Consider the following 144,179-nt stretch of genomic DNA (forward strand, 5'->3'; position numbering starts at 1 on the left):
GGTGGGGACAAGGGTGTGTACAGATAAAGAGGCGAGGTGGGGAAATAGGAGGAGGCGACCTGTTGTGGTGGGGAACACAGGTAAAGGGTACCACCGGGTTGGCCAATGGGAAAAATGAATCCAGTTGACAGTTGGAAGATGGGTTGATCAGAGGAACGGAAAGGGGAGGGGCTAAGCAGGAGGTCGGGGGATTGGCAGGGAGGTTACTAGAAATTGGAGAACTAGGTGTTGAGACCCCCGGCTGTAGGCTACACAGATGGAATATGAAGCGTTGTTCCTCCAATTTGTGCTTTGGTTGTTTGTGGCAATGGAGGAGGTCAAGGATGGCCATCTCAGAATGGGAGTGGGAGGTGGAATTAAAATAGGCAGTGACTGGGAGGTCAGGTCAGCCCTTACAGGCCCAGCTAAGATTCTCAGCAAACCATTCCCCTTAGTTTACATTTGGTCTCCCCGATATAGAGAAGACCACATCAGGAATGGCAGATACAGTAAATTAGGTTGGATCCGATCACCTGGCACATCTTCCACAAGGACTGATCCCTTCACAAATTTTGTTTCGTGCCATACTCCCCACCAAACCTGTCAATCCCCACGGGCGACTGACACTTGCAGATGAAAAATAAAATACATCACCTGCTGGCACACACCTCCCTCACCGCATCCATGGCCCAAAACAGTCCTTTCAGGGGAAACAGAGGTTCACCTGCCTCTCCTTCAACCTAGTTTACTGGACTAGGTTCTCCTGATGTGGTCTCTTCTACATCGGGGAGAGCAACGTAAACTAAGTGCACATTTCACCGAGCATCACAGCCCGGTCCAAAGGGGCTGACCTGAGCTCCCAGTCACCACCCATTACAATTCCCCTTCCCAATTCCTTTCCAACATGACCTCCTTGGCTTCTTCTGTTGCCACAGTGAGTCAGACCGCAAATTGGACGAATAACATCTTACCTTCTGCCTGGTTAGCATACAGCCTGGAGGACCAAACATTGAATTCTCCAATTTGAAATAACCTTCCCAGCCCCGCCTCCTCCCTTCCATTCCACCAAAAGACCCCACCTTCTAGCTCCCAACTGTATTCATCCCTTCCATCGACCAACCACGTTGCACCCACCACTTGTGTCCACCTATCCCCTACCTCACCATCCTTCTGCTCTCCCCACCCCAACCACTCCTTTCCCTCTTTATCTGTAGTTCCCCCTACCCCCACTCGCAATCCTGAAGAACGGGTATACTTGAACTGTTGACTTCTCCACCTTCTGATGCTGCCTGACTTGCTGTTTCTTCCAGCCTCGTGTTTGTCTATTATTACACAGGAATATAAGGTATCTAGTCAGCACAACACGCAGGTAAGCAGCTACCATCGGTCACCTCATAATGAAACTCTTCCCTGGAACGAGGAAGAGGACATTCAGCCACCCGAGACACTGACACACGAACAAAAGAGGCCATTCAGCCCCTCCAAACTGTTACACGGAAATAGGAGGATGTCATCGATGCTGTAACTTTACAAACCAATAAAGCAGAGATTGCACAGAGAGACTGCTCCTTGCTGTGCCTTCTGGCTCCATTGCTAATGTTTCGTATTACATTAACATGGTTTGCTGATGGTAAGGAGGCACAGCGGATAATTTGTGCCATGTCCCAAGGAGGCATCTTCCAACTCCGAAAAGACAGGCTAGTCTTCTGCATGGAGGTCAGAAGCTTTTGAGAATGACCAACCCTGTCAGAGTGTGACTGCTGACAAGATTGTGAACAACATGATGCTCATTACTTACTGCTCCGTATGAATTCTGTCAGTGGCTCACGGCCAAGGACATCCACCTCCTTTTCACCAAGAGCACTTCCCATCATCTCGCCTTCTCATTAATACAAAATGAGAAGGATTATATGTTTTGCCAAATCACTTTGTTGCCTTGCAAAACACTATGTTTTAAACACAGCCACGCCAACAGCAACACCACGTTTGCCAGTAGAGAGTATTGGCGATACTGAGGAAGTGATGGCCCAGCTGTATTGTCCCTGTAATGTTAGCCCCGGGGCCTAGGTGATGACTCAGAACCGGGATTCGAATCCCACCACGGCAAATGTTGGATTTTGCATTCAATAAAATATCAGGAATTGAGAATCAAATTAAACAATGAAAGCATTGTGTTTGTCCTATCTGGCACATTAGTGCACTTCAGGGAAGGAAATCTACCATCTTCATCTGGTCGGACGTACATGTGACTCCAGACCCACAGCACTGTGGCTAACACACAGTTGTAGTTTGAAATGGCCAAGCCAGCCGCTCAGTTATATCACTCACTACAAATTCTCAAAGAAATGAAACCGCATTGACCTCAGCACTGACTACTTGCAGCCCACAGACTGCAGTGGGTCAGGAAGGCAGCTCACCAACACCTTCTCAAGGACAATGAGGAAAGGGAATTAAATACTGGCCCAGCATCCCATCACTGAATAAAAGACGATGATCACACTCAAGGAAGAGAGACAAAGGCACATAACTCACTTCAAACTGGGACTTTGATGTACACCTTACATGGGCATGAATTTCAGTTATATGGGAACAGGAGAAAAATAAAAAAGATTCGTCTGGATTTTTATTTCCATTCTAGCTGATCATCAACAATCCCTCTCTTTGTTTCTTTCTCTCTACCTCTCTTTTTCTCTATCTATTCAACTCACTCCTTTTCCCTTTCACAGCAGTCATTCACGTCATCAACATCAAACACACTATATCCCAGCTGCATTCAGTTCTGATGAATGGTGATTGGACGCGAAATGTCACTTTTATTATTCTCTCCACCTGATGCTGCCAAATCTGTTCAGTTTCTCTGGCACTTACTCGTTCCTTTTGTTTCGGATCTCTAGTATCATACTTTGTATTTTTTCCTCTACCTTGCATGTTGTTATTGCATGGGATGTCTGCATCTCTGGCAGGGCAGCATTTGTGGACCTTACTAAATGCCTTTTACTGAGAGGCCATTCCTTAAGGTATTGAGTCTGACATCAGTCTTAATTCAGATCAAGCAATAATGCGAGATTTCTTCACCAAACGATAACAGTGAAATGGATAAACTACTTGACAAAGTGGTGGTGGGATTATATTTGTAAAATTCACTTTTATTTCCAGTACCTCTCATTGGAATTTAAGTTCTGTCATCATCTGAGATAAGATTTGAAACAGCGTCCATAGTGTAGATATCTGGACCACTGAATTACGTGGCCATCGACATTACGATTCTGACACAGTGTCCCTGTCATGAATTTATTTTACAGACAAGAACAAGATTTTGATGGAAACATTTGTAATGGAAAGAGCGATTAGAAGAGAACAGTAACCATAAAGTCTGACTTTTACTATGGTATAGTTAATGGTTTATTTATCACCCGCACTGACGTCAAGATAGGGTCTGGGGATATCATTGAGTTTGTAGTGGGTAGCTTTAGTGATGGAGAGAATATCAAGACATAAATCAATTCGGGACAAATGGGTACTTCGGGATTGTGAACAGTCTTGTTCTCAGATGTTTGTGAGAGTGGGAGTGTGGGTGTTTCTGAAATTTGTTGAGAATGAATGGATTTGCATTTGAAACTGAAGACAATAGTTTCAGTCTTTACTAAACATAGATAACAGATATAGCACTGAAGTTCACCGTGGCTTATGGGATTAATAAATCGATAGAGATGGGGAGACTTACCAGGAACACCAACAATAGCGAGCATGGGATAGTAACCAGTCTGAATAATCCACAGTACACCTAATATCCTATCTGGTAATATGTGCCAATACCAGGAAAGATACAAAAGACCCAAAGATAAACTCCTGTCCATTGTTGTAGCATTCCAGTCTACTTTTCTTAGATTCTGAACCATTGGTGCGACATTCCAGTCTACTGTTCTCAGATTCTGATCCGTTGTTGGCATATTCCAGTCTGATGTTCTCAGATTCTGATCCATTGTTGAAACATTCCAGTCTACTGTTCTCAGATCCTGGTCCATTGTTGGAATATTCCAGTCTATGGTTCTCTGATTCTGATCTCTCCTCTCCCTGTTTCTGCAACTGCTGATCCTTGTCAGTGTTGCAGATGATGCATCTGCAGCAACAATGGGATAAAGCATTGGAAGACGCCCGGTACAAATAGAAGAGGAAAACCATCCAGTGACATAATTAGGATCCATGGAGACTGACATCAATCACAGTCACTGCACAAACAGATCCAGATAATTCCTTTCAGAATTCGACCTTCAGTTCAAAATAATAACTGGATTGAATTGAACGTTGACATTGCTGGCTAATGGTCACATCTCCCATCACCAATTGCTCTCGTGAAGTTAGTTGTGAGGGAGAATTATGGACGTTTTCTTATCGCAGGCGAGATGATTCTGCTGTGTTGTTCATTTGCAATACTGTAACCACCTGAACACTCCATCATAACCATCCACAAAAAAATCACAATCTAGACTTGGTTTCCATGCTGGTCTCTCCTCGACTAGTACAGTCGCTGAGCAACAGATTCTCAGTGGATGTATTTGCCCTGACCATACACAGGAAGTGTGGATCTGTCCGGAGATTCCACTCGTGACCGTGCTAAAGCTTCAACACACAGTATGATTGAGTACCGTTTTATGAAAACTAACAAACAACTTCATGCATTATATCGTCTTCAAAGCAGTAAGAATTTTTGGAATTCAATCCAAAGCCAAATGTGGCATGTTCTCACAAAGCTCGTCCTTTTACAGGGTTATGTTGTCCTTGGTTTTTTTAAAGAGGGTCTAAACGACCCAGGATTCCAATATGTCATAATTTTGAAAGGTTCGTTGGGGTCCTTTTGTTTATACCTAACACATAATGCCTCATACAGAAGCCTTTCAAGTCTTGAAAAGTAGCCTGTATAATCAAGAGGACCTGTCCAGCTCCCACAACTGGACAGGTTAGATCAGTTCGGGGGTTTGTTGAGTCAGGGTCACTGGACGTTCTCTGCCTCCTTCTGCCCTTCTGATCTTATAACCTGTAAGCAGTTGTGTCAGTTTTACCCTTGGTGCTAAGGGTTTCTGTTTATTGGGATTGTTGCAAATATATTGGAACAGCATCCTTAAATCGGGATAGCCTATCAGATTCGGATACGATACGTTATTCAGGTATTCTATTTTCGGTTCCTTATGTTTCATTTGGTAATTTGGCAAATAAATGTCATTTGTTTAAAATTCGGCAGTCTGACCAGCGCATTCACTCTGGAAATATCAGCTATGCACTAACCTTCAAAAAATAGCAAATCTAAGGTCCGGGCTACCTACTAAAATGTTTTGAGGTGTCGGGTCTGGTCCGCAACAAATTAGGGGGCCTTTGCAGAATTTAGACAGTGAGTGGAAGGTGTTATTGTCTCTTATTTCGTGTGTTGATTTGGTGAGTAAACAGAGCTTCAGGTAGCAATGGTTCTTGCAGGAACCAAGCTTGTTTGGGAGGTGGAGAAAGTGACCTTGGGGGGTTTACAAAATGCACATAAGTCCAAGCTGCGGGAATTAGCAGACAAAGGGAGTTAAAGCTACCGTCTGATGTCAGGAAAGATGAGATGGATGCAGCAGTAGTCCTGCATTCCAATTTGCTGGAAACTCCATCAGGATCTGCGGGATGACTAAACTTCAATCGCAAAAGAAGCAGCTTGAGTTAGAAGCAGAGATGAAGCAGTTTGAGCTACCACTAAAGTCACAAGTGGAAGAAAGATAACGAATAGGTTTAGCAGAGGAAAGAGAAAAAAAATAGCTTCAGAAGGAGAGAAAGAAAAAGAGGGAGCATTTGAGCTTCAGAGATGGACACTTAGAATGGAAAGTCAGCTTTAAATGATGAGGATGATGGCTGAAGGTAAGCTTAGTGAGGAACAGACTGAGGATGGGCAATCCCATTGTAGTTCAAAGCCTGATTTCAGTGTATTCACAGCTTGCCTAAATTTGATGAGTAGGAAAGTGGCGAAAGAATTTCAGTGGCCAGTGACCATGTAGGTTTTGTTGACCCAAACAAAACTTGTAGGTAGAGCTAGTGAGGTATGTGCAACACTATCAACGGAGGGATATGGGGACTATGAGGAGAGGAAAACATATATATGAGCATGTGCCAAAAGCCTACAGACAACGTTTCAGGAATTTATGTAAGGATCCTGGTCGAACACATATTGAGTTTGAAAGGATCAAACAAAGTAATTTTTATAGATGAATAAGAGCTTTAAAAAGAGAGCAAACATACGATGCTCTTCGAGGGATAATTACTTTGAAGGTGTTTAAGCATTCACATAATGCACATTCATTTGGAAGATCATAGAGTTATAAAGCCAAAACTGGCAGCTGAAGTGGCTGATGATTATGACTAGTGATTATGATTATAAAACTTGTTTTGGCTTCCAGGATCAATTTCAGTCCATGATGGATAGAAATTGTGGCAAAGTGAAATCCCCACGTAGAAAGCGAGATATAGATCTCGGTGAAGAACTTACCACAGGGTAAAAAGGCAATACGTGAAGGAGGCAAAGAAGATAAAAAGCTCTGGTGTTTTCATTGCAACAAATTAGGACACATGAAATCACTGTTTTGGTGGGTTCAGAAAAAAAAAACCCAGATGTAGGAAAAAAGATAAGTCTGGGAGTTTTGTTGGAGCGGTAACAGAAAGCACAGTGGAAGCTAGAAAGCTGCATCAGAGTGTACAAGCTGATTGGAAGTTTGTTAAGGAGGAAGTGCCAGATCTGCTTAGAAAATATACCTGCAAAGGGGAATTTTACTCACATAGGGCAAGTAAAGAGGGTGTAATATTAAGAGACACAGGATCCTCTGTGAAAAGGTAAGGAGATATGTACTCCTGAAGAACTATTTCCAGAAAAGGTACTGCAAGAGGGAATTCACCATGAGACAAAAGGTGCAAAAGTATGTAATGTGTGCTTAGTGTGTCCAGAAAAGTGTGGGGAAATTGTGGTAGGGGTACTGGACAAACTCTCAGCTCCAGGAATAAAATTTGTCCTTGCAGAAAATATAGCTGATTCAGTGGTTGGATTACTGCTACTCTCGTTTAAAAGCCAGTGGAAATACAGACAACTGAATCAATGTAGGAATCTTATCCTGGAAACATTCCTGATTATGGGTAATAAAGTCCCAATGTCACCAGTTGAAACAGAAAATAACAAAAACGTAAAGTTAAGGAAGCTTAAGTGGCATGAGCAGATACTTTGTTCCATCAGAAAGTTGAGACAAAACAGGAGCAAATAGGTGATCATGTAAATATTTTTTGCTCAGCTAAACTAATTGAGTCACAGCAGAAAGATAAAAGTTTAAAGCAGTTGCATCAAAAAGCATACACGTTAGGAATTTTGAATGTATCCCTAAGTGTTATTACCTTAAAAATGATGTCCAAAAGAGGAAATCGAGAGTAACTATTTTCAAGGAGATGAGAAATGGGAAGAGATTCATCAAATCATATTGCCAATGAGGTACAGAAAGGAGGAGATGCGAATGGTGTATGAGTTACCATCTAGAAGTCAGTTAGGAGTTATGAAAAAAACAGACCGAATACAGAGACACTTTACAGGCCTGGACCGCAACAGGATGCAGTTGACTTTTGCCAGACGCGTCATACATGTCATGTAATTGGAAAAACTCAAGCGATAATAAAATCTGCACCTATTTTAACTATTCCGGCATTTGAGGAACCTTTTACAGGAGTCTTAATTGATTGGCTAGGTTTCCGACCGCAAACAAAAAGGTGGCCATCAGTATTTGTTAACAATAATGGATGCATCGACTAGATTTCCAGAGGCCATCCCAAGATGCAGTATCACAGCTAAAAGAATTAGAAAGGAATTATTCTTTTATAAAAAAAAAGATACGGACTACCAATGAAGATACAGTGGGATCTAGGTTCAAACTTTACATCTAATTTATCACGATAATGTCTTAGGATTACGCAATTCAAATCTACTGCAAACCATTCAAAATTGCAAGGAGCGCTAAAAATGTGACATTAAACATTAAACACCATGTTGAGGGCTTATAATCAGGATTATCCAGATGATTAAACTTAGGGAATTCTATTTGCACTTTTTGTGATCAGGAATGCCCCAAATTAACAGAGCAAATTCATTCCATTGGAATTATGTTTGGGGCATTAAGTGAGAGGACCATTAAAATTGATTAAGGAGAAAAAAACAAATCAGAGTTCAAAGGCCACACATTTGGATTCGGTCTCAAAACTTAAGGGACTATTAATTGCGCTGGGGAGTTGGCTAGACAGCACTTAAAAGTATTGCAACATGCAATAAAACAGGAAGTGGACGGGAAATGTTTTTAAAAAGTGCAATTTTGCGATCAGGGATAAGGTATTACTATTTCTTCCAGTTATAGGTGAACCTTGAAAAGCAAGGTTTAGTAGACCTTATCAAATACAACGGATATTGAGTGAGGGCAACTACTTGATAGGGACTGCAGAAAGAAAGAAATCTCTCAGCGTATGTCATGTGAATATGCTCAAAAGGTACTTTGACAGGTAAGGAAAGCCAGAGAATAAGGTGTTAATGATTACGGCACAGAAGAAAATAAACAATTTCAGAGGATTCTGAATCGGACATTCCTCAAATTAAAGTGGACAATGAGGTAGTTGTCTAAAATTGGGATAAATGATTGAGTTACCTTTCTGAGAAAAATCGAAATGACCAGAAAGAATTATTACTATCACATGGGGAGATATGCAGATATGTACTTGGAAGTACTCACCTAATTGTGCATAATGTAGCTATAAGAGATGCTGTTACGATTAACCAACATCCTTACAGGCATAATCCTCTAAAGTTGGCACAGGTTCAGAAGGAGATTGAATGCATGCTCTAAGATGACATAATCAACATGTGTTACAGAGACTGGAAATCACCAATAGTCATGGTGCCAAAGCCAAATGGTACCCAACGATTATGCGTGGACTAACGTAACGTCAATGCAGTTAAAAACATTGATGCATACCCAGTTCCACGGTTGGAAGACTGTGTTGAAAATGTGGGACAAGGAACTTACATTTGGAATGAAAAATGTGCCACATTTCAGGGACTAACCAATAAATTGACGGATTATCCAACCGGTGGTTTACATTGATGACCTTGTGATTTTTAGTGACTCATGGAAGGAGCAATTACAGCATCTATCATACTTGTTTGATGGACTTCGGAAGGCAGACTTGGTGGTAAACCGAGCGAAAAGTGAATTTGCCAAAGCAAAAGTCACCTTCCTTTGCCATGCTATTGGACATAGATAAACAGCGCCATGCGATTTAAAAGTGAAGGTGATTGGGCAATTTCCCATACTGTTGACAAAAGAAACAGTTCCTGGGACTAAGTGGATTTTTTCGAATGTTTGTGCCTCATTTTCGCAGTGTGACTGCTTCACTCACTGAATTGTTAAAGAAAGGCAAGAAGTTTCAGTGGACAGAGGACTGTCAGAAGGCATTTCACAGAATTTGAATTAATGTTAACCACTGCCCCACGATCAGACACACCGGAATATGCAAAACCATTCAAGGTGGATTTAAATGCGAATGATGTGGATTTCGGTGCTGGGCTCCTGCAGGAAGACGACAAAAAGACACAAAGACTTATTGGGTATTTCTCCAAGAAGTTGAATGTTCATTAGTAGAAATATTCAACAGTTGAGAAAGAGACTGTGAGCTTTCTGTTGGCACGACAACATTTCAGTGTTTACGTTGCCAGCAACCTATCAGAGACAAACATTTACACTGACCATAACCTAATGAAGGCTTTTTGGAGAAATTTAAGGACAAAAATGCGAGACTGTTTAGCTCAGACCTGTTGTTACAGCCATTCAATTTGAAAATTGTGCACGTGGAGATCTTGAAAACATGAATATGAATGCATTGTTGAGACTTGAGTGACAAATGGAGGCACGCAATGATGGAAGTACCACACACTGAATCTGGATGTAGTTGTGCCTGTTAGTATGTTTATTGTAACAAATGTATATGCGCATTTTAGAGTATGAACCACTATTTTTGGTGGTTTCGAAAACTGAAGCCATCTTTGGATATTGAAGATTTGGTTTTATATTGGGGGAGTTGTCACACAGGGGATCTCTTTATAAGGTTATGTCGTCCTTGATTTTTTTTTTTCAGAGAGCTTCTAAACGTTCCAATGTTCCAACATGTCTGAATATTGAATGCTTCATTGGGGTCCTTTGTTTGTAACCTAACCGATAATGCCTCGGCAGAGGGCTTTCAAGCCTTAAAAAAAAACTGGTGCAATCAAGGGGATGTGGCCAGGTCTCCAGCTGCACAGGTCAGCTCAGTTCGAGAGTTAGTTAAGTCAGGTTCAGTGTTGAAACTAGACGCTCTCCCCCTCCTTCAGCTCTATGACCTTGTAACCTATAAGCTTTTTGGGGTATTTTTTACGCTTTATGCTCAGGGGTTTGTTTGTTAGGATTGTTGCAAGTAATTTGGATTAGCATCATTAATTGGTCTTAGCCTGTTAGTTTTGGATAGGATGAATTATTCAGGTGTGTTATTTTCGGTTCGTTGTGTTTCATTCCTTATTTTTGCAAATCCATTCTGTTTGTTTAAAAGTCGGCAGTCAGACCAACTAATTCACTCTGGGAATATCCACTGTACACTTACCTTCAACAAATGGCAACATTAAGGACTGGGCTACGTGCTTAAGAATGTTGTGACGGGTCGGCACTGGTCCCTAACCACATACAATACCCTTGTTTATTAAAAGTCATAAATAATGAGTAAGGGATGGAATGAATATGAGACAGAAAGGGCTGCGGCCAGTGGCTGGGGTGACCTGAGGGGAGTGCAGCAATATCTCCCAGTCACTAGCATTCAGCCATCACTGATTCTGACAAATGGAATGAAATGCAATGCAGAGCAAGATAACAGATGACCCCTGGTATATGGAATGTTGAACAACAATGCGAATGGAATAGGGCAATTTTAAATGTGAAGTACATAGTTATATTTTATATATCGACTGTTTAATCACAGGTTATACGGGTTGTTAAGATTGTTTATATCTGGATGGGATATTCAGAAATAAAAACAGACATAGATAACAAAATGTATTTCGTTATAGTGAGTTACAGCAGAGTAAGAGTGAGAATACAGGTCATACCGAGCTGGTACAGAGATGATGGGCTGAATGACCACCACCTTTATTGTACTTATTCAGAGAAATATATTGAAAATGTTCAGAAACTGAGGAGAAAAGTTTAGTCATAAAACACACAGAAAATATCATAATTAATGAACTATTCCTATTTTTTCATCAAGTGTAGCGGTCTCTAAAAGGCCTTTTCAATCAAAATCACTTTGATGAGATCCACGCATTTATTTTCAGAACTTACAGAAGAAACAGACTCCAGTGCGATATATGTGTCACTGGCACAAGTGATGGGAACAGGAATGGAGCATATCGTCCAAATATAATCGGGTTCAACATCCAGAGCAATCAAGAAAAAGGAAAATATTAAAGATAGTGGAAATCTGAAATACAAATGCAATATGAAGGAGGAATGCAACAGATGATGCAGAATCTGAGCAGAGAAACAGAGTTAACATATCGAGTCTTATATGAACCTATTCTGAACAAGTTATGTTAGACTCAAAAAGAATTAATTCCATTTTTCTCTGCTTCGATATTGCCAAAGCTGTGGGGTTTCTCTTCAGAACTTTCAATTGGTGCCACGACAGGAGACAGAGAGTAATGGGGGGTGGTTGCTTTTCCGACTGAAGGCTTATGCTCAGCAGTGTTCAACAAAGGTTGGTTCTGGGTTTTCATTGTCTGTCATTTATGTAAATTATTTGAGAATATCGAAGGCATGGTTCGTAAGTTTGTGGATGACACCAAAACTGGTGGCATCGCGGACAGTGAAGAAGGTTTTCTAAGAATACAAAAGGATCTTGAGCAAATGGGTCAAGAGATTGACAAATAGCAGATAAAGCCCCACACCCTTTATATTGACTAAAAGATAAAATTGAATAAAGTTGTCTATATCTAAAGTAAGGTTTTCTTTGATTCTTGAATAAAAGCTCAATAACTGTAGTTGTCCATTGTTCCTTAATTTTACCAGCATTACCCTTCACTCTAACAGGGACATAATGACTCTCAATTCCCAGCGTCACACTGTTGAATGCCTCCCACTTGTCAGACATCGTTTTACCTGCTAACAGTCTACTCCAATTAAACTTGTTCAATGCCATTAAAATGTATGGTACTCGAATTAAAGCGAACATTAATGAAAGGTTTATTATTTTCCATAACCATTATGAAACTAATAGAGTTATGATTGCAAAACCCAAAACATTCCCTCACGTTTACTTCAGTCACTTGCCCTGCCTATTGCACAAAAGAAGGCCTAGTTTAGCTCTTTCTCTGTTAGAATCATCCGCATATTGATGAAGAAAATTTTCATGAACACATTTGACAAATTCTTCACCATCCAATTCGTTAACACTGTGGTCGTCCCAATCAATATTTAGAAAATTAAAACCCCCCATTATTACAACCTTTTAAGCTTAAATATATCCGAGATCTCCCTACACGTTTCTTTCTCGATTTCTTTCTTATTGTTGGAGAGCATATGGTACAATACCATCAACGTGCTCTTTCCTTTCTTATTTTTCATTCGACGAATGTATTTTCACTGGACGATTTGTCACAAATAAGCATTTAGTGCAATCTGTTCAAAGTGAACTTTATTTTCTTATTTTTAATACTATATGCATATTTTAACTGGGTATTTTTTTCAGAAATATCTTCCCCAGTTACAGCAATAATTTGTTCCTTAATCAAAAATGGCAGAGCTCCCCTTGCCTGCCCCCCGCATGTCTGTTTCCATCATTTCTATGACCCTTCACACCTGGAACATTGAATTGCCCTTCATGAACATCATTCCAGCGAAAGTGAGGACTGCAGATGCTGGACATTAGAGTGGAGAGTGTGATGGTGGAAAAGCATAGCAGGTCAGGCAGCATCCGAGGAGGAGGAAAATCAATGTTTCAAGCAAAAGCCTTTCATCAGCCCATTCCTGATGAGGGGTTTTTGCCTAAAACGTTGACTTTCCTGCTCCACACATGTTGCCTGGCCTACTGTGCTTTCCCAGAACTACACTCTCGACTTGAACATCTCTCAACCAATTGTCTGTACTACTTATGATGTCCCAATCCCATGTTCTTAAACATGCCTTGAGTTCATCAGCCTTTCCTGTAAGACCCCTTACATTGAATTAAATGCAATTTCGTGCTTCGGAATTACTATACACTCTTGACTCTCTCGTTTTCCTTTTCTAATTGACATGTGCTCCTCACATTCATAAACTACTCTAACCATCCTGCCATTTGTACTGCTACTTGGAATATCCCCTTGCCGTCTCTATGAATATAAAGTTTCCCTACATAGAATGAGCAAATCTCCCTGCTAAGATATTCGTTGTTTTCCAGTTCAGATTAGACCAATCTTTTCTGAACAGATTCAAATAGATTCAAATTTCCCAAAAATCTAAATCCCTCAATAGCAGAATAGCTCTTCAGCCGTTGATTTTTCTCCTTTAACCCTTTGTTGCTTCCCAGTTGAGTATGGCATTGGGAGTAAACAAGAAAGTATTGCTTTAACGATTTTATTTTTGATACTCTACCTCACGTCTTAAGTTCACTCTGTACTATTTTAATCTTTCCCCAAAAAATGTCATTCCTGCCATTATCTACAATAATGTTTGGCTATTCAATCTCACCTTTAACAACGTGCTTGAAATGTTTCGAAACGTTCTTAATCCTCGCACAGGGAAAGCAACAAACCCTCCTAAATTAATGGTCACTGCCCCAGACTCTCCTGTTGATGCCTCGATAGAAAAGTCCACAGAAGCAATAATTCTACTAACTCTTCTCAAACGCTGCTGAACATAAGAATCATTCCAATTGTCCAATATTGATTGCTCTACCATTTCCTCAGAGAGACAATTCCCTTCAGCTGTTCTAAAAGCAGGGAAGCATTTTGATAGAGGAATAGCCACCGGAGACATTTGGACTACCGTCTTATCTTTCCTGTCAGACATCCAGCTATCTAACTGATTTGTTGGATAACATTGTTTTCTAAATCTTCTAGCCATCTCTCTCTGTACCTTATATGTGACCTTAATTACATTATGCATAAAGGGCGGGATTGTTTTTGACAACTTATATAGATGTTACCTTTCATTACCTACAGACAATAACGTTTTAAAAAATGGAAATTTAATTGAATCTTTATCCTCATCACTCGAATTCTTTTAAACAAAATTGTGAATCTGTGTTCATCATACAGACGGAAAGGTCCTTCAGCTCTGACTATTGCAGGAATGATACAAAGAATATTACCCAGGTCCACGTAAAACCCAAATGTTGCAGGGAAAGCCACTGAAACCTAATCCAATATTAATTACATACAAGCCTCATGAACAAATCATAGAGAAGGGCATAATATAAAAGGCGAATGTCCAAAATAAAATTCGTGGCTCCCTCATAAAAAACCTCAAATGCATTACGCTGTAAATTCACAAAAATAGGAATAACAAGAGAACGGGAAGAAAATCAAGGCTAAGTAGTGAACTTCATAAATGATGATGATTAGAATGGGAGGGATGGAGTTTGGGGGGAATGATAAATAACGTTGTGGATGACACAATGATGAGCTGATGGTTCACAGTGAGGAGGAAGGTGTGAGGTTACAGGAGGGTCTAAACCAACTATTAAGGTGGACAGATCAATCGCTGATGAAAAATGTAACACATATATATGTGATACATTTCTGAAGTATTAAGACAAGAGAGTACTCAAACTGAAGACAGGCTTGATTTATTTGATTTTACTTTAAAGCAAAGAAGGTTGAGAGTTGCTCCTGGTGGCGGTGTTAAACAGCATGAGAGGTATACACAGGGTGATCAGAGAGCAGCCTTTCCCCTTACTCGTAGGCTCAATAAAAAGGAGACACACTTATAAAGTGAAAGTGATCTCACCATTAATCTGTAAACTGTTGAAAAACTTTCCTATTTCTAAATGCATTTGGTTTTAAAATATTTCAAGATTTATATTGTATTCTGAAAAATGTGATATTGAAGCAGAGGTTTGTTTTGTGATCCAGATTCCCCATTCCACGTGCCTCTGTTTCGCAATCTGTTCATTGAAATAATACAATTTTTCCATTCAACTCTCCAACATGCTCAAACACAGACTCAGTTTCTCAACTATGATCCAAAGACCAATATTTGCCCGTTCCCCTGACCTCGTTAAAGACTGATATCCTCTTCACATCTTCCTTTTCTAATCTTTTCAATGTTTGCATTCTTTTATAATAGTTCAAAATATTTTTCGTAAGATATACAGTATGACACTTTCCAACAGTGTTGATAATGTAATCTCTTTACTCAATATGTAAATATAAAGTTGCAACAATGCTAAAGTGTTTTTCACTCACATCCCAGACTGAAGTTGCAGCAAATAGTCATTGACATCTGTGAGAGGCGATTTCGGTTTAAACAATTAAGATATGCATGACCCTAAAGACTAAGGGGAATAGAGCTATAGGGGTGGGGTAAAACATGCTTCTCTATAATAAAGGACAAGACATGCTTCTTTTGTAAGAACATTTTGTACACTCAAAAGTGGGATAATTTAAATTGTGCAAATGCTGACATTTTGTGAGCAGAGTAAAAAACAATTCCTTGATTGATGAAACCACTAACACAGACAGAGAAGAATAAGTCCTTGACCGATAAGAGACTACAGGGTAGAAAAACAACTCGAGAGACATCTGCTATAGAGTGATAAGACCACGAGTAGTAAAACAAGTCCTTGATTGATAAGACCATTAACACAGACAGAGAAGAATAATTCCTTGACTGATAAGACTACAGGGTAGAAAAACAACTCGGGAGACATCTGCTGCAGACTTTGTGACAAGGGTGAAAATGGGAAAATACTGACGATTTAGAATGTGAACCTCGTGACTCTTTAGAGCCAAAGAGGGGAGGGACTTGTGCTGTATATAATGAGAAACTTTGTAAGCCTCGGCGCGCCTTTTTCTCAGAAGGGTGCTCAACTCTGCAGACTTGCTAATAAAACTTTGTTTTCCTGAATTTGTCTAGAGCGATTATTAAGAAGCGATTTTCGTTTCTAACAACATCTCAGAAGAATTGCCAAGCATTTACTTCTGATCGGAATGGTAATTTGTGTATTTATTATGAAATGGGCATGCTAATTATGGACTGCAACATTTTGATGTGGTTTACTCCAGACAATTAAATATCAGGAATAAAGTGCAGGGATAGGCCAGCTGGGTGCCAAGGCCTGCTGTGGGAATCAACAAAGCCTGACTGTGGTCTTTTCTCCGTATTGATGTCTTGTTCCTGACACACAGAGCAACATACACCTCCCTTGACCAAAACACACGAGTCATTCACCCCAGCCACCAACCATGAATAAAATTCAAAGAACTGCAGATGTAGTAACACAAGAACATAGAAATTAGGAGTGACAGAAGGAAATTCAACTTTGTACTTAACCACATTAAACACCATCTGTCAGATATAACAATCTGCCCCAATTTTTACTATTCATCTGTAAACTCTTTATTTCTGTATTACAGCCTGTTTGCCATCTCGTTTAGTACCATCTGTGAATTTAGTTGCTCCACTCTGTCTCTCCTTCCAAGTCATTTGGATTGATTGTAAACAGTTGAGGTCTGAGAACTGAAACCTGCAGCACCTCAGTAGTTTTAGTTCGGCAGAGAAAGACCAGTTACCCCGATGCTCTGTGTTCTGTCAGTAAGCCAATCTTTTTTCCAATTCAATATTCTATCCTTCACCCCCCGGGATCTAACCTGCTAGATCAGTCCTTTATGCAGCACCTTGTCAAATGCCTTCTGAAGTTTAGATGGACAGCAGTTGCTGTATCCCAATTATCCACATTGTTTGTTGTGTTTATAAAGAACTCCAGCAGGTATATCAAGCACAACCTGCCCATCATGAAACCGTGCTGACGGTGGTGAACTGATCTTTGTTTTTCCAAATGTTCAGTTATTTCCTACGTTATGGTTGACTGAAGAAACTTCCTCACTACAGAGTTAAAACTCACTTTCGAAAGTTTGTCATTTTTTCCTATCTCTTGTTTTGAATACGAGCGTCACATTATTAATTTTCCAATAGTTCCGCACAGTTCCAGAATCAAAGGATTTTTTGAATATAGTAACTAACACATTAGGTACCTCTGCTGTTACCTCCTTTCATATAATAGACTGCAGGCCAAGAGCCTGACCTCCCTCTAATCCCATCAATGTATTTAATACCTTTTTCCCTCAGCATCGTACTTCCAGCACAATCCTTTGCAGTTGTTGTAAGTTTTGGAAAGAAATTATCTTCCACTGTGAAAGCAAGAAGTGTTGGCTTTACCTCTGCCCCTTCTGAGTTTCCCATTACTACCCCACCGTTTTCATTCTCTAAAAGGCCAACATTTGCGTTCAGCATTCTTTGACTTTTTGCCTACTCAGAGAAGTATTCTTTATCAATTCTTATGTTTTCGACTCATTTTCCTTCGTAGCCATTTTGATTTTATTTTTAACGAAAGTTTGCGAACAATTAAAGCGTTTTTCTCTATTCCATTCATAGGAAGATGGCGTCGCTGGTTAGACAGCACTCATTGTCCTTCCCTAATTACCCAGAGGGCAGTTAAGCAACAAGCAAATTTGTGTGGGTTTGAAGTCACATGCAGATCAGATCAGGTAAGGATGGTGGCTTCCAGTCCTATAGGACATTCGTGAAACATGGATAATTCAAACAATAAGCAATAGATTCACTATTATCAATAGACTCTTAATTCTAGGTTCATATTGAATTTAAACTCCACCATCTGCAATGGTGGCATTTGAACGTGAGTCCCCAGAACATTATCTGAAGCAGCAGTCGGTGATAATGCCACCAGGCCATCACCTTCATGTTAGTATCGACTTCCTTTTTAAGACATGGATCACTTTTCACCTTTTTAAAATTCCTCTTCCACTCAGGATTACACTTTAATTAAGGGGTTTGGACTATCTCCCGAAGTAGTTGCCACTGTTCTTCAACTGTACCGACCTTTTATGTTTTTTGCCAAGTCCATTCAGGCCAAGCCCTTCCTCAGGCCAGTAAAATTATTATTGTCCAACACTAAACCTCACATGTGTGACTCTTTCTTCACTGTTTCAGTCTGAATGTAAAACTGCAGCATTTTGTGGTCACTCTTTCTGAGGTGATCTTGCACTACAGTATGATTTATCATTCCTTCTTCATTATATTATAGCAAAGCCAGTTCTCTGTTTGGTTCCTCGAGGTGTTACTCGAAGAAATAATCCCTCATCCGTTCGATGAATCATTCTTTGAGGCTCCTCTTGCCAATTGTGTAATCTAGTCAAATTTAGGAGACTCTAACCCCAACCACACCCAGAGGACTCTAATCCCAATTCCTTTACAACTGGTAGAAAGTTTAACCATTTGTGATTTGGTTTGAATGCACATTTGTTTGTTGGTGACTGAGTGTTTGTGCTTTGTTCCCTGGAGCTTGAGATCCGAGACTGTTTTGAATTTGATTTCTATTATGAAAATTTAACATGATTTATTTTAAAGTTAAGTATATTACAGTGATTACGAAATAAAATGTTAACTCCTGTTCTTTTACAGGTCATGGCTGCCTCACTATCAGTTTCTAACTAATCTCTTTTATCCTTACATATCAGGGATGTGTGGAGGTCAATTGACGTTTCAGTTCAACATTTGATTGTAATTTTAAAAATCCAATGGTTAATATCTGTGTCCCTGGAGCCGGCCATTATTCATGCATTAGATTTTTTTTAAAAAAACTTGAATTGTGGGCGGCACGGTGGCACAGTGGTTAGCACTGCTGCCTCACAGCGCCAGAGACCTGCGTTCAATTCCCGCCTCAGGCGACTGACTGTGTGGAGTTTGCACATTCTCCCTGTGTCTGCGTGGGATTGCTCCGGTTTCCTCCCACAGTTCAAAGATGTGCAGGTCAGGTGAATTGGCCATGCTAAATTGCCCGTAGTGTTAGGTAAGGGGTAGATTTAGGGGTATGGGTGGGTTGTGCTTCGGCGGGGCGGTGTGGACTTATTGGGCCGGAGAGACTGTTTACGCACTGTAAGTAATCTAATCTAATAGACAGATCCTTTTAAGACACCTCCGATTATTTCACGACCAGTGGTATTGCAGTTGAGCAATGACTGGTTAAGACTACTTAAGAAAACTAATTTTAGGATTAAATTAAGGGAATAAAACCGGGTAATTATAGTGGATTTCAAAGTTGGGAGCTGTATGCATTTTACATTTAAAGTATTAAATACTGAATAAATGAATTTATAATATATAAATATATATTATGAGTAAGGTTCCAAAATGTATAGTTAGGGACAGGCTTTAAAGTTAGACAAGCATAAATTGATGAATTAGTATTTGAAGTTATAGGGAGCAAAAAAACATCTGGCAACGTAACATGAGAAGCAGTAACAAAAGGCAAAAACAATGGTAACCCACGGTTGATGAGTTAATAAAAAAAAGTCAAAACTAAAAGGAGAAAGAAACCGAAATGGTGGTGGGCAGCATGTTGAAAATAAAGGGAGGAGATTTTAAGGTGTTTGGTGGACAGGGACGGGGATCAGGGTGGAAATCCTGACAGGCGGGATGTTTTTACTGTGGAAAAGCAGGTCACTTTAAGCAGGAGTGTCCGGATCTGAAAAGGGAAGAGAGAGCGATATTGATTATGAATCTCGATGAAGAATAGGGGTGTCAGGGGTTCCTGCTCCCTGGGGCCCACCAGGAACACTTGATAAATTTAAAGGTGCGACTTTATAATAAGGACGTCGTTTTCCTAGTCGATATGGGACAGCAGGGTTATCCTTAAATTTTAAGCCCAAGGGAGGAGGAACGAAAAAGTTAATTGGAAATGGCGACAGTTTTGTGATGAGAGGCACAAAGAATCAGTTTTGCGTTCATGACAAAATACTGCCACAAAATTGGGGATTGAATTAACTGCAAATTGTGCTATGAAATCTGTCGAGGTTCTTCAAAATGAATGTGCTCGAGCAAAAAAATTACAGAAACAGAATGAGAAGTCACAAGTGACTGGTAAACAAACAGAACTGCGCAACTGCAGTTTTTTAAAAAATGTTTTGGTCACTTGTTGCGTTTCCAACTTGAATTACAGATAATGATTATTTTATTTATCTAATATACATAATTATTAATTAATATTTATAATAAATCGATTGTGCTAGCCTGAATCAATATTAATTGGCAGGATCCCTTCACACATTCTCAGTGGCCTGTCATATTGATTCATGGTTAATTTGAAAATGACTGCATTCATTGATTGTTAATTAACGAATGGAAAACTGCATTACTGGCTGATGAGGTAACTGACGAAGCTGCCCTGAACCCACGAGAAGCAATTATCTATTTGTTAATAACTACTGTCGCAGGTCCTTGGAAAGTACCAATATTCACTGAAAGAGAGGAAAAAGAATTGAAAGATTTAAGGGGTGTAAAAACAGCAGACGGACATTGGATGTTACCTGATGGAAGGGAAATGTCAAACAAAATGATGATGCGAGAAATGATGTCTGTCTGACACCAGGGGAGCCTCTGGGGAGTGCAAGCAATGTGTGATTTAGTCTGAAGGAAATATGGATACAACGGGATACATACAATAGGCAAACAGATATCTGAGGGATGCATCACACTTAAAAAAGTTAACAAGAAAGTGTTAAGGAGACAAGTCCCAGGAGGGAGAGAACCTGGGCTAAGACCATTCCAGAGCATCCAAGTAGATTATACCGAATTACCCCGAGTCGGAAGACTGAGATATATGTTGATAATAGTCGATCATTTATCCGGATGGGTGGAGGCATATCCTCTGGCCACTGCCAAACCAAAAAACTAAAGATTTGTTCTTAAATACGTATATACTGGGTTTGTCCTCCTCTTTGTCTTTCCTCAGGAAACAGGATTTATTGGCACAGACTCCGCCCCTTGAATTCGCTGTTCATCCAATTCGATCTGGAGATACTGTCTTAGTAAATTCATGGACAGAGACTAGATTGCAACCAGACTGGAAAGGGCCGTACCAGGCTCTTTTGACTACCGAAATGGCGATAAGGACGGGAGAGAAAGTCTGGACTCAATACACTCGGATCAAAGGGCCATTGGAATCTCCAATTGAGAAAGACATCTGGACAGCCGAATCAACGCAAGAACCGCTAAACCCAAGCTAAAGAGACTTTGAGTAACTGATTATACAGTGGCGACGCGAGCGCAGGATTGTATATTAAGTCTTTTGGTGCTTCAGCATGATTTTTGAGAATGCTGGGGAAGCTTCGAGTTATGATACTCGCTCTCTTAGTATTGGGATTTTGTCAAACATCATTTTCATATGGGTTATTAATGGTTCCTGAGTCTGATATTCCACAAGTAATAGACGCCGATGCATGTAGCTTAGATAACTGTGGGGATGTAGATAATCAAAGACAGTGCCACAGCTCAGAGAGACATCATAAGTCCTATGGAGATGGCCTTGGGGATGATCCTTGGTATCATGGTCTTGTCACAGTTCACCGGGCCCCCTTCCGACCAGCTTTCTATTGTCCCGATAAAGACTGTATCTCAATATATATCCAACAATAAAGAAAACCACATGGCACGGAGGAAATCACGGGAGGGGGGGTGTGGCACATATCAGATACAATTAAATGAATCAAGTCGGGTAGAAATGACATCAAACGGGAATGACTTCTTGGGCTGTTGTTTTTGAATTAGTGTAGGAAAGGGAAAACGGGTAGAACTACTGGATAATGAGATACAACCTTACACCCCTCCCGATGACCATAAAGTAGTTAAAATTATAGAGGTAAAGGACTTGAAACAGACCATCGAAATAGAAACTGGGTACAGGAATGCAAATGCCTGGGTTGAATGGGTAAAGTATACTTAAAAAGTCTGAATAAGTGCAATTGCTATGTATGTGCCTCCGGTAGACCAGTGGCTCAGGTGGTTTCCTTTCCGCTTGAGTGGAAGCGAGACAGGAAGGGCATGAAATGTATGATAGCCCTGCATCAGGGTAAGACTGCGTGGAATGATAGGAACTGCACCTCCCTATCTCTGATGGTCCCTTCACTGGAGATGAAAGACTTAAAAGCCTACCCCCGCCCCCCGCCAATTCTTCAGCCGCAGTCGGAAATCACACATCGTATGTGCATAGATGAGGTACAAATTGGTCTTGAGATTTGGGGAAGCTGAAATTATGTACAGAGATTAACAATTTCACCGATACCGACAAGGGAGGGAACTAGTCAGCACTAAAGGTTCTCCGAGCGGATCTGTGGTGTTACTGTGGAGACCCACCCTCCCTCCGGATTGGAGAGGGATAAGTGCAATTGTAAAATTGGCAATTCCATGTAGCCTGGCATTTGAGAAGGAAAACATACTGGGTAAAAGAGAAGGAGGAAGTGAGGACTGCAGATGCTGGAGATCAGAGCTGAAAATATGTTGCTGGAAAAGCGCAGCAGGTCAGGCAGCATCCAAGGAGCAGAAGAATCGACGTTTCGGGCATAAGCCCTTCTTCAGGAATGAGGGCTTATGCCAGAAACGTCGATTCTCCTGTTCATTGGATGCTGACTGACCTGCTGCGCTTTTCCAGCAACCCATTTTCAGCGAAAAGAGGAGTAAGAGATCACTGTTAGATTCTTCTTTCGATGACAGGATTTATCTCAATTCTATCAGAGTCTCGGGGGTGGAGGGGGGTACCTGATTTTCAAGGCTCGCAACCAGATTGCAGTAGGCTTCGAGTCAACTCTCTTTTGGTGGATAACAATTAACAAAAATGTAGATTGTATAATTTACATTTTCTATTTTCAACAGCGATTTATAAATTATACAAGAGATGTTGTTAAAGGAATATCAGAACAGCTTGATGCGACAAGTCGGATGGCATGGGGAAACAGAATGGCCCTTGATATGATTCTACTTGAAAAGGTGTGTGTGTGTGTGTGTGTGTGTGTGTGTGTGTGTGATGTTAGGAGGAAGCTGTTGTACCTTCATTGCTAATAACACTGCACCTGATAGTTCAATTAACCGGGCCTTAAGAGGATTGATTACCTTAGCAGAGGAACTGGCTGATAATTCAGGAGAAGACACATCTCTCACGGGATGGCTTGAATCATGGTTTGGAAAACGGAAGGGGGTGGTGGTTTCCATCCATTCGTCCCTGATAGTCGTAGCCGGGGTATTCGTAACTACTGGCTGTTGCGCTGTATACAAGGACTCGCCTAAAGACTGATTGAGACAGCCTTAATGAAATAGATGCCCCTAAAAGTGAATCAAGCAGAAGGTCGTTTTTCTATTAAATAATGAGGGGATGAGTGAGACCAAGGTGGATGAAGTCTCATGAATGATTCTTGTGATTTTGGGGGCGATGCTCAAAGGATAAATTATAGAAACAACAATTGCATGTAAAAACAGAAAAGGGGAATTGTGAGGAGTAATTATAAATGTTGTTATCTGCAACGATCACAAGGCTGAATCATGAAAGTGGAATAGGGGTGCAGATTAAGCGAGATATGCTTGTATAAACAGTTATAAGCATCTGTTTCGAGCTTCTGCAAAAACAAAAAAGACACAATAAAGAGTTCATAAGGCTCAGTATGGGCAAAGAATGGAAGGAAATGTTGCTTTAGCGAAGAAGGAAGCAGATGGCAGTCAAGGAGGATATATAACAATAGTCCACAGAGGGATGTGGTGAAACAGCCAAGCAGGACATGCATTTTTGTCACGAACAAGGCCAGATGAAGCAAGAGATAAACAGCCATGTTTAGAGAAGTGGGAGATGTAATCAGGGGAGAAGGAATGGAATAAACGGGGGAGGAGTAAAAGAGGAATGAATTGTATAAGAAGTTGCGAACTTGTTAAACTCGGTGTGCCTACTTATAGGCACCACTCTTGCAAGAGTATAATGAACGATACTGTTGCTTCAGATCTTGAATCGGACTGAAATTATTGAAGTCAGTGGGTTCTATTTCCCACACAACCATGGAGATCCTGCTTTTAAACTCAGGCCTCGCTTCCTAAACATTCTTTGCTGGACATTTCATGACTCTTACGGATGTCATTCGTATCAATGTGTACCATGACAGCTGGCTGTTCACCCTCCCCCTTCAGTATGCCCTGAACATGCTCGGAGACATCCCTGATCCTTGCACCAATCGCCCTTTGTACGAAGAATTCATAGAATCATAGAATCACTGGGGTGGGAAAACAGGCCATTTCACACAGCACGTCCACGCTGATCCTCTGAAGTGTAACGCACTCTGACCCATTCCCCTACTCCGTTACTCTGCATTTGCCCCTGACTAATACACCTAACTGGCACATAACTGAACATTATTGGCAAGAAGTAAACAATTTAGACCCATTCTGTTACTCTATGTTGAATCTGCTTTCTCACAACAGATACTTCCAGAAATACTGAGCATTTCCAGCAACTTCGGGTTTCGTCACCGATGATATGTGCATATTGATAAAAACATACGCCACACAGACTTGAAGAAAAGCTGAATTTAAACGTTCAGGAGAAAACTAAATATTTGGTCATTCAATGATCCCAGTAAATTTTAGTTGAATTACTCATGTTCTGTTCGTGAACGTCATTTATTCACTTTCCCAATCCTGAACAAAGGAGATTTTTGCATATTTTTTTAATGTCAGAAAGCTCGAAAAAGTTGCACATTTACTTCTTCATATGGGAATGAGATTGCTTCTCATTCTTTCATCTCATTTCAATTACAGAGGATTATTCACAAAACAGACACAATGTATTACTTTTTCGAAGAATACCAGTAACATTGTAGGAAATTGGCATCATAACTGGAAAGAAGGATTTAGACAACCGAAGGATGAGAGAAAACGGGAATTCTTTTGATGAGAAAAGACTATTCTGTGAAATTAGGTGATCAAATTTATGGAAAACTATGTAGGGCTGACAAACGATATTGTTATGAAGGTGTAGAGGCTCTGAAAAAGTTAAAATGTAACATTTGTCTGTGAAACAAATCGTGAATCTGAGTAGATATGGTACAAAAACAAATTCAAATTCGGCCAGTCAGTTTAACTATGCCCCAACACTCTGAAATCCATGGAGTTTGAAATATAATGTAATTGATGACAACAAAGTCAATGAAATAATCCAATGTTTTGAGGTGTAAAACCAGACAATGTGAACATTTAGGGAGAGAACTGCCAAGGGCATCCACAAAGATAGACGGCTAGGTGAAGAGCTTTCTGAAAGCTACCTGTCTGTAAGACGTTTGCACAGCCGAACATCGAAGCCAACAGAGATAAAAATCGACAGAGAAAAATCTACAATGGAAAATTGACAAAGCTGACTGGTTTTGAAATGTGATTATATTTTAAAATCTTAATCATGGTGTTTTGTTTTATCAGACCAGTATTGGCGAGGGGGAAGTAAAAGATAGTTTTAACGAAATGAGTTCTAAATAGTTGTTCATTTTAATACTCTCTGTTGAACTTAAATAACAAAATTGTTAATTTTACTTTAAATAGTGACCTCTGTAAATGAATATTTGCCTCTCGAAATTTAACAGATTCCAGCATGAGGTGCACTTTTTTCTCTGTGGCTGGTTCCGATTAGCAGAGGGGTTTCCCCTGTGTCATTAACAGTTTGAGGCCTTTTATCTGCGATTTGAACAAGTTTAGACAGATCCAGTCTGAGATTTGGGCAGAGTTAAATGGGTTTGGGGTTTGAAAATGCACAGTAGATTTAAATATTTACAGGTTATTATCCGAGAGCTTTAAATAACAAGTCGGTGAGACGCTTTGTTTAATTTCGGTGACTTGTGGTTGGTTAAATTTAAAGTGAGAGCAATGGCTCTTTAAAAATGTTAAAGAGGTTCTGGGATTTGAAGATGATTCTCACTTTTGCCCATGGCATTGAGAAGGAAAAATAAAGGCCAAACGTTTAGAATTAGCAAAGAATTTAGTTTTGGGTTTAACCAAGAACAAGAGTAAAACTGAAATTGTTAGGAAAGTAGTCAAACACTAAGGTGTGACAGAGAAACAGACAAGTGCAGGAGATTTAGAAAAAAACATCAATTACAATTGATGAAAATGCAGTTTAAAGATAAACAAAGGGAGAGAGAAAGAGAGAGAAGAAAGAGAAAGCAAGAGGGAAGAGAGGGAGAGTAATAAAAAGAGAGGAGAAAGTTCTGAGCTGAGGAAGGAGAGAGGGAATTTGAACTTGAGAAGTTGCAATTTAGTCAGCAAAGTCAAGTGAACAGGATGGAGAGTAAAAGGGACATTAGTGAAATATACAACTATCTCAAAACTCTGCCACATTTTGATGAGAAAGATGTTGAAACCTTCTTTATTTCATTAAAAAAATTGGCTAGGCAGGTAGAGTGGTGCAAGGATTTATTGGCAATGCTAGTTCAGACTAAGTTGGTAGGCAGGGTTAGTGAGGTATTTGCTACGCTGTTAGATGAGGGGTGAAGAGATTATGAAGACGTGAAACGACGCATTTTATGTGCTTACGAATTGGTACTGGAAGTATATAGATAGCAGTTCGGAAACATAAAGAAGCAACCAGGTCAGCCAAATGTTGAGTTCGAAAGAATTAAACATAGACATTTTGATAGATGGGTGCAGGCTTTAAAGATGGATAAGACCGATGAGGCTCTAAGGGAGATTATTCTGCTGGAGGAGTTTAAAACCTCACTTCCAGAGATGAGAATAATTCATGTGGAGGAAAAGAAAGTTAAGATATTGAGAAGGGCAGGAGAGTTAGCAGATGAATACATTTCGCTGCATAAGAGAACTTCCAGCCATAATTTCGTCCTGTGTGGGATAGAATTTGGGAGAAGGGGCAATGTTACACGATAAAAGAAAGAGTAGAACATATGAGTTTACCACAGGTTAAAGAAGCTGCCCAAGAGAGTGGAAAGGAGGTGAAAGGCCTCAGGTGTTTTCACTGTAATGGAGTGGAACACAGAAAATTACAGTGCTGGTGGTTTCCGAAGGGCATTGGGGAAAGGTGTTTTCACCGACATAAGGAGGGATATGTATGGTCACAGTGCTGATTGTTAAGAAAGGGACTGTGGGAAAAGATGTGGTAAAAGAAGCTAAGCCAGTGGCATTAGTGAAAGTGTTAAAGGAAACCCCAACAAGAACAGAAGAGCTGCAGGAAAGTGCACAGCCTGGGCAGGGGCTGGGTATGGAGTTAGTACCTGATCTCTATAAAGAATTCGCCTCTCTGAGTAAAGTTTACTCAGAAATAACAGGGGGAGAAAGGCAAGAAGGTATAATTTTGAGAGGTACGTGAACTAACCAGTTGCTAATAGTAAGAGATGAATGAATTTGTAGTTTTTCAGATCGGTTACCCCAGAATGTATTAATTTATGGGAAAGATGGACAGAAATGTAGCATTTCCCTATGTAAGATCAGGTTGGAGTGCCTACTTGAGACTGGGGAAGTTATAGTGGGAATAATTGACAGACTGTCAGATCCAGGAATCTAGTTTGTTCTTGGGAAGGATTTAGCAGGGTCCAAGTTGGGAGTGACATTGCTTGTTGTGGAGAAGCCCAAGGAAGACAAAGAAACTGAAATGTTAAATCGAAAATATCCTGGTAATTTCCCAGGCTGTGCAGTAACCATATCCCACTATTATAAGTCACAGCACGAAGGACAAACTATAGACAAAGATGAAGGAGTTGAGGTTCGGTTAATGGACACCCTGTTTGCCATAATGGTGTAGGGAAAACCTGAACAGGCAGTGGGCCAGACAGAGGTGTTTTGTCCTGAAAGGCTAAGGGACTTGCAATAGACAGACAAGACGATAAAAGATATATATGTGGATGTGTACTCAGAAAAGGAGGCAGATGATATTCATGAGGGTTATTATCTGAAAGATAGATCTTAAGACAAAAATGGAGACCACATCAGGTTAGTGCAGAGGAGAAATGTGCTGAGGTGCACCAGTTTGTGTTGCTGGAAGCATAGAGACAGGACGTTTTACAGGTAACAAATGAACTACCTGTAGGAGGTCACCTAGGGGTACGAAAGAGTTGGGCTAAGGGACAAAAACATTTTTATTGACCTGGAATGCAAAAAGATATGGTCAACGTTTGGCATAAATGTCATTCATGCCAAATGGTAGGTAGGCCACGGACAGTAATGAAACTAGCACCTCTGTTGCCAATTCCCACATACAAAGACCCCTTTATGTGGGTTATAAATGAGTGTGCAGGTCCCCTCCTGAAAAGTAGAGGAGAGAAAGAATTGGAGAAACAGGTGTTAGTTACTACCCTACAGAGTGAGGAATCAAATCCAAATGTCGTGGATTTTGATGTGCCTCGTAAATATGTCAAAAAAGTAGAAGTCCTTGAGCAGTGGGGTAGATTAGTAAACTATCTGTCTCAGGAGCATAGAACACAGGTGAAAGGTTCGTTATTGCAATATGAGGACATATGTTAGAATCATATGTGTGGGGGGAGAACTAATGCTATTGTACATAAAGTAGATGTAGGGAATACTGTTCCGATAAGACAATCCATATCGCCTTTATCCCTCAAAGCCAGACAAGTCCAGAAGGAGGTGGAGGTTATGCTCAATGAGGACATCATCCACCCAAGCCCGAGCGAGTGGAGCTTGCCGATCATTTAGTTCCCAAACCGGATGGGACTCAATGATTTTGCTTGGATTATTGGAAGATCGACACTGTTACAAAATCAGACTTTTTTCCAATACCGACATTGAAGGACTGTATCGAGAAAGTTAGACAAGTCAGTTTCATCACGAAGTTGGAGTTAATACGTGGTTTCTGGCAGGTACCTTTATCAGAGACAGTGAAAGAAATTTCTGAATTCTAACACCAAATGGTCTGTATCAATTCAGAGTGATGCCCTTTGGAATGACGAACACACCCAAAACATTCCAAAGACCCATGAACAGAGCTGTGACCTGGTTAATAAACTGTGCAGTCCGTTTAGACGATATAATGATCTTTACTAATTCCTGGAAATATTACTTGGTACAGTTGGCAGACCTTTTTGAACGAATACGAGAAATAAAACTGGTTACAAAATTGAACAAAACACAATTTGTGAAAGCAGACATGATGTTCTAGGGACAGAATATCGGTCATGGAAGATTGATCCCATGGAACACAAAGGCAAAAGCAACTAAGGAATTTCCACGGCCAACCTCGAAAGAAAGGTGCTTCGCTCCTTCAGAGTCAGCAGATTCTATCAGACAGCTGTTCCAAACTCCAGCAGTGTAGTGACACCATTATCCGAGTTGCTGAAGAAGAGCACAAAATTTTGGTTGAAAGAACAATGCCAGGAGGCATTCGACATTAAAAAGAAATATTGAGCACCAAACCAGTTTCAGCTACACCAAATGCTTGAAAACCTTTCAAAGTTGCCATCGACGTGAGTGACATAGGAGTTGGAGCTATACTGCTACACGACAATGAGATGGGATCGTACTTTTCAAAGAAACTCAACATCCACCAGAGAAAATATTCCACGGTTGTGAAAGAACTATTGAGTTGGGTACTAGCCTTATAACATTTTAATGTGTACTCGCAAACAGCGTGTTGGAGACGGTTGTGTACATGGAGCCCAATCTGCTTACATTCTTCAACGCTTTAAAGACTATTTCATTGGAGTATTATGTTACAGACTTTTAATTTAAAAATCGTACATGTAGTGTGTAGTAGGATGTAATCGCAGATGCGTTCTCACTGATTTAACTGATAAAGTTTAGACGAGATTTGTATTTATCCAATGTTAAATATAGGTAAATAGGAAGGAGTTAAGATTAACTTAGATTTCAGTTTTCTGTATGTTCTGGTAATGTTTGAAGAATAGAAAAACAAATGAGACTGTGTTTTCATTATGATGTTGTTTTTAGAGAGAAGGTGTTATGAACGTGTGAAGAGTACTGCACCTTTAAGAGAGTTGAAGGATTTACAACCACAGTGAGTTCTGGAAAATTTACAATGTAACATTTGGTTCAGCAGCTGGCAGTACCTGGGTAGCTATGAGACGAAAAATAAAATCAAATTCGATCAATCCATTTAAATTATGTCCAAGAAGCTAAAGTACAATCAAGTTTAAATTTGGCATTTGGCAATATTTTAAAAAAAAACAAAATTGCCCTATGCTTTGGGGTAGAAAGCTGAAAAAACATTTGACCAGTTAGGGGAGAACTGCCACGCCACCAACACCTGCAGACTGCCCGGAGAATAGCTCTCCGAAATGTACATTTATTTATCAATGACCTGTGACACAGAAACTCTAAGGAGAGGAAGCGAAGACAGAGGAAGATACAAAGAGAAGATTCGACAGCTGGCTGGTTCTGAAATTTGAATGTTTTGGTATTTCTTAATTGGGGAGGGGAGGGGGGTCAGGTTATCGGGCCAGTATTGTAGAAGGGAAAGTAAAAGATAGGTCAGAGAAAGGAGTTGCAAATAGTTGTTAGGTAATTATTCTCTGTAAGACTTTTCAAAAAAGTTGTCAATTTTTACTTTAAATAGTGACGTTTAGGATGGTTATTGGCCTTTCGAATTTTTACAGATTACAAAACGGTTTAAATCTTTTCTGTAAGTTTAAGTTAGCGTGGGGTGGTGGTGGTGGTGGTGGGGGTTCGGGGGCGGGGGGGCGTGGGTTCCCCCGTGTTGTAACACATTAACTTGGATTTCTCTGCACAAATGCTGCCAGACCTGCAGAGATTTTCCAGCACATTTCTGTCTTAGTTTCTGGTTTACGAAACCTGCAGTTCTCTTTACTTTCTTCTGTGTATCATTGACAGCCACGGTTGAGGTCCTGGAGGACAGGAAGACAGCTAATGTTGTTACATTATTTGTAATTTGGCTGCAAAGAAAACCCAGGGAACTACAGACCAGTGAGTTTGATGTCAAGGGTGGAGAAGTGTTTGTAGGAGATTCTGGGAGGCAGGATTTAGATGCCTTTGGAAAGGCAAGGACTGATTAAGGATATTCAGCACAGTTTTATGTCTAGGAATCTATATCTCACAAACTAGATTGCAGTTTTTAAAGAGGTGATCGGGAAGATAGTTGAAGGTAAAGCAGCATACGTTGTCTATGTGGACCTTAGTGAGGCCCAACAAGGTTCCACATGGTAGCCTGGTTAATAAGGTTAGATCACATGAGATCAGGGAGAGCTATCCAATTAGATGCAAAACTGACTTGACTGTAGGAGACAGAGGGAGCTGGGAGAGATTTGCTGTTCCAATTGGAGGCCTGAGTCCAGCGTTGTGCTGCAATGACCAGGCTGCTGTTGTTCATGGTTTTTGTAAATGATTTGGATGAGAATATTAGAACCAGGGATATTAATTTGGAGAAGAAATCCCCAAAATTGGAGTTATGGTGGACAGTGAAGAAGGCTGTCTTAGAGAATAAAGATATCTTGATCTACCTGGAAAGTGGGTTGAGGATTGGCTGATAGAGCTTAATGCAGATAAATGTGAGATATTGCACTTTGTTAGGCAAACGAGTGTAGGATTTATTTTAGTAAATGGTAGCATGCTAGGAAGTGTTGCCAAATAGAGATCCAGGGACCAGGTATATAGTTCTATGAAAGTGGAATCGCCTGTTGACAGGGCAGTGAATTAGGCATAAGGCAAGCTGACTTCCATTGGTCAAAGCATTGATTACAGGAATTGGAGCATCATGTCGTGGTTTTACAAGAGATAACTAAGGCCATATTTGGTGTACTGAGTACAATTCTTGTCGCCCTGCTATAGGAAGGATGTCATAAACTGGGATGGAGGCAAAAGTATTTAAAATGATGTGATGGAGACCGGAGGTTTTGAGATATAAGGCTGGGATTTTGTTCCTTTTGCATTCGAGGCTGAGAGGTGACCTTTATTTCCTCATGAGAGGCATGGATAGGATAAATAGACAAGATCTTTTCCCACTGGTGTGTATGTCCAGAAAAAGAGAGGATAGTTTTAAGGTGAGAGGGAAGAAATTCAAATGATATCAAAAGGACAGTTGTTTCGCACAGAGGGTGGTGTGTATAGGTAGAGAGCTGTCAGAGGAAGTCACATTGGGAAGTACAAATGCAACATTTGAAAGACAATTGGATGTATCTATGAATAGGAAATGTTTGGAGGGGGTGTGTGCCAAAATAAGAAAAATAGTAATAATTCAATTTAGGAAACCAGGTGAGCATGGCCGAGTTAAACCGAAAGGTTTGTTTGCATATTGTATGATTCGAAGAGTCTATGACGCTTTCAATCCTCCTTCATCACTAGTCCTTCATTGAACTCAATTCATTTCCAAGTCAAAACTCATCTGGAAATACTTTAAATGATCTAACTCTCCAAACTTTCTTAAATAGAGATTTGCTGGCATAGATGTGGTTCTGTAGACCACAGCAGCAGCAGCCGAAGCAGAATTATATTCAAGCACAATCTGTAACGTTTTTCCTGGGATGATACCTCGGTCTACCATTCCAACCATGTTGATCTATTGTTCAGTGATATATTGGTGATCGTGCCAGTGTCCGAATCATGTGAACCTAAACCAGATGACAACTCGTTAAAGCTACCAAAATTGACTGCTTGCATTCCAAACAGCAGAACTAACATCTGATAGAGAGGGTGCAATGATCCCAACACCAACAAAGCAACAATCCTGTCACATCCAGCCATAAAAGGTGATGGACGGTTAAACAACTTCATGGAGGAGAGGGCTCACTATTATCCCCAACCTAAATAATGGAATAGCCCTGTACATCAGTGTAATAGTTAAGAATGTAGTTTTGGTATGATATTATAACAGAAGTGTTGAGTGGATGATTAACCTCACCCTCGCCATGATGTCCACAGAATCACAGATGCCCATCTTCAATCAATTTGATTTACTGCACGTGACCTGAAGACACAGGTGAATAAAGTAGATAGGATAAAAGCAATGGGCCCTGACACCATTCCTGCAAGAGGACTGAAGACTTGTGCTGCACAACAAGCTGTGTCCCTGAGGAAGCTGTTTCATTCCAGCTCCAACTCTGACATCTCCATAGCAATGCGGAAAATTAATCAGCTATGTCCAGTTCGCGAAGAGGGGAATAATTAAATTCTGACCCATTAACACCCCCTCAGTCCCATCACGATAGTTAAACTAGTAGAACTTATTTTCGACAGATCTGTCAAACAGCACAGAAATATCCTGCTCAGTGTGGTTCCAGATAGCTACCCATGTCGAGATGGTACTGTGTTGTGGAAATGTCACTGGATTACCATTCCAAACCAGGGTAATGCTCTGGCAGCTGATGGAAGTTAATAACAATTAATAAAATATTGAGATCTAAAATCTAGTATCAGTAACGGTGACACTGAAATCAATGTCAATTGCAAACTCCAATTTGCTTCACCAATGTACTTTCAGGAAGTGAATTCTGGTCTGGTGAATTCCATGCATTCCTGGTCTGGCCTAAACGTGACTCTAGACACACATACATGTGAAACATTTTAATAGTCTCTAAAACGGTAAAGCAAGACACGAAATTGCATCAAACTGCTCCGAGGTTTGGAAGGATAAAACTAACAGAACACCCAGCACCAGCCTCAGTCTCAGAAAAGGAAACGGGAAACACAGTCTTGTTGACCCTACAGAGGCCTCCTCCCTAACATCTGAGAGCTTGTGACAGCTGTACTCCACATGCCTTCCGATCGGTTTAGTGACGAGAAATCCATATTTATATTCAGTGCCTTGTGTTCCACAGCTTATGTGGGAGAGAAATCCCTAGAGTCACCAGTCTCTGAGTGCAGACATTTATTCTCATCTCAATGCCTAACCTAATACTGTGGCGCCTTGTTTTAGATGTCCAAGCCAGGGGAATTATCAACCCTGCTTCCAATCATTTTCACCCTGTCAGAGTTTTCTATGTTTCACTGAGATCTCCATTCATTTTCCTAATTCCCATAGAATACAGTCCCAGTCGCCCCAAACGCTGCTCTCCCAACAAGCCTGTCATCCCAGAGGTCAGTTGGGTCATCCTTCACTGCTCTCCCTCAATGTCAGGTTTGTCCTGTATTAGGTTAGGACAGTAAAACTACACAAATACTGCACAATGTTCAAGATGGGCTCTCACCAAGGCCCTGTACAGCTGCAGTAAGACACCCTTACTCCTGTAAGTCAAGCCCCTAAAAATGAAGGTCAACACACCATTTATCTTCCTGACTGCTTTCTGCTCCTGCAATATTGCCTTCAGTGACTGGTGTGCAATGAGATCCAGATCCTTTTCAATGTTACAGTTCCCCACTTGGGTCTGTGTACACTGGTCAGCATGCCAATGCCATTCCCAGTATTGACTTCTGCCTTCAGAACTCACTGCCTTGCACTGACCTCGGAGGTCACAGCAGGAAAATAAAAAGAACATAAATCCCTTTAAAGACCAACATGTTTCATCTAATCCCATTTCAAATGATAGGTTGCTGTTCTATTGTTCCCAGTCAAAGTACACACCGTCACATCTTCATCTGCCACGTGTTTGCCCATTCACTCATCTTGTCTCAGTCACCTTGGAGCTTTTTTATATCCTCCTCGCCCACTAACAATCCAAAATTGTTTAATGCTGTCAGCAGACTGAGAAATATTGCATTTGATTCCCTCAAATAAATGCTTGACATGATCCTTCCACGTCAAAACTGTTCTGTGCTTCCTGTCAATTCTCCTCATCTAAAACCATGTTCATATTTTAGTCCCAATCCTGTTACATTTGAGTTTGCTCACTAGGCCATAGCTTTTTATCAACATCTTTCAGGCAATCTAAATGCATTGCATCCATTTTTTCTCTGTATGTATTGGCCAGTCAATTTCTCAACTATGATTCCCATTTCATGTTGACCCATTATATAAGAACGTACAAACTAGGAGCAGGAATAGGCCATTGGGCCCTTCAAGCCTCCGCCACCATTCAATAAGATAATGGCTGATCATTTCATGGCCTCAGGCTCACTTACCCGCCCAATCATAATCCTTAATTCCTTTACGGTTGAAAAATTATCTGAGTTTAGATTAGATTACTACAGTGTGGAAACAGGCCCTTCGGCCCAACAAGTCCACACCGCCCCGCTGAAGCGCAACCCACCCATACCCCGAACCGACACTACAGGCAATTTAGGATGGCCAATTCACCTGACCTACACATCTTAGGACTGTGGGAGGAAACCGGAGCATCCGGAGTAAACCCACGCAGACACGGGGAGAACCTGCAAACTCCACACAGTCAGTCGCCTGAGGCGGGAATTGAACCCAGGTCTCTGGCACTGTGAGGCAGCAGTGCTGACCACTGTGCCACTGTGCCACCGTGCCGCCCACATATTCATTGACAAATCCTCAACTATTTCACTGGACGAAGAATTCCACAGATTCACAATCTTCTTGGTCAAGAAGTTCCTTCTCAATTCAGTCCTAAATCTGCTCCATCTAATTTTGCAGCTTTGCCCTGTTGTCCTAGTTTCACGTGCTTCTGGAAACATCCTTTATATTTCTATCTTATCTACTCCCTTCGCAAATATATATGATTGTATTCTTTCCTCCCTCATTCTTTCAAATTCCAATCAATGTATAATTCCAATCTATTCAATCTCTACTCATAACCACCCCCCCCCTCACCTCTGCAACCGACCTAGCGAGCCTCCTCTGCATCCATTGTAGTGCCAGTTTTTCCTTTCTCAAGTAGGGAGTCCAAAACTACACGTACTAGAGATGTGGTCTCTCACCATCCTGTCCAGCTGCAACATAATCTCCTTGCTTTTACACTCAATCCCTTTTTCAATGAAGAACAAAATTAAATTTGCCTTGGTAATGTCCTGCTGTCCCAGCAGACCAACTTCTGTGATTCATGCACAAGGACACCCAGGTCCCTCTGCACAAGAGGATGCTGCTTTTTAAAAAAACAATTCAAGTAAGAGTCCTCTTTACTATTTTTCCTACCAAAATGGACAATTTCATATTTATTATAATTGAACTCCATCTGCCAGACCTTGGCCCACTAACTTCAACTATTTATGTTCCTTTGTAAAGTTTAACAGTCCTCTGCACACTTTACTCTGCCACTCATTTTAGAATCATCTGTAATCTTCGAGACACTACACGTGGCCCCCTATTCCAAATCATCTATGCAAGCTGTGAATAATTGCGGTCCCAGCACTGATCCCTGAGGCACTCCACTAGTCACTGATCAGCAACCAGAAAAACAATCATGTATTCCCACTCGTTGCTTCATGTTAGTTAACCAATCCTCTATCCATGTTAATACATTGCCCGTAATGCCACACCTTACACAGCAGCCTTTTTGGCGTCACTGCATCGAATGTCTTTTGGAAATCTCAGTACACCACACCTACTGGGTCCCTGCAGTTGTAATGTCTTCATAGAATTCCAGTAGGTTAGTTACACGTGTCCTGCCTTTCATGAACCATCACTGTGTCTGCCCAACGGGACAATTTCGATCAAGATGCATTGCCATTTAATCCTTGATTACAGATTGAAATATTTTCCCCTACAGCTGTTATGCTAACCGGTCTATAATTCCCCACTTTTTGTCTACCTCCTTTTTTAAACAGTGGTGTGTGAACTTGTTTTCCAATTTGCTGGAATTGCATCATAGTCCAGTGAATTCAGAAAAATGTCCACAAGTGCAGTTGCTATTTCTCTCATCACCTCTGCTAATACCTTGGGATACATTCTATCAGGGCCAGGAGACTTATCTACCTTTGGCTCCATTAGCTTGCCCAACACAATCTCTGTCTTGGGAATGGTTGTTTCCAGGTACTCACTTACCTTCCACTCTGACAATTGCTGGTATGTTATTAGTGTCCTTCATTGTGTAGACGGACTAAATAACTCTTCAACTCCTCATCCATTTCCTCATATCACTTTACTGGATACCCCTTCTCTAAAGGACAATTGCTTACCTTAGCATTTCATTTCGTTTTGTATATTTATAGAATATTTTGCAATCTGTCTTCATATTCTGAGGTAGTTTACTCTCATAACCGATCGCATGGGTCTTGATATCTTTCTTTGTTGCTTTATTTGACATTTAAAGTTTTCCCAATCTTCTACTTTCCCACTGGTCTTTGCCATTATTATACCATTTATTTTAATTTGATAGTCTCCCTTTTTTCCTGAGACATTTCCGGCAGATTACCCTTTTCCTGCAGTCCTTCCAGTTCACGATTAAATGCTGTTGCTGACAACGTTGAAAGATTGCTTTGAAAACCTTCCACTGTTCATTAACAGTTCCACCATAAAGTCTTCACTTCCAGCCATCTTTAGCCAACTCCTGTCTCATCCTACTGTAATTTGCTTTGGTTATACACAGGACCATACAAAGGATTTTACCTTCTCACCTTCTATCTGTTTTCTAAATTCAACCATACTTTCAATCCAATAATTTATCTCAAAACATTTTTTTACTAATTTCATTCTTTTTTTTCTGACGAGAGTTAGTCTTCCCAGTCTTGCTGGTAAGATTTAATTTGTTTCGTTTGTTTCCTTCTGTGAAGACAGAACTGAAGTAGTTGCTTAATAGTTCTGCAATTTCCCTGCTCTCATTTTCTATTCTCTGGATTGAGAGTATAACGAAGCTGCACTTGTTTTCTCTCTTTTTTTTCCATTGACAGTTCACCTTATAACTCTTATTAATGTTGTCTTGAGAAACCCAGCAATTCATGTCCACACCATATAATCACAGGAGCATAGTCTCTGCACCGTCAGAAATACAGCACACTCTACATTAGACCCACTCTCCTACATCAGGCCCATAGCCAGGAATGTTATGACACTTTACGAGCTCGCCTAAGTAGGTTTTTAACAGTTATGAAGTTACCACGATAACTCCCCTCTCAGGAAGTACATTCCAGACCCCAACATGTTCTGGGTGTAAAGCAATCAGCAAATCATCTCTACATCTCAAACCTTTCGCTTTATAAGTGTGCTCACTTGTTCTTGGCCCACTGACAAAAGGAACAGCTGCTGTCTATCCACCCGGTCCATGTTCCTCATAATCTTATCCTTCTGAGTCACATTCCACTCAGAATTCTCTGCTCCAATGCAAACAATCCGAGCTTAGCCAGTCTCTCTCCATAGATGATATGCTCCATCCCAGAGAACATCCTGGTGAATCTCCTCTGCATCCCCTCCAGTACAATCACATCCTTCCTGTAATTTGGCTGCCAGAACACCCCACAGTATTACATCTTGGCCAAACCAAAGTCCTGTATTATTATTGTAATCTATGTCTCGATGTGTAAAAGTTATATTTACTACTCTAAACGCCTTGTTAACTCCACTATTACCCTGTCCAGTCCCAATCAGGAATGTGTGGAGAAGCACTCTCTGAGCTTCCTAGTGTGCTGCCATTAATTGTGTACTCCCCTGTCTGGTTCATTCGTCCAAAGTGCAGCACCTCATATTTATCTGGGTTACATCCATCTGCCATTGATCTGCTTATCTGGCCTTTCCATCTGTAGTTTTCTGTAACATAAGACCTACCCCCTCACTGCCAACCACCCGTGTAATCTTTGTGATCAATGCAAACTCACATAACACACTTCCCCACGCCCTCCACTTTAATATATACATTATTTATGAGTATCACAAATAATAAGGGTCACACCATTGACCGTACACTATACTATACCACTGGACACTGATGTCCATTTACACAGTTTCCAGAATCACCCTCTGTGTCCTGCCATAAAGACATTGTGAATGTCACTTACCAAGTTACCATTGATACCATGAGATTTTACTCTCTTTATCAGTCTCCCATGTGGGGCTTTGTCAAAGGCCTTGCTGAAAAAAAAACATACGCTCAACCTTCTCGAAAGAAGATCAATAAACTTCGTTCGGCATGACTCCCCTCTCATGACTATCCCTCTCTAAATGAAGATCCATTTTCTCCCACCCTGTTTTCCCCAATAGTTTCACTGACACTGATCTGATACTCACTGATCTATAGTTCACTTGTCTACCTGCACCAACCATTCCTGTAAAAGGTATTCTGCGTTCCTCTGGCCCCTACGCTGTGACCAGAATTTACTTAAACATTTGGGTCAGGGCCTTGCTCCGACAGCAGTTTGTGGTACAACACAGCCAGACCTGTGGACTTGTCCAATTTTATACCAGCCAAAACCACCAATCCTTGCTCGTATTTCATTTAATCTGCTCACGAGTTTCCCAGTCGATCTTCTTGAACTATACCTCGTCCTTCTCCTGCGTAAAACAGATGTGAATCTCTTATGTCACAATCTATCAATGTTCTCCAGCTTCGCACACTGATTATCCTCTTGGTTTCTAATGGGCTCTAATTATCCCCTGGTTATTCTGTCCTACTTGAAGTCCTTGTGGAATATCTTAGTATGCTCACTAATCCTGCTCGCACTTTTCAATGCCCCTATGTTCTTCATTCCCCTCTGTGTGAATTTTGTAAAGCTTCATTTCGATCACCTCTCAGTCTCTGAAAATCTACAGAATACAGGCGGAGTTCCCTCATCGGACAATCTTGCCATCCGAGGGGTTAATCTAGACAATGTACAGCCAGTATATGTGGTCAGTATGTTTTACTTAGATCAGAAAACCAAAACTGTACACAATACTCCAGGTACAGTCTCACCAACACGATGTGTCACTGGTGCAGAACTTCACTTCTATTCAGAGTGAATTACTACAGAAGCTGGGATCTGTACTGAACCAATGCGAGAAAGCACAGCGAGTTAGACAGCATCCGTGGAGAGAAAGCACAGAGCTCTTCATTGCCTATAATCTGATTCTCTTCAAACAAAAGGAAACTTAACTTTACCTTCCTTAATTTACATATGTTCTTACCAAGACAATGTGCTTTATTGTTTTAGGTCTAAATTATAGTATGAATTCTTGAAAAATCCTCCTGATATCCAACTATACCATATCTACTGGTTCTCCATTGTTTATATCGACAAGTGACATCTTCAAGCAAAATTTTTGTAAATGTTGCCTTCCCTTTCAGAAATCTAGCATCATTCTCTAGACGTTTGCTATAACTTTCCACGTGTCCAATATCACGTTCTTTACAATAAATTCAAACAGATTCCCCACTGTGAACAATAAATTAACTGGTCTTTAGTTCACCATTCTCCCTCTTCTTCCCTTTGTAAATCCTTGGAATGCATTTATAACCTTCCACCTGAATACGGAAAAATACAGTGGATCCCAATGCAATTATTTTGTCCATTTCAGCTATCTCTGAAACTCTGATATGAAGAACTTTTGGTCTGTCAGACTTATCAATACAGTTATGTTTTCAAATGCTACCTGGTCACTGATATGAATGATTTTAGTCTTCAGTTACACAAGTCCCATTGCCACTTGGTATTTCTGGGAGATTTTCTGGCCCTTCCTCCGTGAAGACAGACATAAAATAACTGGTTAGTTTCCCCCTGTCATTGTTTCTGTTCACCACAATAAATTGTCTTGTCCACACATTCACTCTTCCACATTTGACCTTGCTTTTATTTTCCTTTCAAATATTCATGGCAGTTTTTCATCAGTCTTTTTGCTTCTGGTTAGTTTGTATTCCTGTTATCTTTGTACTTTATTTTTCAGTTTATCAATCGTCTTTTGTTGCGTCCACAATTTCAATGAATCCACAATATATGACCCTTTTCTAAAGCACTTTCTTCGATCTAATGTAATTTTTAACTTCTTTTGTTCACCATCGTTGAGTCACCTTTGACTTTTGCGATTTATGCCTTGGAGGGATATATGTATATTTCAGACCTTACAGTAAATAACATATATTGCCTGTCTTTCATTAAGTCAGTTTAATGTATTTTCCAAATTCTCTAAAGCCAACTTTATTCTCGTAACTTATTGTCTTCCACAACCCAGGTATATACCCGTAATATTAAAAAAAAACTGCTTGTATTCAGACGTCATGTAAAATTCAATATATTAAAATCACTATTCTCCAAAGATCCTCGAGAGCAAAGTATTCGATTTGCTCTTCTGATCACACAACACCAATTCCAAAATTGCCTGATCAACAGCTCGGTGCTCAACATACTACTAAAGCAACCTGGCTCATACACACTCATGAAATCCATTTTCCCAAAATTAACATTCACTTGGGTAAACACTGGTTAGATTAACTTGAAGCTGCCCATTATTACTGCAGTACCCCAAACCCTGTATGTCTTATTTCCTGTTTTATAACATACCCCACAATTGAATTGCAGCTTTCACTTTGATACATAACTCTCATGAATGTTTGCTTCTCCTTGCTGTTTCTGAGATCACCTCAACAGATTCTGTGGAAGCTGAGTGACGTGGGCTCTGGCGAGGTTAACGGCAGATTCAGACGAGATGTTTGGCGAGGCATATCTCAACATGAATATTATCTCACCACATCTTAACCGTTCTTCTCAAGGGGCATTGTGAGATTTTCTCCAGATCTCCCGTTATGCTGGTGTAGTAGAGAAGGACAATGATCTTCCAGCAATGCTGTATATTCGCCAGAGAGCAGAGACTGCTCTAACCTGGGTGAGAACCTTACAGCAGGCTGGTAAAGTGCTGCTGCTGCTGTACAGGATCTTCGTGATCACATCCGAAGTAATGCACACAGATTTAATCTCCTCACCGTGGAAAGGATGTTGGAATGAACTCAAAGATTGTTCCCTCAACGGACTTCTGCAACAAAGGTGTTAATCGTCGAATCTCTCCAGTGTGGAAGCAGGACGTTTGACCCATCGACAACACACTGACTCTTCGAAGACCATCTCATCCAATCCTCACCACCTACCCCACTTAGTCTTTATAACCTGGCATTTTCCACGACTGATGCGCCTAGCCTCCACATTCCGGGCATTATGGGTAATTTAGCTTGTCCAATCGACCTAACCTGCACATCTTGGGGCTGTGGGAGGAAGCTGGAGACTGAAATTGAACTAGGATCGCTGGTGCAGTGAGGCAGCAGTGCTAACCACTGAGCTACCCAGTGTGGGCAACAAAACTTACCTCCATAGTTCAGCCCTTGAAAAGTGACATTTGAGCAGGGAGATTCCATAGGTCCCCAAAACTCTCACTGAGCGACAGGTGGAGGATATTGAGATATTGAATGGCTTGGTCAGGAACAGGAACAGGACATGCAAGTCCATTGAGACTATAATGTAGGAACACCAGGAGGACATTCAGCCCAGCGAGTGTGTAAAGCAGGAACAGAGTGAGTCCAATCAGCCACTCATGCCTCTTACATAGCAATTCGAGCAAATCTTTTACAGCCTTGTGCCTGTTACACAGGAATTATGAAAGGGAACATAATCGTTATAGAAAGGGAAGGACTTCAAATAACCAGCTTCACTCGGAAATGAAAAGTGGTGAGAAAATTATTGGGATTGAAGACAAATTGTTAGGATATGTTATGAAGGAATTAATAACAGGAGATTTCCAAAGTAAAGCCACAATCCAGCATATTCAACATAGTTTTATGAAGGATAAATCATGCTTTAATGATTTGACTAACTTTTTTTAAAAAGGCGTAATGAGCAAGGTGGATAATGGGGGTCCTATAGATATATTATATCTGGACTTCCAGACATCAGTGCGTAACGTGTCTTGAAAAAGGTTAATATGCAAGACAAGAACACATGGGATTAAGAACAATTTACTTGCTAGGGGAGAGGATAAGCTAACCAGTAAAAGCCATGATATGTAGCCACTGCTTTTGGACTGGATTGGACAAGGTCAAAAATCAAACGACACCAGGTTATAGTCCAATGGGTTTATTTGTAAACACAAGGTTTCCTTGCGCTGCTCCTTCGTCAGGTGCAAGAGGGAGAGATTACCTTAAACACAGATGTTATAAGGAAAAGACCAAAGGGCTGTACAACTCATGAATTTTACACACCTAAGATGGCTCTTAAATACTTAATCAGTTAAAATGGAAATGCAAGTTTGATTGGTTAATTTGCAAATTGCCGAATTTATTTCAAGTCACTGCCTGGAGATACCTTCAGGTATTATCGATGTAAATGAAGCAACACGTGCGGTCAGACAATGTATTCTAAGCGTGAGGCCTTGTTTGGACTCTGTCTGTGTCTTGACCTGGAGTTAGCCTGGTTTTATTTACAAAGTACGATTTATAAAATAACACATTGACTGAATGTCTGCAAATTGTATGTTTTGGAACAAAATAAAATGCATCTGCAAATACAAATGGGAAAATGTAAATTCAAGCCACAGATTTATATGTGCATTCGTGTGTGTGCGTGTGCATATGTATGAGAGAGGGGCGTGTCTGTGTGAAGGGGAGAGGGAGACATTGTGTGTATGTCAGAGACAGTGAGGTGGAGTGTGGGTGTGAGTGTGGGAGGGAGAGAGAGTGGCTGTGTGTGCATGTGTGTGTGACAGAGTGGAGTACGTGTGTGAAATGTGAGGGGTGTAGTGCGAGTGTGTGTGAGGGGCAGAGAGGGAGAATGTGCATCAGTATATGTAACGGGGAGAGTGAGAGGGTGTGCTTATCCAGCCTAAGACACAAACAGATACGGCAACCCTCTGTCTCTGAAATTTGAGCTAATTTTGTATCCAACTGACTTTCATATGAACCAATCTTGTTAAACAGATGACCATGCACAATGTTATTCAACGTCTTACTGATGTCAAGATCGACAATGTACACCACTCCATCTCAATTAATCTTTTTAGTCGCTTCTTCAAAGAAATCTCAGTCAAGTCAGTGAGACACAATATTGCTTGCACAAAGCCATGTTTACTATCCTAAATCAATCGTAACCTTTCAAAATGCGTGAAATTCCAATGACTCATAATCCTCTTCAACAACTTACCCACAACTGACGTCAGGCTCACTACCTTTTCCTTATTACCCTTCTTAAATCCTTTGAGTAATGGCACCACGTTAGCCAACCTTCAGTCTTCCGGCACTTTACCTGTGGCTATTATTAATAGCAAGGGGCCCAGCAATCACTTCCCCAGCTTCTCACAGAGTTCTTGCGTACATCAATAAAAGCCAGGACATTTTCCTTCTTTTGCATGTTTTAAGACCTCCAGTAGCTCCTCTGTAATACAGACACTTTCCAAGATGTCACGAGTATTTTCCCAAGTTCTCTAACTTCCATATCCTCCTGCACAGTAAATACTGATACAAAATATTCGTTCAGTACCTCCTCCATTTCCTGTGACTCTGCACATGGGCAGTCTTGCTGATCTTTAAGGATGTCCTATTCTCTCTACAGTTACTCTTTTGTCCTTGACGAATTTGTAGAATTCCTTTGAATTCTCCTTAACTCTGTTTGCCAAAGCTATCAAATGTCCCCTTTTTACGCTCCCAATCTCCCTATTAACTATACTCTTGTTGCCTTCAGACTCTTCTCGTGATTCACTTTAAATCAGGAATTAAGAGGCTAATAATGACCATTCCGATTGTCGGAAAAGTCCATCTGGTTCACTGACACCTTTTAAGAAAACAAACTGCCATTCTTACCTGGTCTGGCCTACAAGTGACTCCAGACTCACAGCAATGTGGTTGACTGATAACTGCCCTCTGGGTAATTACGGATGGGTAATTGATGCTTGTCTAGCCTGGGACACCTTCATACTGTGAATGAATTAAGAAAAAACCCTCAATTCCTGCTGTCTATATCTGACATATGCTTCCCGTTTATTCATGACCAGAGCCTCAATTTCTACAACGCTCCAGCATTCCTTACACGCACCAGCCTTACCCTTCATCCTAATAGTGCCATTATGTCTCTGTATTCCTGAAATCTCATTTCTGAAGCCTTCCCCTTCCCAACTGACCCCCTTTTCTGAGAATATCTGTCCCAATCGATTTGGAAAATTATTGGTTAAATCCTCAAAATTGGTTTTCCACAATTTAGAACTTTAAGTTTTAGACGTGGTTCATCCTTTTCCATCTCGATTTTAAAACTAATAGAATTATGATGACTTGCCATAAAGTGCTCCGCCACTGATACCTCAACCACCCCCTCCCCACTGCCTTATATCCCAAGGGTAAGGTGACGTTTAGCTCCTTCTCTGTGATGGAGAGCATTGGTCAAGCAGCTGCAGCGTTGTAACTGGGATTGGGGTCAGCAGAGTCTTCGACTCATTGGGTTGATTCTAACAATAATTTGTCTCAGTGACATTTTCATTGAGTGTGACAGAGTGATGTTCTGCACGAGGCTGAACTAGTTTCCTGGTGCTGTCTTATCTAACTCAACTAATTATCTACCCATCTCACCCCATGGCATCCCTCTCATTCAATGCCAGCCCGATTCTCCCACCTATCATGGCTCAGCATCGCCCGTATATCCCTGGATATTCTGTGATCCCTGGCACTGGTGCCATCTTTAAAAGGCCAATGGGCACACGATTGAGCATTCTCTGTTTGGAGCTGCCCTGCACAGGTTACCCTGAACATGGCAGATAAGTGGCAATTATACCACGGTTTGTCGACAGGGGCACAGAGGTCCTGGTGGATGGACTAGTCCAGACAAGGACAATTCTCTTCCCAGAAGGGGCCACACCACCAGACCCACCGAGCATGGTCTGAGCTCAGTGCAGTCTCTGTGGTCTGAAGGAATGTCCAATAATACAGGACAAGCATCAATGACCTTCCCCTCTCTGTCAGGATAAACCTCACCTTATATTGCCGGCTCCCTCACACTCATTGTATATCTGCTATAGCACCAAGCCCCGATCAAGTCTCATGCTCCCTCACTGCTGCATGTAGCACCATCCCTCTCTCTTTCCCCTCTACTATATCTCCCTTACTAATAGCACTGCATGGATACAACACTGTTGACTGACTCCCTCTGGACACACCACCATCTCCCACCTGCACACCTCACCAACCCCCCATCTACACCAGCGCTTTCAGGACGGTCACCCATTCCCACCCTCACTCTATCCTTCTCCGACTCCTATTCCAGGAGAAACAGCTTGGAATAGGACAGAAAGGGCAAAGCCGGGTGCTGGAGTGTCCGATGTCACCAGTACGTCTGCAAAAGTCGTCAGAGAGCTGCCTACTTTGATCTCTTCCATACAAGTAATGCAAATCCACACAGAGTAAGGACATTCCAAGATTTTTAACAAATACTTGGGAAGGAAGAGCAAATTAGTTCCTCGTCAATATGACATGCAACTTGGAAGATAACTTGCAGAGATCGCGTTTTCCATTGTTCCCATTTCCATTGCAGAATTTTCTCTCATTACCATTAACCACAGTTTTGCTCAGGGTCTTTGTTTCCACCCTCAGTCAAGTCCTGCTTCGATTGAAAGGGAAGTCACTCTGACCTCAACCCACATTACATGGGAAGATCAGTTGAAAGAATAAAGTGCAAAAGACAAGAACACTGTTTGTTAGAACAATGTCCTCGCAATGTTCAAAAGAAAATTGATACATGGTCTTACGATTCTGTCAGAAGTTGTTTGTCCTGTTGGTGATGACTCTTTTAGGTTAAACATTGTGTCAGACGGACAGGAAGAAGCTCCAATCTGTACCAATCGTGAACAAAACTATCCTGTTCACCGTGCATCAGACAATGGCAAACATCCTATTGTCTGTTGCTATTGGACAGTGATCATTCCAAAGCCACCATTCACTGATGACCAGTAGAAACACATAAATTAGCAGATTCCAGCATCTAGTGTGAGAGGAAAAAGGGAAAGGGACGGTCAGGGGACGTGGTGTGACAAACTGAGCGAGAAGTGTAAAGGGAGATGGTCAGTGAAAGGGTATGTAGCATCATAATGGGCAATGCAAGTGAAGTCGGAGGGTAAGGAATGTGTAGGAAGGGAGGATGTGGTGTGCCGAAGGCGCATCAGTGGCAGGAAAATCATATAGTTGTAAAAGTGAGATTGATGGACAATCAAACATCACTGTTCAGGAAAATAGGGATCTGGCTTCCTTTGAAAATGATTTATCATACTTTTTTATTAACACTTGATTCTTGTTCACATTGTACATTCACTCTGCATTTTTGTATCTCTATCAAATGCAGACAGCATTCTCCTTTTCTGCAATGCATTATTGCAACATGATGTCACTTTTTAAAACAATATTCAGAACGATGGGTCCTTGTTCGTTTAATTTGCTTCAAATCCAACGTAGAAATGAGAACGTGAATTGATCTTCTATAGTGTGTTTATAATGTAGAAATTAATTTAATCTTTATCCTCATCCCTCCAGCTCTTTGAAATAAAATTAATGAATGAGCCTGCGTCCATCCTGCACATGAAAAGAAAAATCTTTAGCTCTAACTATTGCAGCGAATTTCTTACAGAATAAGCTGCAGGCCCACATCGAATTGAACTGTCACAGTGCACAGTGCCAAAACCTATTCCAAAATTAATGATATACAAGTCTTATGAATAATACATGCAGAGTGGTGGGGTGTAAAAGCAGAATTCAGCTCCATTTCCAAAATATTATTTCTGACTTCCTCATTAAAGGCCTCAACTGCATCACGCTGTAAATTCACCAAAATATGAAAAGCAAGAGACTGGAATTCCCAATTCTTCCTCTGCAACAGATCTGTAGAACAGGGGTAGAAAATCAAGGTTTGTATCTGATATTCATAAATAGAACATAGAACATTATAGCGCAGTACAGGTTCTTTGGTCCTCGATTTTGCGCAGCCCTGTCATACTAATCTGAAGCCCATCCCACCTACACTATTCCATGTACATCCATATGCCTGCCCAATGATGGCTTAAATGCACTTAAATTGCTACCACGGTTGCAGGCAAAGCATTCCATAATATTACTACTCTCTGAGTAAAGAAACTACCTCTGAGATCTGTCTTATACCTAACTCCCATAACTTTAATGTTGTGTAACCTCATGTTTGCCATCCCCACCCTATCTAACCCTCTGATTATCTTGCATGTCTCTATTAAGTCACCTCTCAACCTTCTTCTCTCTAACAAGAACAGCCTTAAGGTCCTCAGCCTTTCCTCGTAAGACATTCCTTCCATACCAGGCAACATCCTAGTAAATGTCCTTGGCACCCTTTCCAAAGCTTCCACATCCTTCTTATAATGTGGTGACTAGAACTGTTCACAGTACTCCAAGTGTGGCCGTACCAGAGCTTGTGCAGCTGCAGCAAAACCTCCTGGTTCTGGAAATCAATCCCTCTATTAATAAAGGTCTAAACACTGTTTGCCTTCTTAACAACCCTGTCAATCTGGGTGGCAATTTTCAGGGATCTGTGTGGTTGGACAGCGAGATCTCTCTGCTCATCTGCACTCCGAAGAATGCTACCATTAGCCCAGTACTTTGCATTCTGATTACTCCGTCCAAAGTGTATCACCTCACACTTGTCCACATTAAACTCCATTTGCCACCTCTCAGCCCAACTCTGCATCCGACCTCTCTGCAACCTACTACATCGTTCGTCACTATCCACAAACTAACTGACCTTAGTGCTGTCCACACATTTATTAACGCACCCTTCTAAGCCCTCATCCAGGTCATTTATAAAAATGATGTACAGCAGTGGACCCAACACCGACGCTTGCGGTACGCAGTTAGTAACTGAACACCAAGATGATAATATTCCATCAATGGCAACCCTCTGTTTTCTTTCAGAAAGCCACGACCTACCCTTCACAAAACCGTGCTAATTGTCCCTAATCAGATTATTCTTTTCTAGATGGTTATAAATCCTATCTCTTATAACTTTTTCCAACACTTTAACAACAACGGATGTGAGACTCACTGGTCTGTAATTACCAGGCTTGTCTCAAATACCCTTTTTGAACAAGGGAACCACATTTGCTATTCTCAAGTCCTCAGGCACTATTCCTGTAGACAATGATGATTTGAAGATCAATGCCAAAGCTGGCAATCTCTTCCCTTGCTGCCCAGAGGATCCTAGGATAGACCACATCCGGCCCAGGGGACTTGTCTATTTTCACACTCTTCAGTAGTTCTCATACGTCTTCCTTATGAACCTCAATCTCTTCTAGTCTAGATGCAAATATTTCTGTATCTTCCTCGCCAACATTTTCACTTTCTATAGTGAACACTGTCGAAGTATATTCATTTAGTGCTTCCCCTATCTTCTCTGACTCCACACACAACTTCCCAATATTATCCTTGATTGGTCCAAATTTAACTCTCGTCATTATTTTATTCCTGACATACCTATGGAAAACTTTAGGGTTAACCCTGATCCTATCCGCCAACAACTTCTCATGTTTCCTCCTGGTTCTTCTGAGCTCTCTTTTTAGGTCTTTCCTGATTTCCTTGTGACCCTAAAGCGCCCTGAGTTTTCACATTTTGGCCCAACATAAGCCTTCTTCTTCTTCTTGACCAAGGGGTCCACTTCCTTCGTAAACCACGGCTCACGCATTCTATATCTTCCTCCCTGCCTGACAGATGTATACTTATCTAGGACACGCAGGAACTTTTCCTTGAATAAGCTCCACATTTTTAATGTGCTCATCCTTCCCCATTATACGCTTCCTAAATCTTTCCTAATTGCATCGTATTTTCCCTTCCCCCAGCTGTAACACTTGCTCGGTGGAGTACACCTATCCCTTTCCATCACTAAAGTAAACCTGACAGAATTGTGATCGCTGACTCCAAAGTGCTCACCTGCTTCCAGATCTAACACCTGGCCAGGCTCGTTGCCCAGGAGTAAATCTAAAGTGGCTTCGTCCCTTGTAGGCATGTCTACAAACCGTGTCAGGAAGCCTTCCTGCACACACTGGACAAAAACTGACCCAACTATCGTACTCTTAGATTAGTGATCCCAGTCAATATTTGGAAAGTTGAAGTCCCCCATGACAACTACCCTGCCTCTCTCACTCCTATCGAGAATCATCAATGCTATCCTTTCCTGTACATCTCTGGGACTATTTGGAGACCTACGGAAAACTCCCAGCATGGTGACTTCTCCTTTCCTGTTTCTAACCTCAGTTAACGAATCCCCAAATATTCTTTCTACAACTGTAATATTGTCCTTGATCATCAACGCCACACCTCCCTCCTCTTTTACCATCTTGTCTGTTCTTACTAAAAATCTGAATCCCGGAACATGCAACAGCCATTCCTGTCCCTGCTCTATCCATGTCTCCGTAATTGCCACAAAATCAAAGTCCCAGGTATCAACTCACGCTGCCAGTTCACCCACTTTATTTCGGATGATCCTCGCGTTGAAGTACACACACTTCAAACCAGGTTCTCGCTTGCCAGTGTCAGATACTTGATTTTGGAACTCCCTACTCTCGTCCTCTTCTGTACCTGTCCTACAATTTGGGTTCCCATCCCCCTGCTGTATTAGTTTAAATCCACCTTAATAGCTTTAGCGAATTTCCCACCCAGGATATTGGTACTCCTCTGGTTTAGATGAAGACCATCCTGCTTGTAGAGGTCCCACCTACCCCAAAAAGAACTCCAATTATCTAAAAACCCGAAACTCTCCTTCCTGCACCATCCCTGTAGCCACGTGTTCCAACTCCTTTCTCTCCCAACTCCTCACCTCACTAGCACATGGCACAGCCAGCAAACCAGAGAAAACAACTCTGTTTGTCCTAGCTCTAAACTTTCATCCTAGCTCCCTGAATTTCTGCCTCAAGTCCCCAACTCTCTTTCGACCTATGTCGTTGGTGCCAATGTGGACCACGATTTGGGGCTGCTGTCCCTCCCCCAGGAGGATCCCAAAAACATGATCAGAGACATCACTGACTCTGGCACCCGGGTGGCAACATACCAACCGTGAGTCTCTCTCGCCGCACAGAACCTCCTATCTGTCCCCCTAACTATTCAGTCCCCAAGGACTACTGCTCTGCTCCTCTTCCCCCTTCCCTTCTAAGTAGCAGGTGCCCCATTGCTTTCCCCTCGTAAGTCACCCCCCAACATTATCCAAAATTGTATATTTATTGTTGAGGGGAATGGCCACAGCGGATCCCTGCACCACCTGCCGATTCCCTTTCTGTCCCCTAACTGTCACCCATCTGTCTTTTTCTTTTATCTGGTGAGTGACTACCTCTCTGTAAGTCCTGTCAATAACCCCCTCTGCCTCCCGAATGATCCGAAGTTCATCCAACACCAGCTCCAGTTCCCTAACGCGGTTTTCGAGGGGCTGGTGTTGGATGCACTTCCCACAGATGTAATCAGCACGGGCACTAGTGGTGACCCTTACTTCCCACATTCTGCAAGAGGAACATTCCACTGCCCTAAACTCCATTTCCACTATTGTAACTCGCGAAGTGACTACTAAAAAAACAGAGCAGGAAATATTCTAGTTCACGAGTAGTGTCTCTGGTAATGCAACCACGCAAATATAAACTGTTCTACATACCCTTCCCAGAAGTCTTTTGCTCTCTTCTTCCTCGCTGGCCTGAAGGTATCAAGTTTAAATATACTTACCGGCATTCCCGACAATCACCTTGCACCAACGTCACCTCCTGCCGGCTCCCCCTCTCGCTGCTCCGAAATGATGATGATATTAATGTGGGAGATAGGGTGGTGGGTGGAGAATGAGAAACAATGTTGTGGATAACACAACGATAGGACGAATGGGACATGGTGAGGAGGTATGTGTTAGGTTACAGGAGGGTAAACATTGATCTGGCCATCGGAACAATCAATGACCGATAAAAATTAGCAGGGAAAGATGTGAGATGCTGCACTTTGGAAGAAGTAACAAGACAAGAGAGAATTCAAACCATGAAGATAGGCTAGTCTTGCTTTTGGATCAGAGAAGGGCGAGGGGTGAACCTGACAGAGGTGTATAAGAGCATGAGAGGTATGGGCAGAGTGAACAGACAGCAGCTGTTCCCCTTAGTCAAAGGGTCTAAAACAAGGGACACATGGTTGAAGTGAAAGCAAGATATTGAGAGAGGATTTGGGGAATCTGTTTTGAACCCAGAGGACGGTTTGTGTCTAGAATGCATTGCCTGGGAGGGTGTTTCAGGAAGGTAACCTCACAAACTTTATAAAGCACTAGCATTAGCACTGGATGGTGCAGACACGATTGGCCGTGTCTTTATACATGATTCCATGTGGTGGCAGCCATGAAAGCTCTGATACATTCTGAAACACTAACCAACGGTACTTGTTGGTTTGTTCTGGCGAACGGTGCTCAGTAAGTGGCGAAATAACAAATCAACATCATCCCATGGAGTATCAGCACTTACTCAAGCTAGGACAGCCCAGCCATCTGTTAATATATCCAGGATAATCACTTGCTCAGTGCAAGCATCGTCCAGCAAAAGCAATAACATCATTCTTCTGTTTGACACCATTATTTTAAGGACACCAATAACATAGACACAGACTTCCGTTCATTACTAGAAAGACTTGTATCTGTAAGGTTGCTATTTCTCAGAAAAATAATAAACGCCATCCTTTCTGTTTGATTTGACAATGACTCAGTTTTCGTGTTTTCCTGCGAGCTATTCATTACAGCATGGTGGCTTGTTAACATTCCATCCACCACCAGTAATATTTACTCCCAGCTGACCCAGCACATGAGTTGCACTTCTGGTACTCCATCCGACCAGCCACTTGGACGGACCAACACCAACTGGACTGGAACGTCTCAAGGGCAATTAATGCTGGTCTAGTTCCTTTAAAATTCCAAATGAATTGAAACGACAATTGGATTTACTATATTTACTGAAAAATGCAAAGTCTGTTTTTATTCATCTGATGAGTTTGCCACTGTCTTTATCGTTGCGTTATCTATGTCCATGAAACCATTTTGTGCATAAAAGAACAAAAAACACTCAGGTCACAGATAGACTCATAGGGTCATCGAGATGGAGAGCATGGAAACAGACCCTTTTGTCCAACCCGTCCATGCCGACCAGATATCCCAACCCAATCTAATCCCACCTGCCAGCACTCGGGCCATATCTCTCCAACCCCTTCCTTTTCATGTACACATACAAATGCTTCTGAAATGTTGCAAATGTACCAGCCTTCACCACATCCTCTGGCAGCTCATTGCATACACGTACCACCCTCTGCGTGGAAACGTTGCGCCTGACGTCTCTTTTATATCTTTCCCCTCTCACCCTAAACGTATGCCCTCTAGTTCTGGACTCCCTGACCCCAGGGAAAAGACTTTCTCTATTTATCCTATCCATGCCCCTTATAATTTTATACACCTCTATAAGGTAACCCCTCAGCCTCTTATGCTACAGGGAAAACAGCCCCAGCCTGTTCAGCCTCTCCCTGTAGCTCAGATCCTCCAACTCTCTCAACATCCTTTTAAATCCTTTCTGAACCCTTTCAAGTTTCACAACGTCGTTCCGATAGGAAGGAGAACAGAATTGCACGCAATATTCCAACAGTGGCCTAACCAATGTCCTGTACGGCCGCAACATGATCTCCCAACTCCTGTACTCAATACTCTGATCAATAAAGGAAAGCATACCAAACACCTTTTTCACTATCCTATCTATATGCGACTCCACTTTCAAGGAACTATGAACCGCCACTCCAAGATATCTTTGTTCAGTAACACTCCCAAGGACCTTACCATTAAGTGTATAAAAAGACAATGCAGCATTTCAGCAAAAACGGCCAGGGCATAGCAGGCTATAAGTCTTCAGGTAACTGAGAATAATGTACATTGGTGTTTTCTGGCTGGCGTAGATGTATTGGGCTGAAGGGCCTGTTTATATGCTATATGACTATCACTTTAATTGTTGAAAATGCCTCACTATTTCCAGAGCTTGAGAGCATCAAGTGCTGAGGAATGCAATCTCCAAGGTCACACAGCACATCGACCTGAAGCTATATCATTCTGCCTTCTCTATCAAATGGATCAGAACCCCATTTCTCTCTTTGTGACATACCTGTTAGTGTTCCTGCACCACAAGAACCCCTGGGGTTTATCACCATATTCTGAATAGAAATTACACATAGGCAACAGAATGCTGGCCACGCTAATGAAACTCACCTCGCAACAAGAACTGAAAGGAATGAGCAGAATTCAAGTTATCCATTCGACCCAATCTGATTTCTAAAGCAGTTTCAAGGCAGGCTTTCATTTTGCCCGATGCTCCTGACCTTTCTCCAAAACCACGAAACTTCCCTGAGTGCTTTTGAGTGCTGTTTAAAAGTCACATATGGAAACCTGTGCCCAGAAATCTGAAAGAAAATGTCTCCATGTTCATGAGAATCATCTCATAATTTTTTCAGTATCTCAAGTCAACAGAAATGCTGAAAGTAGCATCAGGGGTAAGTCAGCAATACAGCTCAGTCATGTGATAGGATCGTGGATGATCTGATTGTGACATCAATCACACATTCCTCCTATGCCCTTACAATGTTAGTGCGTCATTGTTAGTAAAGAATCTGCCTGCTTCTGCCTTAAGAATATTCAATGTTTTATCCTCCATTGCTATCTGGGAAGAGAGTTCACAAATGCACGACACTTTGAGAGGATTTAAATTTCCAACATCTTCTTAACTGAGATAACCTCCAGTTTCATAGTTCATCCCTTCCTGGTAATCTCTCACACAAGCTGAAATATGGTTTCAGAGTTCAACATGAAAATACTACTTAAAATATCCTGGGGTCACCAAGATCACATGTTGTTCGACTAAACTCCAGCAGATTCACAGTCAGTCAGTTCAAGATTTCCACACTGGAGTCAGTTGAGTGAATCTTATCTGGACTGATTTGCATGTCAGTATGACCATTGATCTCTCGATGTGGTCTCGCTACTACTCTACAAAACTGAAGAAATTTTTCCCGAATGTTGAATGTATTCTCTTTCCGAAAATGTCTACATTTATCTTACCACCCACAAAACTTTATGCACACATAAAATGTTTATTTTGTAATCCAGGTGTCCGGTTCTTCTGCGCCTCAAGCCAATCTCTCCATTGAAATCATACACTGCCTTTCGTTTCAACCCGCCAACATCTTTGAGCGCACAGACAATACATCATACAATACTCCATACGACAATATTTTTCTGTTCACTTGACCCACCTTAATCGCCTTATAGACTCAAGTCCTCTTCATATGATGTTTTTCTAACAGTTTCAAAAGTCTGCATTCTTCCATAGCACACAGAGAACATTTGGCCAAAGAAATAGATTGTGGCCACATTCCAATGGAATTGACAATGTAATATTTTTAATTAATGTCAAACCAAGAAGTTGTGACAATGCTAAAGTGTTTTGCAGTCCGATCACTCAGTTCCCAAAATTCAAAATAAGGACAGATGGTGATTAGAATTGAGGGACGACAAAGGTGAAAAACCATAGTTGGAGTTATGTACACGTCCACAAACCGTAGTTAGGAGCAGGGGCGGATGTCACATCAGGATGTAGAAAAAATGTGTAGATAAAGCAAAGTTACAGTGATAGGGAGGAATTCAATATGCAGGTGCACTGGGAAAATTAGGTTGGCAGTGGTTTGCAAGGAAAGGAATTTGTAGAATGTCAACGAGATGGCTTTTTGGAGCAGCTTATGGTGCAGGCAACGAGGGAACGGGCAATACCGGATTTAGAGCTGTGCAATGAGGCAGACTTGATAAGGGGGCTTAAGGTAAAGAAACCTTTATGAGGCAGTGATCATAATATCATTGAACCTACTCTACAATTTGAGAGGGTGAAGGTAGAATCAGAGTTAACAATATTACCGCTGAATAAAAGCAACTTCAAAGGCATGAGGGAGGAACAGGGTTACATTGACTGGGAGATTAGGTTAGCAGGAAAGGCAGTGGGACAGTAATGGCGGGACTCAACCAGGGTTTGGCACAGTTGTTGGCCCAAGGGCGACATTCCATTGTATCATTCATGTCCAAATTCAGGTGGGTATTGCAGAGTCTGTAGCTGTCAGGTTTTCTTTGCAAACTGTCTGTGGGGAGCTGCAGCCTATCTGGATTCTGCAGCATATGGATTAGCAGAGAGTTTACTCAAGGCTGGGATCCATTTCCGAGCGTGCTTTAATCATTGTTCATTTTTAGAACTCCTTGGTAAGTTTATTAATGTCCATCATGTGTTCATTGTTCCTGCTGGTTTATCCAGTCAGAAAGACAAATACAGCGATGGTATTTATTTTGAGATGACTTGAATATTAAAGCAGGGAAGGATTTATGAGGTTTTCCAAGGCTCTGATCATACCATATTTGGAGCATTTTGCAATAGCATCATTTAAGATATATCTCGACAGATACAAGAATGGGCAGGTAGCAAAGGGATACAGACCCTCAGAAAATATGGGACAGGTTTAGACAGAATATGTGGATCGGTTCAGGCTTGGAGGGCTAAAGGGCTTGCTCCTGCGCTGAAATTTTCTTTGTTCTTCCTTCTGTATTTATCATTCTAAAAATCGCAATTTTTCAACTTATTGTATGTTACAATGTAATAACATAAACTGTTTATTTATTTGACAGTGCATGCTAAATTATTGTCATTTCTAAATTCGAGTCAGAGAGTCATAGAGATGTACAGCATGGAAACAGACCCTTTGGTCCAACTCGGCCATGCCGACCAGATATCCCAACCCAATCTAGTCTCACCTGCCAGCACCCGGGCTATATCCCTCCAACCCCTTCCTTTTTATATACCCATCCAGATGCCTTTTAAATGTTGCAAATGTATCAGCCTCCACCATTTGCTCTGGCAGCTCATTCCATACACGTACCACCCTCTGCGAGAAAACGTGGCCCCTTTGGTCTTTTCTATCTTGCCCCTTTCACCCTAAACCTCTGCCCTCTACTTCTCGATCCCCACCCCCACCCCAGGGAGAACACCTTGTCTATTAACCCTATCCATGCCTCTCATGATTTTATAAACATCGATGAGGTCACCCCTCAGCCTCTGACACTCCAGGGAAAACTGCCCTAGCCTATTCAGGCTGTCCCTACAGCTCAAATACTCCAACTCTGGCAACATCCTTGTAAATCTTTTCTGAACCTTTTCAAGTTTCACAACTTCCTTCCGATAGGAAGGAGACCAGAATTCCAAGCAATATTCCAAAGGAGCCCTCACCAACCTCCTGTACAGCCGCAACATGACCTTCCAAATCCTGTACTCAATCTCTGACCAAGAAAGGAAAGCATACCAAACCCTTTCTTCACTATATTATCTATCTATGACTCTACTTTCAATGAACCTGTACTCCAAGATCTCTTTGGTCAGCAACACTCCCTAGGACATCACCATTAGGAGTATAACCCTTGCTAAGATTTGCTTTCCCAAAATGCAACACCTCACATTTATGTAAATTAAACTCCATCTGCCACTCCTAAGTCCATTGGCCCATCTGATCCTGTTGCAATCCGAGGTAATCTTCTTTGCTGTTCTCTGAGCCTCCAATTTTGGTGTTATCTGCAAACTTACTAACTATACCTCTTATGCTCACATTGAAATAATTTATATAAATTATGAAAAGTATTGGACCCAGCACCGATCCTTGTGGCACTCCACTGGTCACAGGCCTCCAGTCTGTAAAAAAATCCTACACCACCACCACCCTCTGTCGTCTACCTTTGAGCCAGTTCTGGATCCAAATGGCTAGTTCTCCCTCTATTCCATGACATCTAATCTGACTAACCAGTCTCCAATCGGGAACCTTATCGAATGACTTACTGTAGTTCAAATAAATCATATCCACCACTCTGCCCCCATCAATCATTAATGTTACTACTGAAAAAAATTCAAAGAAGGTTGTGAGACATGATTTTCCACTCACAAAGCCACGCTGACTATCCCTACTCAGTCCTTGCCTTTCCAAATACATATACTGGATTAGTGGTGCTGGAAGACCACAGCAGTTCAGGCAGCATCCAACGAGCAGCGAAATCAACGTTTCGGACAAAAGCCCTTCATCAGGAATAAAGGCAGTGAGCCTGAAGCATGGAGAGATAAGCTAGAGGAGGGTGGGGGTGGGGAGACAGTAGCATAGAGTACAATGGGTGAGTGGGGGAGGAGATGAAGGTGATAGGTCAAGGAGGAGAGGGTGGAGTGGATAGGTGGAAAATAAGATAGGCAGGTCGGACAAGTCAAGGAGGCAGTAACTGAGCTGGAAGTTTGAAACTAGGATGAGGTGGGGGAAGGGGAAATGAGGAAGCTGTTGAAGTCCACATTGATGCCCTGGGGTTGAAGTGTTCCGAGGCGGAAGATGAGGCGTTCTTCCTCCAGGCGTCTGGTGGTGAGGGAGCGGCGGTGAAGGAGGCCCAGGACCTCCATGTCCTCGGCAGAGTGGGAGGGGGAGTTTCCAAATACATGCACATCCTGTCCCTCAGGATTCCTTCCAACAACTTACCCACCACCACTGTCAGGCTCACTGGTCTATAGTTCCCTGGCTTGTCCTTACCAAATTTCTTAAACATTGGCACCACATTCGCCAACCTCCAGTCATCTGGCACCTCACCTATCACTCTCGATTATACAAATATCTCAGTAACAGGACCAGCTGTTCCCTGGCTTCCTATAGAGTGCTCTGTACACCTGATCAGGTTCTTGGCATTTATCCACTTTTATACCTTTCCAGACATCCAGCAAATCCTCCTCTGTAATATGAACATTTTTGAAGTTATCACCATTTATTTCCCTACATTAGTTCCAGCAATATAGAACCAACCTAATTGTTTTCAGAGATGATGCAATTATTGTTCAGTTGAATAACTGTAGTTCATATCTCATCATTGCCCAATTCACAAACATGGCTAACTCCAAATCATTTTTCAGGTCAGTAAACCCACCATGTTGCAATCATGACCGACATTAAAAATGGATTCCAAAAGGCCTGAATTCAGGCACCGTGCCACTGGACCCCACAGCTGCCTGTGACACTGAGTGAGATACTGGCCTGCTCCAGAATCTGACCAGAAAGATTCCAACCTGGGTCAGGACAATCAGGAGGTCGGAGTGGAGGCGGAGACACATCAAACGTTGATTCTCCTGCTCCTTGGATGCTGCATGACCTGCTCTGCTTTTCCAACAACACATTTTTCAGCTCTGATCTCCAGCAGCTGCAGTCCTCACTTTCTCCTCAGGACAATCATTCAAACATTCGTTCAAAGGAAATCATTTGGATTCCATCTTGGGCAGGAGGAAACTAGCCAACAGGCTATCAGTCATCATTTACGATGAAAGGCGTTTGCCCGAAACGTCGACTTTCCTGCACCTCGGATTCTGCCTGACCTGCTGTGCTCTTCCAGCACTGCTGGACTCTGGTTTCCACCATCTGCAGTCCATTTTTTTAATGATCAATGTTCCTAGTGTAGTTAGAAATACTGTCTAAATTAGATACTAATGTTTGGTCAGGAACCAGGGTCTTACAAATTCATCTTCGTCAGAGCATGACCCAGAGAGCATTGTATGGACATGGAGTGTCAGAATCACATGGTATTGGTTATGGTGCTGACATCTGGCATGTTCCCCATACTTCCTACATCTTCTCCCTAGTCCAGACGCTGTGTGAACATGTTCACAAATGACAGCTTTCTGCAGCATCTTGTGTCTCATAGTGAATCCTCTGAAATTATATCCAATAAATGTACCTTCACATTCACCAGCATCAAATTAAAAGTGTACCTGCCTGTGGATGGTCAGATATTAATACATTGGTCACCCAATAGAATGCATCTGAAGAAACCAGGAGCTAACGACAAGCCAAAAATCAGTTTAATAACTAAACTTGGTGGATTTTGTCTGGTCGAGGTATCCACACATATTGTGCTGGCACTCAGCTGACTGCATCCATGCACACCATAACTGGAAGTCTTGGCCTCACGCCCCTTCCAGCTTCCTGACCTCACACACCACACTCTCTCACACATTCACCAACTGACGAGAATCCACCAGCTGAGAGAAACTTGGAACATAGAACAGTACAGCACAATAAGAGCCCTTCAGCCCTCAATGAATTGCCGACCTTTTATCCTACTCTAATATCAGACTAACCTACATAACCTTCAATGCATTAGCTACCATGTGTGTATTCAAGAGTCTACTTAATTATCCCTAATGTATCTGACTCTATTTCTAACACTGGCGGTGCATTCCAACCCCACCATACTTTGTGTAAAGTAGCTATCTCTGACAGCCCCCCGAAACCTTCCTCCAAAACCTCCCCACAACCTTAAAATTACGCTCCTTGTGGAGAGCAATTTCTGCCATGGGAAAAGACTCTGGCTATCCAATCTTTGTCTCATAACATTTGTACACCTCTATCAAGTCAGCTGTCATTCCTCTTCGCTCGAGGGAGAAAAGCCCTGGCTCCCTCAAATTTTCTTCCTAAGATTTTCAAAGTTTGTGCGAAAAGATGCAGTCCAGACCAGGCAGCATCCTGGTAAATCTCTTCTGCACACACTCTGAGGCTTCCAAATGTTTCTTCTAATGAGGCAACCAGAACTGAACACACTATTCCAAGTCTGGTTGAACCACAGCTTTTTTTAGAGCAAAGCATGAACCTCTCTGCTCTAACACTCAATCCCCCTGCTCGTGAAAGCCAACAAACTATGCACCTTCTTAGCAACTCTATCAAATTGGGTGACAATTTTGTGGGATCTATGGACATGGAACCCAAGATCCCTCTGTTCCTCCCCATTGCCAAGAATTCTGCCTTTAATCCTGTATTCTGTATTCAAATGCAACCTTCTAAAACAAATCACTTCACACTTTAAGGTTGAATTTTATCTGCCACTTATTAATCCAGCGCTGGATCCTCTCAATGTTCTGTTGAAACCTACAACAGCCCTCCACACTATCCACAACTCCAAAAACCTGCAAGTCTTCTGTAAACTTACTAACCCACTATTCCACTTCCTCATCAAAGTCATTTATAAAAATCGCAAACAGCACATGTCCCAGACCTGAACCCTGAGGAACACCACTGGTCACTGAGCTCCAGGCTGAATACTTTCCATCTGCTACCATCCTTTGTCTTCTATGGGCCAGGCATGACCGTATCCGGAGAACAAAATTTCCCTGCGTCCCATTCTTCCTGACCTTCTGAATGAGCATACAATGGGGAATCTTATTCGTCGCCTTGCTAAAAATCGTGTTCAGCACATCTACAGGTCTACCTTCACGACTTGTATTTTTCACATCTTAAAATAATTTAATAAGGTTTGTGAGACATGACCTACGCCTCAAAAAGCCATGCTGACTATCTCTAATTAAATTATCATTTTCTAAGTAATTGTAAATCCTGCCTCTCAGAAGCGTCTCCAACACTTTGCCCACCACTGATGTAAGACTGACTGTTCGGTCATTCCCAGGGTTATCCCTATTCCCTTCCCGGAACAAGGGAATAACATTTGCCACACTTCAATCATCTTGTACCACTCTAGTGGACAGCGAGGACACAACGATCATCACCAAAGTCACACCAATCTCTTCCATCACTTCCTGGAGTAACCTCATGTATATCCCATCTGGCCTAGGGGATTTATCTATCGTTAAGTTTGTACTTCAATCAGTCTGTAATTCCCCACACCTTGTCTGCACCCTGTCCAACCAACTGATTGACTGCTTTCCATTTCAGTGCAATATACAGTGCTGCCTTCCTGAGTAAGTGCGGTTCCCAACATCCTGCGAATCACAGAATCAAATAAAAAGGAATGCACCAATCCCTTTCTGATAATGAGCTTATGACCAAAACACCCACTCTCTTGCTCCTCGGATGCTTCCTGACCTGTTGTGCTTTTGCAGCACCACACTGTTCGACTCTGATCTCCATCTGCAGTCCTCAGTTTCTCCATTACTGAGGGCTGTCCCCTCTGCACACTGAGCGGGAAATTAACCATCAGAAACTAATTGTATGTGGAACTGACTGCTCAGTTCTGGAAAGTTGGACTTAAATACATTTTTAAAAAATAAATTGCAGTTCAACAAATATTCATTCAGTCCCAGCGTTAAATTTTGGTTCATGGTTTGGGCATGTTTGAGGATGTTTGAGGAACTCCGAGGCACAGAGTATTCCAGGTGTTATATTCCAGCTTACGTTAATACTGGGTGTATTATCAGACAGACTGATGATATAATGGCGTGAGTTGACATGTGGAGGTGAAATATTTTTGCCATCACAGAGACGTGTTTGAAGGTAGTCAGCGCTAATAACTCAGGGCTAACTACTTGAACTATAGGCAGACAGGAGGGAATGTTAAAAAGGAAGTGGTATTGCATTATTTATTAAGGAACAGTTACTGCAGTAAGGAGGGACGACACCTTGGACGTGTCTTCAAATGAGGCTTTATGCGTCGAGATTAGGGTCCAAACGCTGGGATATTTTATAGAATCCCAGAAATATGAAAATACAGGAACAGATATATAACCAGTTCACTAAGTGCGTAAAAAACTATTCACTGAGGTGTGAAGGAAAGCAGAGATAGTAAAGCAAGGCTGGAGATATTACAGAGATGACGAGAAAGCAAGGCTGGAGATATTATAGAGATAGGACAGCTTTCTGGAGATGTTACAGATAGAGGAAAACAAGGCTGGAGATGTTACAGAGATGGGAAAGTAAGGCTGGAGATGTTACTGAGAGACAGGAAAGCAAGGCTGGAGGTGTTACAGACAGAGAGGAAAGCAAGGCTGGAGATGCTACAGAGACAAGAAAGCCAGGCTGGAGATGTTACAGAGAGACAGGAAAGAAAGGCTGGAGGTGTTACAGACAGAGAGGAAAGCAAGGCTGCAGAAGTTACAGAGATAAAAAAAACAAGGCTGGAGATGTTGCAGAGACAGGACAGCAAGACAGGAGATGATACAGAGATAGTGTCGCCTGTGCATGCTAGAATAGGTGAGTGAGATATTTTTAAGTCCGTTTACAGAATATGGGGAAAGATGAAGCAGCTGAAGATTAGAGAGATCGGGAGGGGTGTAGGGGTTGGTGGAATTTACAGCGATAGATGGGACTGGAGTATGAGATAAAGATTGTAGTGATACGGAGGGTTACTGACATACAAATGGATGTTGCAGCTGGAGGATATGACAGGGAAAGATACAGAAATACACGTGCATAGTTTAAAAACGGAATTATGCAATGTCTTAATGGAGAAAATATTGTAGATATCTGTGTAATACACAAGGCACTTGGAGGAACTGAAGGAGTTAGACCTTCGACTGTCCAATCACAAGAAGAATAGAGTGGGTGTCATACAGCACAGAAGAGGCCATTTGATTGATAGTGACAAAATAGTCCTGCAGGCACTGGAAATCCCTCCTTCCTAACGTCTGGGTGCTAGGGCTAGATGTGGGAGAGACACCAACAGACTCCTCAAGCAACAACGTGTCGTAACAAAACCTCACTGTTTCAGATCAAACACTGACACGGAATAATCCTGCTGACTCCCTTCCCTCAGCTGATGGAAGCCCTGAGAAAGTGACAAAGCTGGAGAAGGTATCCTGGGTCGCCATTTCAAAACCACCACCCAGAGGGGCTCAGCAGCAGCATTGCTCATCAAGATGGTCGGATCCAAAAGGACATAGCTGCAAGACAGGGACTGCACTGAGTGGGAAGGGAAAGACTGAGAGGGAGAAACATTCTTGATCTTATATTCACCAACCTACCGGCTGCAGGCACATTGATCGATGACCATATTTGGAATGGTGACTACCACACACAGTATTTCCATAGATAAAATCCCGATTTTACATTGTGAATTTTGTGAGTGTGAGAGTGACAGAGAGAGAGAGAGTGAAAGAGTCAGAGTGAGAGAGTGAGAGAATGAGAGAATGTGAGTGTGAGAGTGAGAGTGAGAGAGTGAGTGAGTGAGTGTGATTGTGTTTGAGATTGTGAGAGTGAGTGTGAGTGTGAATGACAGTTACAGTGACAGTGACAGTGAGTGTGAGTGTGAGTGTAAGTGAGAGAGTGTGAGTGTGAGTGAGTGTGAGTGTGTGTGAGTGAGTGTGTGAGTGTGAGTGAGTGTGATTGTGAGTGTGTGAGTGTGAGTGTGAGTGAGAGTGAGAATGTGTGTGTGTATACACATGTGCACACATGTGAGAGATACTATTAACATGTTCAACGGAACAAACTTCAAAGAGATCTAGAACTCAGCACTGGCATGTGTGAGGTGATTCAGGACATTACCACAGCAGCAGAATTGTACTCCTGCACAATTTTCACTGTAACTGCCTGGCATGTGCTCCACTTTATCCTGACCATCAGACCAGGGGACAAACCCTTGTTCAACGAAGAACATAAGATGGACGGTCAAGAGCAGCACCAGGTACACCTCACAATGATGTGACATTACCAAACAGGACCACTAACTCACCAAATAGCATAAAAAGCCAGTGACAGACAGATCTAACTAACAAATCAGACCTAATTTCTGCAATCCTGTCACATGCAATCAGCGTGAATTGTGTGGTCAATTAAACAACTCACTGGAAGAGAAGGATACACAAATATCATCTTCCTCAACTATGGAAGGGCCCAGCAAACAATGGAAAAGCGAAGGATGAAACATTCACAACAATGTTCAGATCGAAGTGTCGATCGGATGATCTATTTTAGTCTTCTCCAGATGGGAGTCTTCAGCTAATTTGATTCACTGTGTGTGGTAAATCCAAACGGCTGGAGGGATGGGATAATGCAATTGATGGGGGCCCTGATAACATTCCTTTCAAATTGTTCCAGCAGGGATATTGCACTGGGACCTACCTGACAATGTGGGAAACTATCCGGGTGTGTCCTGTACACACACAGACAAAACATCAGACAATCAATGACTGCCCCATTGCTCTAATCCCTATCATTAATAAAGTCATGGAAGATGTCACTCACAGTGGGATCAAGCAGCAGTGCCTCGGCACCAACCCACTCACTGAAGCTCAGTTAAGACTCCCATTCCTTGTGCTCATTGAAGCCTTGGTCTAAATATGTACAACAAGAAAACACACTGCTGAATTCTAGAGATGAGGCGATAGGGACAACACTTAATGTCATCATAACTGCATTTGATCAAATGTCGCATCCGGGATTAACGGCAAAACTGGAGCAAATAGGAATCGTCTGCACTGGCTGAAGTGATACCTGGTAGATTAGATTAGATTACATTACAGTGTGGAAACAGGCCCTTCGGCCCAACAAGTCCACACCGACCCGCAACCCACCCATACCCCTAATTTTGCCCTTCACTTAACATTCTGGGCAATTTAGCATGGCCAATTCACCTGGCCTGCACATCTTTGGACTGTGTGAGGAAACCAGAGAACCCGGAGGAAACCCACGCAGACACTGGGAGAACGTGCAAACTCCATGCAGTCAGTCGCCAGAGGCGGGAATTGAACCCAGGTCTCTGGCGCTGTGAGGCAACAGTGCTAACCAGTGTGGCACCGTGCCGCCCACGGTACAAAGGAAGGTGGCTGGGGTCGGTGGGCAGCAGCCATCTCAGCTTCAGTTCTCCACGGGACGAGTTTCTGGGTAAGCCTGTAGATCAGAAATGGAAGAGTAAGCCACCATACTCCGACAGGATGATACGGATGCTCTCTTGTTAGACAGAGACGACTGGTGGCAATTTAACTGGACAGTCATCATGCATCAAGTTAGGGAGAGATTGAGAAGGACAGTCCGTTAGTCACCCCAGTCAGTGCAGGAATTGAACCCACACTGTTTGCATTAATAACTAACCTTTCAACCGATTGAGCTAACCAAGTCCTCACTCACCTTCTTGGGATAAATATTGTAACATTAATCCGTTCAGATATGTTGTCAGAAACCTCTGGAGCAGGTCGAACTCGAAGCCAGCTTCCTAGCTCAGAGAGAGGGGCAGCATCAGTGAGCTCTCAGAGTGCTCTCTGCCCTAGGCCTAATCATAAATGACCATCCCTAAGATCTAAAATCACAATTGGAGATGCTTGCTAATGATTGGACAATGTTCAACACTATTTGTGATTTACTCAGGTACTGAAGCAATCCTTATCCAAATACAACAAGGACCTGGAAATATGCAGGTTTGTGCTCAACAGTGACAAGTACCATTTCCATTACACATGTGCCAGACAACGATTACCTCTAACAATAGAAAATTGAACCATATTCTCTCACGTTCAATGCCACCACCATCACTGAAATCCCACCTAGCAATATCCCGGGGATTACTATTAACCAGAACTGGAATGATCATATAATTTCATTACCCATTCCTGTGAAGGGCTAATGCTAAAACGTCGAGTCTCCTGTACCTCAGGTGCTACCTGACATGTTGTGCTTTTCCAGCGTTACACTTTGACGCATATAAATTAATCGGCTACAATAATCTGTCAGGGGTTAGGAATCCTGCAGAAATAACTTACCTCAAGATTTCCAAAAGCCTGTCACCCATCTAGAAGACACACACCGAATGTGTGTGTGATGAAATACCCACCGTTTGCCTGTGCGAGAGCAGCTTCACCCCTCATCCACTGACACTCAATAGCAGCAATACCTGCCATCTACACAGTGCTCTTCAGAAATTTACCAAGGCTTCTTACAACGTACCTTTGAAGTCAGACCATCAACAAGGACAAAGGAAACAGATACATGGGACCCCAACCATGTTCACGTTCCGATCCCAGCTGCCCACCATCCTGATTTAGGAAGTATGTTGCTGTTCCTTCAGTGCCACTGTTTCAAAGACCCTCGCTAATGGACATCAACATCACATGAACTGCAATGGGTCAATGTGACAGCTCAACACCAACTTCTCAAGGGCAGCCCGAAACAGGCAAGAAATACCGTCCCAATCATATTCCATGAAAAAATTAAAATGAAAAGTATTCTCCAAACATGCCAATTGCTGGACCCTGAGTATTGGCCTTTGTGAGCTCAGGATGGTTGGGTCTAGGCAGTATCTTGCTTGTTCTGAACAGTTGAAGGGATATGTTGTTTGAAATAATTTGTCAGTCTTTCAGACGCATGGCCTACATACCGAGCATCACACAGACACTGCCATTCACATTCCACATTACTGAGCTCTAAGATAGGCAGAAGCAATTGAAAATATGCGCATATCTGACTGTAACATGTTTAAACGCACAGTGATATTGTTGCCACGAAAATGATTGTGAATAGATATTAGCAGGGAGAAAGTGAGCACTGCAGATGCTGCAGATCAGAGTCAAAAAGTGCGGTTTTGGAAAAGCACAACCATTCAGGCAACATCTGAGGAACAGGAGGGTCAACTATTCGTTCACAGTAGCAATACAAAGGAAAATAATTGCATATTTACAAAGTCCGTGCTCTTAATAATAAATTGGTCTTGGGTGTGGTAATAAGACTCAACATTTCAATGCTCCTTACCGTGAGTTGGTCACTGTTTTCACCATATCATTGTTATAAAAGTGAACGGAATAAATGGGTGGATTTTGTGCTTATTGGACAATCTAAAAGTTGGTATTATGAAAGATTATCGTACCCTCAGTAAAGACACTTTGCTGTTAACGGTTAGAACAAACATTTACACAGAGATTTCCAGCTCAAGTCACACACAAGATCATTGGGCTGGGATCATATTGGCCATCAATGGAGCTGTACAATTCTGTTTGGAAATTGGATATTATAACACTGGATATGGTTTCTGAGGGATTCAATGTAAGATGCCATGTGCTGCAGGAGCCCATCACCTTTACAACACTTTCATTCAGGATCAGGTCCAAGGTGCAGAACTACAGAGTTTAGGTGCCATAACAGAAGAGATATACTTGCAAGACATGGTTGTTTACAGATCATTGTTACAAATGTTGAACTGTGTCTGGACCAGCGCCATGTGCTAGTCCATTGACCAGTTTTTCCCCACTCACATCTCCCTGTTGTTCAGGTATGTCTCTAACCAGTCTATTGTGTGAGTAACTGCCCAGCTCCAGTATGGAAGCTCTCTGGACAGATTTTGGAGATGGCCAGTGCTTTGGAGGTGATGTTGAGGCCCAGTAATGCTGTGTCTGAATTCAGGCTTTTTCTCAAAGTCTTTTTCAACAGCTTTGCTGCCTGCAAGATGGTGTGTTCACTGATCTGCACATCAATCAGCTGTTTACTACAGTCACTGAATTGTGTAATAATTAGATGTGTGCGCTGGTATTTCAATTATTGTTCACTTCAATTGTTTTCAACTGAAAAATAATGATGTTTGGTTTATTTTAAATATGTAAGAAAAGTGATGTTAACTTTTCATTATTCAAAAAAGAGAAGTGATCTGTTGTATATTTCCCACCAACTAATCAATCAACATTCAGATATTGTCTGTAAAGCAGGATTCTGTGAACAGGACTATGTCCCAGGCAAGATCACCACCCTCTCTGGTGGGGTCTGCCGCAATGGCAGGACATAGCCAGGCTGAGGGGGCAGTTCCTTGGTATATAGTCAGTATACACGTCAGTATTAATGCTGGATTCTGTGGCTGCCATATTGCTCTGCGGCTGGATATGGGGGAATCAATGAAAGGCAAACCTATAATTGACCACATCATCACTGATCTGCCAAATGAAGATACACCACTCCATTTCATGCATCTGTAAGAATGGTCACTGCACAGTCCTCATGGGGAGCAAGGGCTATCTTTCCTTTTTGCAGACCCACATCACTATGATATGCAGCCCCTGGGCAGTGAATGGTACAGACTTTAATCAGATTAAGAACCTAATGGTGATGCATCCATGAAGTGTAGAGGACAATCGGCAGGAGCAGAACCATATTCAACACACTCATACAGTCTGCAACCTCACAGCCAGACATACCTAAACACTGTACAGTATCCACCAGGGCGCGACATACCTCTCACGGTACAGTAAACATCATGGCCCGACATACCTCCCACTGTATATTAACCATCACGGCCCGACATATTTCCCACTGTACAGTAACCATCACACCCCGACATACCTCCCACTGTACAGTAAACATCACGGCATGACATACCTCCCAATGTACAGTAACCATCACGGCCCGACATACCTCCCACTGTACAATAACCATCATGGCCCGACATACCTCCCACTGTAGAGTAACCACCACGGCCAGACATATCTCTCACTGTACCGTAACCATCACACCCCGACATACCTCCCACTGTACAGTAAACATCACGGCACGCCATACATCCCAATGTACTGTAACCATCACGGCCCGACATACCTCCCACTGTACCGTAACCATCACGGCCCGACATACCTCCCACTGTACCGGAACCAACACGGCCCGACATACCTCCCACTGTACAGTAACCATCATGGCTCGACATACCTCCCACTGTACAGTAACCATCATGGCCCGACATACCTCCCACTGCACAGTAACCATCGCACCACGACATACCTCCCACTGTACAGTAACAATCACACCACGACATACCTCCCACTGCACAGTAACCAACACGGCCCGACATACCTCCCACTATACAGAAACCATCACAGACCGACATACCTCCCACTGTACAGTAACCATCACACCCCGACATACCTCCCACTGTACAGTAACCATCACGGCCCGACATACCTCCCACTGTACAGTAACAATCACACCCCGACATACCTCCCACTGTACAGTAACCATCACACCCCGACATACCTCCCACTGAACAGCAACCATCACGGCCCGACATACCTCCGACTGTACATTAACCATCACGTTCCGACGTATCTCCCACTGTACAGTAACCATCACGGCCCGACTTACCTCCCGCTGTACAGTAACCATCACGGCCCGACTTACCTCCCGCTGTACAGTATCCATCACGGCCCGACATTCCTCCCACTGTACAGTAACCATCAAGGCCCGACATATCTCCCACTATACAGTAACCAGCACAGCCCGACATACTCCCAGTGTACAGTAACCATCACACCCCGACATACCTCACACTGTACAGTAACCATCACAGCCCGACATACCTCCCACTGTACAGTAACCATCACACCCCGACATACCTCACACTGTACAGTAACCATCACAGCCCGACATACCTCCCACTGTACAGTAACCATCACGGCCCAATATACCTCCCACTGTACAGTAACCATCGCGGCCCGACAAACCTCCCACTGTAGAGTAACCACCACGGCCAGACATATCTCTCACTGTACCGTAACCATCACGGCCAGACATACCTCCCACTGTACCGGAACCAACACGGCTCGACATACCTCCCACTGTACAGGAACCATCACGGCCCGACTTACCTCCCGCTGTACAGTAACCATCATGGCCCGACATACCTCCCACTGTAGAGTAACCACCACGGCCAGACATATCTCTCACTGTACCGTAACCATCACGGCCAGACATACCTCCCACTGTACCGGAAACAACACGGCTCGACATACCTCCCACTGTACAGGAACCATCACGGCCCGACATATCTCCCACTGTACAGTAACCAGCACAGCCCGACATACTCCCAGTGTACAGTAACCATCACACCCCGACATACCTCACACTGTACAGTAACCATCACAGCCCGACATACCTCCCACTGTACAGTAACCATCATGGCCCAATATACCTCCCACTGTACAGTAACCATCACGGCCCGACATACCTCCCACTGTACAGTAACTGTCACAGCCCGACATACCTCCCACTTTACAGTAACCATCACGGCCCGACATACCTCCCACTGTACAGGAACAGTCACAGCCCGACAAACCTCCCACTGTACAGTAACAATCACGGCCTGACATACCTCCCACTGTACAGTAACCATCACACCCCGACATACCTCCCACTGTACAGTAACAATCACGGCCTGACATACCTCCCACTATATAGTAACCATCACGGCCCGACATACCTCACACTCTACAGTAAAAGTCACAGCACGACATACCTCCCACTGTACAGTAACCATCACACCCCGACATAACCCCCACTGTACAGTAACCATCACGGCCTGACATACCACCCACTGTACAGTAACCATCAAGGCCCGACATACCTCACACTGTACAGTAACCATCACGGCCTGACATACCTCCCACTGTACAGTAACATTCACGGCCTGATGCCTCCCACTGTACAGTAACCATCACGGCCTGACATACCTCCCACTGTACAGTAACAGTCACAGCCCGACATACCTCCCACTGTACAGTAACCATCACACCCCGACATACCTCCCACTGTACAGTAACCATCAAGGCTCGACATATCTCCCACTGTACAGTAACCATCACACCCCGACATACCTCCCACTTTACAGTAACCATCAAGGCCCGACATACCTCCCACTGTACAGTAACCATCAGGGACCGACATCCCTCCCACTGTACAGTAACCATCAAGGCCCGACATACCTCCCACTGTACAGGAACCATCACAGACCGACATACCTCCCACTGTACAGTAACCATCACGGCCAGACATACCTCCCACTGTACAGTAACAATCAAGGCCCGACATACCTCCCACTGTACAGGAACCATCACACCCCGACATACCTCCCACTGTACAGTAACCGTCACGGCCCGACATACCTCCCACTGTACAGTAACCATCACGGCCCGACATTACTCACACTGCACAGTAACCATCACGGCCCGACATACCTCACACTGTACAGTAACCATCAAGGCCCGACATACCTCCCACTGTACCGGAACCATCACACCCCGACATACCTCCCACTGTACAGTAACCATCAAGGCCCGACATACCTCCCACTGTACAGGAACCATCACACCCCGACATACCTCCCGCCGTACAGTAACCATCACAGCCCGACATACCTCCCACTGTACAGTAACCATCACGGCCTGACATACCACCCACTGTACAGTAACCATCACGCTCTGACATACCACCCACTGTACAGTGACTATCATGGCCCAGCATACCTCCCACTGTACAGTTACCATCACGGTCCAACATGCATCCTTCTCTACAGTAACCATCAACAGCGGCACGGTGGTTCAGTCGTTAGCTCTGCTGTCTCACAGCACCATGGACCTAGGGTGAATGTGTGGAGTTTGCACGTTCCCCCCGTGTCTTTGTGGATTTCCTCCCAAATGTTTAAGATGTGCAGGTCAGGTGAATTGGCCATGCTAAATTGCCCATAGTGTTAGGTGCTTTAGTCAGAGGGAAATGGTTCTGGATGGGTTACTTTTCGGAAGGTTGGTGTGGACTGGTTTAGCCGCTGGTCCTGTTTCCGCACTGCAGGGAATCTAATCTACTCTCCAAGGTTCAAGTCGGTAATATGATGTAATAGTGCAGCTCCAACAGTACTCTCGTATGAACTTACTAGCAAAAGGTAACACAGTTGTGTGGGGAAGATCCTGTCTCACAAACTTGATTAATTATTTTGAGGAAGTGAGAAAAATGATTGATGAGGGCGTGGGGCTGGATGTTGACCGATTGGACCTTAGCAAGGCCTTTGATATGGTTCCTTATGGCAGGCTCATACAGAAGGTGAAGTGAAATGGGATCAGTGGTCAGTTAGTAAGATGGATAGAGAACTGCTTGGTAATTGAAGACAGAGTACTGGTGGAAGAGTGTTTTTGTGACTGGAGATCTGTAAATAGATTGGCGGAGTTTCAGATTGTGAGGATGAGTGCCAGAAAATGCAGCAGGATATAGGTCTGCTACAGACTTGGACAGAGAAAGCACAAATGTAACTTTATTTGGACAACTGTGACGTGATGTGCTTTAGAAGGTCTAATGCAGGAGAGAAGTGGAGGGAAAAACTACTGGCATCAACATCCAAAGGGATCTAGGTGTACAGCTCCACAGTTCCCTAAAAGTGGTAACACGGGTGGAGAGGGTGATCAAGAAGACTGACGGCAAACTTGCAGACAGGCATCGGAACATGCAGTATGAAAATTACCAGGTCATATTGCAGCTGTAGAGAAACTTATTTCGGGCACATTGGAATATTCTGTCGAGTACTGTTTGCTACACGATTGGAAGTGTTGGAGAGGATATGAAAAAGTTTTACCAGCATGTTGTCTGGTCTGTATTAGCCAGAAGGAGAAATTGAACAAACATGGTGTATTTGCATCTGGGCATCATTGACTATGGGGCAACCTGATAGATATTTACAAAACTGTCAGAGGCATAGATAGAAGCTTTTTAGAGGCTTTTTCCCAGAGGAGAAATATCAATCACTAGGGACCATAGGTTTTAGATAAAAGGGAGAAAGTTCAGGAGACATGATAGGTAAGTTTTTTTTTGCTTTTCCAGACAGAATGTGCAAGTGACTGGGATGCACTGACAGAGGGGAAAGAGCTAATATAGCAAGAATTAAGAGGTATCTTGGCACAGAGAAGAGAAAGCAGCGAAAAGATTGACATACAATGTGTAGTAGCAAAAACTTTCGTTTTAACTTTCGAAGGGCATCATGTGTCAGTGTGGGCTTGCTGGGCTGAAGGGCCTGTTCCTGTGCTGGACTGTTCTTTAAGTCAAGATTTGAGTGCAGCAGTGGCGAGGTGCTGACTGAATGATGACTGATGATCAACAGCCACATTATTGTAGATCTCTCCTCATCAATTTTCACCTTCATATCCTCCCTCCCACTGTGGGGAAGCTCAATATGGAGAATTTGACATGAATGCCAGAGTTGGTAACTGGTGACTCCATCTTGCTCCTTGCTCATGCGGCCTTCTCTCTTGGACACGAACGTCTCGGGTGACAATGAACGAACAGAAACTACATGTACTCCACACCCACTAATGCTGGCATTTTTCACATGCCAGCCTCACCATGCATTTCTAGCACATTTCCGACCCACTGACAGTACACTTCTGTATTTCAATGCTGCAGCTAGGCGTGCACTGACAACTCTAATTGTAAGGACACTGCTCAGGGATACACACACAACTCATGGACTGTGCCTCTAGGCTGCTCACTGTGTGCTTGTACATACTCAATGCTGCTGCGGGGACACTGAGCTCAGAGACACACACCCAGCACATGGACTGTCCCTCTGGTCTTCTCACTCCCTGCTTGTACACACTCACTTTGAGCTGACTTGAATACTCGCAGAATTATTGCCTTGCCTTACCCTGCCTTTAGCAGTGTTACCACCCAGCCAGAGCTACCAGTCTCACCCACCTGCTGTATTGTCTTGGTGTTTCGCATAGACACAAACCCAGGAAGTTTGGTATCATTGTCCACAGTCATTCACAGTGCTCAGCACAGTGAGTCAGGGGGAGTCTCAGATCCCAGTCCGGGAGCTTGAACACAGTCAGTCATGGTGCCCAGCAGTGAGTCAGGGGGAGTCTCCGATCCTAGTCCGGGAGCTCGGACACGGTCAGTCACGGTGCCCAGCACAGTGAGTCAGGGGGAGTCTCAGATCCCAGTCAGCGAGCTGAGACACGGTCAGTCACGGTGTCCATCACAGTGAGGCAGGGGGAATCTCAGATCCCAGTCCGGGAGCTTGAACACAGTCAGTCACGGTGTCCAGCACAGTGAGTCAGGGGGAGTCTCAGATCCCAGTCAGCGAGCTGAGACACGGTCAGGTCATGGTGTCCAGCACAGTGAGTCAGGGGGAGTCTCAGATCCCAGTCCAGGAGCTTGAACACAGTCAGTCACGGTGTCCAGCACAGTGAGTCAGGGGGAGTCTCAGATCCCAGTCCAGGAGCTTGAACACAGTCAGTCACGGTGTCCAGCACAGTGAGTCAGGGGGAGTCTCAGATCCCAGTCCGGGAGCTCGGACACGGTCAGTCACGGTGCCCAGCACAGTGAGTCAGGGGGAGTCTCGGATCCCATTTAGCGAGTTTGGACACGGTCAGTCACGGTGCCCAGCACAGTGAGTCAGGGGGAGTCTCGGATCCCAGTCCGGGAGCTCGGACACGGTCAGTCAGCCTCTCCTGGTTGTTAGGGTCAGGATCCTTCCCCTGTGATGGGGTGAGGAGCTGAATGTTGGGGAGCCACTTATCCCTCTTGGCTCTTTCTGCTCTCGTGTGGGGCAGCACCTTCCGAAATGTGAGAATTACCAGCAGTATTAAGGGAGGTGGAATTATTTGTTACAGCTGGTACAGCTGGGGGAAAGGTAGTGAGGTGTCCTGAGTGAGTGAGTAGGCAGCACAGACACCAGGCAGAGTTGGGGAGAGGGACAGAGAAGCAGTTAGAGAGAGACTGAGAGAAGGTGCTGCATTCAGTGAGAGTGGGAGAACATGAGCCTTGGTAGGAGGTGGGTGCAGTAACAGAGAGAGAGTGAGGGTGAGGGCACGAAGTGCAGATGGTGGCACTTACCCTGGTGGAGTGGGGAAGGTCACCGAACTCCTTCCTACTATGTTGGGCATTCACCCAGAAGGCTGGCACTTCACTGACACAGGGGTCAACAACGGGCGAAGGTGGCAGGGTCTGGTGCCATGGCCTCTCCTGCCAGTCATAGAGGAAAATAATGTCCCTCTCCTGCACCATGTTATCACCAGAATATCAGGGGCTTTTCCACAGAGTGGGGCCCCAGTGTTATCCCCTCTGCCATGTCTAGGGCAGTTTCGGATTGACAGTCCAAGAGTATCATGAGTTTTTATAGATGCCCACTTTAACAGGGAGTCCAGTGCATTCTGGGATATCCAGGCAGTTGGCAGTTGTTATGACAAAGAGGCAAAAAACATCAAGTTAATGTCAGATGACAGGAAGACCACGTGGGCACGGAAGTTAGTTAATGAGGCAGATTGGGGATGGTATCATGAGAAAATGCACTTCACCTTGTGGAGAGTAATCCTTCATGAAACTCGACTAAAATGGGACTTGGCCAAATCATAAGATGGTTTAGGTTTCTGTCTGTCTGAATCAAAATAGGGATGAAATATTGGGAACAATAAACGTGGAGTCGAGAATTTTACAGGAGATTCAAATCCTTAAAATAGGGGTAACACAATGTTCCAGACTCGTAAAAGGAGCCGTGGAAAACCCCCTGCCTTATAGTTGCCTACATTATCCAATCCTCACTGGGTGAAGGGATGATGCCGGAGGTCTGGACAACGGCTAATACCGCAGCTTTGTTTACTGTGGAGCAAGGGACTGACTGTATAGGTCGAGGCTGGAATTCTAACTCAGTGGGTAAACGGTCACTAAGGAAATCGCAGGGACTCCAGGACAGTCAGTCTGGATTTGTTTAAGGAAGATTGTGTGTAATTAATCTGACTGTGTTGGTTTGAGGCAGTAACTTGTTACTGCATGTGAATTATTGGATTTGACGAGACAGCCCTTGGCAGGCTGTTTAAAAACAGAAACTATGGGGTCCAGGTGAATGACGCAAACAACAAAGAGAAGTGCAAGGCAAGGCATTTGGGGACATCAACAATAGAGAGGAATGGACAACAAATGAGAGTATGGTCAGTGTGGGCAGATAAATGAAGGTAGCTAGAAACACCAATAATCTTTTTATTGTAGCAAAATGCATTATTTCGTCTGTCAGACAAAATACTCTTCAGAGCAGGAAGCCTATGCAGGAACTGCATAAATAATGAGTTCAGTCGCAGCTTGGGGACTGTGTACAGTTCTGGTCACCCCATCACATGGAAGAATGGAATTGGACTGGAGAGAGTACAGAGGAGATTCTTCATCCTGTGACAGTTGAAGTGCAGTTATGAGAAAAGATAGGAACGGAGGATGCTGATAGGAGATTTGATTGGGGTGCACATATTGTCAGTGCCCTGGGTAGAAAGGGAGAGAACACCTCGTTCCTGTTGGAGAGCTCAGTTACCAGTGGCGAATATTGAATCTAATTGATGGAAATATCATAAAAGTAGTAAGGAAGGTTGTTATTTCACACAGATTATGGTCCGGACCTGGGAGTCACACATGGAGTAGAGGCTGAAACTCTCAAACCATTTTAAAAAGGTCCCCGGATCTGCACCTGAAGTCCTACAGCATCTGGAGAGACAGAACTAGGACTTTAAAAAACAACGTTACAATGCGGACAGTGTGATCTCCTTTGTACTGTGCTATTTTCTGAAGTTTTAGATTAGATTAGATTACTTACAGTGTGGAAATAGACCCTTCGGCCCAACAAGTCCACACTGACCCGCCGAAGCGCAACCCACCCAGATCCATTCCCCTGCATTTACCCCTTCACCAAAAACTACGGGCAATTTAACGTGGCCAATTCACCTAACCTGCACATGTTTGGACTGTGGGAGGAAACCGGAGAAAACCCACGCAGACACAGGGAGAACGTGCAAAATCCGCACAGAGAGTCGCCTAAGGTGGGAATTGATCCCGAGTCTCTGGCGCTGTCAGGTAGCAGTGCTGAGCACTGTGCCACCGTGCCACCCACGAAGGTTTCAAAGGTTACCAACGTCAGATAGGATCAATACACAGTTATGAAGGGTGAGGGCAGGGAGGAGCAGCGTGTAAATTGATGAGCATCACAATAATACTGATCTCATCCTTTATACACAATGCTACTTCCCTGTGTTGTCCTGTTTATCCTTCCTGTGTAAATGGGGAAAACCTTTGATTATCCAGATCTGTCGTGGTCACACTGCAGCCCCATCTCCATAATGACAGCTACATCTGACCTGGTTCACACCATTTAAAGCTACCATTTCACTGGCCTTGTTGAAAGGTTCCCAGCTTCATTCTTGCCCCATTGAAGGTTGCTCTGAGTCAACTAATGTTTCTCACGCTCAATTATTGCATATCATTCTGTACCATCATTTTGAACTTTACAATAAAATGATCGCTGTGCCCCAAAACGTTCCCCTACTGACACTGGATCCACTTGCCCCACCTCTTGTCCAATAGTACATGCTCTCTTGGGCTGGATACATACTCCTGCAGTGAGCTCTCCTCCACGTAATCCAGGAACACTTGACCCTCGTGATCCCTCACCACCAGTATCCCTGTCTGTATCTGGAAACATTAGGTTTCTCAGTATAACTAACCTGTAGTATTGTCATCGCCCTCAAATGATCCTGCATATTTATTCTCCATCATTTCTTTGGTTGCTGCCCGACAGACTGTACCTCAAAGTGTAATTGTTTACTTGTTCTGTTGCTCCAGCCAAATTCATTGTGTCCTTGGTCGGATCCTCTTTCTCTTGGACACATTAACTAATGCTAATCTAAACCAATACTTTTACCTTCATCCTTTTCCTTCCCTTCTATCATTTTGGAATCCTTTATACTCAGCAATATTTAACACCCAGTCATGTCATTCCTTGAGCCAACTCGAGGTGATCAGTACTTCAGATTACCACACAGCAATCTGCAACTGGAACTCCCCACACTCCGAGTATTCATGTTCATGCAGAATACCTCAGATAAAGGCTTTCTTTCTTACTCCATCTTCCAGTGTTAAACTTGTTGTAAATTAGTACCAACTATATCTCCCATTATTTTGACAACCCTGGTAGTCTCCTCTACTATTTCTTTTTGTATCCTAAGCACACACCATGTTCTTTTCAATCCCTCCCAAACCCCCAGTAAGAAATTCAGTCCCAGCTCCGTCACGTTAGCCCATCCAGCTTGTACAGTTGCTGCCTTCCCCAGAACTAGTCCCAATGTCCCAGGAATCTGAAGCCCGTGCTTCTGCACCATCGTTTCAGTCACACTCTCATCTACCTAAAATTCCGAGTCCTGTTCTCACTTGGACACTGCACTGGGAGTATTCCAGGGATTGCTACATTTTCAGACCTGCTTGCTAACCATCCATCTAGCTCCCAAAATTCTGATTCCCAGACCACTTCACCCTTCCTACCCCAGGTCAATCCTACCAACATGGACATGACCTTCGACTGCTCACTGTTCCCCAGACGAATGTCCTGAAGACACAGTGACATTCTTAACCCCACTATCCGGGAATTACAGACACGCTGACACCTTCTTCACTTTCCTGTCTCCCCTGTGACGATTGCTCCTCCTTCCTTCTCCCTCCCCTCCTGTACAGTCAGGCTGCTTGTGGGGCCACAGACATGGCTCTGACTGCCCTCCCTTGAGCAGCCTACACCTTCATCAGCTTCCAAACTGGGAAACTGAATGGGGAGGGAGATACCAGGATTTTCTTGTATTCCCTCATTGTTTCTCTCTGGTTGCCTCATCCCCCAGACCCTTCCTTCTTCCAGGCTGTCATGTCTGCAGGGTGATCTGCTGTGTGTGTGTGCTATCCACTTACCTCTCAGCATCACAGATGCCCCGGAGTCTATAGTCGCTATCTGAGCTCTATGACCCAGTGTCCATCTAGGACACGAGCAGGGGCTATGATTTCCCAATGTAACAGATGACATTTTCCATCTGACGAATATGTCTTGCCATGACTTAAAATGTAACATGTCTGGAGAAACTTAATTAATTACTTAGAATGAAGTTAACATTCGGGAAATAACAATATGGTTTAGTCCCTTATTCAACTGTGGCTTACTGAGGGTAATTTATTATATTGGCTCACAATTCACTTCTCCTTCTTATTTCTGTGTTCAACCCTTATTTCAGAAGTTGAAAAAAATTGCTAACGTATAGCAATTAACTGACTAATAACGGTGTTTTTATCAGCCAATGAACTTACAGCCTTTTCTGTGATGGCTCTTGCACGTCTTTCAAACTCAGCGCAGGCAGATCCCAGTAGTATAAAGTTATCTCTGTGACTCCCATGAACTTGTAATCCTCCAGATCCCACTCCACTCCGCTCCCTCACAGGGTCACCGTCTCTGTGACACCCAGGGACGTGTAATCCTCCAGCTCCCACTCCACTCCGCTCCCTCACAGGGTCACCATCTCTGTGACTCCCAGGCATGATTAGGCCTTGATCCTCATGCTGATTTATACCCTCCCACTTTGCTGCCTCTGTAACTCCCAGGCGTGAGTTAGCCTCATGATCCTGCTCCAAGTGGTTCTGTCACATGGTCACTCCCTCTGTGATTCGGTGCTGATTTTGAGCCTCCTGCTCTGCTGTTTCTCCAACTCCAAGCCCCAGTCGGCCTCGATCCTCGTTGCTAATGTATATTCTCCCGCTCTGTGCTGCTCTCTCTCAGGTTCTCTCCCTTTGTGACTCCCAGGTAATGGTAGGCCTCAATCCTCAGCTGAGATTTATAACATCCCATTCCACATTGCTCTCTTACAGGATCGCTGTTGTGCCTGGGAGACAGTGGGATGAGGAGGATTAGACAGAGCAGAGGGTGTTACAGTGATTGAGCGAACTATATGGGATGGAACAGGTTTTCTGGGGAGCTACGCAGACCTGCAGCAACTTAAGAAGTTTACTGGAGAATACAGTGAGAGTTTCAGACATTGAAGAAGGCAAAGAAAATAGAGAGATTGTGGCGTGTTCATGACGGAGCTTTGTAGAGTCTTTCCGAGCTGCTTACAGAGATGTGTAGACTTCAACAAATGCAAATTGACATCCAGCAAGGGTTGTCTTTTTCTGGAGACTTGGTTGGAGACTTGGATGTGAGAGACTTGGATGTGACATAGTGAGAACACTTGCAGTAATTGGGGGGAATATAAACCTTTGGGGCACTGGTGGTTTTCAAGGATCCTCAGGAAATGAGGAGGTGCAGAGAATTGGTGCATTCGAAATAGTGGGATTGAAGGAGCTGGAAGTCCTGAGATAAATAAGGAGGAAGAAATTTGCCAATTTAGCACATGCAACCATTGTAATTACAGCGATTTAGTAAGGGAATCTGTGCTATCATTGATTACAGTTATATGGAGAGTAACAGAAACTGAAGGGGTTAAAAATTTTAAAAGGGACAATTTTTTGGTGATCAGAAGTTTAAACAAGAATAAAGAAATTTTAGTGATCTATAGCACAGATGGGAATGGAGGAGGTGAGATATTGTGAGGAACTGTCATTTATATGGCGGGGAGGATGTCAGATATGAAAGGGAGAGCTGCATTCTCTGTATGCAGTTACAGACATGAGGAGTGTTGCAGCACTTGCTGGTGGCTACATAGATAACAACATTTCAAACAGCTGGTGCAGTGGCTCAGGAAGGCATCTTACGACGACCTTCTCAGGGACAACTCCAAATCAACAATAAATGCTGGCTCAGGCAACAAAGCTCATGTTCACCAATGAATGAAGGAAGCAAAGATCTACAAGTAGCACTGAGGTCACTCAGGAAGGCCCTTTCAACAGCATTTCATAAACCCAGAACCACTATACCCTGGAAGGACAGGAGTTCCAGGTGCATGGGAACACCAGCATTTTCAAGATGCCCTCCAAGACACGCTCCATCCTCCCAGCACTGTGTCTGTCCCGACAACCAAGGGACTGCAGTGGGTCAGGAAGCTAGCTTACCATCATCTTCTCCAGGGAATCACAGATGGGAAGGTAATGGTGAAACTCTGCTGTTTACAGCCAGACAGAAAAAAATAAATCCAGCAGTGGGTGTGAAATGAAATTTCCATTTCAGAACAACATGCTGAGCATGGATAGAGGATTTGTCTGGCACAAGGTAGAGAGTGTGAAGAAAGGGATCTTTTTCACGTTGGGAACTGGTGATGAGCGGAGCTCCGCAGGAGTCAGAGTTGGAACTACACTCTACACATAGTCATAGAGAGATGTACAGATGGAAACAGACCCTTCAGTCCAACCCATCCATGCCAAACAGATATCCCAACCCAATCTCGTCCCACCTGCCAACGTCCGGCCCATATACCTCCAAACCCTTCCTATTCATATACCCATCCAAATGCCGCTTAAATGTTGCAGTTGCACCAGCCTCCACCACATCCTCTGGCAACTCATTCCATACACGTACCACCCTCTGCGTGAGAAAATTGCCCCTTAGGTCTCTTTTATATCTCTCCTATCTCACTATAACCTTTGTCTTCTAGTTATGGATTCCCTGACCCCAGGGAAAAGACTTTGTCTATTTATCCTATCCTATCCATGTCCCTTATAATTTTGTAAACCTCTATAAGGTCACCCCTCAGCCTCCGGCACTACAGGGAAAACAGCCCCAGCCTGCTCAGCCTCCCCCTGTAGCTCAAATCCTCCAACCCTGGCAACATCCTTGTAAATCTTTTCTGAACCCTTTCAAGTTTCACAATATCTTTCTGATAGGAAAGTGACCAGAATTGCACACAATATTCCAATAGTGGCCAAACCAATGTCCTGTATACCCGAAAATGACCTCCCAACCCCTGTACTCAATACTCTGACCCATAAAGTAAAGCATACCAAAGGCTTTCTTAACTATCCTATATACCTGCGCCTCCACTTTCAAGGAGCTATGAACCTGCACTCCAAGGACTTTTTGTTCAGCAATACTCCCTCGGACCTTACCATTAACTGTATAAATCCTGCTAAGATTTGCTTTCCCAAAATACAGCATCTCGCATTTATCTGAATTGGACTCCATCTGCCACTTCACAGCCCATTGGCCCATCTGGTCCAGATCCTGTTGTAATTTGAGGTAACCCTCTTCGCTGTCCACTACACCTCCAAGTTTGGTGTCCTCTGCAAATTTACTAACTGTACCTCTTATGATCGCATCCAAATCATTTATGTCAATGGCAAAAACATAGAGGGCCCAGCACCTATCCTGTGGCACTCCACTGGTCACAGGCCTCCAGTCTAAAAAACAACCCTCCACCACCACCATCTGTCTTCTACCTTTGAGCCAGTTCTGTATCCAAATCGCTAGTTCTCCCTGTTTTCTGTGAGCTCTAACCTTGCTAATCAGTCTCCCATGGGGAACCTTGTCAAACGCCTTACTCAAGTCCACATAGATAACATCTACTGCTCTGCCCTCATCAATCTTCCTTGTTAATTCTTCAAGCAACTCAATCAAATTTGTGAGACATGATTTTCCACGCACAAAGCCATGTTGACTGTCCCGAATCAATCCTTACCTTTCCAAATACATGTACATCCTGTCCCTCAGGATTCCCTCCAACAACTTGCCCAGTACCATCAAGAGTCTGGACAAAGGATGTGTAGGGCTACGAGAAATATGTTTCCAAGGAAGATTCCAGGGATGAAATTCGTATCATATGAGGAGCAGGTGAAGTCTCTGGGTCTGCACTTGATGTAGTTTCAGAGGCAGCGGCAGAATCTCATTCAAACTTACAGAATACTGAGGGGCCTGGATGGAGTGGACTTGGGCAAGATGTTTCCACGAGCAGGAGAGATTAGGGGCCGAGGGCACAGCTTCAGAGTGAAGGGACGACTCTTTAGAATAGAGATGTGGAGGAATTTATTCAGCCAGAGGGTGATGGATCTGTGGAACTCACTGCTTGAAGGGGCTGTGTGTCCGAGGTGATTCAATGTGTCGAACTCAGAGATAGCTAGTTTCTTGATAAGTTCGGAGATCAAGGGTAATGGGGGTAAGTGAGAGAATAGAGTTGAGACACAATTCAGCCATAATCAAATAGTGGAATAGACCCGATTACCGAATGGCCTAATTCTGCACCTATACATGATGGTCTTATGGACTGCGCTTTTTCCATAGGTTTCCAAGTGTGTAGTTAGCATTTTTAGCATGTCGTTTACCATACATTCCAGCACCTTCCTGATTATTGCTGTCACCTCTTGGTTTCAGATCAACTGCAGAACAGTTCATCACAGAGTAACGTGGGAATCCTTGTGTATAAATTTCAGAAAGGTAGCATACAGGGCCAGCAGGTCATAGAAAAGGCAAATGGAATGCTGCTGACATTGATTCCAAAGAGAATGGAGAATAAAAATAGGGAAGGCTTGTAACAATTATAGAGGACTCCAGTCAGCCCACACCGAGAACATTGTAAACAGTTTTGGTCCCATAACTGGAGGGAAAATGTCATTGCATTGGAGGCAGCCCAGAGAAGGTTCACCAGGCTGTTCTTCAAAATGGAGGGACATTGATAAGAAGAGGTGGACAAGGTTGAACTAGCAGTCGTTAAATTTTAGAAAATGAGGCAAAAGTATTGATAAACTGAAGATTCTTGTGTTCTTCCAGATTCGGTACTGAGACATTGTTTTCCTGAGCAGGGATCTGTAACCGGAGATAAAGGGGAAGACAGACACCAGAGAAACTACCAGAGAAAAGCTGGGTTGGAGAGACGGGAGGATGTTACACAGTTCGGGTGATTGGAGACCACTGTTAGTTGTTTGACATCAAATAGGTTGTCGGCCTGAAAGATATCAAGGACAGATACAGGGTTATCTGTCCTGAGAAAGTTACAGATATTGGGAGGAATATAAGGACTAGAGATTAAACAGATAGGGGTGGTTGTTGCAGCTTCAGGAGATACAGAGACTGGGACGTGTGTGGGGACTAGAGATTATATAGATATTGGTGGTAGTTGGAGCTACAGAAGGTTTTAGAGAAAGAGAGGGTTTTTGGGGTGGTATTTGGAGCTACCAGAATTTATAGAGAAAGGGAGGATTGAAGGAACTGGAGATTACATAGATGGGGTGGTAGTTGAAGCTGCAGGAGTTTATCGAGACCAGGATAATTATTGGTGCTGGGGATTACACTGACATGCACAACAGTTGGAGCTGCAGGAGTGAGTGAAATAGGGAGGGTTGAAGGGGCTGGATCAGTTCACACAGCCGGGGAGAAGTGGCGGGATTGGAGGAGCCAGAGATACTGAGGGTTGTAGGGCTGCAGGACTTCAGAGAGCTAGTGAGAACTGTGAAGGCAGGTTTGAAAAATTCCCATTAGTTAACAGACATTTGGAGTGCTGTGCTGGAGGAGGTTACAGAAATCAACAGGATTGCAGATACTGGAAGATATTACAGAGAGTGAGCTGTAGTATTTGAGGAGGTTACAGCGACACGATGCGTTGAGGAGTTGGAGGCTGCTACAGGTGTTAAAAATGCTGCAAGGGATCAATAACCTTACATTGATCAGGGGAATGGAAGCTCTGGAGATAAGGAATGAGAATTGCAGTAACTGAAGAATATCACAAAGATGTGAAGTAACATATGAGTTAGAGGAGTTAAGACATGAGATGAGCTGGATTCAATGGAGTCAGGAAAGATGCAGGGAGATCTGAAGGGACTACGGGTGATCAAAAGGACAGTGAGGCTTTTCAGTGTAGGATTTGGGCAGATCATGCAGACAGGGAGCATTTTCTGTAATTGTGCTATTTGCAGAGATTGAGAGAGTTGTATAGAATTGAGGAATGAACAGAGATATAGAAGGCTGTAGTTAATGAAGACTTTTGTTGATGTCAGACGCTGAGGTTCTGGAAATTAAATGTACCGGAAAGCTGAACAATCTGTCAGAGCTTACAGAGACAGGAACAGCAATAATGTCTGGAGACACTAACACAGATAGGGAGCATTGGACACACTCGAGTAGGTTTCTGCTTTAGGGATGGTTGCCGGGGAATGTAACGTTTACATCGATAAGGGTGTAAGAGCTGGAGAAGAGATATGGATATGGTTAGATTGGTGGGGAGAATTGAGGAGCTTAAATTGACAGGGTGGGTGATAGTGATGGGAAGATGTTACATAGATCGCCAGGCTTGTAGAAACTGATCGGGAGGGTGACAAGCATTGGAGTTGGTTCTACAGATCAGGGGTGTTGCAGGGACCTGAGAGGATTACGCAGACATGGGGGATTGTAGGATGTCAACATTTTCAGAGTATTTCAGGACTGGAAAAGGTTACACAGCTAAGGAGGGATATTGGAGCTGTGGTGAGAGAGAAACTTTTCAGGTTGTCAGGTATATGTTGAATTTAACGAATATAGAGGGCCTTTAAAGAAATAGTTTTAAGCTAAGAAGTAACTTTGAATATTGTAGCTTGACCACAAGAGAAGCAGGAGGGGCATTTCGCAATAAGGTTATAGTTTTTAGGTCCGCTTTTTGGACAATCAAAATAGTAAAGGATGATCTCAGAAGTCAGAAGGTTAGAAAAGAGGAATTGGATAAAATGACAGAAAGGCTGTAACGAACAAGGACAGCCTAATTAGACAGATTTAAAAGAAAAACAAATGAGGTAATTGATAAGTATGATCGACTTAGGCTTCAGTGCAGGGAATTACCAAATGAGGGAATAACGGGCGCAAGTAATAACCAAATAAGGGGATAGAAAGAAATAGGCACTTATAATAGGTTTATTGCTTAGTGTAGGGGTGTCAAGAGACCTCTCAGAAAAGGGTCTCATAAAAAAACTCTTATTTTACTGTTGGGTGTGACTCTCCTCGTAGAGCCACCCATCTTTAAAGATGTTCGAACAAATGTACTGCTTCGGAACTCTTTGACTGGGACTGAAAATTATTGATTCAGTGGGTTCGTTTCACACAATTGGGGGCTCGTCTGGGATGAACTTCAGCTCCTGAAAAGGCTCCCACAGTCGCTAACTGAGAAGGTTCGCCCCCTTCCCCGTTTTCCAGCGGTGGATGGCTTGAGGGATTGCCTAAATGGAATCCTTTAAGAATTGTTCCTAACCAGTTGGCAGTGAGTGTGTGTACTTTGAGTTGGACTCATGGGGACCTTGGGTGGGACCCAAGGGGGAAGGCACAACCGGAAGACGTCTAATAGCCAGGTAGCTCTGTGCACAGACCAAGGGAAGAAAACTGACTTTTAAGTATTACCTTGGTGGCTGGGTCTTGGGTTTTAGTCGTTATGAGGAATTAATGAAAGTAACCTGGGAGTTCGGGAGTACCAAACTCCTGCCTCGAGTTGGACTCGAGGTTTCTGGTTCATAGGGTTGGGACCCCTAACTCGATTGCCTTTTCGTGATTTACAAGGACACCAGAATCACCTGACAGGGGTCAGGCTAACCCCTAAAACGTGCCCTATCTTGAGTTGGACTCAAGGATTTTCGAGGGAAAGATTCCTCAGATTCTGTAGGTATTGGATTCCTATTGGGAGAGGTGATTGAGGCCACTGGGTGGTAAACAAGGGTGAAATAAGTTGTGCAACGAGTAGTAAAGGAAAATCTTCCGTTGAGAAGGGAGGCGTTCCTGGCAACATTCCTCGAGAAAGTCCATTGGGTAAGTTGTTGGGAAATTGGAAACAAAATGAACACACACGACAAAAAGTTAGAAAGAAGATGATTAAGTATTGTTGTTTTGTATGGACTAAAGAACCTATTCTTCATCCTGCTGTCTTCTGGCCAAAGTACGGGTCGGACAAAGACTGGGTTTGTCAATATTTAAATTTATATGTTAAGGAAAAAGAACCCTTCAGTCAGGAGGAGTCTGATTATGCCTCCTGTTGGAAGGGTGGATCTAAAATACGGATGTGCATTGTAAAAATAGATGAAAAGTACATCCCTCGTGCATCACCTGTATCCCCATGAGAGGTTTTAGATAATTTACCCCCCACCATTTGGAAGAATCCAACAGCCCGTGTCGGTTTCTGGTACGAGTCAGGGGCAGGCAGTGGGACTGGGGCAGATGGATAAAGGTCCCACCACGTCTGAGACAGAACAGGAAATAGATAAAAGTCAGGTCCCGATTGCAAAACGCACCAGAAGCCAAATAGAAAGATTAGAAGAAAGTGAAGGGGAGGCAGAAGAAATGTTGGTCCAAAACATGCTTCCATTAAGAGATGTCCCGATTGGGGAAAGACAAATTGGATTTGATAATGCCCCTTTAACTAGTGGGGAAGTAAAGTCCTTTAGAAAAGAAATGAAAATACTTATAGAAGACCCGGTAGGTTTGTCAGAACAAATTGATCAATTCCTGGGTTCACACGTATATACTTGGACAGAATTGATGTCCATACTAAATATTTTATTTAGTGGAGAAGAAAGTGGGTTGATAAGGAAAGCAGCATTTGGGGTCTGGGACAGGAACACCTCATGGGAACTGAAAGGGCAGGTCAGGCAGAGGATAAGTTCCCCTTAAGAGACCCCAATTGGGATCATCAAAAACAAGAAGATAGGGAAAAGCTGAAAATTATGAAAAGTTTATTAACAAGGGCAATGGAGTAGCAATTGAATGCATTTGAGGTACGTCAAGGAAAGGAAGAGAGTCCCTCGGCGTTTTTACAAAGACGGAAGGACTCTATGCGCAAATATTCTGGGATGGATTTAGAGGGGCCAGTAGGGGAAGGATTGTTGAAAATACACTTTGTGACTGTCTTGGCCAGATATTCAGAAGAAAATACAGAAAATATTGATATGGAGTGAGAAACCATTACATGAATTGCTGAGAGAGGCTCAGAGAGTACTTGTAAGGAGAGAGAACGAAAAGCAGAAACAAAAGACAAAAAAGACTGAAACACAGGAAATAGAAAACCGACGGAATATGTGGCCAAATGAGAAAAACCAAGGGTATGGTAGAGGAAGGGGGAAAACCCTAGAAGTAAACGGGAATAGATTGGCAGATGAGGCAGCTAGGGTGGTGGCCATGAGTTCACCAGAGGCAGTAATATGTCCCCTGATACCTTCGCTCCCTGATCCTCTGAGTGCTCCGTTATTTAATAGTAAGGAGGAGGAGAAACTGAAAGATATTAGTGCGTTTAAAACAGAAGAGGGGTGTTGGCTGCTACCTGATGGAAGGGAGATGACACGAGAAATTATGAACATTTTGCATCAGGGAAGTCATGGGGGGGTGGTGCAGGCAATGTGTGATTTAGTCCTGCGAAAATATGGGTGTAAAGAAGTATGTACCATTGTCAAACAGATATGTGAAGGATGTATAACATGTAAAAAGATAAACAAAAAGTTTTTGAGGAGACAGGTTCAGGGAGGTCGACCACCTGGGCTACGACTATTTCAGAATATCCAGGTAAATTATACCGAGTTACCCCGCGTGGGAAGGTTGAAGTACATGTTGGTGCTCGTTGACCATATGTCCAGATGGGTTGAAGCATATCCCTTGGCTACAGCCACTGCGAGTGGGGTATCCAAGGTGATTCTTGAACAGATAGTTCCCAGGCAAGGGGTAGTAGAACATATAGACTCAGATCAAGGTACAAATTTTACTTCTAAAGTATTACAGGAGACAATGAAGAATTTAGGAATCTCCTGGGAATTTCACAGCCTTTGGTTCCCATCCCCATCAGGAAAGGTTGAAAGAATGAATCAGGCGCTGAAAAAGCAACTATCTAAATTAGTACTTGAGACCAAACTCCCGTGGACAAAGTGTCTACTCTTGGCTCTCCTATCGGTGCGAATAGCACCGAGAAACGACTTGGGATTGTCCCCAATGAAATATTGTTCGGCTCACCTTATTTGGGCACAAAAGGGATAGTTCAAATTAATGAACAGAAGATAAAGATATATATACTATCCCTGTCTGGATCTCTATCTTTTCTTCAAACTCAGAGTCAGCTTGCCCGGACGCCACCCCCTTGACTTTGCAGTGCAACCGCTCAGACGGTGTGATTGGGTACTAATCAAATCGTGGTCGCAGACGAACCTTCTGCCAGACTGGGAAGGTCCATATCAAGCCCGCCTCATGACAGAGACGGCAATTAGGAAGGCCGAAAAGGGCTGGACACATCATACAAGAATCAAAGGGCCAGTGAAGCCCCCGAACGACAAGGGAATTTGGAGAGCAGAGACAACAACGGAACCCCTTCAACTCAAGTTAAAGAGAACTGTTTAACAGATCGTTTAATGGATTGATAAGTGATTGTTTGTACGGTTGCAACGTGATCGCGGGATAAGTTTCTGTCAAATTGTTGGTTTAGTCTCTTGGCACGCCCTTTTTACGAATGGAGAGAGTGTATAGTTTAGCCTTTTTGCTCCCCTTCCTTGATTGCATTTTCGGAATCACGTCTTATATGGTACTAATGGTCCGCTGGAGTACCAATCCCCATGTCATAGAAGCCGATATTTGCAGTTGGTAGATTGTGGGACTGTGGAAAGTCAGATAAGTATAGTAACTCAGCAATTCATCTCAAATCCTATGGAGGTTACTCAGTACAAAGTGGAAAGAAATTAGATCTCAAAATCTCTGACTCCCTGGGCCCCATGCAGAGATGGCTGCTCTTGGTGATAGGAATACATTTTGGAATACATTTCACGGTAAGGGCAAACCTTAGGAAAATCCACTCATCCAAGTACATCGAAACCATATTCGGCCTCCCCCGATTGTCCAGACCAAAGGTGCAACCCAGTGTTCATTACAGTAAAGAATACTTCGTTGAAGGAAGGGATATATGACCGGCGGCGTGGTTGGGTGGGGGGTGGGGGAGGGTTCACCAGGTCCAGCTCAATAAAGCATTTGGCATAGAAATGACAACTGGCAGGCAGAATTTGATTTTCTCGGAATGTTGTTTTCGCCGACAGGTGACAAATGGGACCATAGTGGAATGTACGAATAACAAAGTTGGGGGGAGGGGGTCACAATTGCAGAGCTGAAAGACTTGAAACAGTCTATTGAAATAGAAACGGTATACGGGGATACAAATGCCTGGATTGAATGGGTGAAATTCGCTGTGAAAGGTCTGAATAAAGGCACTTGCTATGCATGTGCCTCAGTTAGAGTGGTGACTCGCATGGTTCCCTTTCCGCTCGGGTGGAAGCGGGACACGGCTGGTATGGTATGTATGATAGCCCTGAACCAGGATAAGACAGCGTGGGGGGACCCAGGCTGTCGGTCTTTGCTGTTGATGTTCCCTCCCCTGACGGAGGATTTAAATGTCCCCCTTCATTTTTGGACGTGGTCAGGAATCGCACCTCCTGTGTGTGAAGGCAGGTGTCGGACTGTTCCCGATGTCTAGCAGACTTAAGGTCCTGCTCGGAAATTGAATCGGTTCGCGAGACAGTGTTGGGAGGAAACTATTCAGCTTTAAAGATACCCCAAGTGGATTTGTGGTGGTACTGTGGTGGAAAGATTCTAAGACCTACTATGCCCTCTGACTGGCGAGGCACTTGGGCAATTGTGCAACTGGCTATTCCATTCAGCCTAGCATTTGAAAAACGTGAGATTCCTGGAATGGGGAAAACGAGGAGTGCACGGTCAGTGTTTGCTACCTTCTTTAATGATGATATTTATTTGAACGGGATAGGGGTTCCCAGAGGGGTGCCTGATGAATTTAAGCCTCATAACCAGATAGACAATAGACAATAGGTGGAGGAGTAGGCCATTCTGCCCATCGAGCCTGCACCACCATTCAATATGATCATGGTTGATCATCCTTAATCAGTATCCTGTATTAGTGGTGCTGGAAGAGCACAGCAGTTCAGGCAGCATCCAACGAGCAGCGAAATCAACGTTTCGGGCAAAAGCCCTTCATCAGGAATAAAGGCAGTGAGCCTGAAGCATGGAGAGATAAGGTAGAGGAGGGTGGGGTGGGGAGAGAGTAGCACAGAGTACAATGGGTGAGTGGGGGAGGAGATGAAGGTGATAGGTCAAGGTTGAGAGGGTGGAGTGAATAGGTGGAAAAGAAGATAGGCAGGTCGGACAAGTCAAGGAGTTAGTAACTGAGCTGCAAGTTTGAAACTAGGATGAGGTGGGGGAAGGGGAAATGAGGAAGCTGTTGAAGTCCACATTGATACCCTGGGGTTGAAGTGTTCCGAGGCGGAAGATGAGGCGTTCTTCCTCCAGTCGTCTGGTGGTGAGGGAGCGGCGGTGAAGGAGGCCCAGGACCTCCATGTCCTCAGCAGAGTGGGAGGGGGAGTTGAAATGTTGGGCCACGGGGCGGTTTGGTTCATTGGTGCGGGTGTCTCGGAGATGTTCCCTAAAGCGCTCTGCTAGTAGGCGCCCAGTCTCCCCAATGTAGAGGAGACCACATCGGGAGCAACGGATACAATAAATGATATTGGTGGATGTGCAGGTGAAACTTTGATGGATGTGGAAGGCTCCTTTAGGGCCTTGGATAGAGGTGAGGGAGGAGGTGTGGGCACAGGTTTTACAGTTCCTGCGGTGGCAGGGGAAAGAGCCAGAATGGGAGGGTGGGTCGTAGGGGGGTGTGGACCTGACCAGGTAGTCACGGAGGGAACGGTCTTTGCGGAAGGCGGAAAGGGGTGGGGAGGGAAATATATCCCTGGTGGTGGGGTCTTTTTGGAGGTGGCGGAAATGCCGACGGATGATTTGGTTGATGCGAAGGTTGGTAGGGTGGAAGGTGAGCACCAGGGGCGTTCTGTCCTTGTTACGGTTGGAGGGTTGGGGTCTGAGGGCGGAGGTGCGGGATGTGGACGAGATGCGTTGGAGGGCATCTTTAACCACGTGGGAAGGGAAATTGCGGTCTCTAAAGAAGGAGGCCATCTGGTGTGTCCTATGGTGGAACTTGTCCTCCTGGGAGCAGATACGGCGGAGGCGGAGAAATTGGGAATACGGGATGGCATTTTTGCAAGAGGGTGGGAAGAGGTGTAATCCAGGTAGCTATGGGAGTCAGTGGGTTTGTAAAAAATGTCAGTGTCAAGTCGGTCGTCACTAATGGAGATGGAGAGGTCCAGGAAGGGGAGCGAGGTGTCAGAGATGGTCCAGGTAAATTTAAGGTCAGGGTGGAATGTGTTGGTGAAGTTGATGAATTGCTCAACCTCCTCACGGGAGCACGATGTGGCGCCAATGCAGTCATCAATGTAGCGGAGGAAGAGGTGGGGAGTGGTGCCGGTGTAATTACGGAAGATCATCTGTTCTACAAAGCCAACAAAGAGACAGGCATAGCTGGGGCCCATACGTCTGCCCATGGCTACACCTTTGGTCTGGAGGAAGTGGGAGGATTCAAAGGAGAAATTGTTAAGGGTGAGGACCAGTTCGGCCAAACGAATGAGAGTGTCAGTGGAAGGGTACTGTTGGGGACGTCTGGAGAGGAAAAAACGGAGGGCTTGGAGGCCCTGGTCATGGCGAATGGAGGTGTAGAGGGATTGGATATCCATGGTGATCCTGTTCCTGCCTTATCTCCATAACCATTGATTCCACAATCCTTGAGAGCTCTCTTCAACTCTTTCTTCAATGAATCAAGAGACTGGGCCTCCACTGCCCTCTGGGACAGAGCATTCCGCACAGCTACCACTCTCTGGGTGAAGACGTTTCTCCTCATCTCTGTCCAAAACGGTCTACCCCGTATTTTTAAGCTGTGTCCTCTGGTTCAGCACTCACCCATCAGCGGAAACATTTTTCCTTGCCTCCAGAGTGTCCAATCCTTTCATAATCTTATATGTCTCAATTATAGCCCCTCTCAGTCTTCTAAACTCAAGGGTATACAAGCCCAGTCGATTCAGTCTTTCAGTGTCAGATAGTCCCGCCATTCCAGGAATTGACCTCGTGAACCTACGCTGCAGTCTGTCAATAGCCAGAATGCCTTTTCTCAAATGTGGAGACCAGAACTGCACACAGAACTCCAGGTGTGGTCTCTCCAGGGCCCTGTACAGCTGTCGAAGAACCTATTTGCTTCTATACTCAATCCCTCTTGTTATGAAGGCCAGAATGCTATTAGCCTTCTTCACTACCTGCTGTACCTGCATGTTTACCTTCATTGCCTGGTGTACAAGAACACCCAGATCTCTCTGCACTACCACTTTACCTCAATTAATTCCGTTTAGGTAGTAATCTGCCATCCTGATCTTGCCACCAAAATGGAAAACCATGCATGTATCAACATTAAACTGCATCTGCCATGCATCTGACCACTCACCTAACTTGTCCAGGTCACCCTGTAATCTCCTGACATCCTCATCACATTTCACCCTACCAGCCAGCTTAGTATCATCAGCAAATTTGCTAACGTTATTACTCATACCATCTTCTATATCATTAACATATATTGTAAAAAGCTGCGGTCCCAGCACTGGTCCATGCGGTACCCCATTGGTCACTGCCTGCCATTCCGAAAGGGAGCCGTTTATCACTACTCTTTGTTTCCTATCAGCCAACCAACTTTGAATGCAAGTTAGTACTTTGCCCCCAATACCATGCGCCCTCATTTTGCTCACGAACCTCCCATGTGGGACTTTATCAAAAGCTTTCTGCAAGTCCAGGTACACTACATCTACTGGAACTCCCTCGTCCATCTTCAGAGTTACATTCTCAAAAATAGCAGCTGGATTTGAATCTCTTTTCTGGAGGGTTTCGATTAATAAAAATGTCGATTGGATTAATTACATTTTTTATAACCAACAAAGATTTATAAATTGCACAGGAAACACTGTTAAAGTAATAGCTGAACAGTTAGATGGCACAAGCAGGATGACCTGGGAAAATAGGATGGCCTTAGATATGATGTTGGCAGAAAAAAGGGGGAGTTTGTGTTATGTTAGGGGGAAGATGCTGTACCTTTATTCCGAATAACACGTCCCCAGATGGCTCGATTACTCGAACCTTACAAGGATTGACGTGCCTCTCACGTTTATTGGCTGAAAATTCTGGAGTGGACACTTCAATAATGGGGTGGTTGGAGTCTTTGTTCGGCAAATGGAAAGGAGTTGTGGTTTCTATTCTAACCTTCTTGTTGGTAGTGGTTTAGATTCTGGCAACACTGGGCTGTTGTATTATTCCTTGTATTCAGGGTCTCTCTCAGGGCATGATTGAGACCGCCTTGACCAAACAGATGCCCCTGAATGGTATGCAGGGGGACGGCCTTTACTTATTAACAACTTATGATGTTGAGAATACCCCAGAAGGCATTTCCAAAGTAGATAAACTTTCAGGTCTGATGCTCTCTAACCTGGAGGCCTAATGTCCCAGAATGAAGAACATCAACATACACTGACAAAACGAAAAGGAGGGATTGGGAGAAAAATTTAAGGTTGTCAGGTGTATGTTGATTTTAACGAATATAGAGGGTCTTTTACGAAATAGTTTTAAGCTAAGAAATTACTTTGAGTGTTGTAGCTGACCACAAAAGAAAAAAAAGATTCAGGAGGGGCATTTTGGAATACGCTCATAGTTTGTAGGTCCACTTTTTGGACTATCAATATAGTAAAGGATGATCTCAGAAGCCAGAAGGTTAGATAAGAAAAGAGAAACTGGACAAAATAACAGGAAGGCTGTAACGAACAAGGGCAGACAAATAAGGCAGATTTAAAGAAAAACAAGAGAGGTAATTAATAAGTATGATAGGCTTAGGTTTGGGTGCATGGAATTACCAAATGAAAGAATAACGGGCACATGTAATAATCAAATGAAGTGATAGAACGAAGTAGATACTTATGATAGGTTTATTGCTCAGTGTATGGATGTCGAGAGTCCCCTCAGAAAAGTATAAAAAGCTCTGTATTTTACTGTCGGGTGTGTCTCTCCTCCTATAGCCACCCATCTTTAAAGTTGCTCGAATAAATGTGCTGCTTCAGAACTCTTTGACTCGGACTGAAAATTATTGATTAAGTGGGTTCGATTCTCACACAAGCAAAATCATTGAGTCCCATTCAGTTTGGGAACTAAGATAATTGGCGAGTTCCATAAGGTCTGGCTTTGTTTGGCGATGTCCTCATTGAGCATAGCCTCCACCTCCGTATGGACCTGTCTGGCTTTGAGAGGATTAAGACGATATGGGCGTTGTTTTATAGGAATACTATTCTCTCCGTCTACTTCATGTACAATAGCATTAGTCCCCCTCCATATAATTTTTACATATGTCCTCATACTGCAATAACGAACCTTTCAGCTGCGCTCTATGCTCCTGAGACAGGTAGCTTACGAACTTAACCCACTGCTCAAGGACTTCTGCATTTTAAACATATTTTGAAGCACATCAAAATCCAAAACATTTGAATTTGATTCCTCACTCTGTGGGGCAGTAACTGCCACCTGTTTCTCCAATTCTTTCTCTCCTCTACTTTTCAGGAGTGGACATACACACTCATTTATATCCCACATGATGGCGTCTTCGAATATGGGAATTGGCAACTGAGGTGTTAGTTTCATTACTGCCCGTGGCCTACCTACTATTTGGCATGAATGACACGTATGCCAAACGTTAACCACATTTTTGTGCATTCCAGGTCAATAAAAATGTTTTCTCCCTTAGCCCGAGTCTTTCTTAAACCTAGGTGACCTCTTACAGGTAGTTCATGTGCTACACGTAAAACTTCCTGTCTCTATGCTACCGGCAACACAATTTGGTGCACCTCGGCACATGTCTTCTCTGCACCGACCTGATGTGGTCTTCATTTCCATCTTAAGATCTATCTTTCGGATAATAACTCTCAAGAATATCCTCTGCCTCCTTTTCAGAGTACACATCCACATATATATCTTTTATCATCTTGGTTGCCTGTTGCAAGTCCCTTTGCCTTTCAGGACAAAACACCTCTGTCTGACCCTCTGCTTGTTCAGGTTTTCCCTGCACCATTAAGGCAATCAGGGTACCAGCTAACTAAACCTCAACTCCTTAATCTTTGTCTTTAGCTGTGCATGATGCTGTGACTTATGATAGTGGGATCTGGCTACTGGACAGTCTTGGAAAATGCCAGGATATTTCTGATTTAACTCGTCACTTTCTTGGTCTTCCTTGGGCTTCTCCACAACTAAGGGTGTCGCTCCCAACTTCGATCCTGCTAAATCATTCTCAAGAACAAACTGGATTCCTGAATCCGACACAATGTCAATCATTCCCACTGTAACTTCCCCAGTCTTGCGTAGGCACTCCAACCTGATCTTCCATAGGGGAACGCTAAATTTCTGTCTATCTTTCCCATAAATTACTATACTCTCTGGTAACAGATCAGAAAGCCTGCGAATTCGTTCATCTCTTTCTATTAGCGACTGGTTAGTTCATGCATCTCTCAAAATTATAACTTCTTGCCCTTCTACCCCACTTATTACTGAGTAGACGTTAGTCACTGAGGCGAATTCTTTATCGGGATTAGATACTAACTCCATACCCAGCCCCTGACTAGGCTGTGCACTTTCCTGCAACTCCTCGGCTCTAGTTGGGGTCTCCTTTAAGACATTCACTGATGCCACTGGCCTACATTCTTTTATCACATCTTTTCCTACAGTCCTTTTCTTAACGATGAGCATTGTATTCATATATATCCCTCCTTATCAGTGGAAACATCGTTTCCCAATGCCCATCTGAAACCACAGGCACTGGAATTTTCTGTGTCCCCTTCCATTACAATGAAAACTGTTCAGGCCTTTCATCTCCTTTCCACTCTCTTGGGCATCTTCTTTAATCTGTGGCAAACTCTTATTTTCTACTCTTTCTTTTATAGTGTAGCGTCTCCCCTTCTCCCAAATTCTATCCCACACGGGACAAAATTCTGGCTGGAAGCCTGTCTTATGCAGCAACATGTATTCATCTGCTAATTCTCCTGCCTTTCTCAATTCCTGAACTTTCTGTTCCTACACGTGAATTATTATCATCTCTGGAAGTGAAGTTTTAAACTCCTCCAGCAGAATAATCTCCTTTAGAGTCTCATAGGTCTTATCTGTCTTTAAAGCCTTCAGCCATCTATCAAAATGCCTGTTTAATTCTTTCGAACTCAACATAAGGCTGATTTGGTTCCTTCTTTATGTTTCCGAACTGATATCTATATACTTCCAGTACCAAATCGTAAGCACATAAAACACGTTGTTTGACGTCTTCATAATCTCTTGACCCTCTCTTCTGACAGCGCAGCGAATACTTATCTAGCTCTGCCAAACAGCTTAGTCCGAAGTAGCATTACCCATAAATCCTCAGACCATTCCATCTGCCTAGCCAATTTTTCAAGTGAAATAAAGAAGGCTTCAACATCTTTCTCATCAAAATGTGGCAGAGTTTTGAGATAGTTGTATATGTCACTAATGTCCCTTTTAATCTCCATCATGTTAACTTGACTTTGCTAACTAAATCGCAACTTCTCAAGTTCAAATTCGCTCCCTTTGTGCTCAGCTAAGCATCATCTTTCTCTTTCTCTCGCCTTTTCTTCTCTCTCTCTCTTTGCTCAGCTACGAAACTTCTTTTTTTTCTCTCTCTCTTCTCTCTTGTTTTCGCTTTCTTCTTTCTCTGTCTCTTTCCTTTCGTTTATCTTTAAACTTCATTTTCTTGAATTGTAATCTTTTTTGAATTGTAATTTGTTTCTCTGATATAACTTCGTGTTTGAGTAATTTCCTGACAATTTCAGCTTTACTCTTGTTCTTGGTGAAACACAAATCTAAGTTCTTTGCTAATTCTAAAAGTTTTGCCTTTATCTTTCCTTCTAAACGCCCTCGGCAAATGTGAGAATCATCTTCAAACCCCAGAACCTCTTCAATATTTTAAGAGCCATTTCTCTCACCTTTAATTTAACCAACCACAAGTCACAAAAATTAAACAAAGTGTCTCACTGACTTTTTGTTTAAAACTCGCGGACAATAATGCGCAAATGATTAAATCTACTGTGCGTTTTCATACCCTAAACCTATTTAAATCTGCCTGAGTCCCAGACTGGATCTGTCTAAACCCGTTCAAATCGCATTCGAAGGGCCCCAAAATGTTATGACACAGAGTAAACCCCTCTCCTAAATTAAACCAGCCACAGAGAAAAAGCTCACCTCATGCCAGAATTTGTTAAATTTCGAGAGGCAAAGAACCATTTGCATAGGTCACTGTTGAAAGTAAAATTGACAATTTTGCTATTTAACTCCAACAGAGAATATTAAAATGACTATCTATTTAGATCTCGTTTCGTTAAACTTATCTTTTACCTCCCACTCTACAATACTGGTCCGATAAAACAAAACACCGCGATTAAGATTTACCAAAAAAAAATCACGTTTCAAAACCAGTCAGCTTTGTCAATTCTACTTTGTAGATTTTGCACTGTAGATTTTTATCTCAGTTGGCTTCGATGTTCTGCTGTACAAACTTCTTATAGACAGGTACCGTTCAGAAAGCTCTTCCACCAGCAGTCTATCTTTGTGGATGATGTTTCTTTTGTTGGTACTGAAACAGAAGGGAAACGTTTGATTTTGGACCTATCAGCTATGTCTGCTCTGTGGACGTTTGAATTCTCTATTCGAAAAAATCACTTCCGACCCACATGGAAACCTCACTATCCTGCATCACCCCCACCCCTGTTACTGACAATAAGCTGTTCATTACATAAACACGTATGGGTACACAACAGCATTATTTACCGAGTGAATGGGGAGAATTTCAGGGAGAGTTCCATTCGGTTTCCATCAGAGCGTTCTCATTCAGTTAATTCTATTGCAGCACCATTTGACATGCAGCTGTCACTGTCATGTGGCCATTCACATTCGACGTCTCTGGACATTTTGTTTGGGGAACGTTTGGAATGGAACCTCACGTTTTGGAAGGGACATCGTTTATAGCATATTCGGCTGAACTGATAACCTTGTCTCTTGCACCTGCAGTACAGTGGAGACAGTTTTCACTCAGAAACCAAGAGATGATCAAAAACGGAGGAAAACATGTGTCAACAAAACCTGCCTCAGCGAGCGAATTCGCTCTTACAACATTAATGGAGAGCCGCAAACCTATTAACAAACAACAGCGCCCTGCGTGCGTCTCGACCCCACACCATTGAGATTAAAGGTCTCAAGCTCTACCGACTGAGCGTACCAGGACAGGATTGGTGTTGGTTAATTTATCATATCATACTGAGTTTAATTCAGCTGACACGGCAATTTTCAAAAATCTCGTTCATTCCTCCCCATTGCAAATAACATTATCCAAGTCTTTCAATTCTCAGATTTATTCCTTCGGACCTTTACAATTCATTTAGGCCTTGCCCCTGGATTTTCAATTCTCTGTTAATATTTTCATATTTTGACCCTGATCCTTAGGTCACCGAAGTGATTCCCAGACACTCTGGCAGACTGCAAATCAATCGGGAAAATACCTCGGGAAACCAAATCATTTCTGATTCGAGTGGAGGGAATCCCACCTGCTGAAGAGACAGAGTCCTCACAATCAACACATTATTTTTTCTACCTGCCTACAAAGTTTACCAGTTCTAATATTCGAGAAAGGAATTCTGATTATAAAATGTTTTTAAAACAAGAACAATCTTCTGAAGACATTTCCAATTTGAATTAGAATTTTTTACCCTTTCACACGGTAACAGCCGTTCCTGAGGAAGGAGTTTCCATGAGCTGTGTCCCAGGGCTGGGCAGGAAGCCACTGATTGAAACTGCAGAGGCCCCTTTCTGTTGGCAGCAGGGGCTTGTAGAGAGTAGGGTCACATTTTGCTGCACGTGACTGTCTCACTCATTGAGGACTCAGGGTCAATGATGGATGAGTTGTCGTGGTTGTATTGTCAGTACATGGTCGACCTCAATACTTGATGTGAAATATTTGAGGCTCTGTGCTCTTTTTGGGCTTGGACAACCAACATTTCAGCCAAATGCTCTGACCATTTGAGACACAGCAACTGGCAGCAAAATTGTGCGTGTACACATCCAAAAGCACAGTGATCGAGAGGATGTGGACAGCAGTAGTTCTCATTATTTTAAGAATCAGTTGCTCATGTTCCCTTGTTTATCGCAGAGAGGGTGAGAGACCCAAGGAGTAACAAACACACCCACAAAGCAATATCAGGACCTGTGTAGTTCTGTCATAAAAAGCTGCCTGCAGTGGTTCTATTGCAAAGTTGGGTTTCAAACCCACGACGCAATAGAGACTGGATCCTAAACCCAGCACATTAAACCTCTCTGGATTAGTGGTGCTGGAAGAGCACAGCAGTTCAGGCAGCATCCGCAGAGCAGTAAAATCGACGTTTCAGGCAAAAGCCCTTCATCAGGAATACAGGGTTTCGCCCGAAACGTCGATTTTACTGCTCCTCGGATGCTGCCTGTACTGCTGCGCTCTTCAGCACCACTAATCCTGAATCTGGTCTCCAGCATCTGCATTCATTGTTTTTACCAACATTAAACCACTCGGCGACGCTCCCTGACGATAACTAAGCGCCAAACCTTTCAAGACTAATGTTTCAGCATCGCTTCACTTCAGGCTATTTTCCCTGGCACTTTCTATGAATAGCTTAGCATAATTAAAAATAATAATATTTACAACGATTTGAAAGGTTTGCACGATGTGGACATTATTGAGAAGCTGAATATTCTTCGACAGTTTTCCCCGGAGCTTCAGGCCTGAGGGATGTCCTTGGAAAAGTTTACAAAATCATGAGGTAGACGAGCAGAGAACATAGTCAATCTACACTTTTTCAGAAGTCACGTGAGTTTAAAGTTGGATAGCATAGGTTTCATGTGAGAGCAGTACAATTTGAAAAGGATGTGAGCGACATTTGTTTTTAATACAGACATTTTTGTGCGTGTGGAATAAATTGCCACATTAAGTGGCAGAGTTTGGTGCACTCACAACACTTCAAAGGCATCTAGATGGGTATGAAGACAGGAATTGTTCGGAGAGATAAGGGACAAATATTGGCAAATATGTTTAGATAAGTTATGGTCATCTGTTCAACAGGTGCAAGTTGGATAGGAAGGTTTGCTTCCATGCTCGACAATTCTGTGACACTCCAGTACCTGACAACAGTTTGAATAGGCCACTTTCAAAAACGCATGTTGTTTGTTACTAAGTCAGCGTGTTTGAACTTTTTTTTCATAAGGAATAATGATTTGAAATGACACAGAGAGGAATGTTTTCCAGACATTTACAGACAATGACCATTCTCCTTGATACATTCACAAGTTCTCCATCAAATAATTTCGTTGACTAAAAAAAAACCTCACAAATCGTGTTATCCCCTCAACTCTCCACTGAATCCAAAACTGACAGCTCTTAACGTGGACCAGGTGCAAAACTCAAAAGGCAGAGTCATTATCAAATACACAAACTCATTACTTCTCTCTGTGGGGCAGTGCGAGACGTGTATGTCAAGAACTGCTCACACAAATAACACCGAAGCAATTCCAAACGGAGCTTCCCGACATTCTGGAGATTTAGTGCATTGCCAAGTAACAGAAAGTGCTCAAGTAACATTAAACAAATCAGAAAAATGTACCATGCAAAGTGAATATTACCAATTATATTCTCGATTAAATTAGGTCAACAATGCACTGGTGCCTCCAACTGATCGAGCGAGCCAGTCTCCAGCCTCCCTCACCAGGACAGTAATGAAGGAAATGAGATAAATATAACAAAGTTTCACGTTGCGATTGCCCACCTTTTAGCCACAACAACAAAAAACGAGGGAGCAGATTCAGTGCAGGATCTGGCTTCAAAACAGCGGTGAAATAACGACATCCACTCACTTTCAGGGAAAACTGTGAAGAACTCACATTGTCCAGAATATGAATACACAGGGCAGGCAGTTCAGTTCCCATATTCTACTGCTACCCCGACATTCATACGATAATGTTTCTTTCAAAGAGAGCGTTTGTAGCTGTGGAATGACAGTGGTAGGTGTTTCCCCTCGCTCTTACTGCCTCCCTTGGTCGTGTAGGGGCTGCAATTCTCATCTTACACGCACTAGTTGAGTGTGCAATTCTCTGTTGTGGAAAAGCGGAGTGTTTTGGAGCAGAAAGATGTGAAGTTCGGATTCTTCTGGAGTTCTTGTTGAAAGGTTCGGTTGACGCTAGGAAGATGGTTTGCAGACTTTTCCTCCCTTTCTGCGTGACATTCTCAGCCCTGCAGAGGTTCATGTGAAGCGTTGCTCTCATGTTTTGGTACGAATTCATTTGGTTTCATTCCCGCTGCTTCTGTTAGTTGGGATTGCAGATTGGGTCCAACGGATGGAATCCATGGATGAGTGCCCTGCCTCCAGGAATTGTCTGGCTGTCTTCTGCTTGCTCTGTCCTATTATTGTTGTGCGATTCTAGTCGAATGTGTGGTCCTTTCCATTTGTACGTATTGCTACGAGAGACTGCTGGACTGACGCCCACACAAAGTCTTTGCCAAGAACCAATATCCACCCACCTTCATTCGCAAATGCATGGCACACAAAGTTCGCAACGAGGATTTGCTATGAGGTAGTTTTTAAATCATGCTTCGCTGTGTTAAAAACAAATTCTGGAAAACGATATCCAGACTCCTCCGAACACTCGGACATATGACAGCACAGAAACTGAGGGCCTCACTCAGACAACAACTCACGAGAAAAAAAGGCCCAATACCCCATCATGTGCAGTTCAAACGTGGTTGACGAGATTCCACGCATGGATTGCACGAAACACGACAGAGGAGAAAGAGGCTGACAACTGGAGAGCTGCAATCATAATTTCATCTGGATTGTAAAAACGCCTCGGACAGGTGTTCCTTGCAGTTATGCACAGAATATTGAATGTCTCTGATTCGAGGGCTTGGAATTCAGATGATATGACCGTCTGCAGCACTGGTTACTTCGTTGTGTGAGGTAACTCCTGATGGAACACATGTCACGCTCTATTGTTCATTAATAAATACATCCAAAATAGGAGCTTAGAGCAGCATTTCTGTTGTCCTTCTGATGTTGTCCCTGACATGCCCTGTGGCACTGCACTTATTCTGTGTTTCCTGAGGGTTTGGCACATGGTTCCACGATCGTTTTATCGGCAGAAATCTGCATTTTCGCTTTAATAACGGGTGTATGAAGCGTAGGTCCACCATTCTCTCTTCTATTTTTCTCTTCTTATGCACAACTGCAATACAGTAAAGGATCAATTAATATTGAAAGATGATATACAGAGGCGTGTGAAATACCGAAGTTTTAATGACATTTATGCAATGGTTAGAGATTACCTTGATTCAGGAAATAAGGATGTAAAGTCTTTTTGGCTGGAGTTGAGGAACAGTGAGGAATGGACTCACAAGCATGTGTCGTTTGCAAGCCCACTCGCAGTAACCACAAAGGGATATAAATCGTACAATGTGGAAAAAATGCGTGTTAGTGACAAAAATGGCAATAGTCATGCGTGATCTTAACTTCCCATCTAAAACTCTCGGTTCCATTGTAAAAACGTTTGGAGAACCAAAATAAAAATAAGTCTCACATGTCCCATAAAACATCACGAGGGATATCTTTGTAATTGATTACTCTACTGGTGACTTAATTTTCCTATTTTCTCGGAAACCATCTCTTTAATTGTGAGCATCAGAAAAGGCTTTGTTTTGCCAGCAAGAAATAAATATGTGATTAACCTTTGTTGGTTTCATGCATAAGAACACTGAGACTCCTCTGCACCGCACTTCTTTGGCATTTCTATCGATTTTAACACTAGTGTGTCTTTTGATTCTTCCCAACAAAGTATATGACCTCGCATTCCCTACATGAAACTGCATCTGCCAAGAATACTCCAATTGTTGGAGGGAATCCTGAGGAACAGAATGTACTTGTATTTGGAAAGGCAAGGACTGATTCGGGATTGTTAACATGGCTTTGTGCGTGGGAAATCATGTCTCTCAAACTTGATTGAGTTTTTTGAAGAAGTAACAAAGAAGCTTGATGAGGGAAGAGCAGCAAATGTGATCTATATGGACTTCAGTAAGGCGTTCAATAATGTTCCCCATGGGAAACTGATTGGCAAGGTTAGATCTCATGTAACAGCAGTGGACCGAACACCAACCCTTGTGGTATGTTGCCAGGACCTGGACACCAAGAAGAACATGTTCCATCAACTACAACACTGTTTTCTATTGGCAAGCCAGTTACTGATCAGAGCTGGAATCTCTCCCACAATTCCATTCCTCTGCATTTTGTATACTAGCCTATTGTGGGGAAACTTATCGAACAACTTGCTGAAACCCATATACACCACATCAACCGGGTTACTGTCATTTATCTGTTTGGTCACTTTGTCAAAAAAGTCAACAAGGTTCGTTAGGCAAGGCCTAACCATCAGAAAACCGTGCTGACTGTCCCTGATCAGATTATTCTTTTCTAGATGGTCATAAATCCTATCTATAATAACCTTTTCCAACACGTTACCAACAACTGCAGTGAGACTCACTGGTCTGTAATTACCAGGGTTGTCTCTACGAAAGGTTTTGCACAAGAGAACAATATATGCTATGTTCCATTCCACGGCTCTTTTCCTGTAGACAACGATGATTTAACGATCAATTCCAAACGCTCATCAATCTCTTCCCTTGCTTCCCAGAAGGATCCGAGGACAGATCCCATCCGGCCCAGGGAACTTGTCTGTTTTCACAATCTTCAGTATTTCTATACCTAATCCTTGTGAACTTCAATCTCAACCTCGCCAACATTTTCATTTACTATAGCGAACACTGTCGAAAAATATTAATTTAGTGCTTCCCCTATCAACTCTGACTCCACACAAAACTTCCCACTATTATCCTTGATTGTCCCAAATTTAACTCTCGTCATTCTTAGAGATAATGCTTTAAATATGGAACATTTCTGATGAAGAACTCGAGTTTCCCAAGTCTAATCAAATTACAGGCCTGCTTTGCAAGATAAGATTTCTGAACTTTGAGTAGAAATTGTTCCAGCAGTAAAAGCATTCATAACGTATAGCAGCAAGCCCCGAACATACGTGGGGAAAGCCCAATGGACGTCAAAAGTCACCAACTTAACCACTCGGCTACGACTACTGAGCAGATGTCATTGTTGAGCAATGACCAAATCAGCCGTGATCTCATTGAAAGCTGCCGCTGATTGAGTTAAATGTTTCCATCTCCATTCATACCTTTGCTGTCATTTGTAAGGTGCGAGACACCAATGTAAAAGAAGAAAAGCACAAAGTTTGGAAAAGATATTTGCAGCAAAATTGAGTCAAAATTATTTATTACACGGAAAATCATACTTGGCAATTTGCTAGATCTCTTTGCGAACATGACCAGCAGAGGTAATCAAGGGAGCTATTGATCTGAGTATTCTTGGACATGAAACAAACAAAGGTTAGTGACATATTCATTTCTTTTTTTAGCGAACGAAATGGTCTTTCCTGATGGTTACAATGAAAGAGATGGTTCCCAATAAAAGACAGAGATTAAGTCGCTTGTAGATATACTTCAATGTGATACGATTCACTTTCAGGCCCGAATTACCCCAGAGATGGAGGGGGTGAGTTACTTTTCTTCACTCTTCAATTCCACAGCATGGAGGTACAGACATGAAACCGCCAGAGATGGAGTTCTTGAATTGGGAACCAGCGACACTGAAGGAACTAGGCAAAAGTGAGGACTGCAGATGCTGGAAACCCGATTTTAGATCAGAAAATGCTGGAAAAGCACAGCAGCATCTGAGGAGCAGGAAAGTCGATGTGTCTGTTGCCAGTCTTTCTGCGTTCCGCAAACAATTTTCGTTTTTGGCTCAGATTTCCAGCAACTGCAGCTATTTGTATTATGTTAACATTCATAATGTTTTGGAAAAACCAATGACCTGCTAGCATCGGAAAATCGGCAGAAGTACTGGTACACCGATATGTTAGCTGAACAATACAACCATTCCATGAGCGGGAATACGATCCGGGCCACGGTGCTGAGAGTACCGAATCCTCACAAGTAAATAACAAGACAAGGCGATAGATACTATTGTATTTAGTGTAAATAAAACACCCTTTATGAACATTTTCGTTGCAGATTATTTTCAACTTGTCTTCGTAGATTTACAAAGTGGGAAAAGGCCATTCCGCCTGTGTGCATTGCGGCTAATCAGAGAGCCATCTATGCCAGTCGCAGTTTCCAACTTTGGCCCAAAGTCTCGTGTGTTCTAATGTTCCCAGGGCAAATGTCAATGACTTTATCCTGTGTTGTTAAATGGCACAATAATGGGGCAGATGTATGACACTTCCACAACGACTTGTAACTCTTTTGAGGAACTGATGCTCATTTTCACCCACAAAGGGAGTCACACAGAAAGATACCCCCAAACCGCCAGAGGTCTCCGTTGTGGTGAGCTGGAATTTGAAATGGAGAATAGGACAAATGCAAGTTTTAAACACAGAAGCAACGTCCCGGCAGGACTTCACAGGGGAGCGTCAACGTGGGGCACGGTTAAAGTGAGACATTCCCCTCGAGCCAGGTAGGACTCGAAACTGCAATCTTCTAATCCGCAATCAGACGCGTTATCTATTACGCCACTGGCCCAATAGACACGCTCGTCAACGGCAGAATGTCGATATGTAATGCCATGGACTTTCACGGAATCAGAATTAAAAAGGTGAACCAGCAGCGAAGATAATCACCAACACTGCTTCACTTCGACGTTTCCAATTTGTGAAGCAGTGCCTTTCACTGGCAAAGGAGAAACATTTGTCCTCAGCTGTTTGCTTCAGGGTCGCCTCCTTCTCTGCTGGAAGTGTCCATCGTTTTATTCACAGTCACGACGCGATTTCATGATCCACTCCAGTGAAAACGTGTCATGGTGTCGTCTAAGCAAGACCCTGCCGAAACCCAGCGAGAGACATCTGGTCATTTCGAGCTCAGGATGTGGAATTAGACGAGCTGCGTGACACCTTTTCTTGGCGCCGCCACTTCACTGCAAATTAGCGGCTCAAAACGAGCCGTTGTTAGCATCAGCTTGATTTGTACCTTCCTGCAGTGCATTTGCTAAACAACATCAGACAGATCCCATCCGGCCCAGCTGACTTATCTATTTTCACACTCTGCAGTATTTCTACTATCTCTTCCTTGTGAACCTCAAACTCTTCGAGTCTAGACGCAAGTATCTCTGTTTCTTCCTCGCCAACATTTTCATTATCTATAGCGAACTCTGTCGAAAAATATTTATTTAGTGCTTCCTCTATCTCCACTGACTCCACACAGGACATCCCACTATTATCCTTGATTGTCTCAAATTTAACTCTCGTCATTCTTTTATTGCTGACATACCTATGGAAAGCCTTAGCGTTAACCCTGTTCCTATCTGCCAACAACTTCTCATGTCTCCTCCTGGCTCTTCTCAGCTCTCTTTTTAGGTCGTTCCTGATATCGTTGGAACCCTCGAGCGCTCTAACTGAGTTTTCACGTTGTGTCCTAACATAAGACTTCTTATTCTTCTTGACCAGGGATTCCACTTCCTTAGTAAACCACGGCTCACGCGTTCTATATCTTCCTCCCTGCCTGACAGGTACATACTTATCTAGGACACACAGGAGCTTTTCCTTGAATAAGCACCACATTTTTAATGTGCTCACCCCCTACAGTTTCCTTCCCCATTCCACGCTTCCTAAATCTTACCACATTGCATCGTAATTTCCCTTCCACCAGCTGAAACTCTTGCTCCGTGGAGAACACCTATCCCTTTCCATCACAAAAGTGAACCTGAGAGAAATGTGATCGCTGTCTCCAAAGTGCTCACCTACTTCCAAATCTAAAATCTAGCCAGGCTCGTTTCCCAGTACTAAATCGAAAGTGACTTCTTCCCTTGAAGGCATGACGACATACTGTGTCAGGAAGCCCTCCTGCACTCACTGGATAAAACTGACCCATCTATAGTACTCGTACTGTAGTGATCCTAGAAAATATTTGGACATTGTCTTGAGTGTTCCAGAGTTTTTCATTGTCCCAGAGTCCAGATGAAGTTTGTATTCCTCACGTACGGTAGTGAGAATTCTTTCAATCTCTCAGATCAGTTCTTGTGCCAAGAACATCAGAGTCAATGTCCCTTCCTCTACTCGGACTGACAGTTCACACTTCTTCATTCTCCTCTAATTCCATTTCCCAAAGAGTTTCTCAACATTTCCAAAGTGGAGCCCAAATTATATGGTTTGCTTCCAAAACATTTTTCCAACTTCCAACTGACAATATTTTCACAGTATCTCTTCACAATTCTGTGGCTTGCACCATGTCCAGGGATGAGAAGTCCCGTTTGGTGGAGGGAATTCCTCGGCTGGTGAGTTTCACTTTGGAACAAAGATGGTTAAGTGGCAATTTCCTGCGGTTGTTTGTAATGATTGGAGACGGAGCGGTGGGGAATGAGCACTCTGACAAGCAGAAGGAAGTGTTGACAATGACCAGAGTCAGAGAACAGAGGACAGGGATTAAAGGAATCTAATCAAAAGCAGCACTTCTGCTCAGGGCGTTCAATAACAACTGCAGAAACCCGATGTGTCGGGCAGTGTATCTGGAAAGAGAAACAGAGGTAATGTGTTCAATGTGGAACATTTCTGATGAAGAACTCGAGTTTCCCAAGTCTAATCAAATTACAGGCCTGGTTTGCAAAACAGGCCTTCTGAACTTTGGATTGTCCACCAGGAAAGCATTCACAACGTAGTCAGCAGGATTCGAACCTTCGTGGGAAAACCTCAATGGATTTCTAATCCATCGCCTTAACCAATCAGCCATGACTTCAGAATGCGCAGCGTTGTGGAGCATTGACAAAATTAGTCGTGATCTCATTGAAAGCTGCGGCCGACTTGAGTTAAATGCTTCCATCTCCTTTCATAACTTTGCTGTCATTTGTAAGGTGCGAGACACCAATGTAAAAGAAGAAAAGCACAAACTTAGGAAAAGATATTTGCAGCCAAATTGAGTCAAAATTATTTATTCAAAGGAAAATCACACTTGGCAATTTGCTAGTTCTCTTTGAGAACATGACCAGCAGAGGTAATCAAGGGAGCTATTGATCTGAGTATTCTTGGGCATGAAACAAACAAAGGTTAGTGACATATTCATTTCTTTTTCTGGCGAAGGAACTGGTCTTTCCAGTTGCCCACGATGACAGAATCTTTTCCCAATTAAAGAAGGCAAATAAGTCCCATCTCACGCTGACACCATCGTGAGCGCTGCTGTTTCACAATGCCACAGAGTCAGGGTCAATTCCCGCCTCAATCAACTTTATGAGTGGAGTTTGCACATTCTCCCCGTGGCTGCGTGCGCTTGCTCTGGTTTTCTCCCACAGTCCAAAAATGTACCGGTTTGTTGAAGTGGCCGTGCTAAATTGACGGGGTTAAAGGAGAGGAATGCATTTGGGCTCGGGCGGGTCGGTGTGGAGTTGCTGGGCCGAAGGGCCTGTTTGCACATTGTAAGTATTCTAATCTATAGTAATCAATGACCAAGGTACAGCGCACGTTGTTCGATGGGGCATATATAACTTTTCAATTGTTTTTCTTCAAAGTTTCTTACAATTCAAACGGGAGAGGAAGAAGGGAAATGAATGTCTCCCATAATTCTTGCCTTCTTTTATCATTCACAAGCGGTTTTTTTTCCTCTACTTTTTTTTAACACTGTGGTTACTGTTAGTGTTCTTGTAAGCTACACCGGCTGGTTTCCTCTTTCCTCAATGTTCCTCATCTCTACCCAAACACACTTTCCACCCTTATCTCCTGAATCAAAATAATCTCTAACCATTGCATAATTGCCGCGGAAACTGGGCTTTTCACACGCCTGCAAATGTCATTTTCCAATATTAATTGATCTTTTACTGCGTTGCAGTTGCGCACGAGAAGAGGAAAATAAAATAGAGGCCGGTGGTCCGAGGTTTCAAACGCACGTCATTGCAGCTAAAACGAAGGTTACTGCACACAATGCGATCACGGAAGCATGCACCAAACCGTCAGGAAACACACAATAAGTGCAATGCTGGATGTCATTTCCGGAACAGGACGAGAAACACAACAGAAATACGTCTCTTGGGTACTATTTTGGACGTATTTCTCAATAAACTATCGTGTTTTACATATGTTCCATCGGGAGTTACCTCACACAAGGAAGTAACCAGTGCTGCAGACGGTCATATAATCCGAGCTCCAAGTCCCGGAGTCAGAGACACTCAGTCCCCTGTGTGTACCTACAAGGAACAGCTGTGCATGGGGTTTACAGGGTAACTGAACTGCATGACTGCAGCTCGATGGTCGTCTCTCTGCTTCTCCTCTATAGTTTTCTGTGCAGTCCCTGCGTGTAATCCTGTCAACTACGTTTGTCCGGCACAAGATGGGCATTGGTCACTTGTCTCTGAGAGAGGTTGTTGGTTTATGTGTTGTCATAATTCCGAGTGTAAGGAGGAATCTGGCTGTCAGTTCCCAGAAACTTACTTTAATAAATGGAAGCGTGCTTTTTAACTTGCCGGGTGGCATATACTCATTGCAAAGTTTGTGCACTGCGAATCACGTTGTGGGACTATCCAATTTTGGCAAAGAACTTGTGTGGCATTCACGAGTTTCCACGACCAGCTATCCCTAGTAGCAATACGGACAAATGGCAAGAACTACAAATTCGATTAGAGCAGCACAAGGTTAATCTGACAGGGCAAACAGAAGGCAGCCAGAAGATCTCTGGGTGTAGCGCAATCACCCAAGGTACCTTTTCATATGAAAGTCTATGCATCAGTAGAATCTGGGACCAACGGAGCCTATGTTGGTTATTCATATTCCAGACAACTTGCGTTGTTCCCCGTTTACTCTGAAAGTGAATAGACATAGTTATTTCACCGTTATTTCGAAAGAAAATCCTGCATTGAATCTGTTCGCCGTGTTTTGATGTTGTGGCGAAAAGGTGGGCAATCGCGATGTGAAACGTTGCTATGCTTTCATTTCCTTCATTACTATCCTGGTGAGGGAGAAAGGTGATTGGTTCTCCCGATCAGATGGGGGCACCGGCGCATTGATGGCCGAATTTAATCACGGATATACTTGGAAATGTTCACTTTTAATGGTTCGTTGTTGTGTTTTGTTTTATGATACTTGAGCACTTTCTGGGACTTGGCAATACACTAAATCTCCAGTAGGTTTGGAATTGCCTCGCTGTTATTTGTGCGAGCAGTTCATGTCAGAGACGACTCACAGTGCCTCACAGACAGCACTTCAGCTTCGGTGTGTCTGATCATGGTACTGCCTTTTCAGTTTTGATTCTGTTCCACGATAAGAGCTGTCAGTTTTTGGATTTGCTGGAGAGCAAAGTGGGTAATGCGATATGTGAGGTATTTTTCTTCAGCCAAAATCTTTGATGGTGAACTTGCAAAAGTGTCAAGAAGAATGGTCATTGCCGGCAAATATCCGGAAAACTTTCATCTCTGGATCAGTTAGGCTCATCCACCCTCCAAACAAAATAGCCAAACTCGCTGACTGAGTAACAAACATCATGCGTTTTTTTTGCAAATGGTGTATTCAAACCGTTGCCGGTGGCTGGAGCATCTCAGACTTGTCGAACATGAAAACAAATCCCGTGATCCAACTTGCCCTTGCTGAATAGATAACCGAAATTAATCCATACATTTCTGCCAATATTTGTGCCTTACCTCTCCGAGGTCTTCCTGTCTATTCAGATGCCTTCGAAATGTTGTGAGTGCACCAGATTCTGCCACTAAATGTGGCGATTCATTCCACACACACAAAGGTTCTGTGTCCCTCACATCCCTTTTAAATTTTTCCTCTCTCACATTTAACATTTGCTATGTAGATTTGAACTCGCGTGTCTTGTGAAGAAGTGCTCCCTGACTATTTACTCTGTCTGTCTTCCTCATGATTTTATAAGCTTCTGTGAGGCCATCTCTCAGCCCTGAAACTCCTGGGAATCTGACGAAGCCTATTCAGTTTCGTTCTTATGTCCAAGCACGGCAAACCTTGCAAATCGTTGTAAAGGTTTTCCAAACTTACACTTGCAAGAAGTGTGTCCAGCTGCAGCACTTGTTTGACCGTGTGGCCACTCTGGAGCTGCGGGTGGACTCACTGTGGAGCGTCAGCAATTCTGGAGAGTTATGTTGCCTCCCAGGTGCTCAGGCCAGGGATGTCGCCCATCGGCTGAAGAGCATTCGAAAAGGGGATCGTGAACAGCCAGTTGTCTTGGTGCATACAGGCACCAACGAGAAAAAAAACGAGATGAGGACCTGCAGGGAGAATTCAGGGAGCTCGGAGAGAAATTAAAGAAGAGTACCACAAAGCCAGTAATCTTAGGATTACTGCCGGTGCCATGTGACTGCCAGCGTAGAAATGAATAAATAAAAACGGCACGATGAACACGTGAGTTGAGGAATGATGCTGCAGGGCGGGTTTCAGATTTGTTGGATTTTGTGACCAATTCTGGGGAATGTGGGACTATAAGAAAATTGACGATCTACATCTGAACCAGACGGGAACGTATGTCCTTTCGGGAGTTTTTGGTCCTGCTTTTCGGGAGGTTTTATACTAATGTGGCAGGGGGCTGGGAACCACAAGATTAAACAAGTTGGCAGTGAGGTGGAAACTGGAAACGCTAAGAATCTGGAAGCTAGCATTAATAATGGGAAGAGTAGGCAGAGAGCAGATGAATGCAAAAGAACTGGTGGCCTGAAATGCATCTACTTTAATGCATGGAGTATAGACAGATGAATTTAGGGCTTAGATTTGTGCCTGGGAATATGACGTTATTGCGATCACAGAGATTTAGTTGAAGGAAGGGCATGGTTGGCAACCAAATGTTCTAGGATATAGACGCTTCAGACGGGACAGGGAGGGAAGTAAAAGGGGAAGGAGTTGCATTGCTGGTCAGGGATGATATCATGGCTGTGCGAAAAAATTTCACCATGTAGGGCTTGGGTCGTGAGATGGAGCAGTGAAATAAGAAGGGTGAGGTTAGATTTTTGGGGCTGTATTACAGTGAGCGTGAGGTGTAAGAAAAATAGTTAAACAGATCATGGAAAGACGTAGGGGCAATAATTTAGTGTTGTTTGGAGATTTCCGTTTTCCCAACATTGACCGGGATACTCTTAGCGTCAGAGGTCTGGATGGGATACCATTTGTAAGAAGCCTCCAGGTAAGTTTTCTGGAGCGGTATATCAATAGTCAGACGAGGGAATAGGCCATATTGGAACTGATATTGGGGAATAAGCCAGGGCTGGTGATAGCAGTTGCCGTGGGTGATTTCTTTGGGAAGTGTCCAATATTCTGTAAGTGTTAGAATACACATTGACAAAGATGAGAGTTGTCCTGAGGAAAGAGTACTAAACTGGGCCAAAGCTAATTACATCAAAATTATGCAGGAGGTCGGAAATGGAGTTTGGACACAGCTATTTGTAGGAAAGTCCACAGTTCATACGTTTCAGGGTTTCAAAGCTAGGTTAAATATAGTGCAGGAGAGGCATGTGCCGTTGAAGGCAAAGGATTTGAAAGGCAATATTCGTGAACTGTTGATGACAGGACAATTGTACGACTCGCCAAGAGGAAAAGAGAAGCATACATAACTCCTCGGCAGCTGACAACATAATGGTCCCTGGAAGAACATGAGAAGAGTAGGACAAGTATTAAACGAGGAATCAAGGGGCTTAAAAGGGGTCATGAAACAACTTCACGCTAGCACAATTAAGGAGAATCCTAAAGCCTATTATTCATATATAAAAAGCAAGCGGGTAACCAGAGAAAGGATTGGTCCACTAAAGGAAAATTAAGGAAGGCTGTATGTCGAATCTGAGAGAGTGAGCATAATTCTGAATGATTATTTTGCATCAGTGTTCACTGAGGAGAGGAACATGATGAATGTTGAGTCTAGAGTAAGACATTTGATTAGTCTGGATCATGTTGACACAAGTAGGGAAGCTGTGTTGGGCAGGCAAGGGGTAATTAATGTGGACAAATCCCCAGCAACGGATGGGATCCATTCCTGGTTCCTGAGTGATGTGAGAGAGGAAATAGCTGGGGCCCTGACAGATATCTTCGTGGCATCCTTCAGCACAGGTGAGGTTCTTACCGACTGGAACGTTATTCATATTGTCCCCTGTACAGGAAGGATAGTAGGGATATTCCGGATAACTACAGAACAATGGGCCTAACATCAGTGTTGGGAAAGTTGCTGGAGAAGGTACTGAGGCATAGGATCTATTCATATTTAGAAAATAATGTGCATATCAGTGAGAGGCATAGAGTTTTTCGGGGAAGTGCCCAACTTGATAGATGAAGGAAAGGCTGTTGATGTCATATACATCCACTTCTGTAAGGAGTTCGATAAGGCTCCCCATGGTAACCAAATGCAGAACTTAAAGTAACATGGTGTGCAGGGTGTTCTAGACTGGTGGATAAAGAACCAGTTGAGCAATGGGAGACAGAGAGTGGCAGTTGAATGGAGTTTCTGGAAATGGAGAAAGTTGACCAGTAATGCTCCACAGGGGTCAGTGTTGTAGCCACTGTTGTTTGTGATAGACTTAAATGATCTGGAAGAGAGCACTGATGCAATGATCAGAAAGTTTTCAGATGACACGAAGATTTCTGGACGAGCAGAAAGTATAAGTGACTGTTAAAAAATACAGGAGGATCTAGATATACTGGAAAGTTGGGCGGAGAAGTGGCGGCTGGAGTTCAAAGCAGAGAAATGTGAGGTGACGCATTTCGGTCAGTCTAATTCTAGATGGGGTTATACAATGAACAGAAGAGGTTTGGGGGAAAAAGTTGATGGACAGAGAGATCTGTGAGTGCAGGTTCATTATACACTGAAGTTTGCTGCAAAGGTGGATAGAGTAATCAAGCAGGCATATAGTATGCTTGGCTTCATTGGATGGGGTATTGAATAAAATGGCTGGCAAGCCATGTTAAAGTTGAACAATACATTGGTCTGGCCACACTTAGAATACTGTGTAATTTTCTGGTCGCCACATTACCAAAAGTATGTGGACGCTTTGGAGAGGGCGTGTAAAAGGTTTAAGCAGATGTTGCCTCATATGGAAGGAGCAATCTAAGAAGAGAGGTTGATTAGGTTAGGTTTGTTTTCATTGGAAAAAAGGATTTTGAGGAAGACCTTTTTTGAAGTTTACAAAATCATGAAGGGTACAGACAGGGTAGATAGAGAAAAGTTTAATTTCCCAGGTTGAAGGATTAAAAACGAGAGGTCACGCTTTCAAGGTGAAAGGTGAAGAGTTTAAGAGGGATACTCGCGGCATCTACTTGACACAGCGGGTAGTGGGTGTCTGGACCGCGTTCCCAGCAGAGACGGGAGAGGTAATCACGGTAAATACGTTTAAGAGGCGTCTGGACAGATGCATGAGTAGGTGGGGAGCAGAGGGATACAGATGCTTAGGAATTCGGTGACAGGTTTAAACAGTAGATTTGGATCGGCTCAGGCTTGAATGGATGTAGGGCCTGTTCTTAGTCTGTACATTTTTTTTTGGTCTTTCTTCTTAAATTATGCCAATTTCATTACAAAATTTGCGAGGTCGAAGTGCCTGAAGTGAATCCATGCTGAAACACTAGTCATAACAAAGCTGAGTGTTGGTTTTTGTTCGTAGCATGGTCGAGCGGTCTAATGTGCTGCAATTTAAGCTTCAGTTTCTATCGAATCGTGGCTTCCAATACCAGCATTGAAAGTGAGCAACTGTGTGGCGATGTATGTGAGACAGCTGCGCATGTGTGGATGCCTTTTAATTTGAGTGTTTGCAGATCCTCAGTGTGCTTACCCTCTCGGTGATAAAATCAGCGACCGTCTCTGAAAACAACGCAAGTTCCTGCTGTCCGACAGATCCTCATATCCCGTCGATAACTTTGCTTTCGGATATCTGCGTTGCCTGTTTCTGTATCTCAAATGGTCAGCGCAGTTGGCTGAAATGTTGGTGGTTCGAGCCCACCCAGGGAATAAGCCTCAAATATTTCAGCACAAGCATTTACCCCGACCATGTATTGACATTGTAACCGTGAAAACTCATCCATGATTCACCCCAATTCCGCAGGGAGTGAGACGTTTACACGCAGCAGAATACGACATCACTTTCTCCAAGCTCCCGATGCAAACAGAAATCGGCCACTGCAGCTTCAATCAGCGGCTTTCTGCCAAGCCATGGGAAACAACTCGAGGAAGCTCCTTCCTTAGTAACAGCTCTTTCCGTGTGAAAGGAGCAAAACTTTCACTTTAAATTGGAAAGGGCTTCAGGACATTGGAACGTTGCTCCAGTTCTTGGAACGTGTTATAAATAAAACTCCTTACTTGAAAATAGGAAGTGGTAAAGGTTTTAGGTAGAAAGAACAAAGAAGGTGTTGATTGAGACGACGCTGTCTCGTCAGCAGATGGGAAATGCCCAAAACTGTGAACGGAAATAATTGGGTTTCCTTTGGTAATTTCCCGACTGATTTACTGTCTGCCAGAGAGATTGGAAATCACATCAGTGACATAAAGGTGAGGGTAAAAATGTGAAGATATTAAGGTTGAATCTTAAATCCCCGGGACAAGTGCGGAATAGATTGTAATGCTTTGAAGGAATAACTGAAATGAAAGGTGTGAATGATATTTTTGTGATTAGGAAGAATGAACTGGATCCTAACAAATTGCTGATGAATTATGCTCGCAATGTAATAGCAAACGAATCCACAGTGCACCGTGCTTGGTTAGCTCTGTCGCTGCAGTGTGAGATGCTTAATCTGAGGGTGGTGGGTGTAAGCCTCACAATGGGTGCTTTCACTGCTTAATACAATTCCGGCTCTTCGTTCCACGTGCAGTATTGCAACCCTTCGCAGGGGAATGTTCTTGCTGCTTTCATTGACACATCTGTCTGCCTGCTTTTGATCACACGTCGGTTTCTGAGTGAACACTGTTTCCATTTTACTGGAGGCGCCTGAGTCAACTTTATCAGTGCAGCCGAAAATACAATGAATGATGTCCGTTTGAAAACGTGAGGTTCCAAACCAACCGTGCACCATCCAAAGTGTTCAAAGGCATGGAAAGAGAATGGCCACTTGCGAAGGGTCTGACAGAGATGGATCAATGTCACATGGGTCCTGAACCAATTTTCAGTGATTCAGATTGTTCTGATGGAAACCGAAGGGCACTCTCCCTCAACGTTTTGCAATTGCGCTTCTTGTGTTTAACGTAATGAACAGTATATTGTCAGTAACGAGAGTGGAGGTGCGACAGGATCGTGAGATTTCAGTGTGGGACATAGACACAGTAAGTCAAATATCCCCAGAGCACGGGAGAGCTGTTTGGTCCAGGATCACTGCCATCTTCTGTTTCTAAACCAACATATGAAATTGCTGGAAAACCTCAGCAGGTCTGGTAGCATCTTGGAAATATAAATCGATTTAAGATTTCGGGACAAGTGACACTTCTTTTCCATGTCCATCTCCACCTGCTTTTGCACACTCTTCTTTTTTATTGAATGTCTCCTGACTTCCAACTTTATATTCAGCTTCTCTTTTATTACTTCCTCTCCAACAATTTTCCCAGTCTCCAATTTTGCATCAGAACTGTTCCATCTTTCACATTGCCCAGGACTTCGAACTGAACAAATAACTGTTTCTATTTCCTTAGATAGCAGATGGCCAGAGACTGGAAGGCAGTGTGGTTCCAAAAACTCATCCATGATTCACCCCGAGTCCACAGGGAGCAAGACGGTTACACGCAGCAGAATACGACACCATGTTCTCCAATTCCCCCGATGCCAACTGAAAGCGGCCACTGCAGCTTCAATCAGGGCTTCCTGCCAAACCCTGGGACTCAGCTCGTGGAAACTCCTTTCTCATTAACTGCTCTTCCCGTGGGAAAGGAACAAAGCTTCCATTTTAAATTGGAAACGGCTTCAGGAGATTGGAAGGTTGTTCCTGTTCTTGGAACGTGTTATAAAAAAAAACTCCTGTTTTGAAAATAAAAATTGGTAAACGTTTTAGGCAGGAAGAACAAAGAAAATGATGATTGTGAGGACTCTGTCTCGTCAGCAGATGGGAAATTCCCAACACTGTAAACGGAAATGATTGGGTTTCCAAAGGTAATTTTCCGACCTATTTACTGTCTGCCAGAGTGACTGGAAATCACTTCATATGAAAATATTCGGGTTGAATCTTAAATGCGGGGACAAGTGTTAAATAGATTGGAATGTTTTGAAGAAATAATAAAAGTGAAAGATGTGAATTATATTCTTTGTGATTGGCAGGAATGAGCTGGATCTTTGTAAATTGCTGTGCCAGGTGAATTGTGCTCAGAATGAAATAGCAAACTAATTCGTCGTGTGCCAAGCCTGGATATCTCAGTTTGGTGAAATGTGAGGTTTTTAATCAGAGAGTCGTGCGTCCAAGCTCCATAATAGTCGTTTTCACTGTTTAATAGATTTCCACCTTTTCGTTCCACATGCAGAATTCCAAACCAAAGGTGGTGGAGCGTTCTTGTTGCTTTCGTTGACACATATGTCCTCCTGCTTTGATCACATGTCGGTTTTTGAGTGAAAACTGTCTGAACTTTACTGGAAATGCCAGAGACAACTTTGTCAGTGCAGCTGAAAATACTATGAATGATGCCCATTTCAAAACGTGAGATTCCACTACATCGGTGCACCAACCAAAGTGTTCAAAGACATAGAACGCGAATGGCCATTTGTCAGTGGTCTGACAGAGACGGCTTAATGTCTCATGCGTCCTGAACAACAATTAACGATTTAGAATGTGCTGATGGAACGGAACGGAGCTCTCCCTGAACGTTTTGCAATTGTTCTTGTTGTGTGCTCATGTAAGTTTATGTAATGAACAGTTTATTGCCAGTAACGAGGGTGGGGGTGGGGAAGCATTCTGAGGTTTCAGTGTGGGACAAACGTGATTTTGATCGAACGGGTAAGTCAAATATTCCTAGAACATGGGAGAGCTGATTGGTCCAGGATCACTCCCATTTTCTGTTTCAGAATCAACAAATGAAATTGCTGGAAAATCTCAGCAGGTCCGGTCGCATCTTGAAAACGAAAACCGAATGAGATTTCAGGACTGGTGACACTTCTTGTTCCATCTCCATGTCCCTCTGCCTTTCTACAAACTTCCTTTTTATTGAATATCTCCTGACTTCAAACTTTATATTCAGATTCACATTTATTGCTTCCTCTCCAAACATTTTCCCAGTCTCTAAAATTGTATTATGCTTGTTCTATCTCTCACTTTGCCCAGGACTTACAACTGAACAAATAACTCTGTTTCTATTTCCTTAGATGCCACATGGCCAGAGATTGGAAGACATAGGAGGACGGTTAGTGCTTTCAGAATATCTAGTCTGCTCCGCCATTCGATCTTGGCTAATATCGTTCTTAACCCCATTCTCCAGTCCCGTCCCTGAACACTTACTCCCCAGTCTTAGGATCCAGTCTTTTTCCCAGAGTGGGTCCTAATCCGTCCTAAAACCCTCCACATGTGTTGGCAGCTGTTACACCGTGTCTACGTGTCATCAATCTCAGTTTCAGTGATTCTCGGCAGACACGAACTGTTCTGAGCAGCTCAGTCTGGTCTCTGGCCCCACTGTGATCCTGCGGGGGAGCAGTAATCATCTTCATCTCCTACGGAAAGGATCGGCGCTTCAAAAAAAAATGGACAGAAAGAAAGATAGGCTTGTGTGTCAAGATATGTGGAGGTAATTGCTTTCTCACCTGGTCAGTAAACCTTACTCTGTATATCCCCACACATTCTAGCTGTTGTGGTAAAAGGGAATACAAGTACAATTAATTGCCATCTACGCTTTTATTCGATATGTATTCTTCCTTCTTCTGAATATGCAGGGATGTGTCCAGCACTGATGGTCACCATTTCTAAGAGTGCATGCCGCGGGCCCTGATCTTTTCTGGAGAGTAGCAGTATCAGTTTGTGCGAAAGTGTCCCAGTACAAAGCTTAGAAGAAACATTGTTGTTCCCTCTTTCCGGACGACAGTCTTTCATATCATGATCGATGGGGCTTTATTGCATACTCATCAGCAAGCCTTGTTTTGAATTTACTCGCCCAATACTACTGTATCGGTGGAATGAATATAATTCCGAATATCTGCTGCGTGAATTTCATTTTCAAAGTTCAATTCGCAGTGGTCCTTCATATGTGGCGATGTTTATATCACTGCTGGCCATCCTGTTTAAGAGTGCAGTTACATATGTTCCTCTGTCTTGGCGCTGCAGGGAAAATTGTCTCCGCCTTTTCAGCCAATATTTCCTGGATATTTCAACATGGTATTCTTTATTTTTTCATTCATGTCCACTTTAAGGACACAGTTACCGGGCACTGATCCTTTCTGTAATAACAGTACCGCATTTGCTTTACATGCGAAGGTGGCCAGGATCAGTCACAAGGAGAGCATTCATTTCCTTCTGTCACAGTGAACACTGGATTCATGATGGTAATCTCTGTCAAATGCATCCGAAAATGTGCTCTGAAAGCTTCATTTGAACACTGTCTGGCGTTTCTCAACGTGTGTCAACCAAAACCAGAAATCCTCAATCATAGTTTGGAGCAGTTCACATATTCGAGTTTCGAAGCAGCAGACACGGATACAGTTCATTCAGAATGAAAAGATTTGCAGGCACAGATGAACTATCGACTCTTGTTCTCATACTGTTACTAATATTACCGTGTGGCCTGAGGTTTAAGCCATGTTGTAACTGAAAATGAGGAAATCACAGATAGGTTGCCGAATGACAGTATGTATTTTGTTTTCTTGTTCTCACAGAGTTCCAGGAAAGTATGACAGCGAGGGAGAGGATTGCAAGTCACGTGCAGCTCTGGTGTAACACCTTCTGTCTGATTCAGTCATCAACAAGAAACGTGAATGTGACTAAAGCGGGAAACCTTTTCACAATCGAACAAAGAGCAATCACGAACAGTGACCACCTCTTTGAGATCTCAGATCGCCTTTGACCTTCCCTGAATACGTATAGGAACAAATTTTTGCACACCTCAACGTGAGAACTGTTTGAAATACCGACCATAAGTGAGTCACATGTCCTTGATTCCCACATAGGTTTCCAACTCAGCTTGCAGCCAGGTGGCAGTTGCTCATGGCTCTGCTGGATAATGCACTATTATAGAGAAATAAAATGAAAGTTGGAACTCTTATTGGCTGTGGGTTTCGAATAATCTTGCTACGTGTTCTGCCATTCTCGGATTCCAGTGCTAAACCAGTTTTTCAGTTCATCTGAGCAGCAGGAGAGTCGGCTTTTCTGGCAGGAGAAGAATTCATCATCTCCAGTGATCACTTTATCTGAGGAGAGAGAATGAGCAAAGTTTTACACAGCGACTAATCGGAATTGCGTTCCGTTTCAGCATGGCAGCAGATATGGGCTAGCAAATTCAAAGCCAGATTTGCTGATGAGAACAACGAGCACGACCTCTTAGATAGAGCAATTCCTTCCCACCGCATATTCTGCAGAACTGGTACAGTTGCTGTGAACATGCTGCAGGTTATCATCAGGTACATGCTCATGGGTTTCCGGTTTTGGCCTGTGTGCTCGCGTGGCTGAGCAACCTGAGACTCTGTTTTCAGATTCCACTCCTTAACAAGGCTTGTGTTTGCATCCCTGCGCGGCCACGTGTGCTAATGGATTAAGCTGGCAACGTTTTGCAGGAATGAGTTTTGTTAAAGTTGAACAGAAATAAAAGCAGTCATTTCTTCGAACCCGGCTGTGATGTGGCACAGCAGAAAACAACCAACATGTCAGTGCCCACGCTGGTTTCCCCTTCTGCTCGAGTTGTCACGTTCCCCTCCAGCTGAAAGGCCACCAGCATAATATGTGACGCAAAAACAGGCAGCGCGAATCTTTCATATTCCAGACAATTTTGCATTTTTCACCGTTTCTCTGAAAGTGAATGGAGATATATCTTTCCCTGTTGATGTGAAATTAGGTTCTACATTAAATCTGCTCGCAGTTTTCTGTTGTGGTTGCGAAAAGGAGGGAATTGCGACATGAAACTTGGTTACTTTTCCCTAATTTCCTTAATTTCTGTCCTATGAGAGAGGCTGGTGATTGGTCCTCTCGATCCGGTGGAGACATCAGCCCAATTGTTCACCTCATCTAATCGAGACTGTAATTGGTAATCTTCACTTTTCATGGTTTATTGTTAGTCAATTCTGATTCATGTTATTTGAGCACTTTCCTGGAAGTCTTGGTGCTCTAAGGCGCCAGTACGTTGAAAGCACCATTTGGAATTGCCTCACTGCAATTTGTGTGAGCAGCTCATGACCCAGACGACTCGCTCTGCCTCACAGACAGCATTCATGAGTCTGTGTGTGTGAAAATATGTTCTCTTTGTCAGTTCTGCTTCTGTTCATGAGTTGTCAGTTTTTGGTTTCGCTGGAGACACACACACAGACAAAGACCCACACGCACACATATATTTTGTGTGGTGAATTTTTTTGGTACTTTCAGAGTTACATTGCACTTTGCTCAGAAACCACATACATTCATGTAGAACTCTGAGCTCAAAACTGCATGAAATTATGTAGAACTCTGTGATCTCACTTTTTGGATTGGAATCAATCTAAACATCAGGTCATAGACAGAGAACACAGGGGGCTAACACCTTCAACATATTGTCTAGCTATTACCATTGTTAACAGCTAACCCGAGAATGCAACTTTTAAAAAAAAAAGGTTTTGTTATTTACACATAGAATACAGTGATAGTTTCACTTCTTTTAACAGATGAAAGGCTTAACAGACAATCAATACTTCAATGTATAATTTCAGTTAAATCACACTGCAAATGTTTGCTATAAATTCTGTGTTACGATAGAGCCGTCCACCTGATGAAGGAACATCGCTCCGAAAGCTAGTGTGCTTGCAATTAAACCTGTTGGACTATAACCTGGTGCTGTGTGATTTTTGACTTGTACACCCCAGTCCAACACCGGCATCTCCGAATCACAACTTATTCCCGTCAGCTTGCAAGTGTTCCCTGAGAAACTGCAGCTTTTTGGAAACGTATTACTGGGACAAAGTCATTGCTCAATGTGATGGGATGCACCGTCAATCTCTAATTACTCGAGACATTGAGAATTTGAGTTACTCCGCAGAACCCTGGATGTCCTCAGTAGCGGGGTACAGGCATGATGGCATGAGGCAAGGATTTAGACATAGTGACATTGAAGAAACAGCGAAATATTTTCAACTGGGAAAAGCGAGAAGCTTTGAGGGGTAATTGCGATGATAGTTTTCACTTGTATTTCCTGCCATTGTCCTTCCAGACAGATGCTGATCGATCACTGAATTGTTCTGGCAGGATCAGTGTGTATTTTCTGCGTGCAACCAGGAATTAGTTTTCATTCGGATAATTCACAAGAAGAGAATTAAATCTTCATTTCCTGACTGGGAATGAAAGCCTGTTCTGGGCAATGCAAACTCAGACCCGTATGCAGGGATGTCCATTGATACTGCAGTAGCCTTTGGGACCTGTACAAACTCTAGTGCCTGCTCTTCACGTCATAATCGTCTTCGTCAGCAGTGTTTCTCTCTCCAAGTTTCCAAGTCGGTTCATATTATCACCCTTGGTTTCAATGTGAAGAAGGCAATGCTGTGATAATCTGCTGTTGTTCAGCAGATATACTGCAGCAAGTTAAGCAAAGACTGATGCTAACAAGAGCTCGTTTTGAGCTGCGCTGATGTGTTGGCAGCAAGAAAGGTAACGTTCAACTCGCCCTATTCCGGATGACGGGCCCGAAATGACCAGTGGGTTCTCGCTGAATTAGTTCAGGCTCTGGAAGGTAAAAAACTTCAAGTATGAAAGTACAGTGAAAGGAAATGTTTCACAGAGTGGGGCATTCCAAGTGAAACAGTGACGGTGATTATGTTTGCTGATTTTTCACCTTGTGAATGTTGTTTCCCTGATGTGGACGTTTACATTACGTATATACAAACTGTCACAGCCAGTCCTGGTCTTTGGGTCAGTGACGGAATTGGTAACACGCCTGACATCGAATTAGGGGATTGTCGGTTCGCATTTAAAATCACGAGAATGCACGTGCTAGTCCATTCCTGTTGTCTGTCCGGAATGGAAGGGTTTGGGTTTTCCAATTTACAGTTTCTTTCGTCCAATTCAAATTAGAGCTCAGATCAACGTCTCTCATTGTCTATAGAACTGGCTTTGGTTTAAGCAAAAGTTGCCTTTTGGTGAGTGAACTTGCATGTTGGAGCGGACATCTGAAGTGAAGCACAAGGAGCTGGTCAAATCCTGAGAACTCTGCCACTCTCGGGGAATGTGTCTGTGTGTCTCTTTCTGTGGGAGACACGACGTGGGGAATAACACAGTGTGAGTATGTCAAACTTCAATCCCATTTTTGTGTCATCGAAGATCAAAGCGAGAACCTCACTGCCATTTGCACTGGAAACATCAGAACACATAAGGTTATGGACCAAAGCTGGAAACTGGGAATAGAATAGATGAATGTCTTTAAACCAGACTGCACCAAATGGCCAAATGGGATTTTCCATTCTGCAAAACTTGAAGACGAGTAGAAACCAATCTGCAGTGGAACTGATCAGAAAAGAAATGGAAAATCCATTTCATTGAGAATAAGCGCAAGAGCGTCTGTCTTCATTCCGTGTAATCTCTTAGTTAGGATTTGGAACTCTAACCGCAATAGTGTTGGTTCTGTACTCGGACAGGGAATGCATGTTTCATTGTGCAAATATATCGTGGTACCAGTATTTCTTACCACTGGTCCGAACCTGGTAATGCTTGGTTTTGTGCCAGGTTGTCAAAAATCAAAAAGATACAGGTTTTGGAAATATGAACTAAAAACGAGAACTGATAGAGAAACCCGCTACAACTGACAACATCTGTGGAGAGAAACAGGTTTTCTTTTTCTTAAGATGGACAGGAAACAGGTTAGTTATAGATTTCTAGGTTATACTGTTGGGAAAATGATAATCTTACCTGTCGAATCAGGATATTTATCAAAGTCAGTCTTGAATTTACATTGAATTTACAATCTTAAAAGGACTTAATCAGCTGTCATGCTACATTCATTTTCCTGAGCTGGTGGAAGGCTATGTTTTAATGGCTACATTTCGTTTTAGTTTCCGTTATTTAGCAGTCACGCCGAATGGAGAATTTTTTCTTTCAGAGTCTGGCTCAATATGGGTCTTTGTTTTTTTCTATATTTGTCTCTGTATCCTCCTGGGCCTTTTTCACATTCTCCGACTCTCTGGCTGTCCATATCCCTCATTTCCCATTTCTGCTCTTGAAAAGCCTGACATTCAGACACAGTTTGAGATTCGAAATGCTGAGAGGCTTTCTGACGCCTGGCTGGAGTCGGTCGAAGTAGTCTCACATTCTCTGTATAATGCGTCTGTCACTTCGACCTGAGGCAAGAAGACATTTCTTCCTCAAAATCGAAAGACCCTTTCGAAGTTAAAGTTGATTTCCTTATCCAACAGAAAAAGAAAGTAATTACATGATAGCTGAAGAAGAACAACGATGCATTTACTGTTGGTGTACAACGAATGAATGGTGACAGCAAAGAATGAGGGTGATCATGTCGTGGTGTCAGTGCCATTACCACAACATTTCCCGTAAATGCTGCAGTGTCTCCTGCCTCACCACTTAATTTCCACAAAACTGGGAATGAAGGAATGAGAATAAGAGGATGAGAAGCAGAAGTACTTGTGGAACGGCGGGACGAATCTCCAGGTTAAAATAGTAGTTAAAAAGAGCAGCATACACTACTGGATTTAAACCAGGAAAATGAAGCCGGAACGCGAAATCAGAATGTATAGCAATTCAAACAGGACACTGAGTTTCTCGATCAGCAACACAATACTTGCGAGAAATAACGAGCTTTCAATACAATGAGCAGGCAGACAGTGAGATGGGAGCTGCTTTCACCAGCTAAGCCATGGCGCCACGTTAAGAGCCAGATTTCTCGTCCATATGTGCAATGCCTGAACCTCTTGACCACAGGAATTCGAAAACGCGTTTTCTGTATTAATGTTGCTCAGTATGAATGGCAATCAAACGCTGCTTGTGCAAAAACAGACGTTTCAATGCTGAGCATGCCCCACTATAAAGGCACAGAAAAAGACAGTATCCTCTTGCATTGGCATCAAACAGATATTTTCGTCTGTTTAAACTGACAGAATAAAGATGATGTGCTCATCTCCTCTCGCGTCCCATTAACCACGTTAATACACACGCAGGGATTTTCAAACCAAGATGAACAGGCTTAATATTGTGAATTGACAGTAGTGGTGTGTGAGTCATTGCGAACAGTGAGCAATAAATGCTGAACCAATAGCACTGACACTGAGCCTTGCACCATCAGCTCCACACTCACATCTTGTGTCATGTCGCCGAGGCATCAGTGCATTTGACTTTAATTATTCTACCCTTCACCTCTCCTCAAGTTATTCCAACCGCTTGCAGTGTCGAATTAGAACATGCAATTATTAGAAATGCATTTCTGGGACACAGTTGTCTTTCATTGAGATAAGGTTCACTGCCCATTCCTAATTATCGCAAAGATGTAGGGGACGAGTTACTTTTGTTAACTCCTCAAAACCTTAGTATGGAGGTACTGACAAGAAACCGCTAGAGAATGACCTCCTGGATTGCGGAAAGCAGACCGACCCTAAACTGCTAACGTAACTCACCCAGGGAAGAGCAGATGGACCCCACTCTGTCAATGAAAATCAACCACGGGACAGTAGTCTGACATCACACGATCAATGTAATTCAACGAGGAGATTATGGCCTGACCGCACGCTGTTAATGTAACTCACCCAGGGAAGAGTAGACTGACGCCACCCTGTCAATGTTACTCATCCAGGGAAGAGCAGACTGACCCAACACTTTATATGTAACTCATCCAGCAAATGGCAGACTGACACCACTCAGAGAAGAGCAGGCTGCACCCATTCTGTCTCTGTCACTCATCCAGGAAAGAGCAGGCTGATCTGATTCTGTCAATGAAACACAAGCAGAGAGACGAGCCTGACCCCACTCTGTCAAAGTAACTCACTCAGAGAGGACTTAATCCATTTTGTCCATGTGAATCATCCAGCGAAGACAGCGATGAAACCATACTTGCTGTTAAACTCAGACAGAGAAGAGCAGACACACATGATAATGAGAATGTAACATTCCCGTGGAGGAGCAGACTGACACCACTCTCTTAACGTAGCTCACCCAGGGATGAACAGACTGTGTGGACTCTGTGATATTACTCACTCAGAAAGGAGCAGACTGACCCCATTCTGTTAATATGACTCTCCCAGGGTAGAGCAGATGAAGCCCAATCTGTCAATGTGAGTCAACCAGGGAAGAGCACTCTGACCAAACGCGATCACTTTAACACAACTAGGAAATTGCAGACTGACGCCACTCTGTCAATGCAACTCACCCAGAAAAGAGCAGACTGTTCCCACACTGTCCAAATAACTCACTCCGTGAAAAGCAGACTGATGCCACTCTGACAAGATAACTCGCACAGGAAAGAGTAGTCTCATGCCACTCTGTCAATGTAACTCACTGAGGGAAGAGCAAACTGACGCCACTCAGTCAGTGTTACTCACGAGGGAAAGGTTCAGACTGACGCCACACTCCCAGTGTAACTCAGCAGACTGATCAAACACGGTCAATATAAGTCATTCACTGAAGAGCAGTCTGACCCCATTCTATAAATGTACATAACTGGCACGTCTCCAGAATTCTTAAAGGTCTCTCATTCATGTGATCGTATTTCTCAGAGATGAATCACACAGAGGTTTGATAACATTTTCCAAAGTCTGGAGAGATGAAAGGTTTCTAATTAATATGAGCGTTGTGCTGGACGTTTTAAAGCATTTTCGGCAGTCCAGACTTTGAAATAGTTTCTCCTCATTTTGAACGAGCAGGTGCTGCAGCACGTCAGAGACAGGGTGAATCCCTTTACACACTCTTAGCAGGTGAATCGCCTTTTTCCTGGAATCTTTGCCTACATGGGAATTCAGCTCAGACAAGGACATGAATACGCACATTCCCATAGACTTTCCTTAGTATGACTGCATTTGTGGTTTGTGAGCTCTGATGATGGGTGGAAACATTCTCCACACATACAATACGAGAACGATTTCTCTCTCACTGTAACCAGAGGGTTTTTTTTCCTTTCATGTTCTCTCTCGGATCAAGTTCTCCTTGTGATAAAATGTGCGACTTTATCAGATCACGGCAGAGAGATTGGTTTGTAAATCTTCCCCTTCTAATCTCCTGCAAAATTGATGTTATCCAAACATGAGAGTGGGAAAGCAACTTTCACAAGACTCTGGATACTTTCTAAGATATGGTCTGAGAGTGTGATAGGTGGATGTCGGTGGGTGTAGTGGCGATTGGTCGCAGAGCAGTGCGGAACGGATAGGTGGGAAGGAAGATTGATACTTAGGACAGTTCATGAGGGCAATGGAAGCCCAGGACCTGCATGAACTTGACTGATTGGGAGGGAGAGTTGAAGTGTTCGGCCACGGGTCAGTGATGTTGTTTGTTAAAGGTGTCGGGGGGTGTTTTCTGAAGCGAACTGTTATTAGTTATCCTGTTTCCGCAATATAGGTCGACTGCATCAGGAGCAATGGATACATTCAATGACATGTGTGGAAGTGCAGGTAAAATTCTAATGGATGTGGAAGTCTCCTTTGGGGCCTGCGACAGAGTGGAAGTGTGGTTGGAGGTTTTGGAAATCCCGTGTTGGAATAAGAATGGGGCGGGAGGGGAGGGTGATTTGGTGAGGGGCGTTCACTTGACAAGGGAGTCGTAGAGGGAATGATCTTTATAGAAAGCGAATAGCGGTGGGGCGGGAAACACATCTTAGCTGGTGGGGTTCATTTTCAGGTGGTGGAAATATCGGAGAATGACATGATGTCTGTGGAGTTAGCTGGAATTTAAAGTGATGAATAAGGGAGCTCTGTCCTTGTTGGAGGGATGGGTTTTGAGAGTGGAGTTGCGGCAAATGGATGAGATGAGCTGGAAAGCATCATTGACCATGTGCGAGGAGAAAATGCCTCGCCACTGACTCAATCTTCTCCCTCGCAACTGTCTGAGTCTGAACGAGTCACGTCATAACCATAGTGTCATCCTTTACCCCTTTTAGTGTTTTCAACCACATATCGCCATCGTCACCATGTCAGCCTATTTGCACCTCATTAAAATCATTAACTCATCCACGTCTCCGCTCTTCTGCAGCTCAAACTCTCATCCATTCGTTTGGATTAAACAATGGTAACACACTTCCATCCATCCTCTCAAATTCCCCCTCTGCTCTGGCCTAACTCCCTCTGCCTCTATTCAAGGGTGTACTTGCGTTCTGTTCAGTGTTTCCTTGTTCCTTACCTGAATGATATTTTTACCTCTGCACATTTTCCCAAACGTGCACTGCGGCCTTCGCAGCTTTATCTTTCCACACGGGCTCCCACATGCTGGATGGGCAGGGATTGCGGGTTATTCATCCAAAGATGTAGTCCTGAGATCTTTCAACAACTCTGCTCTGCGTGGGAGTATTAACAACAAGGGCTGTTCACCCATTACCGGGCAGCTAAATACCAACGTTTTTATCATTTCTGCAAATCTCTTGATTGTCTTCGCTCTATCTGTCACTGTCATGTCCTCCAGCCCACTCAAGAGCAATTAGTGTTGTTCAATAAATGCCAACCCAGCCAGTGAACACGACACCCAAGATTCTGTTTTAAAACGCACTCTCAGACACCTGCATAGCCTGGAATTCCAATCTCCAGAGTATGTTCGATTTGAACTGTTCCACGTTTGGTGCCTCAACTTCATCAACCAAGGTCATCAATTGTGAAATCGCTTCACAACGTACATTGCACAATGCTATCGGAAACAAATTAGTCAACAACGGAAGAAGAAAAGCTGTAAACATTGTTGAATTGAAGGGCAATTAATTGCTATCAAAACTACTTCGTGCCTTTCACATAATGGAAACTTCAAAGCTGTTCCTCTGGAGGGAGTTTCAACAAATTTTGATCCCAGTCACATTATGAAATATTGGGAAGGTGACAAAGTGTTATATCAAACAAGTGACCAAAGAAATGGGTTTCAAGTTGTATTTTAAAACAGAAAACGAAGCTTGCATCACGAACCTTGGACGACGGAATTTGCTGTGCTAGAGTTCATCATTTTCTGTTAGTCAGAAAAACGCTTTCCTTGCCGGTGGCGCCATAGCTCAGAGGTCTTATCAACCATTGATAGTGTATTCGAATCTCGCTTGGGCCTTGCAGAATTTGTTTACAACTGTTGCAACAAACATTCACAGAAGCATTTTCCGTGCTGCTTGGAATTATTTCTGAGGGAACATCGTGAAGAGATTTTCCCCACGGACCAGGCCTCATCTGCTTGACTTTCGAAATCCCCCTCTGTGTTTGTACTTCGAGGAACATAAGGACGACAAGCGTCTGATGCCAAGAATGCTCTCGTTTAGCCGGAAGAACAACGTGATACAGTCGAAACAGTAAAGTAACGGTGAAATAGTGGGGGAGGAAAACAAACAGCGAAGCGGCTGAATGCTTCCATTCCTTATATAGAGGCAGGAATCTGCTGGAATCCAAATGAAACAGGTAGGAAGGTGGAAGAACACGGCTAGCCAGGCTACCTCAACAGCTGGAGAATTCAACGATTAGCATGTCCCAATTATTCACGACTGTGCCAGTCCTCGAAGGACAGTCGCCTGCCTGTTTACCCCTTTGCTTATGCAAACAGAATAGGATAATTAAAGCCCGAAGTGAAGAAAGAAGAGGCAAACAGGTCAATTCCTCATTTTCTGAATGTTGGCCTCTCCTCAGGCCTTTGTCATTCTCACAAGATGTGTCTGTATATTTCCCTCTTTGGTTGAAAATGCGGTTCAGTTCTCCCGCAGCTCATGATCAAACTTAATGGTATCTGACTTCAGTCTCATTCGCTTCTTCACTTGAGATTAAACCTTTGCAGGGAACGTCTCTTTAAGATGAACACTTCAGAAGTCAGGCTGCAGGCTACTGGAAGCTGGAAATGTGAATGGATGGATGCTTGATGGACTGGCATTGACATACTGCATTATTCTGTGCTGTAAAAGCTCGGTGTCACGAATAGTATTTTCCGTCTCATCGCAGGAAAAAAAAATACTATGCTGTTAAGAGAAGATGCAATTGCACCTGCCGTCCTAAATGTCAGCTAGTGGTTACAATTCAGCACTATCACCGCTGTGGTTTGGTTTCATTGCCTGGTCAGGGAATCAGGATTATTGTTCCTGAGAAGGACAACAACAAAAGCGGAGCATCTTTGACAGGAAACACATTTTACACGCTTCCGCATGTGCCTTGAAATATTGCTGCAGGGCCGCAAGGTGGCTCACTGGTTAGCAATGCTGCCTCACAGAGCCTGAGACATGGCATGAATCCAAATGGGTCGACTGTCAGAAAGGTGCCTTATTCAGGAAAAAAATGAAGAGTAATAGGGTAAGGAATTGTTCTGTGGGGGTTAATCCCTGGAGGATCGGTATGAATTTGTTGCATCAAATGGCCAGTTTCTTAACTGTCGGCATTCTATGATACCTTACTGTGTTGCGTTAGCACATGTTCAGAGAGGGGAGAAAAGTGAAGAAAAACAGTCATTTCCCAGTCAGTGGTTGATCCATTGTGTGACAAAAAAACGATTCACCCGTGACTGAACTAGCTCCCACCTTCCCTATACTGGTAATGACAGTATACACCGTTCAAACGGGTTTTCATGTGTTGCATCAGAACAGCATTCTTTCTCAAGATGGACTTCCCTGGGATATAAAAGAGATGATAAAAGACATGGATGCCGATGACTGGAATCAAAAGAAGTTAGGAAGAATGGACAGCGTCTACTGAGAAAAAAAAGAATGGAAAGGAAGCCAATGAAGTACTGGGGCATAACGCCATTAGAAAAGACAAAGCGGGGTTTCATGGGATGGTGGAACAGGTGAATAGATCATGTGACGTGAAACCAGGTAAAACTGAGTTGCGTCCATATGGAAGGTTCCCTGATGATGTGAATTTGCTGAGAGTAAACAGGAGGGAAAATCCTTCATTCAGGTGGATCTATATCTAGACTTTCGAACTTCAAAACCAGCGATGAATGATAAGGAAAAGTTTGGAACACTTTTCTTTCATTCTACAGTAATTGAAATCGAAAATGATTATTTTTCAGGAAAAATGTGTCAGAAGCTGATTCTAAAGTATTTGTAAAAGTGCGTGCAGAAACATAATGAGTGAATTTCACCAAGTCTGGTCGGCCGGGTCAGGTAAGCGTAAGGTACACAATTTCTAATTGGTTAACGTTAATTGGAAATATACCACATATCACTTCCAACTGAGTACGACTAAGTGTAGAAAGTGCTGGTTTTGAAGAAAGGTTTAGCAGCTTGTTCTACGTGAACTTCCATAAATTGTAAAAGAACTGAGCTGTTTCTGTTAGCTCAGCATTAAAGGGAAGTCGGTAAGCTCACTCTGCTACATACTTGTTTTATGATATAAAGTGATGCCAACAGTGTGGGATTAATTATCGCAATGTCTCATCTTACCATCAGAATCCTGAGCTCCCCACTCACCTAAGCCTTTATACGATGGCGACAATCAATGCGAAATTATACTATAGTGAGTGAGATCTAACCTGTTGATGGAATGCACCTTTTTTTTCGTCTATTGCCTTGGACATTTGGCTGCAATCACAGAGAAGGGAGTGAGACCATTTGCTGTTCACCCATCTCCCCCACACTTTCCAGTGACAAGACTCGAAAAATGTTCCTGTTTAAATCCTATTATCTTTAAAGCAGTACTTCAAAAATCTTTATCATTTCTGTTCCAGTTTTGCCGACAACATTGTCCAAGGAGATAAATCTAATAATTGTTGGATTGTTTTAATGGCCTGTGCAAGGTTGCAACAAAATAAGTAACATGAACCAAACTAACGTCCTTTCCAGAATTTAACACAGCACAGGATCAGCGATATTAGAAACATCAACATCTTCAAACGTCACCTCTGTATCTCTATTGAGAGATGGATATTCACCCAGGGAGTATTTCTGCTGGTTGTAAGTAACTGAGGTGTTTCCTAAGGACAGAACACTCCACAAAATCATTTTTTAAAAACCAAATGCCATTTCAATCAACTTCCTTTTGCAACTTTTAAATATATATGTGCCCACACATACATGCAAGTGCACACAAATTTTCGCAATTATAGGAATGGATTGCCGGACCTTTGAAATTTTTTTCTGTAGAATGTGAGAGGTAAGGGTCTTCAATAATGTCCCAGATATATACATCTGCGGGAAGTGCACCCAACTCCTTCTCCTCGGCAACTGCGTTTGGGAACTGTAGCTTGATGTCAGATCATTTGGAGTCTGAGTGGAATTGAGATAAGTTACAGGGAGGCAGTAACACTTCAGGTACAAGAAATAGATAGATGGGAACCGAAACGCGAACAGGCAGACAGTGCGGCCATCTGCTGTGCTCGTGCCCCTCAGTAACATGTATACCATATTTGTTATTTTTGGGTGGGATGACTTCCGAGGGGAAAGCCATTGGGTAAACGTGTTTGGCACAGAGTTTGCCCTTTTTCTCAGAAGGGTGGGGAAGAGAGGAGGAGAGCATTTTTAAATGGGACTCCATATCGATGGGAACAGACTGAGATTCTGTGGATATCGGGCAGACTCATGATTGGTGTGTTGTCTCCCAGCTCCCAGGGTTAGTGATATCTCGCATCATGTTTTCAGGATCCTTAAGGGAGAGGGTGGGCAACCCCAAGTCATTGTCCACATATGCACCAACATCGGTAATAAAAGTGATGTGAATGTATGGCATAATTTCAGAGATCGAGGGTGACATCTTAAATCTAGAACAAACAGATTTGTTCTCTCTGATTTGTTGCCCATTCTACGTCGTAGTGAGGTGAAGTGTCGGGAGAGAGCATTTGAAAATGTTGTTGGAAAGATGGTACGGGAGGGAGAGATTCCGATACCTGGATATTTGGGGCTCATACTGGAGTCGATGAACCTTTACAAACAGGATGGTCTTCACCTGAACTAGAAGAGTACCAATACCCTGAGGGGATAATTTGCCAAAGCTCTTCATGAGAGTTTGAACGAATTCAGCCGCGGAGTGGGAAGCTGAATTGTACCTCCAGTTTGCAGGTGGTTGTGAGTGGTTTTGTCAGAAATAGCGTTTCAGGTTTACAAGAGTGTACTGGCAAGGATGAAGGTGGCTTGAAGTGTGTTTGCTTCAATGCCAGAAGCATCTGGGTTAAGGTAGGTGTCATGGGTTGTTACCTGGCACTTCGATTTTGTGGCCATTTCAGAGACATGAACTGAAGAGAATGGTTGTTCCTGGTACCTCAGTTTCGATTTTTCAGTCAGAACAGGAGGGTCGTTTCAGAGGGGGAGAGGTGGCATTATTCGTCAAGGACAGTATTATGCTAGCAAAAAGGATATTGGTGAGGACGCGACTGAATCTGCTGAGGTAGAATGTACTGAGATTAGAATCAGGAATGGAGAGATCACCACAAAAATGTTCTAGATTTATGGAGGAAAAGATTGCAAAGATGATTCTGGATAGGACCAAAAGTGACAGGGTAGTTGTTATGGGGAGCTTTAACTTTCCAAATATTGATTGGAAATGTTATCGGTTCAGCACCTCGGATCGGTCAGTTTTTGTCCAGTGTGTGCAGGAGGGTTTCCTGACGCAGCATGTAGACAGGCCAACAAGATACAGAGCCACATTGGATTTGCTTATGGGTAATGAACTCAGAAAGCTGTTCTCTTTGGCGGTAAGTGAGCACTTTGTTCATAGTGACCACAATTCGGTTCTGTTTATTTAGTGATGGATAGGCATTGGTATTTATTGCAGAGCATGAGGTATCGCGGGGAGAAAGGCCATTATGATGCGATTAGGCAAGAGTTAAGATGCACCGCATGTGGAAAATAACTTCAAGGGTTGTGCGCACCTGAAATATGGAGCTTGTTCAGGAAAAGCTACTGCATGTCCTTGGTAAGTATGTATGCGTCATGCAGGAAATATGAGGTCGACACATGAGCTGGGTTTACTGAAGAAGTTGAATCTCTTGAGAAGAAGGAGAGGAGGCGTATGTAAACATGAGATATTAAGGCTGAGCTAGGACGCTTGGGAATTAAAAGCTAACCAGGAAGGGACTAAAGAGAGAGCTACTTCGAGCGAAAAGGAGGCAGTAGAAGTCTTTGTCTGGCAGGAACAATCCTGAAGCTTTTTGTTGATAGTTCAAGAATAAAAGAATGTCTAGTATATGATTATGGCCTGTCAAGAACAGAAGTACGAAGTTGTCAGCGGAGTTCAAGGATAGCAGAGACGCTGAATGTATTTTTTTATCATATCAAAAATGAAAAAGACAATGTTGTCGAAGAGAGTATTGCGATGCAACCTATTAGAATAAACGAAATTGACATTCATAAAGAGGAGTTGATAGCAATTCATGAAAGTCTAAAAATAGGTTTGTCCCCGGACTTGATGGGATGTATCCGAGGATTCTCTGCGAATCGTGGGAGGAGATTGCAGAACTTTTGACTATAAGCTTTATTTCGTCAGTGTTTATGTCATTAGTGCTAGAAGACCCGAGTTTAGCAAATATTGTCCAGTTCTTCACGAAGTGGAGTAGAGACAATGCTGGTAATTATAGAACAGTGATCCTTAGCTTTCTTGCAGCTTACTTTTTGGAACAGATTATGAGAGATAGGATTTATGATCATCGAAAAGGAAGAAGTTGATTCGGGATAGTGAGTACGATTTTATGAATAGCAGGTTGTGCCTCACAAACCTTATTGAGGTCTTTGAGTAAGTGAGCAAACAGGTGGATGAGAGTAAAGTGGTTGATGTGGTGGATATGGTTTTCAGTAAGGCACTGTCGGCTGTTGCATGAAATACAGAGTCATGGGATTGAGGATGGTTTAGCGGTTTGGATCAGAAATTGGCTCGCTGAAAGAAGACAGAGTGTGGCAGTTCATTGTAAATGATAATCCTGGAGTTCAGTAACTGATGGTGTACTACAACGTTCCTTTTTGTGTCCGCTGTTGTTTGGCATTTTTATACATGACCTGCATTAGGGCATGGAATGATGGATTCATAAGTTTGCAGATGACATTAAGATCGACGATATTGTCAATAGTGCCAATATCTGCTGACGGTTTCAGAGGGACATGGATAATCTGCAGAGCTGACCTCAGAGCTGGCAAATGGAGTTTAATGTGGAAAAGTGTGAGATATATTACTTCGAAAGGAGCAACAAGAATAAAGATTTCTTTGGTAATTGTTAAATTCTTGGAAGTGTAGATGTGCAGAGCGATCTCGGTACCCATGTATATAAAATTCGGAAAGTTACCACCCACGTTGACAGGTTTGTTTGCAAGGAGTACGGTGTGTTAGTTTTTCTTGGAGAGTGATTCAGTTTCAGAGTGAAATTATCACTTTGCAGCTCCAGAAGTTAACTGGGGTGGCCGCACTCATAGAGGTGCGTGCATTTCTGGTCGCCTCACTATACGATGGATGTGAAAGCATTGGAAAGGGTGCAGAGGACATTTTCTAAGATGTTGCCTTCTATGGAGAGATGGTCTTACGAGGAAAGGTTGAGGGACTTGAGGCGGTTATTGATAGCGACAAGAAGTTTGAGGGGTGAATTTAGAGAGACATAGAAGATGATCAGAGGTTGCCATAAAGTGGACAGTGAAGGCATTTTTCTTCAAATGGTAATTTTGGCACAAGGGCACATCGATGTAAATTGAGGGTGATAGTTACCGAGGTAGGTTCCTTTATCAGTGAGTAGTAAGGGTGCTGAACGCCTTGCCTTCAACACTCGTCGACTCAACAACTTTCAGGGCAATGAAATGGTCATTGTATAAACTTGCGGATTATGATGGTAAAATACTAGTCAGATTGGTATCACAGGTCGATGCAACGTTAGGGCCAAAATGAACTTTATTGCGGTGTAATATTCGGTGTTTGAACTGTTCTTCAGCTTGAAGTTGCAATCATCTCTGGTCACTATCAGTAAAACCAACACCTGGCGAGAATCGAATGTGCAACTTTGGCACCTTACGCGCTTCCAGTCTGTCGTGCAATTACATCAAACTGACGAATTGTGCCACTGGAGCTGCTGATGATCAATGATCTTACCACTGGGCCCCTCAAACCAATTACTCCTTTTTTGCTGACTATCTGAAATGAAACACAGCGCAGAGGAGGTTATACTGATGATGGATCATCGATTATGGAGCATCAGGTTCAGGAACATGAATAGTAAAAGGTGGTGAAAATAGTCATAATTGAATTCTGTGTTCACTTACCGTGGCTACCTGCGTTGATCACAGGCAATGTTATGTCGCTACTGTGCTGGGAATTTCCTTCTATCGGTATTAATTTGTCAGAGAATTCGATTCACTGGTACTTCACCAGCATCTTTTGGAATGTTCACATGGCACAATGACCCACACTGTACCCAACGTCAACAATCTTCTGCATTACTACATCCAAGGGCTCGTGGCATAGTTTTTTTTTAATAAATAGTGAAAAATTAATCATGTTTTGCAAGGGCAAATTGCATTATAGTTTAATTAGTAAAGTCGCAAGAATCCAGAGTAAGTTTCAAAATGTCAGAAATTCACGTTCATTACCTTGGCCAGAATTCTAGACCCGGAAGAGGGAAATCTGTCCTTCAATCCCCAGCATCCATGTAATCGCGTGCTCCATGTGTCCACTTGGAAACCTATATGAAGGGATGTTCAGCCTGACAGAGAACTTGTGAGAATCCTCCACTGTCTGACCTTAAGCTGAAACAGGAGCTATCTATTCCAGCTTAGAGGGTAGTGAAGTGGAGGTGAGACAGAAAATATTAATTGGTGTAGATTCACATTGTTCTCATTGTGATTGTTTAAAAACTTGGGCCAGAAAACACTCAAGCAGAAAGGAGCAGAAGTAGTCCATTCTTAACACCGCTCCTGCCCCGCCACGCCATTCTGTACCATCATAGCTCACACAGCACTTTTATGTCTTTTTCCAGCGTATCCATATCATCGTGGTGCCAAGTGGCGAACACATATTTATCGATCTCTACCATAAATAGACTTCGAAGGTATTCATCGCTGTGAGGAAAATGTTGCATTTCGAGACTGTTGGGTTTCTGCATGAATGTTATAGGTTTTGCAGATGAGCAGCCGAGTCTGGTCTGAACACCTTTCAAACCATAAACTAAAACTCGACTATGATGAGATTTGCATCCATAACTTTTCAATGGCAGTCTTAAGAAAGGCTTAGAAATTCAACGCGCTTTCCATTGCACCACAGAGTCGCGGTCTCACCCAGTTTTCACCACAAAAGTTTGCCTTAGAACGATTTCGTTCGGGACACCCATCTCACCACTGTCTGACCTCGTCACACTTTCCAGAATCTGGTCCTTATCCAAGTGTGCTCTGGATCTTTAATGTGTTCGGCTACATACTGCTGAAATGTCCTCAGAACACTTAGCATTACCACACGTTCAAATAAGAAATTCCAGATGAACAACACTCTATGGGTGAAAGCGTTCTTCCTAAATCTCCTCTAAATCGCTTTTCTCCTGCTTTTCATCTATGTCACTGGTTATTATTCCTTCCCGAAAAGCCTTATTCCTGTCATACATATCTATCCTCTTCATAATATGTGCATGTCAATCAGTTTCTCATTCAGCCTTCTCTGTGCTTAGTTACACAGACCCAGCTTAGCTCATCTACCTTCACAATGGGAATGGTCCAGCCCTTGGCATTATTTTCATCTACTGTGAACTTCTCCTCCTGCAATCAGACGGTTCCTGCAGTCTTGTGATTACAACGGAAAAAGAAATGCTCTTTGACGAATGCCAAAATGTCTGAACAAAATCAGCAGCTCTTCTCCATCTATGGTGAGAAAGGACAGTGAACGCTTCGAGTCCAGTGACTCGTGTTCGGAACTGATGGGATGTATGGGTGGGTGAAAAATGTGGAAGAGGGCAGACAGGATCCAAAATCATTGAACTCGATGTTGGGTCCTGAAATCTGCATGGTCTTTCCGGAGAAAATGAGTTGCCTGATCTTCCAGCTTGCGCTGTGCCTTGAAGAAGAACTGCAGCAGACCAGAGACTGGTATGATGGCTTGGGTACACAATGCAATCTTAAAGTGGCAGGATACTGGAAGACTGCGGTAAATTTTGTAGATTCGGGACAGAACTTAAGTGATCTCAGCTTTGTCACCGACTCTGTTTTCCTCTCTCCATTGTCGAGAGATCACATTCTCAGCCGGAACGACAGTTTTCTTGATTGAATGAAGTGCAGACAAATCACTGGAAGATGTGTCTGGAAGTTTCCACAGTGAGGAGAGACATCGGAAACCAGCAGGAAATGCATCTTACAACATAGAACTTTACAGTGCAGTACAGGCACTTCGGCCCTCGATGTTGCACCGACCTGTGAAAATAAAGTGATGTCCATTGCAATGGAAAATTAACGTTTCTTTTGAAACCAATAAAAGCACAGGGAAACAAAAAAAGTAAGGGCCTGACTTTGCAGAGGGCAAATGTTGCAGACAGAAAGAAAATCTATGTATATTTAAACCGAACTAATAGCAGACTTACAAGGCCAGCAAACTACCATATCAACAGCCAAGGAATTAGAGAAAAAAACAACTCCATATCTGGAAAGGAACTCGAATGTTTCAGGCCATTGACCTTGAAGTGTTGATAAGAAGAAGTGAATTGAACATTAAAGGGAATATGTAAAAGCTATCAGGCGCCCATTACATGAGGCGTCTTGCCAATGTATTACCTGGGACACGGGAAACCTCAATTTGATGGAACTCCACGCGGTACATGCTGAAAACTTTCTGGCTCAAGAGAAGATAAAACGGAAATTAAAGATGGAAAAGCAACCACTTAAAGCTCAGCTTACTATGATGCAAATAGTCGCCCAACCATTGATTAGATTACTTACAGGCCCTTCAGCCCAACAAGTCCACACTGCCCCGCTGAAGCGCAACCCACCCATACCCCTGCATTTACCCCTTACCTAACACTAGGGGCAATTTAGCATGACCAATTCACCTGACCTGCACACTTTTGGACTGTAGGAAGAAACCGGCGCACCCGGAGGAAACCTACGCAGACACGGGGAGAAGTGCAAACTCCATACAGTCAGTCGCCTGAGGCGGGAATTGAACGCGAGTCTCTGGCACTGCGAGGCAGCAGTGCTAACCACTGTGCCACCCTGCCGCCCATTGGAAGGCACTGCTGCGTGAAAAGAAGTGCTGGCATGGGTAAATCTGGCGGGTGCTTTGTTTGCAGAGCAATGGACCACTGAGTGAGGCAGTGCACGCCCAGACAGCCTCAATCAGCCCTGGAGGGTGGGCAGCAGGGTGACTAATGGAGGAAGGCTGAGGTGGAGGTGGGCAGCCCCAAAGTTACAGGTAAGCCTCTTTGCTTTATGCTTGGCAACGAATACTCGCTTATGCTCATCTCTACTACTAACCTAATGGGCACTGAAACATGTCCCACCTCTATACTGAGCACTGAGTTTGTGAAGCATGAACTTTATTTTCAGTACAACGATGATGCATATAAGTCAATGCTTACATCTATGTTATATGTGGAAGGTGCACCTCTTACTTTTTTGGAAGATACAAGGGCAACATATTCAGTTCATAAATCAAGGCAGTTCAGAGAGTCAACGCAAATAAAGATGAACGGAAGCTTCCTGAACTTAATGGGCGCATCAGGAGCCGTGACACGAGAGAGATTTACCACACCCCTATTGTGCAAAACCAGTAATGGTGAAACATTCCAATTCTCATTTCAGTTATCGGAATTCTGCACTTTCAATCTGTTTTCTCGGGATCTCATAGTGAGACTGGGGTCCGATTTGCACAGTACCCCGACGGGCTTGCAGGTAACACAAAAAGAAGATTTAACAGTGCAAGCTGGAAAATACGAATCACGACCCCTGATGCATGTCAGAGAGCGATAGTTTCCATGAGCGATTCACTCATTGAGGAAGCAAGTAGCCATGTTAATCCCATTAGCACAGATTTTCTTGCTGGAGCTATGCTGCACTGCACAGCAAACATACACCGCGATGGTCCTGACAAATCATAAGAGAAATATTGGTTCAGGAGATTGGTTAAACCAGATCAGTTGTTATTGTGCGAATTTTATTGGAATGATCACAGATGTGCTGTCACTTTAAACTTTGTTAAGTATCTGTGACGGTAAATAGACCCTTTTTTTTTCATGTGCAAGGCTCTTTTCCTCACGGATCATTGGCAAAGGCATCCAGCGACAGGTGTCAGAATTTGGTACCATGGGTATTACAGGCACAAAAAAACGCAAGATTGTATCTTCAGGATTGGTGTGGGTGTCTGATTCAATGCAGATATAAGGACGTATAGGAAGAAACTAAATTGGCTAACTCAGGCAGACCGTGCAGTCCAGGTAATCCACGGCAGGATTGTCGTCTGGCGTTTACCTATGGTAGATGTCTCGGACCCAAGATTAAGAAGGGTCCCAACTGATTTCAGGACAAAAGGCAAACACGATGTGAGGCTCATACGAATCCTTAAGAATAACCCCGAAGTCTGAGCATCGTCCTTGCAAAGCAAAAGAGCCGTTAAAACCCGAGGCTGTGCAAGGAATTACTCCAGTCTTTGAATCTCTCTTATAGGCTGGAGTGATAATCCCCGTGCATAATCACTGGTGAGAACGCCCATTCTTTTCGTTCAAAAAGGCAAACATTCCAGGTGAATCGGGGGAATGCAGGTTTGTTCATGTTCTGCAGGTTATCAAGAACGCTGTTGTTCCTCACACCCCAAATGGTCCCAACCCCTATATTATATTGGCTCAAATTCCACCCAATGTAAATGGCTCTCTATTGTGGATTTAGCAAATGCCTTGTTTTGTGTACTGTTACACACCGACAGTCAATTCGAGTTCACTTTTCCATTTAAAGGCAAATAGTATACTTTCACGTGACATTTTCAAGATTACTGTGAGTCCCCACCATAATTAACGAGTCTCTTCACAGGAGTCTAGAGACTCTTGTTTTAACCGGGGGGGGTGGGGGGGGTGGGGGCCGGGGGGGATGTGTCAGCGCTTCTGCAGTATGTAAACGAATGCTTAATCGCAGCATCAACAGAGAAACAATGTGAGAAAGGTAGGCTTGCGATGCTCTGCCATCTAGTCTCGCAAAACTACAACTTGTGGAACAACAGTTGAAGTTCTTAGGTCAATTAATATCTGAACAAGGAAAGGGCATTGGTCAAGACTGAGTTCAAGCAAACCAGCAAAATTCAAAGCCTCACATGAAGAAACAATTGTTATCCTTTTCGGTCATGCGATCCTACTTAGAATGTTTAACCCGCATTACGCAATCCTTTCAGCGCGTAAAAGTGACATAGTTCATGGTTCAGGTTTGTAGAGCTAGAGTCCGTTGCAGTGACCCCTGAGGCCTAGACAGCCTTTGTTGAATTGAAATGGCACTCCAAACTACACCGACACTGGGATTCCAAATCCAAACAAGCCTTTTGTAAAACAGTGAATGAGAAGCGTGCCTGCATGATATTTGTGCTGATGCAGAATTATATGTGGAAAATTGAGGCCAGTAGCTTATTTTTCACCTCAACTTAGATCCGGTAACGGCAGGAGTGCATAAATACCTCCGTCTCCTGCCTGCATTTGAAATGGCTGTTGTAGATTCCAGGGACATAGTCGGCTTTGTTGAATTAAACCGACTGGTCCCACATGCAGTATCCTTCCTGCTTTCTGAGCAAAACACAGCACACATGTCGGCTGCACGTTGGCTCACATACAATGCTATGCTATTGGAGAAGTCTAACATGACAATAAAGCGATGTAACGTCCTTACTGCTGCTTGTCTTGTCCCCACAGAAGGAGACGGAGACCCACATGATTGTGTCGCTGTAATTAATGACATTTGAAGCTCGAGACCAGACGTGTAGGATTCACCAATTTAGAATCTGGATACGGCGTATTATTGTGGATAGCTCAGCATTCAGAAGCAAAGAGATAGGCCAGTGTCTGGTATGTTGTAGCAACTACCCACGAGGTAGTCAAAGCGGGATCACTTCTTTCTCATCTGTGAGCGCAAGCAGCAGAGCTGGTTGCCTTGATTGAGGCATGTAAATTGGCCGAAGGAAGAACAGTGAATATTTACATCGACAGCCGATATGCATTCGGGGTTGTACATAATTTTGGATCCCTGTGGAAAAACAAGGGCTTCTTGACCTCCACTGGAAAGCCAATCACATAATATGGCGTGATCTCTGACCTCTTGAAACAGTCCGATTGCCTAAATCAATCACTGTATGTACATGTGAAGCCCACAGGAAAGACTATGATTCAATTTCTCAAGGCAATGAATACGTAGACTGAGCGGCAAGGAAGACAGCCAATCAGCCGCCAAGTGATGAGTTTGACATGTGTATTTCAAATATTTATAATCCAAAGCTGACTTAGAGGAGTTACAGTCTCAGGCCACATCGAAGGAGAAGCGTAAATGGACAAGGGCAGGGTGCAGAATGAGGGAATGGGTGTGGTGTGGCCCCAGTGTGAAACCCTGTCTACCACGATCATTATTCCCTTTCTATGCCAAAGTAACACACGGTAAGTACCATGTGCCAAAAGTAGGGATGTACGACAATATTTCAGCACGCTGGTACAGAAAGGGATTTACTCATTACTCATTTAAATAATGTGAATAATGTGTTATTTGTGCCACTAATAATGTGGGGAGGGGAATACAAATGAATCAGGCCGAACACTCCCAATCCCAAAGACCCTTTGAACATTTACAGATGGATTTTATTGAACTAACATCCAGCGAAGGGAAAAGCAATGTCTGGTTGATGTTTTCCCAAGGGGTGGAAGTGCTCCCACGTCTAAACAGGATGCCAGTGCAGTAGCCAAGGCTTTGCTAACTGCAATAAT

This window comes from Chiloscyllium punctatum, unplaced genomic scaffold, assembly GCF_047496795.1.
Source record: "Chiloscyllium punctatum isolate Juve2018m unplaced genomic scaffold, sChiPun1.3 scaffold_92, whole genome shotgun sequence".
Lineage (NCBI taxonomy): Eukaryota > Metazoa > Chordata > Chondrichthyes > Orectolobiformes > Hemiscylliidae > Chiloscyllium > Chiloscyllium punctatum.